The following is a 144,179-nucleotide window of genomic DNA, read 5'->3' as shown; positions in this document are numbered from 1 at the left end:
TAAAATTCTGAGTTTAAGAATTAGACTTTGCTGGGGCGCCTGGGTGGCTCAGTCGGTTGAGCGTCCGACTTGGGCCCAGGTTGTGATCTCGCGGTCTGTGAGCTCAAGCCCCGCATAGGGCTCTGTGCCTACAGCTCAGAGCCTGGAGCCTGTTATGGATCCTGTGTCTCCCTCTCTCTCTGCCCCTCCCCCATTCATGCTCTGTCTCTCTCTGTCTCAAAAAAATAAATAAACTTTAAAAAATTTAAAAAAAATTAGACTTTGTTACCAATTTTTGGCTATCTCTGTTTGCTAAACCAAGTGACACGTCCACTGTGTCTGAGTCAAGATGACGTTTTGATTGCTCTTAAATCTTCTCTTGGCACACTAGAAGAGCCATTGCTCAGAGACCAGCATCAATGCTGACAGCCACTTTACTATTCTCTTTTCATGGATATTGTCCCTGTTTAATATCCATCGCATTAAGAAGATATAACTGCAATGTTTTAATTACTTTACAATTCTAGATTTTAAAATAATAAATTACCAATGATATATTCCTTGTTGCTTCCTAACAAAAGAAAAGCATTCAGTCCAGGGATGCCTGGGTCGTTCAGTTGGTTAAACTTCCTACTCTTGATTTTAGCTCAGGTCATGATCTCATGGTTCGTGAGATTGAGCTCTGTGTTGAGCTCTGCGCTGATAGCGTGGAGCTTGTTGGGGATTCTTTCTCTCCCTGTCCCTCTGCCCCTACCCCCTCCAGCAATTAAATTTTAAAAAAAGAAAAGAAATGCAGTCAGTCCAAATATGTGAGTTCAGAGAAGAAATGTTTATGCTCCATAGTTTTTCAGAGATTAATCAAAAAGTATGGCATTTCAAAAAGTGCAAAAGTGGTTTTATAGTGTTTCCCATGCTAAGGAAACCATACAAAGATGCATCTAATTTTAAGTACTGAAGCAAAACAGATAAAGTGTAGATCAACAATTATGATACGATATCGAATGCTTTAGTTTCAGGTAGTATAAACTGAAGATATATGCATCCATGAATATATACATACATACATATGTTCACATGTGTGTTTATGTGTTTATGCTTCTTAACCTTGGCTTCATGGAATTTTATGTAAAGAGTGTATATATATATAAATGCATATATATATATATATATATACACACATATATATACATACATATATATATATACATACATATATATATGCATTTATTCATTTTAGTTGACTGCAAATAACGTTCCCAATATTCTCCAAGTAATTCATGAGCATACCTAAAAGCAAAAAAATCATATTTTTGAAGTTTCTGGCCCACCCAGAAAATTTTTACTCTATTGGTCATTTCTGTAATATGAAGCTGTTCTTAAGGACATTGAGTTTTTTATGTTCTCATTAATTTTAGAAGAGAATAGAATGATAAGGAAGAAAGTTATCTTTTTGGATAGTTATCAGCATTAATTTAAATTTACTGTGTTCCTAACAATAATAAGAATATAACAACACAGATTCTAGCCACCACATATTGAATGCTCACTATGTCCAGGAATTGCAGCTTGTGCTAGAAGCTTAGCAGTTGAGTTTATTTAACTATCCTTATTTCACAAATATGTAAACTCAGAGAAGTTGGGTACTCTTCACAAGTTTACATCTGGTATACTGGTAGAGTACTTCATCTTTCATTTTCATAGGTAATGAATTCTGTAGAATGAATTCTGGCATTAAATCAAGGCCAATTTGCTGTGAGAAATTTTATATTTGGTTCAAAAATATCTTGGTGCTTCTAAATAAGGACAGCTAAGACATACATGATGGGTGTTGTTTATGAAGATCTTAAATCTTACATAGTTTAATTTTACAGTAGACAGAAAACAATCAGTATGAAGTCTTTAATTCAAATTCCATTTAATAGTGTTCAGTTCTCAGAGCCATGCTGGGTTCCACTGGCAAGGTGAAGAGCCTCATCTCTCTGTTTCCCTGGACAAAACACTACTCTAACCCTATCAGAATATGTAGGAACTGGGAAGTACCTCTCTCTTCTAATAGATGGTGAGCTTGTACCACAGCAGGAAGTTTGTCATATTCATTTCTGTATTACCTCTGAGCACTACAGTGTCAGAGGCATCATCAAAGTTTAATAATTAGTAGTTTAACTGATGTATTAATTGACATCAAATGCTGTAAGTTTTATATTTCTCATACATGTTAAATTCATTTGCTTAGGTGGAAATGTTATCCCATAAAAATATTTTGAAAGAATATTCCTACATAAGCATTTTAAAATACCAGTAGAAGGGTGCCTGGGTGGCTAAGTCAGTTAAGCGTCTAACTTTAGCTCAGGTCAGGATCTCATGGTTCAGTTTGTGAGTTCAAGCTCTGCATCAGGCTCTCTGCTGTCAGCGCAAAGCCCACTTCGGAGCCTCTGTCCCCTTCTCTGTGCCCCTCTCTTTATACCTTTCTCTCAAAAATAAATAAACATGTAAAAAATTTTAAGAAACCAAAAATAAAAATGCCAGTGGAAAAAAAGAGAACAAATCCAATGAAGAAAATCTGGATATTTACAAGCGCATTTATTTTTGCTTAATAAGAAGTTGACATCAAAAGTCTGCCATTTTGAGTGTCCTAAGCTAAATATTAGCATATTTTGCCTATGTGTTAAACATTTTTTAAAATTTAACACTTACAATTGCTGTTTTGTATGTTTATTCCTCAGTTATTAAGGCAAAAATATTAATTAAAGATCATAATAATAACAGAGTATTTACTGAATAACCCCCACATTTTAAATGATTCTAAGTGTAATATTCTAGGTGCTATATATATATATATATATATATATATATATATATTCTTCAACAAGTCAGTGAGGTAGGTATTTCTCTAACTTTAGAGAATGGAAAAATGACATATAGCTCAGTGCCTCACCCAAAATCATACTGTTAATAAATATCAGAATGAAGAATTGAACCCAAGCAGAACGAATTTATATTTCTTGCTCTTCAACAAGCTATATTGCCTTTACATAAATAGTAAGTCCCATTTTATTCCAATATTTTTTCTAAAATTTTACTTTTATTATTCTTGATGGGTATATATTTTCATATGTTTTCTTACTCAAAGTCTTCTGTTAATATTTAATTAAATTTCCCTGTGTTAGCTCTTATCAGTGATACATAAGAGTTAATTGCTTTAACTCATGGTATTAAACAGCTAATACATAATAATTTGTTTTCCTTTTCCAAGAGGATTCTAGCCAAGCATTTATTATCTAAGACTTAAAACCTTTTGATGGACCTACTATATAGGAGAGAGTTCATCAGTCTTTACAATTTGGAATGAAATAGATTTTTATTCTCATTTCACTGATTGTAAACAAATATCAGACTTTGAAAATTTCTTAATACAAAACTAATTCTAGGATATTTTTGTTTGTTTCTATCCCTCCTATTTCTTTCCTTCTTCACATCCATGCTGTCACCTAATCAGGGATAATGTATATTGGGTCAGCTCAACTTGAGAAGTTATTCTGACTCAATCCTGAGAGGTCTCTCAAGTATTTGGAGCAATGAACCAGTGTTGTAACAATCCTTATTGCACTTTATTGGTTCTATACTCTTCACATTTTCCCTAGCAAAATTGCTTTTTACAATTGGTACTTCACAGGATATAAAAATTTTATATGCTGGTATTTGTAGAATGTTACCCAGAAAAATGTTTACTGATTATAGCATACTGTATTTGTTTGTTTTCAACAGATTTAAAAAACTGAACTGTCCTTCAACTTCAGTATTTGTATCACTGAACTTCAGGAACGTTGCAATGAGTAAAGTGAAGAACTGATAAAAAAACAAAGGAGAGAAGTCATTAATAAAATGAAAAGCAGTAACATCTTCTTTGATGATAAGTATCACAGCTCACTTCCCTCAACCTTTTCTCATATTTTTTGGAATGATTTTTCTATTCCAAACCCTTCACTGGTTTCCATTTTTGTATGTATTACTGTCACATTAAAGTCCAAACATCTCATTATATATAGCCTACAGAAGTTCAAATTTTCAAAAACAGATGCAGAGACAATGATTCCAATGCAAGTACTTATTTTTTAGGTTTATTTATTTTGAAAGAGAGAGAATGCAGGAGGGGCAGAGGGAGAGGTAAAAAGAGAGAATCCCAAGCAGACTTGTCACTGGGAGTACAGAGCCCATTGTAGGGTTTGAACTCCCAAACCTTGAGATCATGACCTGAGCTGAAACCAAGAGTTGGTCGCTTAAGTGACTGAGCCACCCAGGTACCCCTGCAAGTAATTTCTTAAGGAAGTACGACACAAAGAAACTGATGAGGGAGTGGAGGAAGCAGAAAAGGGAAAGGGATGAAGTCAAGTGAGGATGCCATTTCAATCAAAAACCTCTGTACAGCTAATCACACAAGGATCTCTGGAGCAGAAAAATATATACTAATGTTTGTCCTACCTGAAGTTGAGGGTGCTATGCTTGGGGTGGGGAGGTACTTACAATCAGTATGAATGACACAAGGAATCAGATTGTCCAATTAGATGCATAGCAATCAAAGATCTTACCTGGTTGCAACATTTACTAATAATTTTAAGGATACATCAAGAGCCTTTGACCAAGTAGGGAGAACTCTGGGCTATCATAGATATCTACAAGGCATGCACCCTCTGGCACAGAAAAAGGGATGAAGTCTTTAAGGGAGGTTCCTGGTGTTATCTCACATAGAGAAGAAAACATTTAAATTACAAAACATCTAAGAGGCTGATAATTTATGTGACACTCATCAGGAAGGCATGCCTTATAGACTATAGTTCATTTACTATAAATAACCCTTATCTAAAGACATTCAACAGGGGTTGTCCTTCAAGCCTGGATGGCTCAGTTGGTTAAGCATCTGACTCTTGATTTCAGCTTAGGTCATGATCTCACGGATTGTGAGTTTCAAGCCTCATGGTAGGCTCTGTGCTGATGCTTGGGATTCTCTCTCTCTCTCTCTCTCTCTCTCTCTCTCTCTCTCTCTCTCTCTCTCCATCTCTGCCCCTCCCCTGATTGTGCTCTCTCTCTCTCTTAAAATACATAAAATAAATATTAAAAAAATAAATAAATACATTCAATGGATAAGTCATTTTCCTCCTTGTAAACATCTTTAGTTTATTTACCTGGAAGGCTAATTGCCTAGAATAGTAGAACAGGTCACTTGCTTTTGTTCCTACCCCAGGGGTGAATGGATCACCACTCCCACCAGCAAATGGATCATAGGCCAATTGCTTCAACTGCTCAGAATACAGGAGATCTAAAGATCTCCAAGAGATCTAGCAGAAACCAGTCCACAGCATGTCCAAAACCAATCTACAGTCCAGACTCTTTTCTCAAATACCCTTCTCTGTGCATTATGTTCCAATCCTAGCAAACCAGCTGAACTTCCCCAAATGAAATGTCTTTACACATATTTTCCTTTTTCCTCTTGAGTGTTTTTTGTCATTGTTTATTTGTTTGTTTTTGCAAATAGTATTGCATGGGGGAACTCCTACAGATTTCAGTGCCAGTATGATTTCCACTGTGGACTCCTCTTAAGACTCACAGAAGTGAGGTGGTAGTCAGCCCTCTCTGTATCATTGTCTTACATTATTTTTATATCACCTACCATGCTCTGATACAAATGTTTACTTACATGAAATTTAATTCTGAGTATATTAAGGTTTGGGGGTCACTGACTCCTTTCAGATTCTGAAAATTTTCATATGATACCATATGCCACAGATTTTTTTTTTTTTTTTGCATTCAATTATATGGGGTCAAAGATCCCTGAATCCCAATTGTGGATACCAAATTGAGAAACCCTATAAAATATATGTTTACTGAGAATACATTCTCTTTTTCACCATTTCACATTTTGTTTTCACCTTAACACGATGAAATATATGTTGGATGTGGGAAGATTAATTTTTAAGACTTTTCATATCTCTTACATTGATCTCTCTCAGGCGTATAAACTACCCTCATTAGCAAACTTCCTACTTCCTCTTTGCTTTCTTCATCAACTCTCAAAAAATAGTTTATATTACTATATGCTGGGTACTGATCTCAGCATTTGACATATATTGGCCATACCAATTCTCACTGCAAACTGAAGAAGTATTTTCCATTATATCTCAATTTAAAAGTTGGGGCGCCTGGGTGGCTCAGTCGGTTAAGCAGCCGACTTCAGCTCAGGTCATGATCTCGCAGTTTGTGAGTTCTAGCCCCGCATCGGACTCTGTGCTGACAGCTCGGAGCCTGGAGCCTGCTTCAGATTCTGTGTCTCCCTCTCTCTGACCCTCCCCTGTTCATGTTCTGTCTCTCCCTGTCTCAAAAATAAATAAACGTTAAAAAAATTAAAAATAAATAAAAATAAAAAATAAAAAATAAAAAATAAAAAATAAAAAATAAAAAATAAATAAATAAATAAATAAATAAATAAATAAATAAATAAAAGTAAGAAACTTGGCACCTGGCTGGCTCAGTCGTTAAGCATCTGACTTCAGCTCAAGCCATGACCTCACAGTTTGTGAGTTTGAGTCCCACATTGGGTGAGCACAAACCCTGCATCAGGTGAACAGGATTCTTGCTTCAGGTAAAACATGAGTCCTGCTTTGGGTGAGCCTCACTTCTCTCTCTCTCTCTCTCTCTCTCTCTCTCTCTCTCTCTCTCTCCCCTTGTGGGATTCTCTCTTCTCTCTCTCTCTCTCTCTCTCTCTCTCTGTCCCTTGCTCACTTGTTCCCTCTGTCTCTCAAAAATAGATAGATAGATAGATAAATAAATGTAAAAAACTTGATGACCAGAGTGGGCAGGTGAATTGCTCAAGGTCACAAAATAACCGAATAGCAATATATAGGGATGCCACATAGGCATCTAGACTTCACTTTTTCTCAGCCTTTTATTTTTATTTTTTCATTCAAGTCATAATTGACATATAACACATTAGTTTCAGGTATAGAACATAATAATTTGATATTTGTATATATTGCGAAATGGTCACCAGAACAAGTCTAGTTAACATCCATCACCTTACGTAGTTACAATTTTTTTTCCTGTGATAAGAAATTCTAAGATCCACTCTTAGCAACCTTCAGATATGCAATACAGCATTATTAGCTATAGTCACCTTGATGTATATTACATCTCCATGACTTATTTTATAACCTAATGTTTGTACCCTTGATGCTCTTCATCCACATCTACACTGCTAATTGCAATAACAAATTGACTCTGAGGGGTTGCTATACCTCTTTCAAAAATGGCACCTGACGTTTTTGCAAATTCATTTCTCAAACAGCAATTTCTTGATTTGAGTGAAAAAAAAGAAAAGAAAAGAAAGAATTTCCTAGTTCTCCAAACACTTTGATTACTTTTTCGATGTCCTTTGAATGTTTCTAATCTTGGCCTGTATCTTGGATATTGTACTTTCTCCTGAGTTTCAATCTTAGTCTTCATTTATCACTTTACATGTTTTACTTACACGATCACATTTTCATATATATATATATATATATATATATATATATATATATATTTAATTTTTTTTTAATTTTTTTTCCCAACGTTTATTTATTTTTGGGACAGAGAGAGACAGAGCATGAATGGGGGAGGGGCAGAGAGAGAGGGAGACACAGAATCAGAAACAGGCTCCAGGCTCTGAGCCATCAGTCCAGAGCCTGACGCGGGGCTCGAACTCACGGACCTCGAGATCGTGACCTGGCTGAAGTCCGACGCCTAACCGACTGCGCCTCCCAGGCGCCCCCACGATCACATTTTCTAACATCACTTCATTCACTCTCTTTAAAATGATAACTTCCAAATATACATTTCACAACAGATTTCATATAGACATTTAAACTAGCATTATATATATATACTGCATTATATACGTGCCTGTGTCTGAAATAGATATGTTTAAAATTAAAACAAATATCTTTTCTCCTCATCTTATTTTGGTGAGTTTTGTCATTTACCTTATTTACAATAAAAACCAACCTTTCTCATCTTCTTTTCATTAATATCCTTTATCCAGTTGTTGTTAGAAGTTTGATAAATCTAGTGCCTTAAAAATCCTTAGACATGTTACATCCTCTTTAAGCATGTTGATTCTTTCTTGATCTAGATTCTCCTTAATTTAGCATGGGAAATACTACTTTCAGATACTTTTGTCCCCAGTCCAACATATTTCCTGGTAGTGCATAGATCCTTTTAAAACACAAAATCAATCATGCTATCTCATGGCTAAAAAATTTTAAATTACTCCTTACTTATTACACAGTAAGAACATGAAAGCCATACTATCATGCATCAGTTTTCCCAGAATATTAAAAGAAATATGTGCCAAAATAGTCCTTTATAGGTTAAATGAGTGACAAATGCCAAGAATATAGATTTTTTTTTTGTACTGGAAGATTTCCCAACTCTAAAAGCTAATGTATATTGGAAATTTCTCAATGGAAAGCCAAGCTTTCTATTTTCCTTACATATCAGGACATCCCTCTCACTCTCTCAAGAAGTATTTATTTGCACTCATTGAAACTAGTTGCAATAGTCAGAGTCAGGGTCAGGTTCACCAGAGAAATAGAATATACATATACATATTTACACACACATGGAATATCTATTATTTATCCACTGAGAGAGATTGGGATTTATGATGAGGAATTTATTCGTGTGATTATGTATACTGAGAGGTCCCACACTCTGTAGTCTGTAAGCTATAGACCAAAGAAAGTGGATGGTGTGGTCCAAGTTTAAAGGCCCAAGAGCCAGGAGGAACAATGGTATGTGTTTTAGTCAAAATCTGAAGGTCTGAGAACCGAAGGACCAAAGGTGTAAAATCCATTCTGAGGTCTGGAGACCTTTATTCAGCTCAAGCAGTAAGGTTGAGAGGCTGAATTTCTCCCTTCCTCTGCCTTTTTGTTCTATCAGGACTTGAGTGGATTGGATGATGCAAACTCTATTATGGAGGGCGATCTTTACCCAAGCTTTGAATTCAAATGCCAATTGCATCTGGAAACACCTGCATCTGGAAACACAGACACACACGGAAATAGTCTTAACCAAGTATCTGGGCATCCCATGACTTAGTCAAGTTGTCTTATAATAAATCAATCTCTCTCTCTCCCTTACTTTCTCCCTCCCTCCCTCTGTCCCCTCCTCCTTCCTACCTGTTGGTCCTATTTCTCTGGAGAACCCTGATATATCAGCTGAGGTCAAAAAAGATATAACTCTGCTTCCTTATTTCAGCTCTCATATTGTAAGCAAGTATCTTTTGGTGGTCTACATAGTGCCACTTTTCTGCATTTTTGTGATCTTCGCTTGTGAGTTCACTGTTTAAAAGACCCCCAGGGGCAGAGCTGAAATCTATCTAGTGTTTCTAAGCGCAAGAAGCTGTGATGTGCCTTACAGAGAATATGTGTGTTAGACAGGCTTTATTCAGCATGCTGTTGGACATGGTTCAATGTTAATTAGTTGACATATTAAATAAGATGTCTTTGAATAGAAATTCACACAAAACAAGGTTATATATTGATCTGTTGATGGCAGCATGAATAGAAGTTCAGAGAAACTTAACCAAGTTTTCTCAAAGGAAATTTGTTAATTCAGTGTTTACATCAACTTTATAGAACATAACTACCAAGAATAATGAAAATTGCCTAAATGTTAATGTATGTATACTTTCACAAATACATATTTCAGAAATCTCAAGTTCACGTCAATATCTCTAATTCTAATTCAGTTTTTTTCTAAATCTTCCTCTATCAAATATCTGTAACTCTCTTCCTCCAAACTGATAGCCCTGGCTCCCAACAATATTAGCAATTTATTTATTTGCTCAATCCTATAATATATCTAAAATAATTTCAATATAATATATATAAAATAATTTGAACATAACTTCATCTGTAAAACTAAATGTTCGTAGGGGAACTACTAAAAGAGTTGAGCATTTATTTGCAGTCTTCAAGTATTTCATCTTACTCAAAACTAAAGGAACATAGTCTATCACCATATTTATAAATTACTTTAATTAGTTCTTTTTTCTTTTTCTTCCCTATTCTTATTTTCATCACTGGAAACTCACTGTTCATTTTTAGAAAGTAGAATCATTTGTTTCAAGTTTTCTTCATAATTATGTTTTTGTTTTCCCCTTTCCATATCTTGTAATGTAATATATTTTTTGAATGTCTAGAACATTGACCTGTTTCCAAAAGTTAACACTGTATAAAATGCTATTCTCAGAGAAATGTCATTTCCTTTACATCTCTTTCACTCCATTACTCAGCACCTGCTGTTCACCAACTTCATTGTTTTTCAGTTTATCCTTACTGTTTTTTTGGTTGATCTGGACATGGAAAACTACAAAACATTGACTAAAGAAATTGAACAAGATACAAATAAATGAAAAGATACCCATGTTCACTGATCAGGAGAATTAATTTTGTTGAAATGCCCATTTTACCCAAAATGACCTACAGATTCAATGCAATTGCTATCACAATTCTGATGTTATTTTCACAGAAAGAGCAAAAAAAAAAAAAAAAAAAAAAGTCCTAAAATCAAGCTGGAAGCACTACACTTCCTGATTTCAAAATATATTATAAAGCTATAGTAATTAAAATAGTATGATAGTGGCATAATAGCAGACACATAGATCAATGGAACAGAATAGAGAGACCCCCCCAAAAAAAAAAAAACTTACATATATACAGGCAAGAATTTTCAACAAAGGCACCAAAAATACACAATGGGAAAAGGAAAGTCCCTTCAATAAACTGTGTTGGTGAAACTGGTTATCTACATGTAAAAGGATAAAGTTGGATCTTTTTGACATTAAAAAGCACAGGACATAAAAGCAAAGTAGATAGGTGAAATTATGTAAAACTAAAACATTTCTGCATAGCAATGGAAACAATAAAAAAAATGAAAAGGCAACCCATGAAATGGAAACAAAATTCTGTAAACCATAAAACAGATAAGGCGTGAATATTAAAAATATATAAGAAACTAATATAAGAACATAATGTCAATAATAATAATAATAATAATAATAATAAATAGCCCAATTAAAAATGGACAAAGGATCTGAAAAGACATTTTCCAAAGAAGACGTACAGATATCCAGCAGGTATATAAAAAGATGCTCAACATTCCTAATCATCAGAGAAATGCTAATCAAAACTACAATGAGATATAACCTCATACTGTTAGCATGGCTTTTATCAAAGAGTCAAAGATAATAAGTGCTGACATGGATGTGGAGAAAAAGGATCCCTTGTGCACTTTAGCAGGAATGTATATTGGTACATCATCATGTAAAATAGTATGGAAGTTCCTCAAAAAACCTGAAAATGAAATCACCATATGACTCAGAAACCCCACTTCTGAGTACATAGCCAAAGAATATAAAATCACTGCCTTGAAGAGATATCTACACTGACAAGTTTGTTGTAGCATCATTCTCCATAGCTGAGATATGAAAACAACTGAAGAGTGTATAAAGAAAATGTGGTTGAGATATATACAATGAAATGCTACTCACCCTTAAAAAGAGAGAAAATCTTTTTATTTGCAACAACATAGATGAACCCAGAGAACATTATACTAAGTGAAATAATCCAGACACAGAAAGACAAATATTACATGATCTCCCTCATATGCAGACTCTTAAAAAAGGGGAATTCATAGTGACATAGAATAGAATGGTGGTCATGAGATGGGGTTGGGAAAAAAGGGGAGATGCTCATCAAAGGATAAAAACATTCAGTTCTAAGATTTAGAAGTTCTGAAGCCCTAATGTACAGCCATGGTAATTAAAGTTAATTAAAATGCGTTTGAAATTTGCTAGGAGAATAGATCTCAAGTGTTCTCACTACAAAAGAAAAAATCAGGCAAATATGTCAGGTGATAGATGTGTTAATTCATTTGTCTGTGGTCACCTTTCTGAAATGTATGCCTACATCAAAACATCATATTTCACACTTTAAATATACACAATGTTTACCTCTCAGTTATACCTCCATAAAGCTGGCAAAAATATTAACACCCCCCGCCACAAAAAGCTGTGTCATGCAATAAGATGCTGATGGAATGATTTAATTGGCAAAAGTCGAAAAACTTTAAGGGGCAATAGAGTAAACGTTTTAGGCTTTACAGGCCATATGTAGTCACTGTCACATATTCTTGTTCTTTTCCACAACCTTCTAAAAATATAAATTTATATTTAGCTCATAGTCTGTACAAAACCAGTGTGTGGGCCAGATTTGGCCCTCAGCTAGTAGCTTGCCAACCCTTGGACTAGATAATTTCTGAATATTCTAGACTCTTAGAAATGGATAAACTCCAAATAAGGCATGTTAGCTGAAGGCAAATTAAAAAGAGATAAAAGCACATCCAAAGAGTTCACATTCAGGTCTCTTTGCTTTGAAACAGAATTCCTCCCAAGAGAGAGAATAAAGTCTAAAGCAGATTTTTGTTTTTGTTTTTGTTTTTTGGAACAACATCCTAACTTGCTTTACTAGGTAATACTCCAAGGAATTTCTAGAATTGCAGAGCAATGGAAGATGAAAATCTTTCTGATCAAGTAGTATTTGTGTTGAGCTGCGAGATACATCAATGGTTTGCATTTTATTTGTAGAATAAAACTTACTCATAATACCACCTTATTGTCTCCTACACTGAGGCAATAAAGTGCTAGTCTATCTCCTTTGAATTTGTACTTGAGGAACGGAAGTGGCAGCAAAGTTACCAGTACGCAAAAATTCCTGGACCTTTGTTGATAGCCTGTTTTTCATTGCATTCAATGTTGAGTTATTAAAATCCAGTGGCCTATGAGTTATTCAAACCTAGTGGACTAGTAGCATGCCCAGCCGTCATCTACTATACTCAGTGCCTATGCTCAATGCCTGTAATTCCATGTGGCACACACTGAAGTAAAACGGTGGAAGCCAGTCTTCCATCAAGAAGTGAATGAGTCTAAAAGAAGAGATATAGGTCCAGAGAAAAATATGAGAACCAGAAAATATACGTGATGTGGCACACAATGCATATGGGTACCCATTACTTTGTCACAAAGCACATACATGCCCAAACATACAGATTAAATATATATTCAGGGCTAATCAGAGGAGGTGTTCTGGAAGTGTACATGTAAAGGTACCCATAAAAGCATGCATTCCATAATTTCCACATAGTAATAAATGATAAATATCCCTGCAAGGACACAGAAGAGTATTCTATGTGACCTTGCCAGAATGGCTACTCAGACATTTTGATGTTTTAGGAAATTGAATACTCTTGAGTAACTTGATAAAACACTGCCTTTCTAATATATTTCTGTGCCTTACACTTCGGCATCAGCACTCAACTTTTTTGTTGTTGTTCTTTAGTTTTCCTGTCTCTATAATGGAGATAATGTTAATTTTCCTCCCTTAGTTGCTGAAAATGTTGATTTATACTTGCAAAGCACTTTGAAGATGAAAAGCACTTGTGCTTATTATTAGCAGTAACATTGGCCAAAAGAAAGAGAAGAATCATTTGTCTGAAGAGGGCATTTACTTTAGAGCAGTGTGGGAGAAGTAGCAAGGGCAACAGTAGAGGAAGAATGGATTGAAGAAATAAATATAGGAAGAAAGCTTTTCAAAGATTGCTATTTTTCATGATTCAAATCTCCTAAAATTATTTGAGATTCTTTTTTTTTTTTTTACAGTGCTCGTAAGAGGCTTCCTAAAGTCAATATATAAGAGGGCAATTTCATTTTCTCCATTAAACCTAGAGAATCATTACCTTCAGCTGTAAGGAGGTTTCCTAGTTTAGGAAGTATCAGGTTCAATTGAGACTGAAAGAAGCATTTAATTTTTCCAATGTGATTGTAGAAGAGCCTTCACTGAATTTAATTTAAAGCATATACATTATCTTTCATTGCGCTAAATTATTTAAACACTCAATGATTATAAACACAAATTACTAATTTCTCACTAAGACTGACAAAGTAAACAGAATTGAAACACCCATGATATGTACGGATTACATTTGCCAAAAATATCACCTATTAATCATACTCAGAGAAAATAACAATGGCAAAGTCAAGAGCCTGACATTTTATATCTTATATAATTCGTGTTATAAGTACTTGGCTACAGCAAAGGGAGCTGTCATTGTAGTTTCATAAATGTAGCATCTGATTGAATTCTTTATATAGTTCTACTGGTTTATTGTTCTGCTATTCTTTTTATTAGTAAGGAGGCAAGTTTATTTCTCTTAAAGTCATTGATCAATAAAAATAAATCTATTGTAGTAAAAATTTGATAGAATAGAATTCTATATTGAGCTCAGATGTAAAATTAAGCAGTAACAGAAAATTGCTTTCAGATAATAGTTATGCTCTATCTGTAAGAGAAAGCAAAACAGGAATTCAGCAATTGATCAGAGAACTTTATCCACAAAGACAGAAAAATAGAATATATTAAGCACTTAAGAACATTGAGGTATTTTTGTCAGGAAATTGTTTTCACTTTCATTATTGAATCTTCTAGTCTAAGAATCTAAATTCAGTAAATGTTGAGTATATGCAAATAAATTGATCCTATGGACTAAAAAAATGGTGACAATTTTTAGGTTGATAAAAGTACTACTATTTCAGTGATAGTGATTTGCCATTTTACTTTAAAAAGAAAAAGAAAAAGAACATAAATTTCTTACCATGGCAGGTGGGTTAATGGCAATTTTTTACATATGGTTAACAAACAGGCTATAGGATGTGGAAACACCACATGTACATGACTTTGAGTTTATTGTGTTTATGTCTGGAATAAATTGGCTCTATACAGGAACAAAGGGATACTTCTCTTAATGTTCCATTTCGTTTTTGTTCTTGTTTTTTTTCTTTTTAACTCTTCAACGAACTATTACAAGTGTTCTGAATAAATGGAATAACGACATCCTTGCTTAAAACATATGTAGCCAGTTGTATTCTTAATAATTAAAAAAGCCATTCAAAATTTTTTTTTTTATTTCCATGTTCTCTGACCTAAAAAATATCTGGGATCAGTAAGTATTCACTTTCTACTGATCCTATTATTGATGGATATTCTACTGAGGAAAGTGAAGTAAGGGGTTATAGTAAATTGTAATAATTTAGAAGCATTTGGCAACCATTCAACTTGTAATAGATAAGATATTCCCATGAACATAAATTATGCATCTTCATTGACCATGTTGACAAGATAACTGCCAATTTTTATTTAGTGTTGACTCTAAAATTTAGAGCATGATAAAGAACTGAATATAGATAAATAAGGAAAGATATGACATATCAGATATATAAATATATATGATATATAATCAGCACTATATAAGATGTATAATCAGCAATGTATAATACATAATATATATAAATATATAATATACATAATTAGCAACAACCATCACAACACAATTACTAAACAATAATAAGAACAGCTTTCCTGTTCTATTTCTATTCTAATAGCAAAATGCACAAAGGTAATTAAAAGATACAGACTTCCAGTTATAAAATAAATAAGTCCTGGGGATGTAATGTGCAGCATGGTGTTTATAATTAACAATATTATAGTGTATATTTTAATATTGCTAAAAGAGTAGATGTTAAAAGTTCCCATCACAAGAAAAAACTGTGTAACTAAGTGACTTATTGTGGTGATCATTTTGCAACATATACATATAGCAAATTATTATGTTATACACCTGAAACTAATATAATGCTATAGTCAATTATATATCAATAAAAATTAATAGCCTTTCTTTCTAAAATTAGAAACATAGGTAACAAATTCACTGTTGTTAATATTATTTGCTTTATAGAGTCTGTCCACTTAGGTTTAGATATTTCTGTCTTGCCCTGTGTAACAATTAACTGGTTGGGAATCTATACGGGTATAATATAAATAAAAAGGTGTATTTTATGTATTATGGATTGAGATTCATACTATAACCAAATTGCATGGTTTTCCTTATCTTTCTAAAACATAGCTTTTCCCTTTCTCTTCCTTCTACATACCTCCTTTCCCCCTTCTCGCACAGTTTGCTTCTATTGTAACTGCCACAATAGTGGATGTTGGGAGATTTTGCCATCATAAACAGAAACCTAATCTCCAAGTGAGAAAAAAAATAGTTAATAGGCAAGAATTAACTGCTATTTAGAAGAATTACAATCACCATCATCACAAAAATTTGAAGGCTTCAAGTTATTTATTAGAAAAGAGTTAAAATTCCATGTGAACAAAGAGATCTCAATCTGAGAAATCAATTGAATGAGTTTATTTCTTTCACGTTTTGAAAGAAAACTATTAGCAAAATATCTAAAATAAGACCTCTAAGATTAAATAAATTGAAGTATAATATTTATGTTAAATATATGAATTATAAAATAAAATTGTATTTCAGAAAATAATACTGTATATATGATCATCTTTTTAAAAGAGTAATATTGGTTTATCTTAAGAACTCATAATTGTTTTTACCCACAAGCTAAAGAATTGTATACAGATTTTAATTAAGCTACCTTGGTATTTTTGTTCTGTACTTATTTATTAAAATAGTTCATCTCACATATTACAAAGGTTTACATAATTAAAATTTCATCATTTAACTAAAGGAGGAGAATGTATGCTATATTACCATAATGTAATACATTTTCAAAACGCCCTACTTACAAGTCAAAAAAGAAGTGTATGAGAACTCAAAAGAAAAAAAAAAGGAAGAAAGAAAAGGTGTAAGTAATAGATGTATAAGTAGTTCCCCATTATATCTAATTTGACTTAATGAGAAGTAGTTCTTAACTTTCAATCAACCTGAATATAGCATAATATTCAAAATAACTTTTAGAGGAATCTTTTAAAGCTGGAATCATAGCTCTTTTGCATTTTATCCCCTTGATAATAGATTTTCTTATTTAGCTCTAAATTTTTGAGAAGTAATTATTAAAATACATGGCATGGAGTCCATTTTTTATTATAAAACTTTTATATTAACTAAGAGTTGTCTAGGTTGTCAAGGGAATTTACCAATTTATGTCAATCATTTGGGCTCATAATTAAACACAGTTCTTTTTTGAGATTTTTACATAAAACCTGCACCGTTTTCTATAATGGGAAAAGGGGAAACTAGGTCTTAGATACCTTAGATATCTTACATCACTAACAAGAATCCTTACAAAATACTGTTAGAAGTATTTGTTTTATTATGAACTGTCTTCAAACATGCTGGCCAAGTAAGCCTTGTGATGCTAAATAGGAGAATATATTAATTATAGATACAAACCTCATTCATAGAAAATAAGCCCATTTAAGTTGGAATATTTTGTACTCTCATAATAATTGCAAGTTCAGAAACAGGGTTGTGACAGCAAAGCAGAGGGAATCTAAGGTTACAAAGAGGAGTGGAGACAATGTGATGAGAAGGGCAAGTCACTTCTGCGATGTTCTCCACACAAATCCATAAATCCAGTGATTCATTAGAAAACAGCAGACAAACCCAAACAGAAAGACATGGAACAAAATACCTGACAACTAGTCTGTGAAAGTGTCCAGCTTATGAAAAATAATTAAGTATGGAGAACTCGTAAAGGAGAACACTGAGAAAAAATGCAACATGGTATCACATAGTAAATGCTGGAACAGAAAAAAAAAAACAACAAGGAAATTAATGGAAAAAGAAAACTGGTAAAATCTGAGTGAAAACTGTTGTTTAGTTCCCATATTGTATCAGTGTTAACTTTCAAGTTGTGATTAAGTGTTATATAAGATGTCAACCTTAGAGGAAACTGAGTAAAGGGCAGGTAGGAAGTCACTGAACAATTTTTACAACTCTTCTGAAAATATAAAATTATTAAATAATAATTATAATATGAAACAAGAAAAATCAGCAAAAAAATGAATAAAAATAAGAAATGAGCGAATTTATAAGGAAACTGAAAATGAATCAGAGGGTACCAAACTACATGGACATCAGTCAAAACTGCAACATTGCCTACACACTTATTTCTTAATGATATTAAGCATTATATATGAAGATTATAGATATTTATATCTGTATTGATCCTAAAGACATGGTATATATATTAAAACAATTTGGAGTTGTCATGAATTTTCTACATGTTTCTGAATTCAGACATTTCCAGGACGAAAAATAGTCTTTACTCTATAGCTTCTTAAGAAAGCTTGGAGGTATACAATGATATATTCTGCTAAAGTAGTCTTGCTTTAAAGTAACATAGTCAGGGGTAATGGGAGGAAGTAAATACACTCTTCAAACTGCATCCCTCGGGTTAGACTAACAGGGAGGATTACATGGGAGCAGAGATACAAGTCAAAGGTTTTTTTGTTGTTGTTACCAAATACTCATGACTCCAAAAGAATAGGAGACACCAGAGCAAATCACTAAATAAGAACAACAGTAAGTCAAAAAAGATATCCTTCTGATTTCCACAACCAATAAGGCTGTAAACATCATCTGAGTTCAGAGAATGGATCCTGTAACCAAACACTGAGTAATATGAAAACAATCAGTGATGTGCAAACAGTGAATATTGAGGTAAAGTGTAAAATTTTCAAATCCTGTTTTACTGAAGATTTACTCACATCCTCAAAGATGGACAGGGGGAAAAACTTATTTAGTAAAAACATTTAGAAAAGATTGTTTTAAATTTTTTTTAATGTTTACTTATTTGTGAGAGAGACAGAGAGAGAGAGAGATAGCACAGTCAGAAGAGGACAGAGTGGTAGACACAGAATCCGAAGCAGGTTTCAGGCTTCAAGCTGTCAGCAAAGACCCAATGCAGGGCTCAAAGTCACGAGCTGCGAGATCAGGACCTAACCCGATGTCAGACACTTAACCGACTGAGCCACCCAGATGCCCCTTGTATGTTTTAAAGAAAGGTTAAACGGTTTCTTATTGAATACTCCTAGACTTTCAGATGACAATTGTTTTGTAAAGCTTGCTGCTGAAGGGGCTGGGCATCTGAAGGGGAAAAAAAATTAAAGAAAATAATGTATTTATGAAATTATTTTGTGAACCAAATTTAGTTTTTTTTTCCTTTTTTCTAGGAAAAAATAAAGATTTATATATTTAAATAAAGATACACTGAACATTCACACAGCAATTGTATTTACTGTTACTTTAAATATATTTAGTGGGACTATTGCTTACATATTTGAGTCTTTGATTGCTGGATCTCTTAGCACTTTCATATTTCCGGGCCTCTGATTTCAATGCCTGCTAATGCCCCTGGTTGCTAATCTAGAGAGGTCTTATGAGTTCTCTGGTTACTCTTAGGTAATGTAAGAACTCTACATCAATAATTAATATGTCCAAGTCAAAGAAATAAACCGAAGCATGTGTATAAACACACACATGCACATACACATACACACACACACACACACACACACACACACACACACACATGCACGCACGTACGTACATGCACACACACATGCATACCCTGAACTGAGAGTAAGTCCCCTTCCCCAGTCTGGACTACTGTAGGTAAGCCATCAGCAGGCAAGTGATGGAGATAACAGTAGGTTTTGGCCTCTTCCAGTCTGAATCGGAGAAGAGAGGACAAAAAAATTGCCGAGAGTATAGGAAAAAACTCTTTTTTTTTTTCCGCTTAATAAAAATAAAACTTAGTAGCTCATATAAATGGAAATCCAGATGTAGGGCAGAATTCAAGGTTTGGTGATCTGTCAGCTTATTGTTATCTCAAAGAACTCAGTAGTTTTGTTTCTGTGCTGTGTCATCTGAGATGCCAGAGCAATTAGTCTCAGGGTTGTAGGACAGTGACCAATAGCAATCAAATCTACAAGGTGCTTAATAAATATACAGTGAAAGAGAATACTTTTACCCAGAAGCCATTCTAAAATTCATCTTGATTGGCCCACATCTTTTCCCAAAACAACAGCTGTGTCTAGGAGAATGGATTACATTGATTGGTTTAAGCCTACGAAACTTGAACAATGAAGCAGGAGAGGGCTTGAAAGCAGTTTTGCCTGAAGGGAATGGGAGCTGTTATACAGTATTTGCTGTGCTGTTAACTTTCTGGTTTATATCAGGAATTTCTTTAATTCCCTGGATTTAGGTACTTTTTTTTAAAGGTTTAAAGAGAGGATTAAATTAGACTTCCTCCAGGGAAGTTGGTGGAGTTGGAGCACCTCAAGCTCACCTCCTTCCATGGATACAACTAATTAACAGCCACCTCAGTGTAAATGATGCAGCAAATAAAAAGACTGGCAGAAAGAATTTTTCACAGCTAAATGTAAAGAAGAGGCCACATGGAAGAGGGCAGGAAGAGCAGAGATAATGGAGCTAAATGGACTGTCTACAGGAGAAAAGGGATGCCATGGGTACAGAGAGGGGGGACATAGACTCTCATACCAGAGATCCTGATAGGGGAGACAAATCCCCATAACATCTGGCTCTGAAAAAGAGGGGCTGAATTTCACAAGTTCTTAAAATCAGCAGGGCTTAAAACCTGGAACTTTAAAAATCGATAGGCTCTGGGGAGACTCAGGAGGTCTAGAAGAAACTGAGTCCCTGCCCTTAAAGAGACACCACAACAAATGGCCCCACAAAGATACAGCATAGGAGTAGCAGTTTTAAAAATGCTTGGGACATATGGAAGGCAGATTTGTTTATTAATCTCAGAACTTGTGCTGGAGGGGCAGGGATTGTTGAGAGGTTTCTCCAGGAACAAAGCTGACAGGTACCATTTCCCTCCCCCACCCCCCAGCATAAACACAGAGACACATGTAGGAATCAGCATGGCTCCAACACTTGCTACCTAACTTGCTAATAGTGTGCCCCACCCACGTGCTTTCCTGTGCACATGCCCCCTCTGGCCGGCCCTCAGCTCTAGTTCTCCTCCCACAGCAGAGTAGCACAAATCTTGCTAACACCATATGTCCTGCCCCCTCATGACCCTGTGGCTCTGCCTCCTCCAACCCAGCCTGCCTGGGTCCCCAGTGGCTGCAGGTCCCCTCCTGCTGGCATAACCTTGCTGGTACTGAGGGGCCTGTCCCCACATTCTCTTGCAGTTCCATGCTACTTCATCTTTGGCAAGTGCAGGTCTGACTCAACTCAAACCCAAGCAGCCCCAGACTGGCTCACTACCAACACAGGTAACAAATGCTGTCCACAAAAAGCAAAGATAGTCATTGCAGATGATGAGACTAAAGGCAAAAGCAGCTCAGCCAGGTGCACACACCACACATAGGAGACACCTCTGAAGTACCAGGTGCTGGTGAACAAGGGACATTGTACTACAGGGCACTACAGGACCTCTTTTTTATAAGGCCACTACTTTTAAAAGCTGGAGACAATTAAACCATCCCTACAAGAAATGTTAAAGATGACTTTTGAGTGGAAAGAAAAGACTATAAGTAGAAGAAAGAAAAGTAGGGACAGAAAGGCAGTAAAAATAAGTATATCTATAAAAATCAGTCAAGGGATTCACAAAATAAAAGGACACAAAATGCAATACCATATACCTAAAATATTGGAAGAGAGGAGTAAAGAATGGGTTCAAATTTAAATGATTATCAGCTTAATGTAGACTACTTATATGCATAAGATATTTATTCAAACCCAGTGGTAACCACAAATCAAAAACCAGTGATAGATATGCAAAAACTAAAGAGAAAGGAATCAAAGTATATCACTGAAAAAAGCCAACAAATCATGAGAGATGAGAGCAAGAGAAGAAAGAAACAAAAACAACCAAAAAATAAGTGACAAAATGGCAGTAAGTATATACTATAATGATTACTTTAAATATAAATGGACTAAAAGCTCCAATCAAGACAAAGGGTGATGTAATAGGTAAAAAAAAAAAAAAAAAAAAAAAAAAAAAAAAAACAAACCAAAAAACAAAAAAATAATCCAACAAAATATATAATAATTATAAATATTTATAAACCAAATATGGGAGCACTCAAGTACATAAAACAGCCAATAACAAACATAAAGGAAGTAATTGATAGTAGTACAATAAGAGTAGGGGACATCAACACCCTATTTACATCAATGGATAGATCATTCAAACATAAAATCTACAAAGAAATAGTGGCTTTGAATGACACATATTACCAGATGGATCTATATATTCAGAACATTCCATCCTAAAACAGTGCACATGGAACATTCTCCAGAATAGATCACATATTAGGCCACAAAACAAATCTCAACAAATTTGAAATGACTTAAGTCATACCATGCATCTTTTCTGATCACAATGCTATGAAACTAGAAATCAACCACAAGAAAAAGTCTGGAAAGAACACATATATATGGAGGTTAAATAACATGCTATTAAGCAATAAATGGGTCAACCAAGATATCAAAGAGGAAATAAAAAAAAATAGAGATAAATGAAAATGGAAACACAATGGTCCAAAACTGTGGGATGCAGAAAGAATTCTTCTAAGAGGAAGTTTATAGCAATACAGTCCTACCTCAAGAACAAGAAAAATATCAAATCAACAACCTAATCTTACACCTAATGGAGCTAGAAGAAGAACAAAAAACAAAACCCAAAACCAATAGAAGGGAGGAAATAATAAAGATTGGAGCAGAAATAAACAAAATAAAAAAAAAAACAATAAGACAGATTAATGAAACCAGGAGTGGGTTCTTTGAAAGATCAACAAAATTGACAACTCTTGAGCCAGACTCATAAAAAAGAGAGACAGAGAAAAGACTCAAATAATCAAAATCAAAATTGAAAGAGGAAAAATAAAAACTAACACCACAGAACACAGAAATACAAAGGACTGTAAAAATATTATGAAAAATTATATGCCAGAAATTTGGACAATGTAGAAGAAATGGATAAATTACTAGAAATATATAACTCCCCAAGACTGAATCTGGAAGAAATAGAAAATTTGAACAGACCAAATACTGGTAATTAAATTGAATCAGTAATTAAAAAAAAAAAAAAAAATCAGCAACCGAAAATCCAGGACCAGGTGGCTTCAGTGGTGAATTCTACCAAACATTTCAAGAATAGTTAATACTTATTCTTCTCAAACTATTCCAAAAAATAGATGAGGGAGAAAAAACTTCAAATTCATTTTATGAGGTGAGCATTACACAGATACCAAAACTAGATAAAGACATTACAAAAAAAGAAAATACAGGTCAGTATCTCTGATGAACATAGATGCAAAAATCCCCAGCAAAACAAACCAACAATGCATTAAAAAAATATTCACCACCATCAAGTGAGATTTATTCCTGGGATACAAGTGTGGCTCAATATTCACAAATCAATCACGTGGTACATGACGAGAGAAAGAAAAAAACATATGATCATTTCAATAGATTCAGAAAAAGCACTTGACATAGTACAACATCCATTCATGACAAAAACCTTCCACAAAGCAGATTTAGAGGGAACATATTTCAACATAATAAAGGCCATATATGAAAAACCTGCAGCTAACATCATTCCTTGTAAGGGACAAGACAAAGATATCTACCTTCACTACTTTTTTCAATATAGTACTGGAATTCCTAGCCACAGCAATCAGACACAAAAAAAAATGACAGATATCCAAACTGGTAAGAAAGAGGTAAGGTTTCACTATTTGCAGGTGACAGGGACCAATATATAGAAAACTCTAAAGAGACCACCAGAAAACTACTAGAACTGGTAGATAAATTCAGTAATTTTGCAGGATACATAGTCAACATACAGAAATCCATTGCATTTCTATACATGAATAACAAAGTTGGAGAAAGAGATTAAGAAAATAATCCTATTTACAATTGCACCAAAAATAATAAAATACCTAGGAATGAATTAACCAAAGATGTGAAAGACCTGTGCTCTGAAAACTATAAAACATTGACGAAAAAACTGAAGGCAACTCAAAGAAATGGAAAGATATTTTATGCTCATGGATTCAAAGAAGAAAAAAATTGTGAAAATGTCCATACTACATAAAGCAATCTACAGATTTAATACAATCTCTATCAAAACACCAATAGCGGGGTGCCTGGGTGGCGCAGTCGGTTAAGCGTCCGACTTCAGCCAGGTCACGATCTCGCAGTCCGTGAGCTCGAGCCCCGCGTCGGGCTCTGGGCTGATGGTTCAGAGCCTGGAGCCTGTTTCCGATTCTGTGTCTCCCTCTCTCTCTGCCCCTCCCCCGTTCATGCTCTGTCTCTCTCTGTCCCAAAAATAAATAAAAAAACGTTGGGGGGAAAAAAAAAAAAACACCAATAGCATTTTCACAGAACCAAAACAAATAATCCTAAAAACTGTATGGAACCACAAAAGACCTTAAGTAGCCAAGGCAATCTTGAAAAAGAAGAACAGAACTGAAGGTATCGCAATCCCAGATTTCAAGATATACTACAAAGCTACAGTAATCAAAACAGTACGATACAGGCACAAAAAGACAGACACAGATTGATGGAACAGAATAGAAAACCCAGAGATAAACTCACAATTATATATACGGTCAATTAATCTTTGACGAAGGAGGCAAGAATATGCAATGGGAAAAAGTCTCTTCAACAAATGGTGTTGAAAAAACTATACAGCTACATGCAAAAGAATGAAACTGGACCATTTTCTTATACCATGCCCAAAAATTAACTCGAAATGGGTTAAGGACCTAAATATGACATAAGAAAGAAAGAAAGAAAGAAAGAAAGAAAGAAAGAAAGAAAGAAAGAAAGAAAGAAGCCTGAAGCTATAAAAATCCTACAGGAGGGCAAAGCAATAATTTCTCTAACATGGGCCATAGCAACATTTTTCTAGATAATGTCCCCTGAGGCAAGGGAAACAAAAGCAAAAATAAACTATTGGGACTACATCAAAATAAAAAGCTTCTGTACAGCAAAAGAAACAATCAACAAAACTAAAAGACAACCTACTGAATGGGAGAAGAGATTTTCAAATGATATATCCAATCAAGTGTTAGTGTCCAAAGTATATAAAAAACTTACACAACACTCAACACCAAATAATCCAATTAAAAAGTGGGCAGAAGACACGAATAGACATTTCTCCAAAGAAGAACTGCAGATGACCAAAAGACACATGAAAAGATGCTCAACATCCACTCATCATTAGGGAAATGCAAATCAAAACCATATCATCTCATACCTCTCAGAATGGCTAAAAACAAAACCACAAGAAACAATATGTGTTGGTGAGGATGTGGAGAATTCTCATGCACTGCAGGCGGGAGTACAAACTGGTGCAGTCTGGTGCAGCCACTGTGAAAAACACTATGTAGCTTTCTCTAAAAGTTAAAAATAAAACTGCTCCATGATTTGGTAATTTCACTCTCAGGTATTTACCCAAAGAATACAAAAACACTAATTTGAAGGGATACATGCACCCCTATGTTCACTGAAGCATTATTTACAATAGCCAAATTATGGGACCAGCCCAAGTGTCTGTATATATATATATATATATATATATATATATATATATATATATACACACACACACATAAATATATATGAAATAATTTAGAGAAAGACAAATATCATATGATATTCCTCATATGTGGAATTTAAGAAACAAAACAAATTAACAAAGAAAAAAAGAAAGAAACCAAGAAACAGACTCTTAACTACAGAGAACAAATTGATGGTTACCAGAGAGGAGGTGGGTGAGGAAATGGGTAAAATAGGTGATGGGGATTAAGAGTATACTTATCAAGATGAGCACTGAGTAATGTATAGAATTGCTGTATCACTATATGGTAAACCTGAAACTAATATAACACTATATTTTAATTATACTGGAATTAAGATTAAAAAAAGAGATAGTATTAAGTAACTTTAAAAATCTTTCAAAAGAATGATGCTGAAAACTCAGCTTCAGAGTGATTTCAGAATTTTATCCAACAACTTAACATTTTTTACCATTATTTTGTCATAGATACTGTTGTAATATCTGGGTAATTAATGTTCATAAAGGCAAACGCTTTATTGTTTTATGGAACTGACTTCTCAGTGGAGGAGAAAGAAAATAAATAAGAGGGATTAGGTTTGTAGTAAACTGCTAGTGATATAGGCACTAAGTCAAAAAAGAGAGCAGGGTAAGAGATTAAGAAATGTCGGAGAGAGATTTTGTAATTGTGGCCAATTATCTCATTCAAGAGTTCACATGCGAACAAATATTTTGAAGATCATGGTGTGTTCAAGGGATTTCTTAATTGAGAATGAGTGGTCAATAAAGCAGGAGGGAAACTGAGGTTTTGGTATCATAAAAGACAAGGGATGACTGTGCACTGGGACAGAGGGAGAGAAACAGAGATGTACTTGAAATCAGAGGTAATAGGGGTACGGAGCTTTCAAGGCCTTACAGGTCATTTTAAAGCTTCTGGTAAATCTAGGTCTTAGAGAAAGCCCGTCAGAATTAATGAATGAGAACGATCCCTCTTGTTTCAATGTTCAGCCACTACAGGTTCAATCCTATGTTAGGTCTCAGGAAAAGAGGCAGGAATTAACAGTAAAGGATGACATTTCATTGAAATCTATGCATCTGTTTAGAGTGTTGAAATTTTCTGTTGTTCGTGATGCTGATAAAACTATATAATGAATTTTATATGTTACATTTATTAAGCACTCAATTAAGGACAGTGGCTTTTAAGCTGCTTTTGGTTAAAAGAGTGTACTAGCATTAACAGAATTCAAACATATACCAAAAAAAATACATATTCCAAGCATTTCTGTCAAGATTGCCACTTTGTGAGGTACAAATATTTTTGTCTCGAAAATGCAATGCATAAGTGCCAAATGCACTAGGTGTTTGAAATTTATGCTGCAGAGTATCATGATTATCTGATGCTGAAATATCCAGGGAGAATTCAGTTCGTTCTATACTCAAATCAGTGTGAATCTCTTACAAATTTTATACAAAATGAGGCCATTTATGCTACAGTACATTCATATGTGGCTTCAGTATATGATGCGATTCTTTAGTGTAGCTTGAAATGAATTTTAACTAAAGGTATCAAGCCTTATTTGAGTTACTTTTATTCATCAATTGTCCATTTAAATAGAATGAGATAATTCTTCTCTTAGAAAATTTTATTACTTCAAAGAACAGAATATTGTTAATAATCATAAATTTAACTTTAAATGAAAATATGTTTTTTAGAGTTATTTTTCAGCAAGCACAGATCTCAGGAGATTTTTTGCTCTGCTCACAATTTCCCCAGTATATCCATTAATTAATTAACAACAAAATATCCATAGTGTATATTCAGTATACACAGTCTTAGTTTTATTTTATTCAAATCAGATTACTAGTGTGAGGGAATAGGACTATAAATCAGAAATTATGGTCACCTTTTTCAGATTTAAATTTTCATAGAAAAACTGTGAGCTGGTAAAGAATAATACTGCTAAGAATTTAGTTCCTGGCTTTCTTCAATTCTACTTTTTAAAGTCATGGTGTTTTCAAATAAATATAAATTATTATTCTAATTCCCTGTTCTTTTAGCTCCTTGAAACTGTTTTCTCCTATGATCTTGTTTTCCACCATAACTCCCATGGTCACTACCAAGATCTTGCTATTACCAATAATTCCATACATATGCTATAATGTCAATGTGTTCCATTATATGACCAGTTATATTTTATCATTTAATTTTTTAATTTTTATTTTTAAATTTATTTATTTTTTTATTTTGAGAGAGAGAGAGCAAGAAGGGAAGGGGAAGAGCCGAGCAGGCTCCTTGCTGTCAGCGCAGAGCCCAACGGGGGGCTCAGTCTCAGGAACTATGAGATCATGATGTGAGCCAAAAGCAAGAGTTGAAAGCTTAACAACTGAACCATGCAGGCACCCCCCTGCCTTTTTTTAAAGTTTATTTATCATTTTAGCTATAATCTTCAGCTACCCTGAACCCAGCAATCTTTCCATTCCAACTAGACCACGATCCTGCTATGTTTTCATCCTCTAAACCTCTTCAAGCCCAGATCCCGCTCTTGCACACTTTATATTTCATGGCCAATCACTGTAATCACTCTGCCTGAAAACTTTAACTTCCCTTCCCATCTCTCTGTTGTAAAATCACAGCACTAGTCAGTTGTAACTTGCTACCCTCTTTGCACTGCACTCATTCAGCTGAATGAGGAACAGGGCTTTGCTGCTGTCAGGCAGTCATGTTCTATACCCTTTATTCCTCACATCTCCAGATGACTATTTTACATGCTTTCCTATCTCCTGAAACCTCCAATACTTCCTCACCTGATCTGCATTCTCTGATGATGGTATTATTGACCAATTAATTGAGAACATTGAGGTAATTTGAAGAAAAATTCTAGAAATTACCAACATTGTATTCACTCACCTGAAATCTTCATTCATAAGATCTCTCTTTCCATCTTTTCCTTAAGCCGATTTTCCATTTATACACAAGATGCTATCTCCTCCCACCTATCTAATGATTATCTGTGAATTCTGTGAATAATTCTTCCCTCTCTTTTCTACATCATGCCTTCCATACTCTACCATTCCCCTCAGCATAAAAATAGCCTATTATTTTCCCCATTTCTTTTACAGTTCTTCCTCCATCAGCTACTTTTTGTTACCATTCTTCCTCCATCAGCTACTTTTTTTTTTTTTTTACCATTCTTCCTCCATCAGCTAGGACCCCACTTCTTCACTCTCCTTTCTAACAAAGCATCTCAAAGGAGTTGTCTTTTTTCACTGTCTGTAATCTTTTTAAAAACAGTCCACTTGATGTGTTTGTTAAAGTCACCTTATGTCTACCATATTGGTAAACATATTTTCAATTTCTAGTGCTCAACTCAATCAATGTTCAGCTTTTATCAGCAGGATTTTACAAGTTAACCCCTTTTTCCTCCTCAGTGCACTTTCTTCCCTCTGCTTTTATGACACCACTCAGTTTCCCTCCTGCTTATTGACCATTCATTCTTAATCTTTCCTGATGGTTATTTCTTTTTTCCCTAATCTCTTCAGTTTGAAGTGTCCCGGGGCTCAGACTTCTTTTCAGTAGCTGTAATATTTTCCAATCTTGTCTACACACCTACCTTTTATTACCTGCTAACACTTCTAGTTCAGAACATTCTACTGAACTCCATATTCATAGGTATATTATGGTGCCTGCTTGACATTTCCACTTGGATGTATGCATAATAGAGATTTTAGTTGTTTCAAACAGTTTAAAATTGCATTTTTGCCCCCCCCCCCAACCTACTCTCCTCACAGTGTGTCCTTTCTCAACCAATGACGACTGTGCCACTACAACTTGCTAGAGTAAAAAGAAAAAGGAAAATCACAGAACCATTCTTGACATTCTTTATTTCCCTATATTAAATCTTTTAGAGAACCTGTGGTCTCTATCTTCAAAATACACCCAGAATCATTAGTTCTTTCCAACTCCCCTATTCCAACACGTCCCTGGTTAGTGCAACGTGCATCTCTAGCCTGATTTACTGCAATCGTCTCCTAACAGATCTTCCTTCCTACTTCTATCTTAACGTCCGGGAATCTCTTCTTAATACAGCAGTCAGAAGGTTCATTTAAAATTTAGGGACGCCTGGGTGGCGCAGTCGGTTAAGCGTCCGACTTCAGCCAGGTCACGATCTCGTGGTCCGTGAGTTCGAGCCCCGCGTCAGGCTCTGGGCTGATGGCTCAGAGCCTGGAGCCTGTTTCCGATTCTGTGTCTCCCTCTCTCTCTGCTCCTTCCCCGTTCATGCTCTGTCTCTCTCTGTCCCCAAAATAAATAAACGTTGAAAAAATAAATAAATAAATAAATAAAATGTAATTCGCATCATCTCACTACTCTGCTCAAAACTATTCAGTGATTCCCATTTCACAAAAGCAAAACCTACAGGAATCTATAAGGCCCCACGTGATCTCCCTCAGTTACAATTTTAAATCCAAGGTCGTTCCTATCCTTCTCTCTCTAATTCATTCATATAAGCCTTCTTTCCAGGACCTGAATATAGCAGGCATCTTCTGTCACAAAGCTTTCCCACAGATTGAGTGTTCTACCTCAAATCCTTTTCCCCTGGATATCTGCATGGCACACATTTGGGTTTTTACACACAAACTGCCATGTCACTAACCCTCCTTTGACTAGCGTATTTAAAATTGCAAACCAAGGGTGCCTGGGTGACTCAGCCAGTTAAACATCCAGACTCTTGATTTTGGCTCAGGTCATGATCTCACAGTTAGGGGATTCAAGCCCCACCTCAAGCTCTGGGCTGACAGTGTGGAGCCTGCTTGGGATTTTTTGTCTCTCTTCCTTCTCTCTCTGCCCCTCCCTGCCTCTCTCTCTTTTTCTTTTTCTCAAAATAAAGAAACTTAAAAATAAATTTTAAATTGCAACCTGTACCATCCCTGGCCCTCTCAACACCCTCAGTCTTCTCTATGCTTTTCTCCTATACCTCTAACTTACATTCTAACTTACTTATTTGCTTTTAAATTATGCTTTTAGTGTCATTTCTATTTTTTCTAATAGAGTTTAGCAGGGAAGCAGGAATATTTGTTTTTCTAATGTATCTTAATTATATACAGGTTTCTTGACATGTGATAGGCACTTACTTCTTTTTACTAAATGAAATAGCAATAGCTAATATTTAATGAGCATTTAATATCTGTCAGACACTGTATTAAGTGCCTTACATGTACTACATGCCTATGTACATGTACCACTAACGTGTACATGGGTACTACTATATTTTCTGTTTTGTCAGAGGAGAAAACTAAAGTACAGAGAATTCTGTAACTTGCCTAAGGCTACATAGATAATAAATTGGGAAGCTGGTATTCACATCCAGGCAGTCCAGCTCTGGCATCCAAGATTGTAACCACATATATACTCTCATACTAGAAAGTAGGAAAGCTGAGATTGGAAGACAAGCAGTCTGATTCCAGAGCCCACATTATTAATGACCAACATATATTTCATTCACTCCTAGGCCCTTAGCAATAAATGAGGGCCCAGTGGCCACCTGAATATGCTCTTTTTAAGTTCTATTAAGTTGTCAACAGGCACTAGAAAGAAAGAGTAGAATGCTATAAATGTATTTAATGTTCTCAATGACTTTGAGATATCAGGACCTCAATTAACATCCTATGCTTTATGAAGCCATTAAATCTATGTCTGCACTGAATGCTACTCTAAGTGACATGTAAGCATTAACAAGTATGTGTATGAACATAAGCATGTCACTTAACTGCTCTAGGCTGTATGAGTTATTTCATCAACATGTGACAAACCTGAATTCTAAGAATTTAAAATTTCCAATCTTAAAATGTTATGGTCACAGGTGACAACAATGAATTTACACAATACCTCTACCTTTCCTTTAATTTAATTTATACCTTTATTTTTTCCAAAGTAACAAGAATAATGTAAGGCAAAATTTACTTTTACATTGTCATCATAATCTTCATTATCATCATCATCATCATCATCATCACCATGGACACCTGTTTCTCATGAATCCACATACTAAATGTGAAACTTACACCAGCATTCATATGCTAATAAATATATTCACAAATGATAATGATGAGAGGGAATGAATTTGTAGCAAGAATTTCAATAAATTCTATTTGCAATTTTTCCTCTTTTGGGACTATGAGTATAATTTCTCCTTTAGAGCTTATCTCATTAGGAAAAATCACAATACATTGCTGAAATTTGTTAAATATATCCATAACAGTTGCAAACTGTATGTTTATGGACTTTGAAAATGCACAGATATGTTGTTTTTAAGTGAACACCTTCAAGTCCTAATTTCTTTATAAGTTTTATGAGAAAGTTCTGTAAAAGTGTCAGATAATGAAGGAAGTAAAATCTACCATAGAAAAAAGAGATTCATGAAAACATCTGCTAAGAATTTTGCATGGATATTTAAGGAGCTTACACTGAACATTTTCAGGGCATGCTTTTGTTTATCAAGGCTATCTATGCAGGTTCACTCATAAATAATTGAAATTTAATTTTCCTTTCCAGCATAGTCCCAATTTAGATTTAAGTGTCCCAAACAATGTAACTCAGGGTTTTCTTCCTGACGAGAGTACACTTCAAAAGCAGCTGCTGTCATTTGGAAGAAAACTTGAGCATAACTACAGATTTTATCTTTCATTTTATGTTTCCTAGCGGAGGCAGAAATTCAAACAAAAGCTGCCTTCACACAAATATAAATTATAAAATGATCATGAGATTTTGATCAGCATTTTTGAAACATATGACCGATATTTACTATAGAGCTTATCATAGAATTTGACATTCATGGTGCGTAATAGTCTTTAATATTCTCAGTCATTGTTTATTTACCGAAGTATATGAGAAATATGTTGGTTGCTACATTTTAAAATGGACACTAACAAATTTTTTTTATGTAATTTGTGTTCCCATTTTTGAAAGGTTATTTTCATTTAAAAAGTTCATATGGATATAAATGCATACACACCTATAAATTATATTTTTATAGGTCAAAATTGGTCAAATATTATACATATATTTGTATATACATGATGTTTGGGGTTTGGGAATGGTTTTAGAGGAATCACATTTTTACAAAATGATTTTATCGAACTTTACCCAAGATTAAATAGTATTGAAACTGGACAATACAAAATCACAGAATTTAGACTTATATTTCACTCTGTCCTATATTAAAATCAGATCTGTATATTCACTTTCCAAATAAGAATGTAATATATGTATAAAGACTATTGAATAGTGTGAGGATATGAATGATTCACAGTATGGTAGTTATATTGAGCTAATAGAAAACATTGAATTGTCAGGTCAAACTCTCAGAAATCAGACATCTTTGGCAGAATATTAAGCTTTACTTGTAAATACAAGGATATATATACCTAGATCTAGATCTAGTCAAAAGTCAGAGGCAAAGCAGGAGATATTGGGATATGTGAGGTGGTTCTCTAGGTACTTTTTTTTTTTTCCACATTAGACACATACTTTCCCTAATTTTTACATTCTCTATGTCAAGTAGACTGGTCATTTTATATGACAGGGATCATTTAGATTTTGAAACATCTCCACATTATACCTCAGATGTTCAACTAGCTTATGTGACATTTTCAAGGTCCACTCACAGAGGAAGGATCACATATACCCTATATTTGAGTGTGTCTGAATTGGGAATAAGTGTCTTTGGTGTTCACCCAGTTGAACTATCCTAACATCAATTCCTACAATTTTTAAATTGTCTTCCATTTCTCTCACTGAGTCTCAGACACTTCCTAAACCAAACTAGTGCCTGGAATCATAATAACATAAACTGCTCTATTTCACCCCCTTTTCCCACATAGTGGATGTTGGCTCCAAAGTACTCTTCTCACCAAGTTGTAGTCTGTCGAACTGTTCCTAACAAAGAACTAGCAAGAAACACACTGTTATCAACCACCTAAATATTGCCTTTTCCTGGAAGTTTCTGTTGATATTACCCCTTCCCCTAGCCTCTTCCCAAATCAGATTCCCTAAAAACTCACTGCAGCAAACCAGACCAGCCTTCTGTTTCCATGACATTTTATACACTGCTCTCCTGTTTCAATCTCTTCCCTTAGGGGCCAGATTTATGGCCATGATCATTTTTCTGGCCCTTACAGTTTCTCTATTATTTCCCCACGTTGAACCAATCCTGCTAGGAATTCCCAACTTAATGTAGTCTTAATAAACGACCTATGTTTCTAAAATTAGAAATACTTTTGATATATATACCAGTCGCTATTAACCAAAGATAATAGAATTACTGAGGAGGTATACTTTAGTTAGAATAGTAAAAAAGATATCCAGTCCACTCTTTACATTGCTTTCTTAGAAGTACGGAAGACAACTTCATCTCAAGGAATACTGAAAAATTTATACACACAAAAATTATATGCACATATAAATGCATATATACGTCTATGCAAGACACTGTTTTAGGTGCTGTGAGTGATAGAAAGAATGAAAGGACATGATTGCCATTTTGATACCCTGAAAATAACAACTGTAACACTCTGAATTCCATATTTGCATTCATTCATTGAAAGAGAAACAAAAATAGAAAGTATTGATATTTTTAGTTGACGTTTGATATATAGTAAGTAATATTGGAAAATAATTTGTGAAATAAGATCTGTTTCAAATACCCCTTTTTAATAGCCACAAGGAGTGTTACTATGACACGTACTTCTACTATAATCTTCCAAAGATCAAGTTTAAGATCATCATAAAATCACTAAAACCAGACAAAATTTATAATGTTTTAAAAACCAATACATTTGTGCTCCCCTTCTTAAAAAAATAAGACCTCTTGTATTTTTCAGGAAAGCATTTGTCCTTTTGAGTTTGTCTGAAAAGATTCAGACACACTTGATGATTCAGACCCTCGAAGCAGGGAAGCTCCTGTATCCAGGGAAACCAGTCTGGGTTGCCAGGTCCTAACGTTAAGACAGGAGGAGCCCTGCTGTCTGGGATGTAAGGAAGCAATCTGCTATCCATCTCTTTTAGTGGAGGCTTCTTTGTGCCTGTGATGCCTCCTGACCCATCTGGAAACACAACTGTGCCCCTTGTCATGTTTGTTATAGACCACCTCACTGCCTACCTACAATCCACCCATGGAGATGATGGTCATAATCAAAAGCCAACTTTTTCAGATCTGTGCTGATGTCTGGGGCACCACATGCAAAGCAAGGAAACAACAGCAGGAACAGCAGTTGTGTCTTTTGAATCATAGTGAGAAACTTCTACACTCTTCACTTAGCAGCTGCTTTCTTGGAGTCACTGAGCCAAAAGCACTGGCCTGGGTTCAATACAGTGTGAGAACTTAAGCTCTAGAATCAGAACGATGGTGGTTTGAAGTCTGACTGTGTCATTTGCCACCTGTCAGATCTTAGTGAATTACTTAGCCATGTTGAAGCTCCGTGATCTTCTCCCATAAGTGAGGGTAAACATAGAGGCTAATTTATAGTAATGCTGGGTGGATTACATAAGACAGTGTATCTAAGGGGCTTATTATAATGCAGGAATGAATAATAAGTACTTTGTAAGGACATCTGCTAATATTTTTGTGGTGTGCTCACCCCTTCACTTTTCTTTCACTTCTGAGTACACAGAAAACTATAAGTAGCCAACTATAGTGGAGATTATGATTTAGGACCAAGGCTAAAAATGTATTTTCATGATGCCATGCAAATCTCAGGCATGGGATCTGCAATCTCTGATGTGTATACAGGAAAACAGAGCAAGATAACTGGGTTTTCAGAACAAATTCCAAGCCTGTTCACATGCACCTAGAATGAGGCTGTGGGCTTGACTCTCTCACTGAGGTTTGGCCTGATGGAGATACTTGACTCTCTCACTCAGGTTTGGTACAGATGGAGATAAATGATTGATCCCAAATACTTAGCTCCTGTCTGGCCTTGCTTGCCTAGATTATGACTGGGGAAACAGTCTGTGCCTATTCTCTTTTGAGAGAAGAATGAACAGAGAGGTATGACTCTGTCTTGTAAAGGAAAGATCCTGATTTTTATTAATCCATGAAGCGAAAAGAGCAAAAAGAATGAAGGAGAGGAAAGAAGTGTTGTGTTTTAATGCTAATTGATGTCTAAAAATGCGGATCCTCTAATAAATCAGTGGAATCAGACTCTAGACCTTTCATTCCTTTATAGAGGTGAAGATAAGAGAGGAAGGAGATAACAGCTTCCTTCCTAATATTCTCTGCATAGGGAAAGATTTCTTTTTTTGTTTTTTTTTGGGGGAAAGATTTCTTTACTTAGATAGACCAAGACACCTTCATAAGCAAAGAGGCATAGTGTCTTCTTTCCATTAATCACATGTTACATAGATTGATGAAGAAATAGATTTCATAATCATTATCATCTCATGATTATAATTATTACCTTTAAAATATTTACCCAATTAACAGAGATCTTTGCTCACTTTGATCTTTCATTTCAGGACAATTCTGAAAAAGAACAGAATTTCATCTAGGACAGTAAAAAATGACAAAAATTAGAGTCACTGGTAGCCAGAGTTCCTTACTCCATATTATTTTTTTTTTATTTTTTTTCCCTTTTTTCAACGTTTTTATTTATTTTTGGGACAGAGAAAGGCAGAGCATGAACGGGCGAGGGGCAGAGAGAGAGGGAGACACAGAATCGGAAACAGGCTCCAGGCTCCGAGCAATCAGCCCAGAGCCTGACGCGGGGCTAGAACTCACCGACCGCGAGATCGCGACCTGGCTGAAGTCGGACGCTTAACCGACTGCACCACCCAGGCGCCCCTGTTCCTCCATATTCTATGAAACATTCCATGATTGATATCAACGTGGACCTTGCAGGCACAATATGGTCCCAGCAACCACCTGTCACTCTCTTTGTGCACTCAGACAGAGGGAGTCTAGCTGGCTTTGCTCTCATGAAGCACCCATATTCCTGTTTATTATTGCCACTATAAAGTAAACACACATCTGAAATATAAACAATGTTTTATTATCTAATAAAGGAGAACCTGCCAGAAATGAAAGATGGCATGAATTGTAAAATGCACCCTTATTTTATATCATGTTAAAAAGCTTCCAATCAAAAATATGTCAATTAAAATACTACCCAATACCTCCTAATCATATCAACTGTGAGATTTAAAGTTAAGGTTTTAAGATGTGTGAAAAAAATCTATCTTGGAATTAATGAGATGCAGTTCATCATATAGTACATAATATGCATGGTTATATCTGGCTTGTGCATGTCATTATTACTATATGAATATAACTTAATATTAGTCCCCATCTATTTAAGTAATACAAACACTAACTGAGGACCCACAATTCACTAGCACTGTGCCACATTTTGCAGAATGAATAGCAACATGTCAATGTAAATTATCATTGTAGGGGTCATTCTCCTATTTGAGGAAACATTCCAATAAAATAACAGCCTAAGGAAAATCGAAAATGTGTGGTTGGTGACATTACAATAGTTCATGCAGTGCAAAAGCTGTTGGAAACAATCAAGAAAATAAAATAGATAAAGCAGGTGAAGAGAAAAGCACCATTTTTTTTTCAACAATGATGTTTACTGAATTTCAGTATTTGGTTGTAGAATGCACTGACCTTAAATGCAGCAATTATTCTACTACTATGTTCGTTACAGGCATTTTGTATGCCCTGTTTTGTTCTTCCATTTTGGTGAGAGGAGGTGAAATACTTCTTTTATGACTAGGCAGTAGAATATCTGTTAATCCCTGAACTTTGTCCTTGCTTAGTATAATTTTTTTTAAGTTTTACTTAAGGTAACTTACCTCAACCAAATTTTATTTGGTTTGCATTTAAAAAAATTATTGTTTGAAACATCTTACCAAAGTTATGGACTGACACATGTTTGTAAATTGAACAGGAGTAAGTAAAGTTTGTTCCAATTTTTAAATATATAATATGTTTAACAAGATGGGTCTAGTTAAATAATAGTCATATGAAATTAAGAATCAGGAAGTCAACTAATGCATGTGGTGAAGGGTGCAGTTAATGAATTTTACAAAGTTCTTGGTCTTGAACTTATAGGAATGGGATTTCAGCATTTTTATGTCTAGGGCCAGGGACATGTTAGGCCCTATTTAATTTGCTTTTATAAGCCAGGCTTTTTTTTTTTTAATTAATTAATTAATTAATTTATTTATTTATTTATTTTTGTTCTATGAGAACAGCACTGGTTTAGATTACACAGGTGGTAACTTTTGGTCTAAAAATTTGAAAAATCCATAGACTCTCTGATGGTTTTCTATAAGAAAAATAACAGAGCTAGCTAAAGAAAACTCCTGATTTTTATTCCATATTATATGAGTTTGGAGTTTGAATTATTTATTGTTAGCAAGATTTCTCTCTCCATTTTGACCATGTGGCACATATAAAAATTTCCCCAATAAGATGACTTACCAAACTAAAACTCTATCTAGTACCTTGTTTGTTCTAAAAACATCTTTTGTGTATGCATTTATATACATTTGTATCATAAAAAATTAGTATAAACCTATTTAAATAATCAATTTGAACACAGACACATGTGTGTATATCAAATGATTTTCATACTTTGCATTTGGCAATGGAAACTAAAGGTTGTCTTTGGAGTTCTCCAAAATAGGTGAGTCACCAAGTGTCCTATGGTCCATGAATTCTGGACTCCATTTATAGTGCCCACAACTCTTAAAGTAAACTAAAATGAAAAAATAAAAGAAACTAAGGAATTAAAAGCTTGGTTAGGAGGAGATTGTCCAGTTTTATCATTAATTGTAGTTAATATTAATAGCATTTTATTTATAAGGCTTAACACTCAAGATAACTGTATATATTAGGTGCCTATTTCCCTTATTTTATAGAAGAGGGAACTAAGTCATGTAGGTAGACAGTATTAGAGGCTATATGTCAAACCTATATATTTTAGCTTTAAAGATTATTCTCTTCCCTACTAGAATATCTTGGTTTTATATGCTTAGAAAGCATATGAAATAATAAGTCACCACTGTATTTTTGCCCATGACAACTCTATACAGAGTCCTCAGATAGCTTACACATATAACAATATCCACTTAACCGTACTTAGATAGCACTCAATTAAATTATAGGCACCATTAAAAATATTTTTTTGGCTCATTGGGCTGCCTGGGTGGCTCACTTGGTTAAGCCTTAGACTTCAGCTCAGGTCATGATCTCATAGTTCTTGAGATCGATCCTTGCCTCAGGCTCTGTGCTCACAGCTGGGAGCCTGGAGCCTGCTTTGGAGTCTGTGTCTCCCTCTCTCTGCTCCTCTCCCACTCACACTCTGTCTCTCTCTCAAAAATAAATAAGCATTAAAAAAATGTTTTAAATAAAAAAACATTTTTGGCTCACCATTTCAAATTATACTCAAAATAAAGCTTTCCCATTTGCTTGTCTTCCCTAAATATGACATTTTAATTTTCCTACATCAGAATAATAATCTTTCTATAATCATTGCACTTAGAGATGGCCATCTGATTTCTAGCTGATTTATCTTGCTTGTATGTAATTACTGTGTGCCAGGATAATTTCCAGGATATTTTTTAAGGCAAGGGTAATTAAGTCACAAAACTTACAAGTCAAATTGTTTTTTAAACACTGTGTTACAACAGTAAAAGATCTTTTAAAAAGTGCTGACAAAACTGCTCTTATTTGTAACTCCTTTAGCCCAGGAAGAGTGAATTTTTAATTTTCCATTTTGTTTTCTAAATTCTATTCTTTACAAAAATGTTCTTTCATTTTTGTGTCATTGCAAAACTACCTTAAATATAGCAGTCATGTCACTATATTCAGGGATTTTCATCATTTGTCACCACCCTGGGATCTCTAGACATCTTACTCTTGTACTCAGCTTTTCTGGCTTCATAATTTGTGGTGTGTTCTAATTGCAACATTACTGGGTCAGCGGTACAACCGACTTATTCCAAAATACCAAAATGACTATCTAACATTAGCCATTTATATAAACTTTATATATTCAGTTCTATCTGCCAATAATACTTTGTTTCCTTGCACGTCAGGACTGTCAGTAGAGAATGAGTCCTCTGAGAGAAGAGATCATATCTTATTTGCATTTATTTTTCAACTGTTCTATGCTTCAACTTCTAATCATTTTTATACTTACTCAAACAAAGTTTTTAAAAAAATCCTCAACACTTCACGTATATGTATATACACACAGACATAAAGAGAAAAAGGAAATATATCACTAGAATTCAAGCACATAAACACACACACACACACACACACACACACACACACACACAAAATCTATCATATACTAAAACTTCAGAGGAATAGTCTCCTAAATAAAATACTAAGGGATCTGGATAAAGAAATACCTTCCATGAATGGAAACTTTCTGCTTCAATAGAGATAATCTGACTGGGAAAGAAGTAAGAGGTGTTCTTGGCTGATTCCCACAGATAACTTCAAACTCAGATAAGATAAAGCTATACTAATCTGAGAAGCATTTGTGTTTGTGAATTAGCAGCACTGAGATTTTGTGAAAAATGTAAAGAGAAAACAGTTGAATATTTGGTTATCGCAGGTCAGTTCATGTAGAAAGGCAGATAAAAAAAGAAAATGTAATGGAAAATAAATAAGACAAGAGATTAGCACTACCTCTACCTAATATTAGATGTATTATACCACTACAAGATGCTAGAGGTACTAGCATAAGAAAAGAGCAAATGATGAAACAGACTTGAAAACACAATAATAGTTCATATCACTTTCAAGAATTACATTAAATAAAGAACTATAGATCAATTAAGAGGAGATATTGAGTGAATAAGTTTTTGATAAACATATCCAATATAATCTAAACACCTCAAATAACACAGATCAGTCATCTTAAAAATGAATAAAAATTCAAAAAATCATCAGTAAAATCTTTTGAATGATTAATTTAAAGTCTGAAGAATGAGAGAGTGACATCAGCAAGATGGTGGAAAAAGAAGTCACAAACCCTCTTCCCTACCATGGAGATACCAATTCAATAATAGAGAGACCTATTTCTTTTGTGAGAAATCTAGAATAGAGTTAAAAGGTTCTTTCATCTGGGATGAATTTGAAACCAGTTATACTGAATCTGGCAGGAAAATCTGTGGCACACTCTCACCATAGTCCCTCCCTCTGGCACAGTGCCATGTGATGAAGAGAAAAACAACTCTGTCTTCTTCCTGGGGAGCAAAAGAGAAGTTTGGGCTGTATATCCAATGTTCTGACATTTTTAGGGGGCTATCTGAAGCACTAGCTCTGTCTCATGGCTCACAGTGATGTGGTTTTGGAGTGAGACAAGGGGTCTGGCGCTGATGGCCAAGAAAGAATTCTTAATACGTCTTGGTGCAAAGATGTCTTTGGTGATTCTATTAAAGCATGGGGACAGGGCCCATAAGCAGAAAGAGCTGCACTGGGGGTGTGATGGGTGACTGATTATATACTGTGCAGTTGGGGGAGATAAAGGCAAAAGGAAAGTTTCCAAAAGGACTTTCATATGCTAAAGAGGACTCATAAGATACCAGAAGCCTTGCTCTTATGAGACTAAGGTTGTTTTCTCTCTAGTAAGGCATTAAGACAAGACAGTTGGCAGTTTACTGAAGGATTGTTGTACTCTGCCTGTCTCAAATATTTGCCGATGGGCCACAGGTTATAAAAAAAATTTTGATTTTATATATATTTTTGTCTTGCCTTTGTTTCCCACATCACCATGGAGGGGAAGGTGATGTTAGGGCTCCAGGAAATTGAGTCTATGGGTTTCTGGAGGTTAGGCTATTGATAAGATTACTTTTTTCCTGTAATTTACTAAGACATTTGTAAACTGATAGAGACTCACATCCTACATGACTATGATCTCCATTGGTTAGCCATTGGTTATTCCCTTTTCCTTTGTTCTTGGGCAGCCAGGAGCATCTAGAAATGTCACATATCCCACCTGGTGTGTGTGTGTGTGTGTGTGTGTGTGTGTGTGTGTGTGTTGGGGGGGGAGAGGGGTGTTGTTAGCTTGCCTTATGCTCCCTCATCAAAAGTACCAGGAGATCAGGAATTCCCTAGATACATGGAGACCAGTGAGAACAAAAAGGAGGTGGGCACCATAATGCTGCACACAGACACTGATACAGCCCACAAGCCCTCCCATGAGGGAGAAAGACATGAGCAGAGCATGTATTCAATGCTCCCACTTTCTGAGGGGATTCCTGAGGAATTGGTTTCCATGCAGCCCGACTTGGGGTGCAGATGAGGCCCAGCATACTCTGGATACCTGGGGGCCACTGAGAATAAAAGAAAAAAAAACTGAGCAGCATACTCATAAAATGAGAAACATATTAAATGATATTTTATATAATTTAATCTCAGTAAGACTTTTTTTCATATTAGAATTAGAAAGAAACACAAAAGAACATAGCTATTTTGAATCGGAGACTTTAGATACCTTTACTATATGTGCTGCCGAAGCAAGGACAAACTTTAGATCCTTTAAAGACTCATTATTCTTCCAAATATTTTTCAAATGTTGGCAAATAAGCATATCTTACATTCAAACAGGAAAATAAGCAAAATAAAATATAAGAAAAATCATTTATACGTTATAAAATAAATTATATGCTTTAGCTATAGATCTTTCCCATTGTATTTGGAAATACCCATTTCATGTTATCTGCATATCTCCAACATAATAGTGGAAGTGCTAAAACATATTTGTAAATTCCTTGATATAACATTCATTAAGAAATGAAGTCTGTACCCCTTCTTTTTGAATTTAGTGACTTCCTTGTACCTAGTAGAAAGCAGCAGAAGTTACAATCTGTGACTTCTGAACATGTCCCTTAGGATGCTTACTCTGGAGGCAGCAGCCATTGTGTAAGAAGTCTGGCCACCTTGAGATTGTCAGGCTGGGAAGGCCATATTTTGGCACTCACATCGACAGCCCCAAATGAGCTCTCAGCAGACAGTCACTATTAATCCCCAGACAAATGAGTGAGCCATTTTTGTATGCCTGCAGTCCCAATCAACATCTGAGTGCAACTGTGTAAAATACTTCAAGTTACCATTGCCCAGTTGAGTCATTATGGAAGCCTGGGGCAAAATAAAATCATAATTTGAGACACTAAATTTTGGTGTGATTTGTTATACAACAATAGTTGAGACACAATATTTTCACATAGGTAGTAATTAATCTAGTTGATACATATACAACAGTATTGAAAGGACTACAACATCAAAAGGTCATGGTGAATAATCAATTCAACAAACATAGGTAATAAAAATATCTTAATCTGCTTTATCCACATTAACTCTACTTGTTTTAATAAGCAGTTCTAGCAATCGTCATTTGTATTAATAAACAATCACTATTCCACAATGTGCTTTCTTGTCCCAAACACAGTATGTGTTTTAAAATAAGACCTTCTTTTGGAGGCACCTAGGTGGCTCAGTCGGTTGAGCATCTGACTGTTGATCTGGGCACATGAGGTCATGATCTCATGGTTTGTGAGTTCGATGGAGCCTGCTTGGGATTCTGTCTTTCCTCCATCTGCCCCTCCCCTGCTAACACTCTCTCTGTCTCTCTCAAAATCAATAATAAACTCAAAAAAAAATAATAAAGAAAATAAGATAAAGAAAATAAAATTAGACCTTCTTTTAAACTCTAGCTTACCACTTACTACTAATATTACTCTGGGATAGTTATTTAACCATTTTCAGGGAACTGGTTCCTTATATAGAAATTGATGAGGAAGCATGGGGCAAACTGAGGGCAGGCTGGCACACCCCCACACCCAGATGGAATATGTGTGATATTCCTCGGACACTCCTGGCTACCCAAAAACAAAGAAAAGGGGTTTAAGTGCTTGCCACGGTGATGTGGGCAAATGAGGCAAATGAAAAATTATATTCTCTTACTGCCTACAGCCCATTGACGAGTCCTTGAAACAGGCAATGTGACCTCCCTCTAGGACCTTAGCTGCCTGGATGATGACACTTTGCTAGGGCAAAAGAGAATCTCAGCTTAACATTATCCCAACGTTATCCTGTAAGTCTACTTCCTTTATCTCAACTGCCCCAAGATATATGCTGGCAATCAGACTCCAAGCTTATGGCTCTGCGATATACATCTGAAGGGTCTTATGACTGGAGTTTTATTAAACGCTAATAAATGACATTTCCCTAGCAACAGCTAGCCCCTCAAGGTCCTGGAAACCTTGCTTTCAAAATTTCTTAGAGACTTACTCTATCCCCGACCCTCTCCCAACCTGAAGGTATATAATAAGTTACCCGTCACAACCTCAGTGCAGCTCTTTCTGCCCACGGGCCCTGTCCCCGTGCTTTAATAAAATCGCCTTTTTTGCACCCAAGACATCTTCAAGAATTCTTTCTTGGCCGTCAGCTCCAACCCCCCCCCACCATCACCCCAAAACTTCACAGAAATCATTGAAAGTTGTTGTAAGGATTAAGTAAAATTTTGCATATGAAGCAGTTAGTGTGACTACAATATAGAATATATTCACTGTGAATTATAAGGATGAAAATACTTCCTTACTGATTCAATGTAGTATATTTTAATGATGTTTTCAAGAGATGCAGCAAACGGCAACCTTTTGGATTAAGTAAATTAGTCACATCAGTGGTTCTGTAAAGAACTGATTTCTTTAAATTGTATTAATCTATACTATTTCTAATTATATTTCAAAACCATATGACTTTGTTAAATTATATCTAGTTGTTCTTTTCTTTTCTTTGTTTAACACGAAGAGCATATTGTATGAACACTGCCATCAGTGATTCTCTAATGGGGTAAAGTGCTGCCTTTAATGAAATAAAAGCAAAAACATCTAACTCATAACTGCGTGATAATCCTTTCAAGTTTTAAGGTATTTGCCATTTATTAGTTTAAAACTGGAACAGCTTAATAGATGAAGTTTTTTTTAACAGATTTTATTTTTACTGTTTTTATTGAATTTTTATTGTTTTATTTATTGTTTTATGAATGAGATTTTTTTTTGTAATTTATTTTTCTGTCAACACAGATGATTTTCTCACAGACAAGCATGGACTCCTCATCACTATCACACACAAATTTAGGATTTAGTCAGCAAACGTACTGTAATAAAGCTCTATTAGCTGTATTTAAATTAGATTATTTTTTCAAATAAGTGCAATTCTTAGATTTTTATTTTCAATTATCTGAAGTTGTTCTTCTAGTCCTATAATTAATATGAGTAAAATTCATTTGTTGTGATACCTGTTTATGTTCACCCACTTCAGAGTAAAATAATTCTGTTAACAAAAATCTGTTTTTATCATTTTTGTTACCTATCCACAGATCTTCCATTAACGACTCTATTCCACAATTTTTTTCTATGTATTTATTATTTATTTATTCATTTATTTATTTAAAGATTTTATTTATTTTTTTAAGTAATCTCTATACCCAATGCAGGGCTTGAACTCACAACCCCAAGATCAAGAGTCCCATGCTCCACCTACTGAACCAGCCAGACACCTCAGTTTTTTCTTTTTAAAATGAATGTAATAATATTTATTTTGTGATGTTAGGGTATTAAAATAATTAAGCTCTTTAAAATACTTAAAACAATAGCTGGTAAAGGGTGTGAACACTTCAAAAGTGAAGCTTTGATTAGTATTATGAATATGTATATACACGTGTTAAAAATTATATTGCTATGTTAAACACATTAAGGGCTATTTGGAATAAAAGCCCATTTTAATATTATTATATATATAAGTATATACAGTCAACTATGCTCATGTATGTATTAGATTACATAGGTGATACTACATTCTGCATGCTATTTGTTCTATGTATAAAAATATATTACATGTGTATAGTATCTATAATAAATATCCATACTATTATCTATTTATCTATCTATCCCATTCATGAAGCCCTATTATCATTTTATGATAAAGTATTGACCAAAATGGCCTGAACATTTCCCTCAGCTTGATCAAACTTTAGATAAGCTTCTTTCTGCCAGTAAGCCTCTGACCTTTCTCCAATCCTTCACCTTTACAGAATCTACCCCTAAACACAAAGGCCTCTGACCTCCCTTTGCTTTAAGCATCATTTACTTCAGAAAACTTGTAACTGCAAATTTTTTCTCTTTCCTTTGAGATGTAAATCTTTTTAAAAGCTTCTTGCCAGTTTTACCAGGCAGAAATGTTTTTCTCAGGGACCTGGGAGGCACAGCTTTGAAATGTAATCATCAAGGAAGACAGCACCTTTTTCTTGCAGTATCTGTAGGAGAGTAGGAGCTGGATTTCAGGCACCTTTCTCCAAATTGTGAAACTATATTCTGTCACCAAGTTATGAGAAAGGTTGCTTTACTTTTGGGTAAAGCCAATTAGCAAACACAGAAGGCCTTTGAACCACAAGCCTTAGCTCTTAAAAACTGATTTTTTTTGCTTTGACAATATTTTGTTAATGAAAAGAAAGAGAAAAGGAAAAATTACAATCCTATAACATACATAGTAAAAGATCTTTGGGATTAAAGCCCCATTACAATCTTATCAGTTCTTTGTTTGAAAATTATAACTGAATAAGTAATTACTTCGGATCTGCATTGCACAGAATTATGGCCAATTTTATCTAGAACTTATAAGAAAAATCACAATTATTTAGCGAACAGGACATCCATGCAGAGTATGTTGCTAACCATGAAATTAATGACCATTCCTGAGCACACTACCTAAGAAAAACCTACCTTCTACCCAAAGGCTTGTACTGATCTGCAAGTATCCTGTTTCCTTATATATGCATCTTGTTGTTTGTTTACTGTCTCCCTCATAGTCAGGCAGATTCCCTGGAGGCAGGGCCCCTGTCTTTTTTGTTTATCATGATATCCTCAAGACCAGGCTCAATAGACAAATTAAGTAAATATGAATTAATGCATAAATGACCGAGGGAAGAGAATCTGGAAAGTCAGTAATCAAGTATCTAGACAGCTTCTGTTTCTCATTTACTTTCTTTCTTACATCCTATTGGATTCTCAGCTTTCTTTCTCTTTAAGTTGATTTCACTTCCTCTGTTGCACATAGCCTGAAATAGTCTCTGCAAAATTCCTGAGTTTATATAAACTTTCAATCCACTTTCAAAGATGATTGACTATATCTCAGACCCAATTTCAAACTCCAAGAGGAGAGAATCTGATGAACTTATTTTGGGTCAGTATTCATCCACAGAGCTGGCCAAATAAATAAAACCAAGTGTTAGCAACCTAATTATTGGGGAAATCTATCCCTATTGGATTAGAGAATGTCTCAGAAATATATTTTACATTTGTTGATGATGAGGGAGTGTTGGGCAAGCAGAGGGCAAAGTACAGGCTAACAGCATCTCCCCACCCCCAGGATGGGATAAGTGTGATACTCCTCTGACACTCCTGGCTATCCAAGAACAAAGGAAAGGGGTTTAAGTGCTTGCCATGGTGATGTGGAAAACTAAGGCAAATGAAAAATTAAATTTCCTTAATGTCTACAGCCCATTGACAAGTCCTTGAAATAGGCCTCCTAAGGAGTCCAGCTGCCTCAATGTTGACACTTTGCTAGGGGCAAAAGGGAATCTTGACTTAACATTATCCTGACCCTTCAGGATCCTGTAAGTCTACTTTAACTTGTAAAATTTTTTGAAAACTTGCTTTATCTTAACTCCCCCAAGGTATATGCTGGCAATCATACTCCAAATTTATGGCCCCCTGATATACATCTTAAGGGTCTCATGACTGAGGTTTTACTAAACAGTAATAAATGATATTTTCCTAACAGCAGCTAGCCCCTCAAGATCCTAGAGAGCTTGCTTCCAAAATACCTTGGGGACTTAATCTATCCCTAACCTCCTCCTAACCTGAAGGTATATAATGTGTTACGTGTCACAAACCCAGGGCAGCTCTCTCTGCCCATGGGTCCTGTCCCTGAGCATTAATAAAATTGCCTTTTTGCACCAAAGACATCTTCAAGAATTCCTGAAAAATTTCTTGGCCATCAGCTCTGAACCCCCACCATCACTCCCAAAAACCCATCAGCTGATAAACGATTAACACCGCTATACTAGAATTTAAACGTGGCTGTCCAGAGTGTTGATAATGAAATTAAAAGGAAAGTTTTAGCATGGCCCCATTTTTTCCCCCATACCCATTCAGCCAGAATGAGATTTATGTTCCCTCCCCTTGTATCTGGTCTTTGTAACTGCTTGACCAATAGAATAAAGCATTTGTGACTTTAGGCCAGATTATGAGTTCAGACCTTAAGGAACTGACATCGTCCATGTTCTGTCCCTTAGGATTCTTGCTCCTGAACCCCAGCAATGAGGAAGAACAAGTGACCCCATAGACAAGCCCATGTGAAAAGAAACAACCATCCAACAACTTGCTACCCATGTGAGTGAACCATCTTAGAAGTGAATTCTTTAGCCCCAGTTGAGCTGTTTTAACTGACACAGATGAGTCCTATCCAAATTGCAGATTCATGAGAAAAATAAGTATTTTTTAAGCCAATGAAGATTAGTTGATTTGTTTCACCGCAGTAAATAACCATAACAATTCTAAACATTGCCCTGTTCTATGCTCAATTATTAATAGTGTATATATAATAGAATCTACCTGGATTTAATTCTCATTTAACCTCTGATTTTACTTTATTCAGTTAAACAGTTAATCACCTTAACTCTATCTTGCTATAATTATTAATTTGAATTTAGGTGTTGGGTGAAGGAAAAACTAGATGTTGGGTTTTTTTGTTTTTTTGTTTTTTTTGCAACGATCTCAAAAAATGCAATCAATAATTTTCTGTGTTATGTTTTGGGACATGCTCATTGGTAACAAAAAGTGCTTAACTGTGTCTTTTACATAATGATAATTCCTGATAATGACTGGTACAGCAGGGTTTTTTAAATTATATTTCAAGCAGAGTTCTAAAAGCAGAATAATCATTCAGATTGACGGATTGATTTTTATAGGTATCTTAATGCAGTTGCTTCTTACAATCTATAAAGTGAAGGTCAGCAATACTTCAAACACATGGAGCAAAAACAGAAAGGAACTCCAGCCTTATTTAATAAAAGTAACTAAGAAAAGTTGGGGAATGGTGTCAAGCTTTGGTGGGTGGAAGTGGGAGGTATTTGGTTTATGAAATCTCTGTCATTACAGGTGAACAGTAAGAGGGAGACAATATCATTTCTATCAGCAAAGCACAACAGCTGAAAATCTTGTCCCTTACATGTCAAAGTGATTAATTAAGATGTTTTAAATTCACTATTTCCTACCACATTGCATGACTCTAAATATACAATTAATATTTACAGAAAACATTATATAATTGTACTTATTATAGTATTCCATTTCAAACTTTTATGAGAGGAGAGAGAAACATTGGTTTGCTGTTTTATAACAGACTTCCACATTCACTTGCCTACATGAGCTGGGCCTATTTTTAAATGGACATTTGCAAAATGACAGTTCTCTTCACTTTTCAAATATTGATGTTTCTATGTCTCATAAATTGAATGGACCACAAGATTGCAGATACAGTCTTATTTACTTATTGTGATTGTTCTGTTTGTTGAGGTTGGTAAGAATAAACACAACACTTAAAGACCAGCAGGAGTCATAATCAGAAATCAGCCCAGATAAGTTTACAATTTTCCCTATTCCAATTGGAAACTAATATAATGAGGAAAATAACATTTTTCATTAGGACAGATACAAATACAATCTTCCCTATAAATAGAGCATTGTGCCCTTCACTAAAAACCAGAAATAACCAAATCAGAATTGTAGAAGCTGGGTATATTCTAAGGAGAAACTATGGAGAGAAAACTGTACGAGTAAATAAACACTACTGTAATGGATTCTAATAGACTTTTTAACAACTCTCTGCTCTTAGAGGAAAAAAAAAAGACCAAAATGGAATTTAATTTTTTATCACAATACATAAAAAAGCAAAAAATAAAGGGTAGGATTTTATACATAAATGAGACCCTTTTATAGATTTTAATGCCTTTGAAAGATCATGAATTGATGTATTTCCTAGCATTCATAAGTCTATTTAAATACAGGTTGGTTTAGGTCTACAAAGACAATGTGAACTCAATATTCACGCAGGTGAAATAAATGGTAAAGTATTTACATTAAAAGTAAAACTTCAAAATATTTTCTGAATAAATTGGTTCTGTGTAATGTTTTTAATCTTATTGTGTTGGCATAATATTAAATTACATTTGGGGACAGGTAATGCATGAAACATAGGGAGGTTTGTAATAAGGTAATAAATTTAAATCTGTTTCTGTTTCAGGGGTTAATAATGGACCCCCAGCTTACGTTGACAAAATGATAAAAAAATTTTCTCTACCTTCCATAGTAATGCTATGGCTTTGTACGTAATTAAATTTACTGAATATGTCAATCTTATTTTGTGATATTCAATTAGATATATGTATTTATTTTCCATTCATTTGTATTTATTTTTGTTTTTTATAATTTTCCTCCCCAAGAAATTTGAGGTTTTATTTATAAACATTATAATAAAATTATTGAATTGTTTCTTCATTTTTAAAGAAATCACAAAGATTTGGACATAATTAGGATTTTTTTTAAAAAAAAATAATGTTTATTTATTTTTGAGAGAGAGAGAACCAGGAAGGGGCAGAGAGAGAGAGAGAGACAGAGACAGAGACAGAGACAGAGGATCTGAAGCAGGCTCTGTGCTGTCAGCCCAGAGCCCAATGTGGGCCTCAAATTCAGGAATGGTGAGATCATGACCTGAGCCTAAGTAGGACACTTAAACAACTGAGCTACCCAGGTGCCCCATGGACATATTTAGGCTTGAACTGAGATTATTAGGAAAATATCGACAAAGTGAATTATAAATATTTTATAATTGGCCAATAGAGCAAAAGGTAGCTTGGATAAGGCATGCTGTGATTTTAATGTTCTATTTGACATAGTCATATTTTTAAAATTTTTTTTAATGTTTATTTATTTTTGAGAGACAGACAAGAGTATGAGCAGGGGAGGGACAGAGAGAGAGGGAGACACAGAATCCAAAGCAGGCTCCAGGCTCTGAGCTGTCAGCACAGAGCCCGATGGGGGGCTTGAACTCACCAACTGTGAGACTATGCTCTGAGCTGAAGCCGGATGCTTAACCAACTGAACCACCCAGGTGTCATTGACATAGTCATTTTCATGACCTGATACTATATATGGACTAATATTATCTGAATGAAAGTGGACTTAAGTATCTTTTTGAATAAGGAAAATAACATAATGTTATTTTATAAAACAAAAGCAGTCAAGGAGGAAGTCTTAAGCAAGATGCACAGAATTCTGTTTTTATCTAGATCCTATAAAGCATATATTATTAAATATTTGGATGAAGATATAGTAGACAAGTTCTCATATCTTCCAGATAGCACCAACCTAAATGGGTTCTTAGGTAAATAATTAAGCTAAAAATCATCTTTCCATGAGGAAGTGATAGGTTAGAAAAATAGAAATTTGGCTCTCATCAGGATAAATCTAAAGTCTTGTAATCTTAATCTTCAATAACAAAGCTCCAGTAGTTCATCAAAATATACTGCATATATATTTCTCTAAGGTGTTAATATATGTACCTCAAAAACAAAACAAAACCAAACAAAACTAAAAAATAGGTATGATCAAATTGGTTTGGGCAACGATTCAAGCCATATATAGAGATTTGTAAGATACAACAATAGAATATTAACAATTTTTTATTGTGGTACAGAAATTTAATATAAAATTTACCATTTTTAAGAGTACAGTTCAGTAGTGTTAAGTATATTTACATTGTTGTGACACAGATCTCCAGAACTTTTTCATCCTGCAAACTGAAACTCTGCACCCACGAAATGACAACTCTCATTTTCTCTTCTCTTGGTAACCACTATTCTGCCTTTTGTTTCTATGGTATTGACTACTTAGATACTCCATTGGTAATTAATAACATTTTATAAGTTCTGTTTTCTAGAAACCTGTTAACACAGTACCTCTCGTATATATTTTATAACAGAACTGATGTCCCATAAACATATCTAAATATCACTTGTGGAACATAACCCTGTGGAACAGTATTTTGAGAAACACTCAACTACTATTTTTTATAGCAAAAGTAGTAAAATTTCTACTGCATTCTGCCATTTTTTTAAGGAGAATACTTGAAGAGTAAAATTTATAAGCTAGATAAATATAAGAGGAGACAAACAGAATTATGAAATAATTGAATTGGTGTGCTGTGGGAAGAATATTTGATATTTGATTTGAGAAGAGAAGATGTGGGATCCAGAGTATAAGTTTATTTTATTATTTATCTTATCTTATCTTATCTTATCTTATCTTATCTTATCTTAAAAGTTTATTTATTTTGAGAAACAGAGCATGTGAGAGTGGGAGACAGGCAGAGAAAGAGGGAGAGAGAATCCCAAGCAGGCTCTGCACTGTCAGCACAGAGCCTGACATGGAGCTCAATCCCACAAACTGAGATCATGACCTGAGCTGAAATCAAGAGGCAGACACTTAACCACTGAAGCCACCCAGGCACCCCCAGATTATAAATTCATATTGATTATTTAAAGCGATATAATTTTTAGTAAAAAACTGAGTGGATATATAAATTTAATGTTTATACCAAACATTAGGTATTAGTGGATATATCAAACTAATGTTAAGTCAGCCAGGAAGATTTCATATTAAAAAAAGAAGTAACAGGTTATAAAATAATTTGGGTATCTTTTACCAGAAGTTTGAAGTGCAAGATTATACAACTTAATGTATGAAATATTGTAAAAAAACATTCCTGATGAGATACAAAGGTAGACCAAATGCCTGTTGAGTTTGTCTACTGTTATTACACATGAGTCTAGATTCTAAATTAAAACAACAACAACAATTATTCCTTTTAAACTGAAACGGGATATGTATTGGATGATTTTTCCTTAAAAATATTTAGCTAATTTTCTCCATTACACTTTTCAACAACTTCTGCAAATATGATACACATTAATGTGATCTAATTAAGTAATGTGATTTTTGAATCAAAAATTCTGAAAATTCATGTAGTCCTTTCAAACTTCATATTAAACTTAACTGAGAATGATAAACACCTACCACTGTGAAAAATCTCAAGATCTGCTCCCAGTGGGTTTAGGCAATGCTCATGTTCCTCTTCGCAGGCTATATTTATCTCTCCCTAAACATTATTATAGTCAGTATAATCTGTTGATGACCAAATGTTTCCTGGGGAGCTTCAGTTTTCTGAATAAATTCGTTTTGTTAAGTGTTAATTGTAGGAATGTCTTTGTAGACCCAAGAGAATACAGTAAAGAATACTGAATGCTTCCTTTAGTAAAATCTGACTTTCTGCTTATTTGGTATTTATGGGTTCCTAAATGATACACAACTAGTAAATGTGTCCTAGAAACCCGCCTTCTTATTTGTTTTCCTCTAGGAAGTAGGAATCATATCCTTTATAACAATGTAAAACTTTAAATATACAAAAACTAAAAAAAATTTAAAAAGTGCTTAGCACAATCATCTCTGATATTTTTATAAATACATACTGTCTTCACCACATATATCTTAATTAAAGTGCCGTGTTCAATTCAAACATTATGTTAAGTCTCTCAAATATGGGGGCTGGTATTCTGTTCAGTCACAGAAGAAATCAAATGTCTTCAATAGTTGAAATACTAAAAGTGAAGACACTTGATGTATTTTTTTTACTTGTATTTGAAAGCTCTGCTTTTACATATATTTTGCTTTTTATGTACATATTATGATAAACATCTTTGAGAAAAATGTTATGTGTTTGATCTTTTTCCTTTCAGTTTATGTGTCCTTGAATAAAGTATGATAAAGGAAGCTGTCATGGTAACACTGTAGCACATGGATAGATTGTGACAGAGGACTAGTGGGAAACAGAAGAGCACCCTTGCACTTGGCAGTGCTCTCTGAACATTTCCCATGCAAGTAACAAAATCATAAAGCCTTTTATTTGGCAGTTGTGCAGAGCGAGAGACTGATTTGACTCTTCTACAAAAATGCTCTGTGTTGCTTGGAATCATTGCCTATATCTCAATTATATCCTGTGGGGGAGAAATGAATTTGGCTATTATTTTAACTGACATAAAAGGGTAGAACTGAAGAGTTCCATCTTTTCACTAGCTCCTATGGATAGTGAAATGGGAAAATGAGTGGCTAGAATTTACAACCTCTTCCTTTAACAGGCTGTGACTGTTGCAAGGACAGAGTGGTAATATAATGGGTTTGTCAGGAGTCTGCAGCTGAGAATACCAATATCTAATCCCCTCCGTTGAGAGAAAAGACATTTTAGGAAACTAGGAAGCTTTATTTGCATTTAAAAAGCTATGTTGTGTAAACTCAAAGTAAGTTTGTTGCAAAGACCATGTAAGAAAGTGTTTAGAGTGATTAATGATTCCATTTCATCTATAAATGCCATGTAGAGAAATATAAAACCAGCAATTGTATCAAAGTGCAAGGTCAGAGTACATAAAAGAGTGGAAACATTCAAGATAAATACTCTTAATGTTGATTACTTAAGATGCTGAACGTTTTTGTTCAAGCATGGGTCACGTTCCATAAAATAATAAAATACATTTGCAACAACCTCAGCATATAGTGTACTTTACATGGCTTTAGAGACGACATCACAGTGATTTTACTTTATAAAGTGTTTTTATATAACTGTGGTGAAGTTGTCAACTGGTTCTTGAAAATCCTATTCCTGCTTTAGTACTCATTCTGTTGTTAGTATAGTTCACCCACCAGGCTCTGTTAGAATTTAACCTCTATACTATAAATTTTTTCTGAGTCACATTTTGATAAAACATGGTAAACATTTGAGGTTTAATAAATTAATGAAAATCTTTCTGTCATTTGTTCCTGATACCCTTCCTTTGAATAATGTGCTACACTCATAAAAAAGGAATGAATTATGGGGTTGTTAATTAATTGTCTCTTATAATTGATGTATTTATTTTGATAAATGTTGGAATAATTACTTATAATTACTTCAAATACTCTATCAACTTTTAAAAAGAGCAAATTAGAAAATTGGCTTCTTATATGCAGAATTTTAAGTAAGTAACAGCTATAAAAATACACCTGTAAACGTACCATCTGGCACAGTGGTGGGAAAGCAAAGTCAAAAGCAGAATCTAACATGAGTTTTTCACTGATTCTGAGCTTGTTGCTCAAAAGGTTGTGATCCGAACCATTCAGTGGGGTCAGAATGCAGTTGGGATGGCTGGTTTTAGGTTCTGTTCTTTCTGTATCATTTAGAAACAGCTTTATTAAGATATCATTTTCAATTCTTCACATACTCCAATATGCTTAACAATAAATGGACCACTATGGAGATGCAAAGTTTATGGCAAGCATTTGTTTCTCTACAATGTGTTTCTAGAACTTTTTACCAGAATTGGAAAACTTAGACTAAGGCAGGGGACCTTAAGGGGCTTCTCTGTTCCAGCTGTCCTAAATTCACTTTTGTTTGTCTTGTAGCCTTGGAACAACTCCAGTGCTAGGAATTAGAGACAAATCATCCTTTCTTACATATCTTGTTTTTTGTCCTTTGACTAAACTCAAATCTCTCTTGTGTCTTGCATCCTTTGAGCTACACAAATAGCTTGAGCACAAACTTAATTGGGAAAGTAAATAGTCATTTGCTGTGTGACTAAACACGGAACATGTGAAAAGGAAAATTTCCAAGCCTATCATGAGCATTGAGCATATAGAAAATAATCTTCTAGAGTTATTTATCTGTCCACTCTATATAGTTCTCCCCATTTAAAAAATGAATTCAGCATTCATGGAAAATGCCAAGTTGAGAAGTCTTCTATTTTTATATATAATAACTGTAGCATTATCTACTCCATTCTGAAACAATGCCTCAGGCCTGAGCTTGAGGAACCACCTATGGGGATCAGGATATTTTCATCCCTGCTGCCTTAGTTCAGATACCAGAGGGTGCCAAACATGTCAATTTTTGTCCAGAAGATACATTGAGTCTTTTGTGTAGACCTCTGAGAATACTGGTGGGATATGAAATGGATACCTAGATCTTCAGCTAGATAGACACTGGAGATACACAAAAGAAAGTCTAGCTTCCATTTCTAACTTTAAACTCCAGGGTTTGCTTTTTTATATCTCCATGAGTTTTGGAAAGATTTTTTTCAGTCTTTCTGTAATCAATATTCACAAAGCTTCAACAGGGTTAAAAGACATCTATAGAATATATTAAATATGAGGCATGCAGTGGGCTAAAATTCTTATAGAAAAAGTACCCTATACATACATATAGATAGATAGATATCCTATATATACACTATATATCTCTATATATCTCTCTCTATAGGAAAATACATATCTGTAGTCATATATATACATATATATGTGTATATAAATATATGACATTTATTTAAGATCATTGTATACTAGAAGTGGGTAAGTTTGCTGAATCATTTTCTTAATTCAGTTCTGGAAAATGGCAAGTATCTGAGGCATGTAGCTCTTTAAGCAGGAGTAGAGTTTATGATGATACTTTAAAAATAGATATGATGATCTGTGTTATTGATAGATTGAGTGACTGAACAGAGACATTTTACATTCTAACCGGAAGATGAATCTCTCATTAAACATTTACATCACATGAATGCACAACAAGATAGATAGTGAGGGAAACATGTTTTTAATACACATATTTCAAACATTTCACATAACTGAAACAAGAGGCCAGAGAGAGAAAAATGATCTGAAATTCAGAGTAAGATGAGAATGCTCATATAGTACCTATTACTGAGATCAGCTCTTCTTAATGAGTGAACACAGCATCGTGTGTAAGGAAGTTGAATCACTATGTTGTACACCTGAAACTAATGTAACATTGTCAACTATACTCAAATCAAAAGAAAAAAAATTAGAAGAATGGATATTTATAAATATACAGATAGTAGAAAATAAAAATAAGTGAAAGACATTTCTCATCAAAATTTTTTTGACTAAAAGGATTTAAAAACTAAAAAAAAATAAATAAAATCAAAAAAGTATTAAAATGGAATTATTTTAAATAGTTATACCTAATGAAGATTTGGTTCATTTAGCTAGGATTTTAATTTTTTTCCTAATGTTTCTTTATTTTTGAGAGAGACAGAGCATGAGCAAGGGAAGGGCTGAGAGAGAGGGAGACACAGACTCTGAAGCAGGCTCCAGGTTCCCAGCTGTCAGCACAGAGCCCAATGCAGGGCTCAAACTCAGGAACCATGAGATCATGATCTTAGCCGAAGTTGGATGCATAGCAGACTCAGCCACCCAGGTGCCCCTAACTAGGATTTTAAATTAGACAAAGGAGCCACTCCCAGAGTAAAAGAAAGCAAAACAAAACTAGACTCAGAAAATGAGAGTGGACCTTAATATAAGGAATTTGTACTTTAACAAAGATAAGTACCTGCATTTTAAGATGTTATTTTTAAGACTACTGCTATATATTTTTTAGTTAGAATCTCAGGGCGTAAGAAATAGAAACTCATTCAGGTTTATTGTGTTAACAAAACTTTATTTTAAGAATATATACGGCAGTGTGAAGAACAAGGGTATTAGTAGCACCACCACACTTAACAGTAATTGGAAAACTGTTCAAGGTACTTCAGTAGGTCCAGTCACCTTGGAGTCCCTGTGAAGACCCTACGACAGCAGCATTAGCAGTCTGCTTCTGACCCCCTCCTCCCAAGTAAGAGTGCCTGGTTTCCCACATTACATTGTCACCCAGAAGTAAGAGCTTCGGCTCCTGAATCAACTATGTTTGAATTAAACTGTCAATTTGTAGCCCAATGAACTTGGAAATGTTACTTAACCTTTCTAATTCTCATAGGTAAAAAAGAAGATAATGATACCTACCAAATAGAAGTGAACTTGAATAAGTTAAATATCTATTAACCACTAGTATTTAGCCATTTCATCATAATCATGGTTCACTTTTCTATCTTTGAGTTCCCCTACTTTTCCTTAATTCTACTTTCTCATGACTTGTTTTCTCCAGTTTTATCTCTCCCTACTCTCACAGACTCACCAGGTATACCTCTATTTTAAGGAAATTATCTTTAAACACATGAACGTATACCTTGGAATACGCAGAACCATTACAATAGATATGACTATGTAGGAATAGTTTTAAGGGCTTGAATATTCTAGATCCTAATACATCTCAGGTTCCATTCCCTCTATTTGCTCTATCAGGCATTCACCCTGCATAATGTAGTACAGGTATGGTGGGAACTTAGTCTAAATTATTTTGCTATAAGTCTTAGAAATCATATGGGAGAAAAAACAGCATCAAAACTGAATTAAATGTATCACATATGAAAATATCTGAGAAATCTGGCTTATTTCAAACTATGTGCAAATACTTACAAACAGACAAAACAAGCAGAACTGGTATGAAGTGTCCTAACAATCTAGAAGTTTTATGTAATAAGATTTGGGGGTCAGACTATCAGAAGCCAGAAATTAGCAGTAAATATTCAAGTCCAGAAGGCAAGGACCTCACTCTGAGTAGAAACTATGGTAACAGTAACAGAACATTGAGGACATACAATATGTATGAATATAGATGATTTTATATATATATATATATATATATATATATGTGTGTGTGTGTGTGTGTATACACAAATATATATATATATATACACACGTATATTTGTGTGTACACTGAAATTATGTACTGAAAATATGTGTATATACGTATATGTGTGCTTATATAAAACTTTAAACACTCCTTTGGGCAACAAGGCATATTGATCAGGTCACTTAGAAAATAGAAAAGATTATGTAGTCAAGGATTTCTCCATAGCAACATATTTACATAACTTCTTTCATTCTTTGAAAGCTGTAAAAAAATTGCCTCACTCATAAGAAAGTCTCAGGAGAAAAAAGAAAATACATATTAATACCATATAGAATGCCCAAATGTGTTTTATTTTCCACCTGTTAAACATGAGGAATTATTCTCAGTCATTCTTAAGCAACCTTGAGCAACCAACTCAGTATTGTTAAGATATGCTGATTGTTTAAATCTACAGCAGTGTTTTTCAAAACTACCAATTTAGTTTTGAGATATATACATATATATACAACACACACGTATATGTGTACATATATGTGTACATATATGTAATATATGCATTACATATATACTATATGTATATACCTTACATATATATTTAAAATATATGTATATATGTATTCGATATATGTTTGACATATATTTGAATTGGTAGTATGTATGTGCATACACACCCACAATTTTGGCTAAAACTATTTAAGACATTACCTAGTTTCTTTCTATTTCAGTATGTATCATCCAATAAAACATGTGAAGATATTTTATATCATTCTACAATATATTTATTGCAAATAATCTATCCTATCTTAATCCATATTGTAAATGCTTGTTTCTGTTTCTCATATTTTAAAAATGAAATTAGATTCCAATTGCCTGATCGATTATTTTAGCCAAAAAAGAAAAAAGACAAATAAATGACTATAAAATTGTATAAACCGTAAAGTTGTAACTCACAGTTACCTGAAGCAAGTGTATGACATAACCCAAGAAAGAAAAGGGCCATGTTACTAATGATATTTTAGAAGGTGACCAGATGTTTCATTACCATATTTAATTTCCTTCCCCTTCAACTTTAAAATAAGTGATTACCTGAAGCATTGATATAGTAGTTACAAATTGTATATCAGTTAAAAAGAGATAATGGGTTGGGGTGGCCGGCTACAGCTCCTAAAGATTTTACTCATTATGACTCTTGACAGGGGTATGGAAAATGAGAAGAGAATATGTTAAAATACATTTTTCATACATATCTTTCATGATTATATAAATATTAATGATTCTATGGTCTTCTCATATTACACATTCTCTAAGACTTCACCTTTCCTAACCTAACTTTTAATTGAGTAACTGTGCTCATACAGGAAATAATGTCTTTCAACACATTTTAAATATATCAGTTTTCTTTTTCAGAACTGTTTCCAAATTTTGTATTGTATATTTTATAGTTTCATAGGATGCTGAATACACCTTTTAAGAATAATATTTTTGGTTTTTCATTCAACAATCATTTGGTAATATTAACACCTATTATAGGTCTTGGTTTGCCACTTGGCAGTCCCACTGGAATGTTTTCAGGGAGTATTTTGCAATCAATTATCATCCAATAATTTTGAGTATTATGAAAGGTCAAAAACTCTTGTAAGGTAAGGTAGGATTCCAAACACAATGAGTTTACAATGTTAACTAATGATAATTTTCTTCCAAAACATTTTCAAACTTATATTTCAACAAGCTCTTTTTCTCTTCTTTTCTTTCCTTGTTTTTACTATTCATTGACATCACATTAACTCCATATAATTATATCTTCTATATGTGTACAACTCAGAATCTAAATTTTTGTTTCTATATACACTAAATTTTGTATGTTGAAGTCACTCTTAGACTTCTACATAATTACAATGAGCCCCCTCGTATAAATACAAACTGGAGTTTTTCTCATTATATATTCTCTATATAGTAAATCACTTACACTGACATATACCTAACACTCATGTAGTTTCAGTCTTTACTGCTTGTGAGTAGGAAAACAGTGGAGCATTTTTCTATCCATAACTGTTTAGCATTCTTTGAAAATTAGAATTTTGAAGTTTGCTTTCATCTGCAACACTGTAAGAACAATACCAGGTACTTTATTCTTTGGGATCTAAACACTCTGATTACATGGTCTTCAAAATGCTAAATTATTATTAGACATGTCTTATCAAATACTAAGGGGCCACATATTACATGTTAATAAAATACATAAATTGAGATTCTGGTTTTCTAGATTGAAGTGACAGGTAGTATTTTTTTTAGAAGAACTGACTGGGTCCTGTACCTTGTGAGATTCACTTCCTTAAAACTCCCATCATAATTGCACTCTCATCACCATGTAGCCTTAGAGAATCCTGTCCTAAAAACGACGAAATTTAAATTTGTGCCCCTTCCTTTTCCGTGATTATACATAAGGTAAATCTGCAACATTTTAACAAAAAGTATGGGCAGTGAAGGGTGGCCTGGGTGGCTTAGCTGGTTAAGTGTCTGACTCTTGATTTTGGCTCAGGTCATGATCCTAGGGTCATGGGATCGAGCTCCACATCAGGCTCTGTGCAATCTCTCTCTCTCTGCCCCTGCCCCTCTCACCCCACACTCACGCTCTCTCTTAAATGAATAAATGAATGAATGAATGAATGAATGAATGAATGAATAAATAAATAAATAAATAAATAAATAAAATGGGATCTTCAAGTATGGCTTCTGTGGAGTTAAATGATTCCTTTTCTAAAAGTGACCAAATAAAAAGTTTTGAAAAAATTAGATTTAAATAGGGGACTCAAAGTCAAAAGTCTAGGTAAGCTATACATGGAAAATGATGTTTGTACCAAGTAACTAAACAAGTACTATGGTAACAAGTAACTGAGATCAAAATTCAATGGTCAATAACATCAGAGTCCAACTTACTGGGACAAGAAGACTACAGTTAAAATGTACTCTACTATATTCAATTTCTCATAGACACAGTCTCCCTGAATCTTGGCCTCACTATTCTCAACAAAAGACCATCAAATTAGCCATGGAAGAGGAAGGAAAAGGAGATTCATAGATTGGAGATGTTTTCTGCATGTATCTGGCCTGGAAGTGGCTCAACACTATCACTCAATTTCCATTGGTTGGAAGTTATCTCATGACCCCACATAGACACCAAGTACCAGGGATATATATCCTCCTTTGAGCCCTGGGAGAAAAATGAAATAGTTTACTGAACACAGCATTGTCTCTTCTACACAGCTGTTACCTGGTTTCACCATATTTTTCTCTACTACCCATCAAAGCTATAGTTATCAAATTCTTTATTTTCTGATTCTCCCTTCTGTCTAAAAATGTTCTCTTACAAGGGACATGCTTTGCCATATGAATGGGTTGTGCTGAGGCTTTGAGGGAAACTAAGGGAAATGGAAACACACAAAAAAATTAGATTTGAATACTGATGTCATAGGTGGGAGACGTTCCTGATTAAGACAAAATAAAATATACATTTTACATATACATCATTGAACATATACAGTTCTAATTAAAAGACATTTCAAAGTGAAAGGATTACAAAAGAGACTATGGAGAAATTTATTCTCAGACAAGGATTTTTTGAGTTGTAAAACACAAATTATCTTGTGCCAGAATGTTCCCTACGATAAAGATTTTTACTTTAAAACACTATTCTCTTTTTAAAAACTCCTTTTGAATCACGTATTTCCAAATTAAATGTGATTTCAGAATGATAAGTATGGAAACTGCAAAAGCTCTCATTATTTGGCCTGGTTTAAAGATGGAACTTGAGATTTGTATTAATAAATACAAATTAATCCCAGATTATTTCCAAGTAGGTATTTTGAGTGTGCTAACAATGTCTAAACAGCAATTTAGAGTTCATTTAAAAGCCGTAAGCAGTGTTTTATGTTGGCTTATTCACAAGTTTAAAGGTGTGAATGTCTTTTCCTGAAGGATCCTCTAACATAGCACCTGCCGCAAATGTTCACTTTATCACTCTTGCCAGTGGCTGTACACGCAAGAAACTAATTTTTAAAATTTATTTCTAAATCCACATTAGAGACATTATCTCACTAAGCTTCCCCCAAATCCCTATTATATTTATATTACTGATGAGGTAAGTAACACAGAGAGCACTAAAGGACTTTTCCAAGGTTATATGTATAAAAATGGTGCAGGGACCATCCCCCATACCTTCAGATGCCTGGTATAGCAATCCTATCTCTTAGCTTTGCTTTAGTTATTTTGCCCAAAGGAAAAGGTGTCCTTTTATAACAGACACCTAAACTTTTCCCAGGAGGGGAAACACTTTAATAGCATCATTTTTTAAAATACTGGAGCTTTCAAATCCAACCTTCTCCGTATCCTCCAGGAGAATACATTATCAAATGTCTAATCTCTCTCTCCTGCCATCAATCACTCTTCTGACCCTCGGCCTTTGATCCCATTTTAAACAAACAATGTTCCATTCTAAACAAAATAACTACTAAAACTTCCCTTTGATCCAGTTAGCCTTTATATATAGCATTACTTCTTCCTACCGTTCCAAAAAGGAAATGAACATGTAGTTGAAGTATACACTATATATGTTTATCACTCTTATTCTTTGACGTCTTGTATTGAAATTGTCTTCTAGGTTGAGTCTGAAATCTCTTTTGGAAGCTACTATTAACCTCTTAATAACCAGCATCAAAAGTTTCTATCCGTTTTTTAATTTTTTCTTTCCATTCTCTTTCCTTTCTTGTTCCTCCTCTCCCTCCTCTTCATTATCTCATTCTCTTCCTTCTCTCCATTTATTTCTTTCTTGAATGACCTTCCTAAATTTGGAAACATAATACTTGGACACAATGGAAATAAAATATTCAACCATTTATATTAATATTTGTCAGATGGGTATTACCATAATTTTAGGTAATATGGTTAACCTCTATCAATTTTTGTGATGTATGATTTAGTCCTGATTGGAAAACAGATATCACTCTAGATATTTCAAGGAGGGAATTAAGTATACAGAATTGGAGGGGCACTTGTGGTTTGGGGTCCAACATATGAGGTGCTTAGTAGTTGTCATCCGTGCACACAACAAGAAAAAAAAAAGAGATGAACAAACTGAAAATATGCGACTCTTCTTTGATCTGTAAGAGAATTGAGATCAGAGAAAACTTCTGTCCCCAGAGTTGAAGACACAGACAGACAGAAAGAAAGAAGATAACAATTTATGGAGGTTTTCTTTTCATGGGAACTAGGACCAGGGAAAGAACACCTAAACTACAATTGGTGAATTGCTAGAGGCTCAGTGTGGACACGTTTGAGGATCAAAGTCTCCTAAAAAAAAGTCCCAGTTTTAAAGAGGCATTTGTACTGGCAGCCAGCCCAGGCCCCTGTGGCTCCTCAAATGGAAGACACCAGCCTATAAACCCCCAGGGCTGACCCCACTGCCATGTACATGCTTGAGGTTAACTCTTGTAGCTGTGTACTTGAATATTACTGGCATGGCTCCTATCACTAGCTTCTACTACCATGGGCATGACCATGTGAGATACTGCAACCACTGAAGTGTGAACCTGCAGTCTAAGCCCCTACAGCTGTGTATGGGCTCAGATTCAGTCCTATGTCCATTTACTGGCCTGCACCACTGGGCTAACCTATAGCTAGCCTTTAGCTGTGCATCTTGCACAGTCCAGCCCAGCTCCCAACACCAGCCTCTACTGCTGAACACAAACCCAAGGGGAGACCCTGCAGCCACAAGAGTACACACTGACTGCTAGGGCCCCCAATCTGATTGTGGCCTGGATCTGGCCTTGGCCCTTGTGACTGCTTGCACCACTAAGCTCCCCTCCAGCTCGTCTCCCAGCTGTGCATCCAGCACAGTCAGACCCCCATCACTTATATACACACTACAATGTTCCTACGGGAAGACTATGCTGCCACAGGAGCGCACAGACATCCACGGTTTCCACAGCTGCCTGTGGGCTCAGAGACAGCCCTATCTCCTCTCACTGGCCTGCATCATTAGGCTTCCTCCCAATTAGCCCCTCCAACTATGCATCTGTACATCACTGGCCTGACCCCTTTCACTGGCCCCACTGCCATGTGTGTGTTCATGGGGAGACCCTGCAGCCACAAAAGTGCACAAACACAGCAAAGGACCACGCAGCTGCCAGCACAGCCATAACTGATCCTAGCTCCACTGCCGGCCCTGGCCTTCACCACTTTGTGTGTGTCTGCAAACAGTCTCTAACACTACAAAGGCACTTGCAGCTGGCCCCTCACAGCTGAATATATGCACACCACCAGCTCCTGCCACCACCACTGCCTGTCCTTATCCCTAGCGCCTCATCCTAAAGATGGCACTGAACACCCCAACAGCCCTTGAAGCCACTGTGGGTCTCCCAAAGAAGTCAAAAAGGATTGAGCAGTTGTCAATGTGGTGAATATATACAGTGGGATATAATACCATTAAAATGGGGAATAAATTGCCATTTGTGACAACACGGATACATCTCGAAGGCATTATGCTAAGTGAAATAAGTTAAACAGGGAAACACAAATACTGCCTGATCTCAATTATATGTGGATCTACAAACATCAAACTCACAGAAACGAAGAGTAAAATGATAGCTCCTAGGGGCTGATGGGTGAAGGAAATGAGGAAATGTTGGTCAAAGGGTATAAACATTCAATCATAAGATAAATAAGTTCCATGGTTCTAAAGTGCAGCATAGTGAGTACTGCTGGCAATGCTGTATTGTATACATGAAAGGATGAGAATAGAGCTTTAATTTTCTCACCATAACAACAACAAAATTGTAATTATGTTAGGTGAAGGATGTGTTGATGAACTATATTGCGCTAAGCATTTTGCATTATATATGTGTATAAAATCATCACATTATATACCTTAACATTACACAATGTTATATGTCAATTATATTTCAATAAAACTGGAAAAAAAATTTAATTCTACTGTGCGGAAACTGATGCAATCCTAATATAGTCTTTAGCTTATTTAACCATAGGATACCAATGTTGATTTCTTAGTTTTGATAAATGTACATGGTTATGTAAAATGTTAACATTAGTGGTAGCTAGGTAGAGAGTATACAAGAACTCAATTATATTTCCAGCTCTTCTCTAAATCTAAATTATTTATAAAAAATAAATATCAACCCAAAATTAAAAAGAAAAAAAAAAGAAAGCAAAACAAAACAAGAGTTCTATAGGGACACCCAAAGATAACAAGAGAGACAGAAACCACAAGAGCAAATTTTACCCTCTTATACCACAGTTGCAGCAAACAATAAACACAGCATAACTCTGAGCGAGATAAATGTAAAACCGCACACTAAAACCTTTTTATCTAAGTGTTTAGCCCAGTAGATTCCGTCCCACTTTCAACAACAACAACAGAATTACAAGGCATACTAAAAGGCAAAACACACAATTTGAAGAGACAGTGTGAACATTAGAGTTGTATATAAACCCGTTTTTAAGTTTAAAGGATAAAGGAGAGGAAAGTAGGCTAGATAATTTACAAAAAAGAAAAGAGGCAATACAAGGATTTGGCTGCTACTGAAACCCATGAAATCTACAGCAGCTGCTGCACTATATAAATGCTTTTGCAACTACTATTTGAAATGGTACTGGGAGTTTTAGCCAGTGCAAGGAAACAAGGCAATTGGAGAGATAATAATCAGAATGGAAACGTTATAAAGCTTGGTGGCAATGAATAAATTGAGCTTTGGGGAAATGCAAAAAGTACATGAGGAAATTACTGCAAATAATAACAGAATTTAGTTACATAATAGGAAATACAATTACCAAGCAGATAAGGCAAGAAAAGTGTGAACCTCAGTCCATAGTTTTATTGTTAAAAGTTGTATTTGTATTTAAAAATATATATCCTTCATATATTTAAATGTATATACAGATAAAGCAAATTAATAATTTTATTAATGCTCTTCAGAACCAAGAAATGAGTGTAACAGAAGAAAAAAACTAAAGTACAAAACCATAATTTAACTAAATCCTTTACATTTAAAACTTTAAATATCATTAGAGACTCATTTTCTTTTAAAAAATAAATGTTTACTTTTGCCCATGTAAAGACCAAATACCAGTAATAGTTCGGCAGAAACAAGCGAGACTAATGCCTAGACCTAGTGTCTACATATATTCTCCACTTAAAGGACACAAGGCTTCTAAATGAAATGACAAACCCTGGGTCTTGTCGAGATGTATGAAATGAAACTGTAATGTCTTATGCCACAAAAGCAAATAAGCTTTCAAAGACAGATTGAAGTGTTCACTTGGCCAAAGAAGAGGTAATTGGGGCATTAAAAAAATGACTAACGTTGATTCAAACTGATTGAATATGTAAAAATCCAGTTTTACCAGGGTCAGCAGTTAGGTCACCAACATCATTTAAAATGCCAAGCAAAGGGAAATAATTAAAAGTTAATCTTGTATTTTCTGAAATAACTATTACTGGATAACAACATAGCCCTCTCCAATGAGAGAAATTCCTTTCTACAGAAGTCCACCTAATAATTGTGGAAAGAATTAGTAAATCATAATTTTGGAATCCTTAATGAAAAACTAATTCAACCAAGTCTTCTTAATGTGCAACTATTTTATAAAATGCTTATAAAAACTTTATAATTCCAATAATCAAACAACATCACTAAAAGTGAAATAATCTATTATTATCTGGGATATGACAAAATATCAGTACCTGCCACAACTTCTAAAGTGTTCCTACCAACAACATTTGAACCAAAATCTAATTCAACAATTAGAAGTAACTTTTAATTCTTACTCAGGTGAATAGGGTGCATAGAATTGCAAGTTAACACCTCAAGGGGTCAGATAAACAATTGAAATTCTCACACAAACAAATCAAAATATGAAATTTGTAACCATTTTGTATTTTGTTACCATTGGGAAGTTTACATAAAGTAGATATCAAATGATGCTAAGGAGTTATTTTTAATTTTGTTATGGTGATATCACTGGTGCTATGTAATGGCCATTTTTTAAGAGATGTCAACTAATATAGAAGGGCAATGACATGCAGAAGATTTGCTCTAAAATATTTCAGCAGCAAAAAAGCTAACAAACACCAAAAAAAAAAAAAGTAGCTAAAGCTAAAGCACCAAATTACTGATATGAGTTGATCAGTTTGGGTGATGAGTCTTTAGAAGTTCATAACCTTCTCTCTAGTCTTGCATGTTTGTAATATTTCATAGATAAGAAATTAAAAGCAGTGAATAAATAGATGAATGGCTAAAAAAGAAAAAAAAGAGGCTGGTAGAGAAAATAGAACAAAGAGTCACTATTCAAATTAAGCTTTGGAGAAAACAAATACAGAATAAGATCAATGCCAGGAATCCTAAAGCTTACATTCAACTAATAAAAAATAGCAATAACAAAGTCTGGAGCAAGATAAAAGGAAATTTTATTAATGCAATACAACCAGCTGCCCACTGGACTTCCTATGCTGAGAAGAAGTAACAATGATAATTTCCAACAGGTTAGAAAAGTATATAGCTGCTGTCTGGATAGTTCTCTTGCCAGGATCCAGGTGCTGCAGAATAGATCCTGAAGTATCTCCAGATAACCCCAGGAGACCAGAGGAAGACAAAATTATAAATGGAAAGCATCAACTCCAGTGTAAGTCTCAGGATAAATTCCTAAGTATAGGTCACAGAAATTGGAACTATGAGAGAAGAAATAGCATATCTGGGACAAGATTCATGACAATGACACTAGTTGAACGATAACATCTAATAGGAACTTGGAATCTAAAGGCTTTGAGATCCAGAAAAGTGGAGATACAGACCAACTGCCATGCATCCATTCACCCTCCATAGTCAGCAGAGGAAGACTACTTCTCCTAGTCTTAGGTGGACCATGTTTCTCCAAAGATGAAATCAAGTGAAGATTTATTTTTCATAGCATTTAAACAAGCTAACAATAGAAGTAAAGCAATATCGAGGATTAAAAATCCTTTCCAGCTACCCTTGACACAATTAAAGAAGGATTCAAGGTCCATCAGATCAAGATGGACCTTTATTAAGGGAGATACTTCCAATACTCCAGGCAAGGTGTTGAGCAGGAGATGGTGACCAGGTGTGGATCCTGTAGGCCCCAGAGGACTTGAGTTGACATCTTCTAGTGAGGTGGGTATTACAACTCTACAATGGGATTCCCAAACATGCAGGTGTAACAACAACTTCACTTACTAGAGATACTAAATGTCAGTTCAAACTGCTTCAGAAATATATATGGTGATGTTGTTATTTTTTCTGTTTAAAGCAGTATATTTTACTGTTTTGTTTTCAAGTTTATTGAGGTATAATTGACAAAACTGTAAGATATTTAAAGTGTAGAATGTGATGGTTTGACATATATAGTGTCAAAGGATTCCCCCCACCAAGTTAATGCACATATATAAGCTGACGTTCTTAAAGGTCCAAGTAACTGTAGGTGTCATAATTTCCAGGTACATACTTTGGATTCAAAGTGTGATCTACGGTCCTAGCATTGGTATCACCTGGGGATTTTTTAGAAATAATGATCCCTTTATAGAACTATTGAATCAGCAACTGCATTTTAAGAATATTCAGAGACAGTCTGTAGATACATCAAAATTTGAAAAGAACTGTTGTAGAAATCTGTGGAATTAGGAGCTAGATTACTCATTGTAAAAACAATTTACCAATCCTATTAAAATAAGTTAATTAAACCAAATACACTCTTAGTTTTCAAACACAGAATTTATACCCAGGTATATACATGTAGCACATTACAAATAAGTTGTATTACCATATTTTTACTTTAAATTCTTCAGGTTCCAACTAACGACTGACCAAAGAGAAAATCTCACTGTCGAATAGCATTTGATTTGGAGTCTAGGACCCAAAATTAATTTGTAAATTGGGATCCTAAATACTTTACTACGTATACCATAACTAGCATATAAATATACTATTAAATATACTACTGCAATAAAATCTTACATTTCAGAATAAGAAAACACAAATTTTCAAATGCAAAAAGAGAAGGAGAGAAGAGAGAGAGACAAAGAGAGAGAGAATGAGAGAACAGGAAATTAGGCATTTTGAAAAACCAAATGAATTTTGTACAAAAACTAAATAGAAAATTTGATAGTCTCAACTGAGAAATTAAACACTTAAAATTATAGTGTCTCTAATATCCATAAAATAAGAAAAAAGACATTATGTGGTAGGAATAAACAGATTTGTGAAATTTTAATATACTTTTCTAAATTTGGGAGAAAAATTCAACTAATGAACTGAGTAATACTATGAACATAGATAACAATAGAAATTTGAATCTGAGGACAGAAACTGAATATTCTTCCAAAATGCAGGTGATATGAGCCAAAACGGAAAGTGTTAATGAAAACGTAAAATGCTTGATGATTCAAAATTTCTCTTATCCTTCTTTACAGGCATTTCACAGGGAGAAAAGTGAGATACCTGAGATGCTATAAAAATAAAATAAAATTGTAACTGAAAATGTTCCAAGCAGAAGAAAATAAATCAATTAAAATAAAAATCGAAAACAGCAACAAGTATAGAAATGTTTACAGAAAGAGGAAAATAGTTATCCACAAAGGAAAAAAGAGTCCAGTTGGCATCAAAATTTTCAGAAGCAACTCTGGACACAAAAAAACAGTATCAATTTCGAGTTATTTTTTGCAAGCTATAGAGGCTAACACTGGCTTTCTTAAACAAATAGGGGATTGATTGGAGTGCTGCTACAAGTGGATCATATAACTAATATCGGTATAGATGAGTAGGTTCAGAAATTAAAAAAATAAATAAAGACATTTCACAGCTTACACTGCAGAGATAATTTGGTCAGGAAACTACTGTTACGACTACTGGGTGCTGCCCTTGCTGAGGGTAGACATGAACAGGGAGTTCCAGCTTCTCTGTCATCTCGCCTTCAATCTCTCTCTCAATCTCTGTCTCTGTCTCTGTCTCCCCAGCTTCAGTGCTTTAGGAAAAACAATGTACTTGACTGATGCTTCTTCTGATGCTTTTACCTTAACTATTAGTGGCTGATGAGAAGAAAAATTCCTCTCATTATGATCCTACAGGTATGATGCAACAAAGCATCACACTAACATTATGAAACTTGGAAAGCTACCCCAAATACCAAGAATTGCCTTTTATCACTTGATGTTGTGATACGAGTAGAACCTCAGGAATCCCTATCGTCCATTCTTCTGTGTCCACAAGCTCAGTGCATGACAGAAATCTTAACTCCTCTCTCACCACCAGAATTAGTCATCTCAGAGAGTCAGGTAACTGCATATCTTGTGTAGGACTCAGTCATGAGGATCTTCAAATACACAGGAGGTAGGCTGACCTTCCAACAATAGTGGAAGCATGTTGATTCATAATGAGAGCACTTCATTCATAATGAAAGTATATTGTGATTCATAATGAAAGTACTTCTCTTTGGGGTTCTCATAGCATGATATTAGATTCCATAATCACAGGGGAAAATGGTAAAAATTACCTAGTAAATATTAGTGTATATTAGTGTCAACCCCACTTCTAATATTTGGTCTCAAATCTATGAAATTTGAAAATGGGAAGAACAGTAATCTAGTTTATTAGGTCAAAAAGTGTACAATATCCTAAGGAACAGCACCTTCACTCTTCTGAACTGTAGTCTTCTAGCATTTCAATAAAATAGAAGGCTATATTTTCTGGCTGATACAGCGTTATGATAAGACAGGTATATCACATGGCATCAACTCTTTATTTCTTTCACTGAAAAAAGAGTTTTTCTTCAGGAGCTCAGTTGTACGGTTTAATAAGTTTTAACAGATCCAGTAAACATACCGATACAATTAATAATAGAAATATGATGGGTAGGATAATGTGTCCTATGTCTGATCCTGCTGCCCCCACTGTTATAGGAAAAGTCCAAGGCAATTACTTTGTTTTCCACCTATTCTTCTTCTCCCCAATATTTAGTACCTGGAATGACAGTAGCCCAGTCCTCAACTAATTTCTGCTTTAGGAAAAAGCTATAGGAGTCAACTCTTTATGTGAATGTGCTAGAAAACGTGAAGTGTAGGTTATTAAGATAGAAGGCCATCTCACTTCTGTCTGATATGACAGACTCAGCAGAGGCTATGTTTCTGTCACTGACCCTAGGTTCCTTCTTTTAGTCATTCATGGACCCAGCCTGGTCCAGTGATGGCTGTGCGAATGCTGAAAATTTAAAACTGTGGGCAATATTGAATAAGGTTGAGGATACTGAAGTATAGGTTACCGCTAGTAAAACAGGAGATAACAAAAATAAAACAATGCATATGAGAAAACAAGATTAAGGGGTCAGATAATTTTTTTTTTTTTACTTTTTAACAATGTTTATTTATTTTTGAGAGTGAGAGAGCAACAGAGAGTGAGTGAGTGGGGAGGAGCAGAGAGAGGGGGAGACACAGAATCTAAAGCAGGCTGCAGGCTCTGAGCTGTCAACACAGAGCACCATGTGGGGCTCGAACCCATCAACCACCAGATCATGACCCCAGCTGAAGTTGGACACTTAACTGACTAAGCCACCCAGGCACCCCTCGATAATTTTCTTTAAGCAATAGTTCTTATGTTGGCCTGACAGATGGCATCTTCCTTGATGGGTAATTATGTTTTATACCATTCACTGTGGCGTCCCTAAACAGAGCCTGACCTCTATCCTTTTCAACAACATTGTAAATACACAAGATTTTATAACTAGATATATTCTAATTTACAACAATTAAAATTAGTTGCATTTATTGTTCTGAATTTAGAACTCATACAGTAGATGATATCAAAAGTGAGTTAAAATATATGGAACTGACTAGTTGTCAGTGGCAGAAGGCAAAGATCTCTAGTTATTTGTTAATCTGTGGCAAAATATTTCACAAAACTGTAACCTGTGTTATTCTCAGTGGCGGCTCATGTTGCCAAGAACCTGAGCATTACTAGAACCATCCCATAAATCTCAAAATGTAACTGTGTGTTGGATGCTGCTTTTGACTTTTACCAAATTATTGCAAGAACTGAGGCTCATTATAACAGGTGGTTGTGAAGACGCAGCCTTAGCAGGAAGTAAGACTGAAAAAATTTTCCCAAGAGACTCAGTAGAAGCCTGCCAAATCAAACAGCCAACTATCAGATATCAGATGCTACCTTTCCACCCCAGCCTGTAATTTTGATGCCCTCAAGTTTGCTACCATAAATCTAAGAGAGAGGAAAGGGCTCAGCAAAAAGGCATTGATAATAGACAAAGTCAGATTCAGTGCTTTGTGTAGACAAGGTTTTCCATGTGTTCCCTTGCCCGTATAACTGACTGAAAGAAAACAGATCCAAAGCCAAATCAGTTTCTAGTGATTTATATTGCCAAAGATACCACACGCCTGGCCTGAAAAGCACAGTGGCTGTTTGATTCCTAAGGCAAACTCTGGGCTTCAAACCTGTACCAGATGGAAGCTGGCCGTGAAAGCCATACAGTGACAGTAGACATTGAGCAGGGAGACTATTCCCAGTGAGCAGAGCCAGAGTCTACAGAACACAATGAGACAGGAGTCAGCCCAGAGAGTAAAACTAGTGTTTCTACAAGTAATTTACAACCCTACCAACATAGGCATTTTTCAAAATTCTTGCTCAACAATATTTTATAACTCCTGTGGATCAGGGACTGCCTGGAATCTCTGATTTCTTTTCTTCTTCTTCTTCTTCTTCTTCTTCTTCTTCTTCTTCTTCTTCTTCTTCTTGTAGTGTAGTTGACACACAATGCTACATTAATTTTGGGTGTACAACATAGTGATTTGACAAGTTTAAACATGATGCTATGCTCACCACAAGTGTAGCTACCATCTGTCACCATACAATGCTATTGCAATACATTGACTGTATCCCTTATGTTGTGCTTTTTATCCCCAAGACTAATTCATTCCTTAACTGGAAGCCTGTATCTCCTGCTTGCCTTTACTTATCCTGACCATCTCCCCATCCCCCACCCCTCTGGCAACCATTTGTTCTCGGTGCTGACAGGTCTGATTATGCTTTTGTCTTGCTGTTTATTCATTTGTTTTGTTTTTTAGATTCCACATATAAGTAAATTCATATGGTATTTATCCAATAATTCCACTACTGGGTATTTACCTAAAGAAAACAAAACACTAATTTAAAAGCCTATATATATATATATATATACATATATATATATATAGGCTTTTATGCTGCTCATACAGCACCAATGGGTACTGGCTGTGAATTGTTAAGATATTTTTTTGTTAGATTATAGGTCACCAGACCACAAAATGCTACATCCAAAATGATAAAGTCTACACCACACTTAGAAATTGTAGGCCTGGATATGGATGTGATAACTATTAGACTTGAGTTGCTTCATTTCAGGGAAGTTGGAGTTTGTGTTACTGCTAGAGGCAAGTCTGAGCATTGCTATGCCACATGTAATGTCCTCTTTTTCAGAGTACAGATGCAAAAGCATCTCTGAGTTTTAGGTATGTTACTGAGGTCAGGTTTTTGGGAGTCAGATTTTTGGGCCCAACCACGACAGAACCAAGGCCAGACCTGAACGTCAAAGCACAGTCGAGGCTTTATTGGGGCAATAGCACTAGCTGAAGGGAGACACAACACCAACAGAAAGTAGGCCTCCCCAAACAAAGAGGAGGTCCTGCTTATATAGAGGAAGTCCCACTCAGTTTCCACCCTAGCACAATGCTAATAAGGGACAGAAAAGTGACTTGTTCTGATTGGTCGATATTGGCAGGTGAACTCAGGGAGCTCATTGTTTTTTAAAGCTAAGGTCTTTGAGGTTTGTGGAGCCTCTGTTTCTTCCATGAACAAGATATGGCTGTGGCTGTTGTTTGTAAGTCTTGCTTATATATTGGCCACAACCTGGTTTTGTTTGGTAAGAGAAGAGGTTCAGCAAAAACAGCCAAGAGGAAGTGCCCCAGGTATACAATGTTTTTCCTTAGGGGCCTGTTCCCATGGTCCCTGGCTGTTTAGGGAAGGCATATGGTGACCAAGGTAGGCAAGACATGCTTTCTCCACTTGAAGCTAAAGATGTCAGTGTGATAAGCACTTGATAATGAGGATGTAAACAAAAATGATAGTTTTAACATTACTGTGAGAATTTACGTGACAGAGATACAATTATACTTTTATCTCATTCTTCATCAATGATATAATAATACTACATGTATTTACTCTTAATTCAAAACATCCTTGAAATGTTTTTTTAATGACTCTCCTTTCAAATTTTGCAGGTATAAAACTGTATGTCAGCAAAAAGTGACTGACAAGAAGAAAAGAGTTAAACCTAAGAGACCTAATGCATAAGAGAATGTTGGAGAGATTTTATTTTCCTTTGTCACAGATGGGAGAAATTTGAAGAGGACTAATGGTTTAGAGAACATTCCTATACACTATAAAATCTGGAGACCTGCCCATTAGAATCTGTATCTGTGCCCATAAAAGATCTACATCTTGAAATCAAAGCATCTGTCTTATATTTGTGTTCTATTTACGTAGATTAATCCAGCTAATTAGCTAGATCTAACTAGAAAACTCTTATATATGCCTTTCTTTGTTCTTAATAGATGGAAAGGTAGAGGACTTTCTATGACAATATTATGTTGGGAACATAAAGTATGCATCTTTGAAACTGGACGTTCCTTGCAAGGATAAATGTCTTTTTAAAATCTTATCTTTGCAAAAATGCAAAAGGAAAAGTCATTTTTAACATCTTTTTAAAGGTGTTTTGAATTTAGAGTAAATGCAATGAAGTATTTCCATAGCCCTGATCAAGGAGAGGGATGAAAGTACAGGCATATGTCTGTCACTTAGCAAATTCTCATAACAGTGTCAAACCTAAATCTGGTGTAAAAAGGACTTGTATTTATGGTAGGAACTCTGCAAACCATTAACTGTTTTGTGTATATGTATAAGCAGCTCAAAGTAATTTGTGGTAAAAGCACTAATGTTAATAAATTTCCATATCTTAAAAGACTTACTGCCGGTAAATTTGTGGAGCCACTTAAAAAATTTCAACCTAAAGACAGTTTTATCTTCTCCTTACTTGTTTTCTCTTTTTCTCTCTATTTCTGAGCTTAGAATATTTACTGTTTTGCTTCTTCTCAACTCAGCCTCTATTTCTGCAGACGGCCTAATGAATACATAAGCACCACATAACTATGAAAAGTTAAAATGGAGGAGCCAAAACCAGGCTAGTGAGCAAGGCAATTGTACTAAATCTACCTTTTCTGTAATATTCTGGCAGCTCAAAAATTTCCCGACTGGAATATTTCTTTGAATATATGCTAATTTTCATAGAATGAGATGCACTTTAGAGGATGTAAAAACAAAGTTAGTTCGTATTGTAGGTAGATACTCCAAGTGTGCACATATCTGCCTGTTAAGTATCTGCACAGAGACCTGTTATTAAGACCAAATTTGCAAGGAAACTTTGTTATATGCTTGGGCATAATAAGAATTCAGACACTTTTTTACCTATTATGGAAAAATATATACAAACGTAAAAAAATATAAAATGGTACTGTACCAAAATAAAAAACAAGTCTCTGAAATGATCCTGTGACTCCTAGATCTCTTTCTAAAGGAAAACTCTTTTCTGATTGGAGTATTCACTTCTTTAAGTGATCAGTCCATAATATACATTATATGAATTTATATCTACTTTTCATATAAATGTTTTTTTACTCTCTAATGTCTTTCCATTTTGGAAATTAAAAGTTTAACTCACTCATGCTCATTTTACTATTGCTCACTTTTTTTTAATGTTTATTTTTTATTCATTTTTGAGAGGAGAGAGAGAGAGAGAGAGAGAGAGCAAGGGAAAGGTAGAGAGAGAGAGGGACAGAGAGAATCTCAAGCAGGTGCTGCACTGTCAGCACAGAGCCCGATGTGGGGCTTGAACCCACGAACTGTGAGATCATGACCTGAGAGAAAATCAAGGGTTGGACACTTAACCAACTGAACCACCCAAGCGCCCCTATGGCTCACTTTCTTTATTCATATTAACTTTATTTAGGTAGAAACTAATTCAAGTCAGTTAGTTAGTTTAAATTAGCATACTTTTATATTGCCTGGTTTCAAATCCTGACTAAAACTCTCTCAAAAAATATATACATATATTAGCATATATTCATTTTGAGAAAGTTACATGACTTTTATGTTTCTTAGCTTTATAATCTATAATGTCAAGACAACTGGCCATATTGGAGGCAGTTATGTGATTATGTGAGAGAATGCATATAAATTAGTTAGAATAATACCTGGCACTTTTAACTATGTAATAAAATTATCTAACATTGTAATCATTTTGCCATTAAACCTATAGAAGTATACAAATATTTCCATGATAGGTACATTCCCACCTTTTGTTACATATATGTTAGACAGTATGATAAGCCATTGCTAACATCTTTTGCCTTTTCCACCTAATCTCTGTGTCAGACAAGATGGTTTCCAGTTACATTCAAGTATAAAATAACTTTTTCAATTATCAAAGTATAGTAATTTAATATTTATTTCTATAGACATAATTATATCCTCCATGCTTTCCAGATAAATTGACCCTCAAAACTGAAAATCTTTGAAAATATTATGTTTACAGCATTATGGCTATGCTAACAATGTTGAATACACAAACCAAATTGGGAGTTAGAATTACATTATCTTCATCATGGCTTCATTGCCTTCATTCCTGCCGAGTTGAAGACAAAACATCTAAAACCATAATTTTAAATACATTATTTTTAAATTTTCCCTTATTCAAAATCAGGTCCCAATTTGCTTCATAAATGGGCCATACTCCTTTTAAATATTCTCATTTGATATTACTAGTATTCTTTCTTTTGTTTTTGCATATACAATGAACAAATGTCTTTATCCTAAACACATTGGCATTCTTCTATATTAAACTATAATCTCCAGAGACTTTTACCCTCCTGCTTTTCTCTGCTACAGCTGCTTTCTAGGACTGTGTTACAGCTTAATCCTGGGAGTTTATTCATTGCACTTCAGTCATAGGTCAGTATTTGATTTATATATGCATCGTATGCCTTAATTTTCTTGATTGTCTTCACATTTTGCCTTATTTGCCTTCACAATTGATTCCTATTTTGGTTGTGTTGAATTAAAATTTCCAAATCAGGGACACCCGGCTGGATCAGTTGGTAGAGCATGTGACTCTTGATCTAGGGGTTGTGAGTTCAAGCCCCACATTAAGTGTGGAGTTTAGTTAAAAATAAAATCTTAAAAAATAATAAAATAAATAAATAAAAATTCTAAATCATTCTGTATTAGAAAGTTGAGGCATTTCTCCATTTAGTTATAGAAAAACGTGTAGACAATCTGATTTGCATTTTGTGGTGGTTAAATATATTCTTCTACAAATCTTTAAAGCTTATAATTTTATTCTTATAGTTTTGAAATCTCCATGAGAATATGCTTTTCTATGGGCATTTTAAATATAAGCAGCTTGACATTCTATGAGCTATTTTCGTTCGGACACTTATGCCTAATTGCAATGCTAGAGTGTTATCTACTGTCATCAATTCGAAATTGCCTTTCCCACTGTTTAGTCAACTCTTTTTTTCTTTCAAAACTATTATTAACATTAACTTCTCTGACATTAATTTTTGACATTTTGCTGAGGTGCAATTGACACCCAAATTCACCCAAATTCACACAGGTTGTACAAGTTGTACAACATGTATGTTTCTGCGTCTGTCCATGGAATATCACCACAAAGTAATGAATATATCTATGACCCACAAAATTCTCCTTTCTGTCATTATAAACTAGTTTCCCTTTTCTATATTATTATATAATTACAGTTACATTGTATATGTTCTTTTATTGTCTGGCTACTTTCCTCAACATAATTGACTTTCATTCATGTAGTCCTGCAATCAGTAGTCATTTGACTTTTTTGCTAATATCATCCCACTGAATAAGATTCCACAAATTGTTCATATATATAGCTGTCAATTTCCATCTGGGTTGTTTCCAGTTTTAACAATTACAGATACAGCTTTTCTGAATATTCATGCATATGTTTTCATACAGACATGATTTATTTAGTCTTGAGAAAATAACTAAAGTAGATATGTTAACTTTTTAAGAAACAGACTATTTTCCAAAGTCATTATAACCCTTTTCTATTTTTTCCCTTCATTCTTTCCTTCCTTCCTCCTTCTTTTACTCTTCCTCTTCCTTCTCCTCCTCTTTCTTCTTCTTCCTTCTCCTCTCCCTTTTCTCTCCCTACCCTATCTCTCTGTCTCTCTGTCTTTGTCTCTACTTCTCTCTCTCTCTTTCTCTTTTCCTTTTTGGTGGTTATTGCCTCAGCTTAACTTTCCAGTCCTACAACTTACATCCTATTGCCATCTTAATGACAAAAGTTTTAATCATAAATAGTTTTGTTATTCTCAGATAGTGGTGTTGTTTCATGGTATTTGGTTCTTATGTGAAATGTGTGCATGTGTGTGTTGGAAGGACTAAATGACTTCTCAAATTCCAGTATATACATTTATTATTTATGAATGCTATTCTACTCCTTCATTCCCTCATTTACCCAGTGTTCACTTTCTATAAGTTTATTTTTGTCATTCTTTGATTTCTTTCCTCCCTTCCTCCCTTTCTCCCTTTCTTCCTTCTTCCTTTCCTTTCTTTCCCTAAAGAAATGGAGCTGTAGTGTGTTTTTGTACGATAATAACATCTTTACCCAAAATTGATTTCTTTTGATTATCCTTATATGATTTATTAATTTTATTTTATACTCATACTCAATAAAGAAGAATTGAGTTAATAAAAACAAGTAGACTTTATGTAGTAAGTATGTAGCACTTTTTTCTTTATTTCTGAGCAATAATAATGATATTATTTCTCAATTAATTAGGATTTAAAATATACAGATTGAAGTAAAAGCAATGTTAAATGGTTGAGTCTAAGAGGTAGAAGAAAGGTATTTGCTATCTGGAGTAATAAAGTTCAATTTTATATAAACTACAAGGATAACACAAAAAGGGGTACTTAAGTAACAAAGCGAAACAGTATCTACTTCCAAATTCTATCAAGGATCTTATCATTATTTATAAGTGTTTTGATGGACTCAATACTATCAATAATATTAAAATGCTAGGAAACATAAACTGATAGTAGTTACCTTTCACTGGTAGTCTCATAAAAAAAGCAGAAAATATGTTTTTGGTAAAAGGTATCCTGAAAATATCTCCTATACTGCTATGCTGCTGGAGCTAATATGCATTGTTTGATGTTAACACAATGATCTTACTCCTAGCTGTTCAGGAGGTTTATTTGTGGGTCTTTCCAACAAAGAAACACTATGCAACTACCAATCAAAACTAGCTCAAAGAAGAACATAAATGTCTTTATATCTTAAAAAGTTTCATGGCTGGATTTTGTTGCCTAGTTACAGGTAAAAATAACTGTCAAGAAGAACTGTCTTAAGTACAAATACTGCTGTGTCACGAATAACCTGCATTTTAGTGACACAAAAAATCAAAATGCAAATTTCATTATGCTCCAAGATTCCGTGCATGAAGAATTTTGATAAGGCATATTGGTGATGTCTTCTCTGCTCCATGATATCTGGAGCTTCAGCTGATAAGACTTGAATGACAGGAGGTACTTCAAGAAGCTAGGCGATGGAGAAAGGGGAAGTCTCTTATACAGTTGATGGGAGTACAAACTGATGCAACCATGCTAGAGAGCAGTATGGAGGTTCTCAAAAAGTTAAAAATAGAACTACCCTACAGGCAGCGATTGCACCACTAGGTATTTACCCAAAGGATACAAAAATACAGATTTGAAGGGGTACGTGCACCCCAATGTATATAGCAGCATTATCAACACTAGCAAAACTTGGAAAGAGCCCAAATGTCCATCAACTGATGAATGGATAAGGAAGAGGAGGCATATATATACACAATAGAATACTACTCAGCTATCAAAAAGAATGGAACCTTGTCATTTGTAACATGAATAGAGCTAGAGTGTATTATGCTAAGTGAAATAAGTCAGAGACAAATAGTATATGATTTCACTCATATGTGGAAATTAAGAGACAAAAACAGATGAACATAGAGGAAGGAAAAAAAAAAGAGAGAAGGAAGCAAACCATAAGAGACTCTTAACTACAGCGAATAAATTGAGGGTTGATAGAGGCAGGTGGATGGGGGAAGGGTTAAATGGGTGCTGGGTATTAAGGAGGGTACTTGTAATGAGCACTGGATGTTACATATAAGCAATGAATCACTAAATTTTACACTTGATATCAATTTTACCATACATGTTAACTCACCAGAATTTAAATAAAAACTTGAAAATAAAAAAATAAATTAAAAAGAAGCTAGGGGATGCATTAGACTGGAGGCATCTTTACTCTCCTTTGCATGGTACCAGAGTTGTGATGACTCCAAGGCTAGAATCAAATAGCTCTTTCAAAAGGCATTCTATATGCAGGTTTTATATTTGGTTTGTACTTCTCTAAGCATAGTACTAGAGTCCAGATAGAACATCCCAAGAGGCAGCAACCAAATACCAAGGGTTGTGATGGAACAATGCACGGACTTTTCTGACTTAGGTTCAGAATTTACATGTTAAGTTCTATTCTCTTGGTTAGGAGTAAGTTACAAAAGCCAACCAACACTTAAGAGGATTAAGAGAATTAGACTTCATTTCTTAATAGGAGAATGACAAGACCACGCAGTAAAATTAGAGCCTATAGGATGGCTAATGTTATTGTGTACATCTTTGCAAAATAACATTTTCCACAATATTTCAGAAACATTTGACTGTTTAAGAAGAAATACATAATTCATAATACAGTTAAATATGTATTTATTATTACTTCTCATAATAGCTGATTATAGGAAATTTAATAAGGAACTATACCCATGAATAAAATGCAATAAATAAAATTTGCCTGTGTAAATTGTGGTAAGTAAGCAAAATCTTTGATTATTCTACATTCACGGATGGACCTTGAGGGCATTATGTTAAGTGAAATAAGTCAGACAGAGAAAGACTAATGCCATGTGATCTCATATGTAGAATCAAAGAAGAAAAAACTCATAGAAACAGAACAATTGATGGTTATCAGAAGCAGAAGGTGAGGGAAATGGGTGAGGATGATCAAAAGGTATAAACTCTAGTTAAAAGACAAATAAATTCTTTGGATATAATATATAGCATGGTGACAATGCTGTATTGTATACTGAAAAACTGTGAAGAGAGTGGATCTGAAAGTTCTCATTACACACAAAAATATTATAACTATATGAGGTGATAGATAAACTAAATTCATTGTGGTGATCATTGTGTAATAGATACATATATCAAATCATTGTTATACACCTTCAAACAATGTGTTACATATCAATTATATCTCAATAAAACTGGAATTGTTTTATTATAGAAAGCAAAGCATATCATAAACATTTGGATAAGTTCAGATATGCTTATAATAAAAGATATAATAATCAATTGTTTTAATTAGTCTGTAGCACCAATATAATAAAAATGAATTAAACTTAAATTTCAGTAGTAAAAATAACTCTAATGGAAACCAAATATCATAGGAATAGGGAATTATTAAATATAAACACAAAAATGATTAACTAGAAAACTGTTATTTTGACAAAATAATTTAAAAGTTATTGGTTTGTGGGGCACCTGGGTGGCTCAGTCAGTTAAGCGTCCAACTTCGGCTCAGGTCGTGATCTCACGGTTCGTGAGTTCGAGCCCCGCATCAGGCTCTGTGCTGACAGCTCGGAGCCTGGAGCCTTCTTCGGATTCTGTGTCTCCCTCTCTCTCTGCCCCTCACCCAAAATGCTCTGTCATTCTCTCTCAATAATAAATAAACATTTAAAAAAGTCCTTTTAAAAGTTATTGGCTTGTAATGATAAAATACATAAAAATTTAATGAAGAAAATATCCACAAATAGGCAAAAAATTACAATGAGAAAGACATATAACCACATTTATAAGATTAATTTAATAACTTCAAGAGATAATTTACTTCAAAATAATTCACTTCAAAAAATGTGAAGGTTTCATTCTAATTATCTTAGTTATTTGAGAAAATATAAATAGAGAAATAATTCAAGAACAAACTGTAAGTATCCAAGAACACTAATAACTATAAACATTAAGAAAGCTTCCAAAAATACTTCCAGGGATAGGTAGTACCTATGCCATTTTAACTTTTCCAAAGTAATAAGGAGAAGGAAACTTGCCAATGGCACTTACTGAGTTAGCGTTACCTGAAACAGTAACAAAATGGAGATAGCACACAGTGGTATTACACACGTTAATTTCATTTATACATATTGATGCAAAAGTTCTAAGCATGATATTACCTCATAGAGGCTATCGCATGCTAAAGGAGTTATGGCCATTCTATTAAGAAGTGGGTTCATTCATGGATAATAGATTTGTTAACACTAAGACTGTTGTTCATACATTTCACTATGCTAAATAAAAAAAGAGAACATATATTTTGATGTGTTGAAAAGTCTGTTTCACAAACACTTCTCTCTCTGTGTCTTTTGCTTTCTTTCTCCATCTTTTATCCCTTACACTCGTTTTTAACATTATTCATAATATAAAGAGGCAGTAAGATACCTGTCATCAATATTTTAACATTGCTCTTAGAAAAGTAAAACAATAAAATATGATATTAAAATAGGAAATAATAGAAATTTGGTGACACAATGATAATTATTTGCAAATGAATAGGACTTTCTACCAAAAATATCAGAGGCAATCAACTGCAAAGCCATTAGAGATGATAAGACACTTTATTAAGATACATGCTGAATATGATTAAATTTAAATATGCTTCTCTGCAATAACTATGTTTGAAAATGTATTTTATTTTTAGCTATATGACAGATTGTATGTTCAGAAAAAAACTACCTAACATGGTTAACTAAAATGATAACTATTTAATACTGTTGGAAAGCCTTTTATTCAAATGCATGGTTGAGACAGAAAGAAAATAAGATGATCCAAAGTATTGTTCTATTTGATTAAATGTGGGTACTTGTAACTGGGAGTGAATTATTATTATCTAATATAGACAAATAGGCATGGTCACTGTTTTGTGTGAGTGACATATTTACCAAAAAAAATCAAAATACAAAATATAGAAAAAAAATCATTTCTTCAAGCATAGTGTAGTCTAAATTACTCAAAATTTAGAAATAAATTGGGAATAATTATACGATGTTAATATCCTAAAATTACACACACACACACACACACACACACACACACACACACACACACTGAAATCTATCAATTAAAAAAAAAAAGACATGAGAGATTTCCCATGAAATTAGAGGTAATTACCTAGTGTAACATTAATGCCAATACCACACAAATTAATGTATTATTTTAATGAAATAGCAAGCAAAATAACAAAGTAATTTTTTACTTCTAATTTGTTAAAAAATACCATGAAAATTTTCGAATGGGGGATAAAATACATTAAAGCCCACAATATGTTTGAAAACTGTTCCACTGGACATCCAATACACAAAAAAATCTCTGAATGAATATAAATGTCAGTTGCTAAACAACTGAAGAAAGAGGTACATACAGTTTTCTATTAGTGTGAGCCCTGGATAAAGAGTTTCCTCAGAAATATAAATTCCCTGTCATGTGCTTTTAAACACAATAGCAGAATTTTGAAAGACAATAGTTGACATTAATAATTCATCAAAAACACCATGTAAAATATATTTTGCTTTGTTTTCTTATTCACAATATTTAGAATTCGCATTTTTAATAAAAATGAATGGTATACTTAAAACCACTTCACCATCTGTTGCCAGAAGGATTAGACTACAGTTAGCTGTTTTCTTTGAAGGAAGAGTCTGGGGATAGCAGGACAGAATGCCCTAGGGCAGAGCATCTTAAATTTTATCAAGGTAGTATCTCTAAATCTGGAGAAAAGTTTGCTTCACTCTTGGCCTATAGCCTAAAGGCACTTTCAACAAGCATGAAGTGTATCTCAGAATTCCCCATTTTACCTAACATTTTAGGGGAAATCCTACCTTTTTGTCATATAATATGTATATATAGTGGTATAAATCTTTTAAAATATTTTCCATGAAATAAAATAAATGCTACCTAACTTGCACATGCAACCTTCCAAATTTTAAGTATTAGCTGATAGGAAAGAAAGAAAAAGAAAAAATTATTTTATAGGCAAGTAAGAGAATACCATGAACTGGTCAACTGGTATTTACAATAAATATTTTGCTTTCAATTAGAATTGGTCCAAACCTTAGAAATATGTGTTCATCCACAAAATAAGAAATGTGTTCATCCACAAAATAATAATGTGGTCTCCAGTTACAAAGTGAAATGATGATGCTATGGTTTATATGTTATCTACTATACAATAGGTTTATAAAATTTTATAGTTCAATCAATTATGCAGATCAAATGCAACAAAACAAAATCTATAGTTTTATTTATTTATATTAAAAAATTTTAATACTTATTTATTTTGAGAGAGAGAGAGAGCACAAGCAGGGAGAGGGGTAGAGAGAGGGAGACAGACAATCCCAAGCAGGCTCCATGCTGTCAGCGCGGAGCCCAATGTGGGGCTCGAAATCACAAACCTAGAGACCATGACCTGAGCTGAAATCAGGAGTCGGTTGATTAACCAAGTGAGCCACCCAGGCACCCCCACAAAATCTGTAGTGTTAAAGGATTAAAACGTGTACTTCTCCCTTCCTATAACTATCACCTTTCTCACATATTATTATATTTCCTCTCATTTCTACTGTATTTCAATGTTTGGATCTTGTAGCCCATCTGTATTCTTTTACTGGGAAGAGAGACAAGTGAAATAGAATGTATGCATACCATAAAATATTATTTATCGGAAGCAACAAATTAGTTGTCCATATATGGTCATAAATGATCTTGAACACATACTGCTAAGTTAAAAAAAAAAAATTAACAGACTTACTGTAGATCCATGACAGAGTTTTATCCATGTCATGAAAGGTGAGTGCTTTCAAAACCACCTTTATTTCACCAGATAATTGTCAAACTAAAAATACAGATATTCTTTTCCTGTGAGGATATACAAATTTTAAAATTTCTCCTAACTAAAGCACTTCTTTTGTTGCATCTCAGCTCACTTCCATTATCATCCCACCTCTTTTATTCTTGAGTTGTATTCTTCACAGTGCACTTGAAATTCATTATCACCAATTCTTTTATTTTGTACCTGTATTAGTTATAATAATGTTAAACCACAGCAACAAACAGACTGAAAACTTCTAACATATATAAAAGGGCAACTTTTGTAACTCACAGTTCATAGCAGTACTTTCGTATAACAAGGGCTTTGTTCTACATGGTAATTTAGGGATCTAGTCTCCTTCCAACCTTTGCATCTATCCAACGTGTTATAAAATTGTACCGCACCCCAGAATTGCCTAGAGGACATACTAAAACAGAGATTGCTTTGACTGCTCAGACCCTTTTTAGCCCTGTATTTCTTATTTACAAAGTCAGAAGTAAGCCTGGGAACTTGATTCACCTATGTTTCCAGATACTTCTGATGCTGCTGCACACTTTTGAGAATCCCTGTCCTGAGGTGTTGTCTCTGTTTACATACAGCTGGGGGAGATCGGAGATAGAGAAAGCACAATCATTCCTTATATCCAGGCTCTGAAGTAATAATATTTGCCGATGTTATTCACATAACACAGGCAAAAAAGTTTCCATTGTGAGATGCAAGGAAGTCTCAGAAATGGCGTGTCTGTCTTGCAAGGCACTTCTAGGCAGTAACTGTACAATATAGAAAATGGAGCAAACCGTAGGTCAGTCTCTCACTCTGGTCACCAAACCTATATACTTCTTCACACAGAAGACAACATCTCCATCTCTTATGCAAGCTCAACTCAAGTCTCATTTTGTTACACTGTTCCTCTCATCCCACTGTCTATGGGTGATGCTTAATCATCTCCATCCAGTTCAGAAGTGGTTCATTGTGATTCAGCCATGTATTTTTATATGAGAAAGGAAAAATTATGTGACTAAATCAGTCAACTTCATGTTCAGTGCCCACTTACCAGTGCTCAAATTTCACGACTAGTGCTAAAGGGACACTGAGTGATGCTGAAACATATTGAATGGCAAGAAGTTATAAAGACATTAAATAGAGCATAATGTCCCTATAGACAAAAACTGATAGGCAGCAAAAGGAGTGCTACTTAACCTACCCAACTGTAAAAGGCGGAAAGGCAAGAATTGAAGACAAGATTCAGTCCTTTAGTCAGTACTCACATCTGAGCCAATTTTGAATCCAGAACTCATTGGCATAAGATGTTAGCTCCCTGAAAGGAAAAACCCTATCAACATAGCAATTATACACTATAATGATTTTCCTAGTCTCACCAAAAGTAGCTATAGTCATTTACTCAGTAGATTCTACACTAGGCACAAAATAGGTATTTTGAGGACTATTGGGGATGAGTTCTGGTTGACACTGCTACTCAGAGACACGAATTGTGTTATAGATACCTTGTTAGCATGGGGACTTAGGGAGAACAGATAGTAAATGGGGCTGGGGCCCTGGCTAGGCTAGCTCTTGGTGGGCTCAATGAGCCCATAGCCCCACCTATTGTCCATTTCTCTACTCACCAACTACTACTACAGTGGCCAATTGGAGTAACTTCTATGTTGATTCCTTGGTGAAGTGAGAGCTATCACATTGGGAAAGCCAAATGAAACTCTGAAACTACCCACTCCTTAAAAAACATAACATCTGAAGCAGAGAATTATACACCTTTTGAGAAATAGCTCCTGGCATGTCACTGAACCCTAATAGAGACAGAACACCTAACCATGGAGCAACAAGTAACAATGCATCTGGAACTTCCCATTATGAGCTGTGTTTTGCTGAACCCACCACATTATAATTTTACAGAGTCCCATAGGTGGTCATAATTTGGGAATGTTTACCCTAGATTGAGCTTAAGGAGTCTAAGAGGACACTGAGAAGCTTGCATGAGTGGGTAGCCTAGACTTTCATGTCAGCACTAAGTTACACAAACTTTTCACAGCTCACATTTTTGTTTATATGCGTGTTCCTGTATGTTCAATTGAAGGAAAAAGAACAATCCTCAGGCTTCATTTATAATTGACTTGGCTCACTATGTTGGTACAAGCTGAAAATGGGTGCTATCAGCATTACAGTCATGTTCAGAGTGGCTACAAATGAAAGTGGAAAGAAAATATTTCCCAAAGGGTAGAGCTGCTGACAATGAAACTGGCCATCTACTTTGTGTGGTAGCAGAACCAGCACATGGATGGATGGCACATGGACGTGGACCCCAAGTGTGAAGATATTTGAGTCACACGCTGATGCCCATCATAAAGCATCCACCATGAAAATAGTATGGGATAACCAAGCAGATAAAACGACTTGGACATCTGATGTTAGCCAAACTTCATGTGCCATTTTGGGAGTGCCATGATAGGGACACAAATGGAATAATGGTTATGTTGTGAAGGTTAATTATAGCAAGCTTGGAATTAGCTTGAACTGTCTTGCTGAAGTTTGTGCACGGCAATGACCCTTAGTCTAGGCATGAAACATTCTGATTAATAGTGTTGCTTTATAACCATGGGTCTAAAGAGTTTCCAGCCCATTTGTTCCAGCTCGTCAGCACTGTTTATTGATAACAATGAGATTGATGATTCACACCTGGTCTCTGTGAGACCCTGGAGGACTCTGCTGTTAAAGCTGGTTATGTAGCAGAAATATGTTACATGGCCAGCAAAAAATAAAAAATAAAAATCTCCAGCCAAGATCCCTTTTTGAGCTCCCTAATTCCAAGGTGTTCCATGCACGCACTGGTGGTTCCTGATCCAAGAAAAAAAGTGCATCCATCCATGGCCCTTAGAAATGGATTACAATAGGAGCCTGCACCTGATGTCTCTGGACCCCTGGCTGTGAGACAGACTTTGGCTGTAATGCATTTGCTTACTTTAATGCTGTCATTGATATATTATGTCTGTTTGTGGTGATAAACTGTAGATTTGTAAGTATTTCATCTTGGATTTCGTGAATCTATTTCAGCAATCAAACCCTGCTTAACATCGACTGCTAGTGCAGTGAGTGGCAGAAATTGAGGCTATGAATTGACTCAGAGACATGGACTTGTGCTTATCAAGGCTAATCTAGCTACCACCTCTTTGCAATGCCCAACCTGCCAGACAGACCTATTCTGAGCCCGCAATACTACACTATTCCTCAAGTATAAGCAACTTGGTGCCAAATCTCACTTTTCTTGAAGAGCCAGAATTTATACTGAAACATATTCCAGGTATAGGGTTGGCTTTCCCACCTACAGAGCCTTAGCCAACACTACTGCACGAGGGCTTACAGATTTCTATCCCACATGTATGGAATCTATACAGGTTTTATATTGCTTCACTACAAATTATCACAAACTTGGTGGATTAAAACAAAATACATTTATTATTTCTCAGTTTCTGTGGATCAGAAATCCAGTACAGGTTAGCTGGATTCTCTGCTCAGAATCTTAAAAATTAAGAAGTTGGTTGTATTCTTTCGTGGAGCACTTCAGGGTCTTTGTCAAGCTTATGTGGTCATTGGTACAATTCAGTTCCTTGTAGTTGTGGGATGGAGATCTCCGGCTGTCAGCAGAGGACAACTCTCAGCTCTGACTGGCTGCTTACCATTTCTTGCCACATGCCTCTTAATGACATGACATTTTCTTTTGTAAGGCCAATAGAAGAGAATCTTCTATAGCTTCAAATATCTCTGACTTATTCTGTATCTAATCTCTGGATCCTCTTTTTAAAAGGCTCACCTGATTAGGTAGGGCCACCCACACTAAAGGGGAGGATATACTTGCCAGTTGGAGTAACTCTTACATTGATTCCTTGGCCTGTGGAGAAAGAGCTCTCATAGTGGGTAAAGCCAAATTAAACTCTGAAACCATCCTCATTCCCAGTAAGAACAAAAAATCTCCAACAGAGATTAACATGTCTTTTCAGAAACAGTTCATGGTATGTCACTGAGCTTTGGTAGAGGTAGAACACTCGACCACGGAACAACAAGTGACCAAGTATCTGAAATTCCTCATTATAAGCTATAGTCTTCCAGACCTATCAAATTATAAGTTCAGCAGTGCTTATAGGCAGCCATAAAAAGAGAATGATATATAGTGGGTTATACAGTGTATACATATCAAGGGATGGGAATCTTGGGGACCACTCTAGAACTATCCTTACCGCAGGATTCCAGGCAATAATGCATGCAACTAGAAGACTCACTTCATTGCAAAAGTGTGAGTGTGGAGGCATAACCAGGGAATCCACTTGCTGTATCACCAGTGTACTACTTAGAAATAGCTGGTCTCACAGAGGGCTGGAACACCCTTCAAAAAGCAAAGACAAAACACTAGCTTAGAGGCAATCCTTTAAAAGGATAAATTGCCATGCTTCAGGATGCAGAATATGCTTTAACTCAGAAGTCTCTGCATCGCAGGGGCGCCTGGGTGGCTCAGTCGGTTAGGCATCCAGCTTCAGCCCAGGTCATGATCTCATGGTTAGTGAATTCAAGCCCCACATAGGGCTGTCTGCTGTCAGCACAGATTCCACTTTGGAAGCTCTCTCACTCTCTCTTTCTCTCTCTCTCTCTCTCTCTCTCTCTCTCTCTCTCTCTCTCTCTCAAAAACAAAAGTCTCTGTGTCCCAAATAGGTCTGGAAACCAAGTGATAGAAGTAGGAGTGGCCCCATTTGACATTATTCTCAGCGATGTACAAGAGTATTTTGTGCTTCCCATTCCTGAAACTCTGAGCTCTGCAGGGTTGAAGGTGTTTTCCCTAATATGGCCCATTCTTGCCACAGGACACAGTACACAGTACACATTCCATTGAACTACAACTGCCACCTGAGCATTTTGAACTCCTTATGTCCAGAGACCATCAGACTAGTAGAAATGGCAACATTACAGTTAAGTGTAATTGACTACAATCAGCAGGAGGAGGTAGGATTGCTTTTGCCTGAAGAGGTCAGGGTAATCTATATGTGGAACTCAGGCAATCCACTGGGTACCTCCAGTATTCCTTGCCTCATGATTGTTGAGTGGACCCTTACAGTAATTCAACTTGGAAAAGGCGTGATTTTCAAGGACGCATATTGCACAGGAATACATTTGGGTCACATCAGTGGGTAATATACCAACACATGCAAGGAAATAGAGGAAGGTGAAGGAAATTTGAGATGGATAATCAAAGGAGAGGATGACTACTAGTTATGGCCCTAACATCAACAGCAACAAAATAGTTTGTTCCCCTGACCTGCTTTTTCTAAGCTTCCTCTCAGGAGGAGAGGCCCAAGGAACCCGTGGAGGAACTGCTCCTGGAAACTGTAGTGTACGTCACTACAACCACTCCTACTCAACAAGTGGTAGACTGTTAAGATGATGAAAATAAGACTCTCATAGCTCCTACGGAAAGCATATTAATGGATGGCTGATATACTCCTATTCTGTATCCATCCCCACATTTGCGCTGAGGCCACATTTCCATGGGTTCCTCCTAACCAAACACTGAACAAGGAAGTACTATGATGAGCAAAGTGGTGGTACCATGCAGGACCATTCCTACAAGATGCAGAATTCTTTAAATAGGCAATTTTAGCCCTAGGATGCTCCCAATGACCTGGCTGAAACTTTCTTAGGAGACACGGTTGTAGTCTGAGAAGCTTTCTACCTAATCCTTTTTACTTCATTCTCTCCACTGGATCCAGACAGCTGGAAATTGGAAGACGGTCCTGGCTGACTCTAGATTACTTTTCTGTTTTGTTCATCCAGTGCATCTCTTGCACGTGTAATCTCATGTTGGCATCTGACCTGCCACTTTGCTTTTTTTTTCCTATGGAGGTATAATTGACATATAACATTAAATTAGCTTCAGATGTACAAAATAATGATGTGTAATTTGTATATATTGCAAAATGGTGACCACAGTAAGTGTAATTAACATCTGTCACCATACATAGTTACAAAAATATTTCTTCTTGTGATGAGGACTTTTAAGATTTACTCTCTTAGCAACTTTTAAATATGCAATATCGTATTATCTATGGTTACACTACTGTACATTTCATCCCCATGACTTATTTATTTTATTACTAGAGGTTTTACCTTTAACCCCCTTCACCCATTGTATGTGATCCCCATCCCCTGCCTCCAGCAAATAGCAATTTGTTCTCTGAATCTGTATGTCTATCTATCTATCTATCTATCTATCTATCTATCTATCTATCATGCCTTCTTTATTCATTCATCCATTGATGGACAGTTAGATTTTTTTTTTATATCCTGGCTATTGTAAATAATGCCACAGTAAGTATGGTAGTATACATCTTTTCAAATTAGTGTTTTTGTTTTCTTCAAATAAATACCAAAAAGTGGAAATTTCTGGATCATATGGCAGTTCTTTTTCGAATTTTTTGAGGAAGCTTCATATAGTTTTCCATACTGTTTGTACCAATTTACATTCCTGGGCATCTACTTCTTGAAAAAGAGAACTGATACCTCAGGTTTCCCCCAACAGAGTTTAAAGTTTACTTGACTTTGAGAACAAATAATAGACAGAAGTGATACTGCCTGTACAGCAAGAGTAGAGCAAAAGCCTCATGGATTCCAGATGTAGCTGCTGATGTTCTCAGATTGTACAGCTTTTGGGACACATGTGATCACTGACACAATGGCAGGTGAATTATGATTAACTTAAAACAGAAACACCATCAACTATGAGATCTCTTCAGTTGAAAAAGTTTTCTAGTCAAGTAGGACCCAAAACTGTATATGAAAGTTCCTATTCTCTGGTGCTGCTACATGTCATCAATTACCATTTATTAATTGGTTATAGATTAGGCAAAAAAAAATGTTCACAGTAAGGTACAGTGTGAAGTCAATGTATAGCAATCTGAGTAGTTCCCTCGATGCTGGTATAAATATCCCAAGTTAGGATTAAAGGAAGATTAGAATAAAAAGCAAGTCCTCAGGCATCCCTGAGCCTGGAGAAAAGACCTGTTAATCCCTTCATCCCAAATTTAACACTTAATTGCTTTTTTTTTAAATTTTTAAATGTTTATTTATTTTGATACAGGGAGAGACAGAGCATGAACGGGGGAGGGTCAGAGAGAGAGGGAGACACAGAATCTGAAACAGCTCCAGGCTCTGAGCTGTCAGCACAGAGCCCGATGCGGGGCTCGAACTCACAGACCATGAGATCATGACCTGAGGTGAGGTCGGATGCTTAACCGACTGAGCCACCCAGGCGCCCCCTTATTGCTTTTAAAAGCACTATTTATTATCTGAGATTTTCCCACAACTTACAAGTTTCTGAATTCTCTAATTTGATTTATCTCTTGGTTCACCTTGTTTCTTAAACTCATATTTTGGCCAAAATGTTTGTAATCTTTAGCCATGATTGCTTTCCTTTTTGTTTTGTTTTGTTTTGTTTTCCTTCTTGTCATCTTAATCATTTGTTCCTAATTTGGGGGATAGTGTTTCATATCAACTCTTTTCCCATCAGAGTTATATATCTATTGGGGTCCCTTCCCGAGTCCAGTTGGAAACAAATGTTCTTCTTTCCCCCTGCAGAGATGTCAATATGTGACTTCCTGTCTTTATTGGGAAAAACATTATATATTTTGGATTCTATATCTTATACTGCTTTGATTTAGTATCTCATTTTTGATGAAGTACAGCCTAAAGAATTTCCTAAAATATTTGTAAGAGGTGAAGTTTGTGATTTCTTGTGATTCCAAGGTTGATAAACAGTTGAATGTTAACACTAGTTTAAAAGCCCTTTCCTGCAGAAATTTAAAGCATTACTTTGTTGTCTTCTAACAACCAGGGGTGCTGGTAAGTTTGATGCTGGTTCTTACCCCATAACTTATTCCACCAGCATCATTGCTGTTTTACTACAAATATTTAACTCATTTTCTTTCTTTTTATATGCTGATTTAAATAAGATAGTATTTCAATAACAGAACAAGACAATTACTTGTTTTAAATGAGCGTTTAAGTCAATCCATCATTTTCTCTTCATGACATTAAGCAGATTGCTTATTTACTTAGAAGTAACTTCTATATTATCAATAATTTTATAGAAATTATCAGTTGTTTACTGTACCATAGACACATTTAATATAAGACATGGCCAGTGATTAAAGGAAAATTTTAAAAAGGTAAACTTCAAAATTCACTCATATTACATTTAAATCATCTCCAAATACAAGTGTATATATACTTTAAAGTCCTAAGTAGAAATGAAACACATCTGGTCAAGGTTGATGTGAAAACCTTCCTTTGTATAAGGCTTATCTCCAAAACACAAAAGAGAATTGTTTAACCACAACTTTGGCATAAGTATGCTGCACAGAAGAGAAATGATCTGTTTGCTTTAAATATAGATATAGAAGAAATTATAATTATCAATCCAGTGTCATTCAGAAACTGATTCTTGATTAAATTTCACTGTTCTGAAATTTTTAAATTTTTTGTAAATATTCATTTTAATACTAATGATGAACATGTTACGGAAATCACACTTGGAATTTAGAACTTTGTTTTGCAGTTGTCTTATACAAACAATGCTCACTGCTTTTATATGGTAATGTTCAGCCTATATTAGATTTTTTACATTAGGGAGCTTCAGAAAGACTGACCTTGAACAATTTACATTAGAGAAGCTGCCATATAGATATAACACAGACCATATGGTATGTGATAGTTTTCTACTTTGTAGTCAAAGACTGTGAAAAAGGTTCTAGTACTTGAGAATGATTACATCCATATTTACATCACATCTGCTATGCATGTTTAGAAGTAATTCTACCAAATTTCCTTGAGTTTTAGGATTTTCTAAATTGGTACATATAATTTGACCTACTGTACTTTAAGCAATCATATCGTTAGAGTAAGTAGCTTAGCTAATTGAAAAAAGAACTGAACTGGAATAAAGAGATAAAGGTTTTTTTGTGTGTCAACAACATTATCCATTATTTGAAAACCTCTCAATATAACCTACTAGATACTCAAAATATATTTGTTGAATTAATTTATGAATTTAAAATTAAATTAGTTAAAATAAATAAGTTCTGGAGATGTACTATACAGCTGGTGACTATATTTAACAACAGTGTACTGTATATTTGAAATATGCCACTTGTAGCAAGTAATTAATATGATCCTATTAAACTACAGGCTTGATATTGATGGCTTCTGGTTGATTAGGCTTCATCAAAAGAGTGATTTCTTTAAGAATTCTTGTTTAGGGAAAGCAATTTGGCCAACATAGTTTGGGAAAAGCAGCTGTAGGATTTCATTATAAGATTTTAGTTTAAAAACTATTAGAAGAGAATAATTTTTTTAATTTCATATTTTCTTAATACCTTTTTAAGTTTATTTATTCATTTTGAGAGAGAGAGAGAGAAAGCGTGCAGAAGTGGGGGAGGAACAGAGAGACAGAGGGAGAGAGAGAGAATCCCAAGCAGGCTCTGCACTGTCAGCACAGAGCCTGTCCAGGGGCTTGAAGTCACAAACCATGAGATCATGACCTGAGCCAAAATCAAGAGTCGGAGGCTTAACCGACAGAGCCATGCAGGTGCTCCTTCCCCTATATTATCTTTGGAATTAAATTTTGTAGGGGCGCCTGGGTGGCTCAGTCGGTTAAGTTGTCCGACTTCGGCTCAGGTCATGATCTCACCGTTCATGGGTTTGAGCCCCGCGTTGGGCTCTGTGCTGACAGCTCAGAGCCTGGAGCCTGCTTTGGATTCTGTTTCTCCCCCTCTCTCTGTCCCTCCCCTGCTCATGCTCTGTCTCACTGTGTCTCAAAAATAAAGAAATGTAATTTAAAAAAATTAAAAAAAAAAAACTTGTGAATGGTATGGAGCAGGTATCCAATCTCTTCTCATGTGGACAGTTGTTTCAACACCAGCTAGATAGCCCATCCTTTGACAGTGATCTGTAATACTGCTTTTTGTGTGTCCCAGTGTCTATTTGTCTTTATTGTGTCCAGTACCACTCTGACTTTATTACTTTAGATCATATAAATCTTGGTAGCTATCAATGCAAGTTTGTCCAATTGTTTTCTTCTTCATAAGGCACGTGACTATACTTTTTTTTTTACCTCCATTAACATTTTGAATCAACATCACAAGTTATCTCGAAAAATGATTAGAAAAAACCCAGTATTATTCACCAACAAGAATGGAACCATGTAGAAGTGAAGCTTGTTAGCTTTGGAATCATGTAAGATATATGAAGTCATACCCCTTTTTTTACCAGGTTCAAAATGTGTGTCTCTGGACATGTTACTTAGCCTCTTTAGGCTTAATTCTTCTTCTGTAAAATGGGCACATTCATAGTTGTTAGAATTGAATGAGCTAATAAATGTGAAGTGATTAGCAGAATGCCTGAAAGATAGTGTTACTAAATTTTAACTATTATTAATAGTATTAATGATCTTAGATGCAATGGTAGTAGTCATGTTAGTACTAACAAAAGTGATGGTTTTAAAAAATCTAGTGGAGTATCCCTGAAAATAGTAGCTGAATGAATAAAATAATAAATTAATTAGATGCAGGCAACAATAAATCATACCACTGCTACATTTCAGCTATCATGAAGTACTTTTGCCAAGAAAAATGAACACATGGCATCCTTTTTGATAGTGTCTTCCTCCTGTGGTGTGGTAGGTGATGAGCTTCGTCCACAGAATCACAAGTAGGAGTATGCAAGTGGCACTGAGACTATCTGCTTGTGTGAGGGGGGTGGTTTGGCAAGGTCATCTTCTCCCTACTCAACAGTAAGCATATGCTTCCAGGTTTCTCTAATCCGTTATATTTCTTACTCTGTGCAGGCAGCTAAGACAACTAAAGAGTGGGAGCCTTCCCATGAGGAACAAGGACTATGGTGGAGAGCTGCCACTAAGGTAGCAAACTGACGTCAGATATTGTTTATCATTTTTGCACTACTTATTTGTTCTTTTACGAATGGCATGGAGGAAAAGTAGCCTAACTGAATCCTTATAACCACTTTCAAATCTGACCTGGCCACTTCAAATGTTTATGCCACTTTTTGGTAGTTGACCAAGAAGTACACAAAATAAATTACCAGCAGAAAAATTCTTTAAAAATGCATGAGGAATATAAATCAGAATTCTTACCAACATTTAGCTGGGCTGCTACACAATTGGAATTGACTAAATACTCTGTCCAGTTTCTTCACGAAGAACGGTAGCAAAATTATTACATACCTGGGTCTCTGAAATCTCTTTTTGAACCAATACAATTCTAATCATTATTTGTATTTAAAATGTCAAAAACCTTGGAAAGGATGATGCTTTTATTTATTATCTCTCACATAAAGCCCTATGTAAATAAAAGTGTGTGATTGATAGAAAGTGTGGAGTTGGAGAGGGTAATTTGAGAATATGGAAGTTTTAGAAAATGCAGACAATGTTAGGATTGAAAGAATGAAGCAATAGTAGCATCAAGCTAGAAATATGTCAAATAGTTTATTATTTTGCATAGAACTTTTTGTGTATCTTTTACCATACGAAACACATGACTTAACCAGTGATGAAATCTGCACATGCCAAGGGGAGGACCGGTCCTGAGAGAATTTAGTTGTTTTGTTTTTTTTTAAACATTTATTTATTTGACAGAGAGAGAGAGAGAGAGAGAGAGAGAGAGAGAGAGAGAGAGAGAAAGACAGAACATGACTGAGGGAGGGGCAGAGAGAGAGAGGGAGACACAGAATCTGAAGCAGCCTCCAGGCCCCGGCTGTCAGCACAGAGACTGATGCGGGGCTCGAAGTCACTGACCGTGAGCTTGACCTGAGCTGAAGTGGGACGCCTAACCAATGGAGCCACCCTGGCGCCCCAATGGACCTGAGAGAATTTATAAAACAGTAGTTCATAAATAGTTTCATCTCATGATTCCTTGTGAGACATAGGATTCTTTCACAATGAAGAATCAGTTCTTCTCTTTCATTGATTGGGAGAAAAATCTAAATGTTGGCATTCGTTTCTTTAACATCTGCTCATATAAGAATTATTTAGTGAAAGCAAAAGTGAGCTGAGGGTAAAGCCTTCAACTTCCAACTTTTTCTCTGTGTTCTGACTCCAATTGTTGAGCTCTCCCTTTGATTGTACATTGCACTCATTCCAATGATTGTAAAGTTTGGGTTGAAGGTATGCTTGGATGAACATAGGCTTTTTTCCTTTAGTATAGTCCCAGCCTTCAATACCACCCAGAAGCTTCTACATAGGCTAAATTCTGCGGCTCAGCAACTAAGTGGTACAAGCCACAGGGAGTGCATAATACCAATTTTCCACAGCCTGCACTGCCTACCCATTTGCTTAAAATTGCAATTCAAAGATGTTGACTTTACTCTATAAAGCTCTAAATAGTTTGGGCTCTGGCTCCCTCAGAAATCCCTTCTCTCCCTCTGCTATATAATGACAATTGAAGCCAGGCAGTATACTCCTGACGAGAGTTCCCAAATTTAAGGCATATGGAGCTTTATTTAAAATGGGAAGAGCACTTCACACGGTCATCGCTTTCTTAGGTATCCCTGTGTTACAAAAGCTTAACACAGTCTCATTATGTTGACCTCTTGGGCATTTCTTTCTTATGGCCTTTAATTACGATAGTTACATGTAACAATGTCATGAATTGTTTCTAATATTTCTGTAATATTTCTGGAAACTCCTACTTATTTAATATTTTCATTTTTGTTGTAATTTTGTATTTTTATTTTCTATGTTGTGATTGTTACAAGTGTGATAAAGGGTACAATTTAAATATATTATTTAAATTAATTATCTTTAAATTTTTCTAAAATCAGCATAATGGGAAGATTTAGCACAAGTAAAGAATATTTTAAGACCTTTTTGGGGGAAAGTAATTGGAGTGGTGTTTTAGAAAAATGTTATGACTGAAATATAAAGAGAATCATCGAAACATATCACTGAGGGCTGAAAACATTGTGAAATCTTTTGATATACACCGAGACTGCACATACATATATTTTTTGTCCTGTGAACAGTTTATTTTAATTAGAATATAATTGCTTGAAAGAAACTAATTTATTGGTGACACAGTTTACTTTTCTTTTTTTTTTTAATTTTTTTCAACGTTTTTTATTTATTTTTGGGACAGAGAGAGACAGAGCATGAACGGGGGAGGGGCAGAGAGAGAGGGAGACACAGAATCGGAAACAGGCACCAGGCTCTGAGCCATCAGCCCAGAGCCTGATGCGGGGCTCGAACTCACAGACCGCAAGATCGTGACCTGGCTGAAGTCGGACGCTTAACCGACTGCGCCACCCAGGCGCCCCTACTTTTTCTTATACATATAAACTCCATTTCAATATATCCTTTTAATAATCCATATTAAATTTAATTGAAAATAGATTTTCAGACTCAAATTTAGCAACTAAAATATTCTAAGAGCAAAAAAAACCAATAAAATAACTATATAACCATAAATTATTCTTAAATTGCATTGATTTTTTTTCTTTTATATTTATAATCCACTCTACATGCAATGAAGTTACCAAAATTCTTACTTTATATTTATTTTAAAATATGAAGTTTAAAACTGAAACAATATACTCATTTGGGATAGTAGATTTTAGCTTTAATTGAAAAGGGCTGATATTTAGATTCAAAAATCAAGTGTATGAAATGAATATTAAAATACATAATTTTTAGATGGTCCATAATATTTCATACCCCAAATGGTACAATAGGGAAAGTACTCCAGCTAGTTTTAAGGACATTTGAGGAAATACTGAAATTTCCTTATGTTTGAGAAATTCTAGGAATCTATGTAGCTATACTGAGGCTATGCATTTGCTGGTATATCATCTTAATATTTCCTTATACCTTACACCCTCCCGTGTTTGTTCTTGGAAATTCACTTAGTTCTGTCTTTTACCTATACATTTCTACCAACTATCTTGCCGCATAGCTCTACCATTTTTCTACAGAAACCAGTGATTCTTCCCCAATGCCCCACCCTCTTCAATCACTTCTCCCATTGGATTCCACTCTCAAGTTATTCTGATCACACGATTGTTGTCAGGCAATTTCCAAGTTCAACAATCTAGTAAGGCTCCAATATCTTTGTATTTTCTGTCACGTAAGGCTCATATCTTCTGTTTCTCAGGATTCCCAAATCTCCTTAATTAAGGTATAAGACTTCTAGAGTGTCTGGGGGAAATTCCATTTCTTGTCTTCTTCCAGCTTCTGATGGCTGTTGGCATTCCTTGGTTTGTGGTTATGTTACTCCATTTTCTGCTCCTATTTCATGGCCATCTCCTCTTCAGTCAATGTGCATCTGCCCACTCTTATGCCACTTATTATTGGATTTAGAGCTCACTTTAGTAATCCAGGATAAGCTCCTCCTCCCAAAACCTATAGGTTGATCACTTCTTTTACTCTATAAGCTAATGTTGACTCTCTTACCACATAAGGCAATATTCACAGTTTCTGGAAATTAGGATACGAATTAATCGTTTTTGGGTTCTCCACTCAGCTGATAACATCTGGTTATATGCAATACTATTTGCTCTTATCCCCACATAACTTAGTAGAGTGTATGATGTAGAGTAAGCACACACACACACACACACACACACACACACATTTTTGAAAAAAAAATAAATGGTAGATTTCATAAAAGCTCTTTAGCTTATGAAATTCTTAAGCTTATGTTACCATACTGTACGTACATGTGAAAGCATATTTTTCTAAATATATTTCTCCTAATAGTATAATTTAAAATGGACATTTCAGTCTTTATAATTATAGACAATATTAAAATTATTAGCATGAAAACTTTACTATTTAAACTGTGGATCGCCTGGCCAATATGATTTTAACACTGTGCTCTCATAATGCTAACTCTTATGCTTAATTTGATTGAAAAGATATGATCAACTCAAACCAAGCTTAGCCAAATAATTCACTTTTGAGTTTTAAAAATTACATATAAACAGAGAGCAAGACATTAGGATTTCATATAGCAAAATAGAAACTCTCCAAGCTTCTTTACTGTCCATGAGAAGGGGATTAACATACTTACATTTCCTAGTGGACAAAACAGTGAATCGTATAACCTTCTTTGAGGAATAAATGTATTGAGAACCTTCCACTTCAAGGCAATGAACTCTGCCTTAAGGATAAATTGATGATTATCAGGCAACCATTGATATGTAAGAATTTAGGATTTAAAGTAGTTACATTTAGATACTATTTCATAATTCATGAATTAGTAAAATGATTAAAATTTAACACAGAGGACAAAGTTTTCATGAAAGCACAGGTGTGAAAGACTCCTTTGTTATCTTGCTTAATCTATATGATTTAAATACTTACATTTAGACTCCTTGTACAGAAGTTCAGGTAAAAAACTCTTTTCATAAATAATAACCTCAATGTCAATGCTCAAAGAAGTTAACAGTATCTTCCAAATCATAGAACTGGTAAAGGACAGAGTTAGGACGAGAATCTAATTAGACTTGCTATCTGAGTCTCAGACTAGTACAAATTTCCAGGATAGAAAAACTGTTATACAGAAATATATTTAATTTTTTTTTCTTTCCTGTGATTTATACTAAGATCAAAACCTAGGAGAGACACACTCTGAATACATCTTCTAAAAGGTGTGTAGATCTCCACTATCATGTGATAGTTTCTATTTATTAATTTATTTTTATATACAACATTCTTTACATGTTAATGTTGTAGTTTAAGTTTTATAGGTTTCCAAAGCCAATGGAACTACTAAACTTTTTTTTTTTTTTTGGTTCCTGTGACAAATGGTGGTACTCAGGTAACTCAGAATTTAGTAAATCACAGTTAACAAAAATAGCAACTTCTAAACGTAAAAGGGATATTAAACATTTTAGAAATTATGATTTTAAGGCAATAATTTTGTGATTAGCTGGGAAAGTTTTAGGCACAATAAAAGCAAAATTTTCAAAATATGTCAAATAAAATAATCTACTCAATGAACAGGCACATTATCTCTGAAAGAAAAAAGTTCACTTAGAAATTTTGTTTAGTACATTCAAACTTTGAATATTCTATTTAAAAAATCTTAGACCTTTCACATCTTTAGGGAAACTCAATTTAATTTTATTCTTAACTAAAATTCTGATATAGGCATATAAAAGATATGAGTAAATGACTGATCTATTTTAAGTAATCATTTTATTACTTGTCAAATTCACCAATATGTTCTACAAAATAAAATCCTACAACTGCTAATTGTTAAAGTAAACTTGGAAATACTAGAGGAATCTAACACCTAGCACATGTGTAATAAAAATTTAAGTACAAAAAACTATGGTATTGTATTTCTCTAGCTAACTAAAGACTGAACAAATTAAATGTGTAATTTCATATTTGCAAGCAGTACTGGCTGCATTAACTTGAACATCAAATATGAAATGCAGGGTCCCTTGTTCAAAAATTATTAAGGATATCAAGTGACAGAAGATAGCATAAACCAAGCCTGGAACCCTTCTAGTAAGCCCAAAGCACTGATGATTTCACAGGTCACATGCTCATGACCATGAAGCTGGCTCTATTAATTGAGTGTTATGGTGTCATTTAGCAATTGTGCTACATATGGTATTCCAACATTGGTATCTGATCGTTAACCATCCTATGTCTCTCCTCTTCTGGAGATTACTATTTCACCACTTAACAATGGCCCATTCTCATTAAAATAGGATTTTTGTTGCAAAGATATTCCAGATCCTAGACGTTTTTAGTAACTCATGTTCTGATGTTACTGTGGCTCCAAGTCTGTAATTGTTGAACATATTTTATTCTGGGAAAATATGACTTTCCTATCTCCTATTGCGGGTTCCTTTTTACCTTAAATCCTCTATCTGACGTTTATTGAATTCCTACCATGATCTAGACTCAATGATTATGGTGAATAAAACAGACAAAAGTCCTTCTCTCAAGGATTGTATTTTGTGAGGAACACAAGCCGTAGGCAAATCTATGTAGTATGATTACACTAAGTAAGTGAGTGCCTTGCAAAACTTGAAGGAGATTAAGAATATACAGGGATCATCGGAATATTTGTTAAAGAATATTAAGTAATTTCTAATATAAGAGATATGAAAGTCCCTTTCATTGTTAATGCATTTCTATCAGTGAGTAAGGAGGAAAAAGTCGATGCAGAAGAGAGAGGGTATCCATTCAAGGACAAATTTCTTAAGTAGGTGAGAGAAAATACCATGCAAAAAATGAAATGTTTGACCTTAGTAGCTAGTACAGAGTCATCATTTTAACTGGAAATAAAGCGGAAAATAAGGGCACAAGATCGAATACATGAATAGATTTTGTAGGGTGAAGATGAAATAACTCATTCTGTTCACTTTGCTTCTGTGAATTAAGAATTTAGGTCACCAGCCAGAAAAATCTTAATTTGTGTGTGTGTGTGTGTGTGTGTGTTGGAGCTTTTAGTACTCTGGTAGACACCTCACAAGTTCACGAAATAAGATACATAAGATGACAAAGGAAATCAGTTATACTCAAAAATTTTTGAGTGGTTTGAAATGTTAATAGGGACAGATTTTATATAATAATGAATTCATTTTTAAATTAATGTATGAAGTTATGGAGCTGAGCATTAGATTTTAAGACTTACTTTGAAGTAGTGATAAAGATATACATAATTCAAGACATTTGCAACAACTGTAGTGTAACATTAAATAAATGCATTTTCTTTTTCTTTAGGTTTTTTTTTTAACATTTATTTATTTTTGAGAGAGAAAGAGCACAGGCAGGGGAGGGGCAGAGAGATTGTGAGACACAGAATCTGAAGCAGGTTCCAGGCTCTGACCTGTCAGCACAGAGCCTGACGAGGGGCTTGAACCCACAGACTGTGAAAACATGACCTGAGGTGAAGTTGGATACTTAACCCCCGAACCACCTAGGCGCCCCTAAATATATGCATTTTCTATTGATGACAAGGTCCAGAGATTTTGTTAAAACAACAGTGGTTTGTTGTGTATATTTAAAGCTAAAGGAAAAGTTTCAGTTAGTTATCAGTCAACATTTCCTATTCTATTTTCTCATTTAAGCTTATGAAAACCTAACTTTTCTTCACTGACTCCAGAAGGCTCTGTGAATGCCAGATTTAAAAACCTCTGCAGTATGAGGAAGCAGAGGGGTATAGAAATCTTTAGGAAGACAAAAAAAAAGTGGAAAAAATTCTATTTGAAAATTGAGAGATGAAATCCACTTGGCAATATATCAAGTGTGACCAGTTTGGGAATTATGGGAAATGTGTTAGATAAAGTTCAGTAACTTACTGAAGTATGTATTCTGCTCCAGACAGGTTTAGCTGTTTGTGTGAACACAGGATAGGTGAAGCACTGGGATTAAAAATAGTGCAATTTTACCATATAGTGTGGCAGAGGGTGTCATAAGAGAGATGAGAATTATTAGTGATGCACCATGGAACCTAATCCAGGTGACGAAGAAATTGAGAACATGTAGATTATGAGCAAAGAAAAACTGGTAGTATCAATTGGCTGGAACTCCCCATAGGATGAGGAATAATTGCAGTATAGTTTGTAGAATAAGTCACTTGAAAAGATGAAAGATGGAGAGAGACTAGGATGCGTAATTTGAGATTTCAGGGAAATATATATATATATATATATATATATATATATATATACACACACACACACACACACACACAATTATATATACATATACACATATATAGATATATATAATTATATACATATAAATATGTTATATTATACATATACATGTATATATTATATACATATATATATACACATATACTTATATATACATATACATATATATATTTAAATTCACTAACATTTTCTGGATTCAGAGACAGATATTTGATATTATTCATCCTTTTTAAATGTCAACTTTATTAATTTTATAAGTTAGTCTCTTAACACTTATTTAAATATTAAAACTTTCTCCAAATAGTTACAGTAATTACCCAGAGTTCATGAAATCTTATGGATTTAGATAATTACATTACCACAAATCTTTAATAATTGTTTCTAAAATATAAAATCACAACTCGTATGTGTATATATCAGATTTTTATGTGATCAATGGACAAAGTATACAAAATTGCATAAATTTAAAAAATAAGTGCAGATAGAGTCAAATGGATGGAAAGTCTTACTACATGTATTTAAATATATTTCTTCATTAATCTTCTTAATTCTTTTCTTTACTTAAAAAAGTTTTTATCTATTTATTTTGAAAGAGAGAGAGAGAGATAGCACATGCGTGCAAGTGGAAGAGGGGCAGACAGAGAAAGAGAGAGAGAGAGAGAGAGAGAGAGAGAGAGAGAGAAAGAGAGAATCCCAAGCAGGCTCCATGCTGTCAGCACCGAGCCTGATGCAGGGCTCCATCCAACGTGAGATCACCCTCAGCCAAAATCAGAGTCAGAGGCTTAACAGACTGAGCCACCCAGTGCCTCTCTTTTCTTTACTTTTATACTTGTTAAGGCTACCTTTTAGATTCAAAGGATAATTTACCAGATGAAAGCTTTGCATTTTGATAAGATTATTTAAACCAAACCTAAAAGTAAAAGGGAGAAAGGAAGAAAGGTAGGGAGGGAGGAAGAAAATGGAGGGAGGAAGGAAATGAGAGAAAGAGAGAGAGATAATGGACAGAAGGAAAAAGGGAGGGAGGAAGGAAGGAAGGCAAGGAAAGAAAGAAGGAAGGAGGGGGCGGGGGGGGGGGGAAGAAGGAAATAGTCTCAAACCGACCGAGGTATCAGGATCTGAGTTTTTGTCAGTTGATTCTTGGTCTGTTCATAATATTTATTTTTGCTATTGAAGATCATTTAAAGCAGAGTGTAATTTCCTTTTATAATAAAGTTTTATTTGTTTTATCACCAGTGTTTTAAGTTTTTTACTTTCATATAGATTTTATTTTATTTTATTTTTTTTAGTCTTGGTAGATTTCCTAGAAAGGATGTTTTCTCCAAATTTTGTGAGACCAGAAGTACCTAACGTATTTTTCTGTCATTGTGATATATTTACCTAGTTATATTGTTACATTGTTATAATTGGAAATTTATGTATATCTTAGCAATACATCTCTAAAATTAGTCCAGTCATCTAGAAATTTTATTTCAAGGGATAATGACGGCACTGGTAACTCTTCCCTTTGGGATTTATAACTAATACATCATCTTGGAGCACACTGGTTACAGCTGCTATTCACTGATATCTTTGATTCCCTAATAATTGTTTTCCTTCCTCTTTCTTATTAGTACATAAATTAATAAATATACATATATACTCATTTATATTCTCACATACATATATCTTCACACTCAATGTAACAACAAAATAATAAAATCTTCACAAATAGACATAAACATTTTATTGAAATTAAAAATAAATTAAACACATAATAATGTTGTCTCCATAATTCTGTTACTTCAGGTGCATTTTGACCACTTCATAGTGACTTATTTTTGTAGGCATTACCATTAAATCATGGCCTTTCATAGACTCAACATGTTAGAATTAAACATGGTATATTTCTCTTTCCCTTGAAAATAAAATTATCAAAAATTGAAGAGCATGATCTTCTTCAATATGGATCTTTTTTGTTTCAGCCTTAACTCCTGACAATTTTGAAAATCTCCACTTTCCAGAAACAAAAGGTATTTTAAAACTGCCCAAAGACATATAATTAATTAACTATTCTCCAATTTTTCCTTTTTCTTTTTTCTTAAAAAGTGAATTACTTTAAGACATTATCAGTTTAATTGTTGTTTGAGATATTAGTCTCTTACTAATTATACTCATTATAATTATATTTTCCTATTATATCTTTAGTATTTTATTTTTCTATAATATTCTTCTTTGAACAGAATATCTGAATTAATCAGGTTTTTGTTTGTTTGTTTGCTGACCACTTTGTTTGCATTATGACTTTGATGGATTGGATCAAAGATATTCTCCTAAACTTATTTTCATCAGTTTTATAATTTTATCTTTCATAACTCCACCATTAAACCTCTGGTTTTTCTCTGTAATTTTATAATGATTTTTGTGCTAGTCTCACTATCTTTTTTCCCTCACTGTTCCTGACATTGTTCTTAGTGAATTTTCCATTTATGTACATTAGGTTTCAATGGGTCAAATCTGGCCAATGGCCCATTGTAAACAGAATTTAATTGCAACACAGCCACACTCATTTGCTTATGTATTGCCTACAAAGCTTTCATGCTATTATGACAGAGTTAAGTATTTATGACAAAGTTGTACAGTCCACACAGCTTTAAATATCTATTATCTGGTCCTTTACAGAAACAAGTTTGTCAAACCATTTCTAGAGGAATCCCTGCAAATCAACAGGAGAAGACAAGAATTCTCATTTAAAAAAATAATAATAAAGATAATATAGGAAACATCTATAGAAGAAAGAACCAAGAAAGTTAATAAGAATACTCAGAGACGCTGAAAACCATTACTAAGCAGAGAGTGGCACTTAAAAGAGCAGTAAGATACCACATTTCACCTGTTTGATAGACATAAATCATAAAGCAATGTCAAGTGCTCCAGGAACACTGCGGTGTGAGATCTTTTATACCCCTGCTAGTGTGAGTGTAAGACAGCATAGCCACCTAGGGCAAATAGTTTTTAGCATACTAAATATATATAACTCCTATCACTTAGTGATGCCATTACTGAATATTATTAGGGGAAAAGAGTCTCATATACATAGATCACAATGAAACACAAGTGAAGATATTTTTCACAGCATTACTTCTGATATCAAGTTGTTAGACTGGATAGGAAAATATATGGAGGATGAACATCATGGAATTCTAGCCTTCAGTTATATATAATAAATCAGATCTAGACATAGACATGAAAATTTTATAACCGTGATGATGCTGACTGAAAACAAAATTATGAGAGAGAATAATATCTATAATCTAATACATTCATATAAATTAAAATGACTGTATGCAATCAAATACATTCTACCAGAGAACACCCATTAGACATATTTGGGCTGTTATAGGAGTTAGTGGATAGCAAGAAAAGAAAGGGAGATGGAAAGAAGAGAAGGGAAGAAGAAAGATGGAAAAAAAATAAGGTAATACCTATATTTTTGAGTCATGGAAGTTTTATTATTTTACTTACTTTTATTTATTTTAGTGTTTATTTTTAATTGAGGTCTAATTGACATACAACGTTATGTTAATTTCAGATGTGCAACATAGTGATTCGACATTTATATACATTGTGGAATGCTCACCATGGTATTTTAGTAGCCAACAATCGATTATGAAACAACTCCATACAACTGCACTTAATTTTTTTCCTAAACTCCATAGGTATCAAATTATGTTTCTTCAATAAAGAAGATACAATAAAATCACTATTCTTTTTGTCATGAAATTTGTGATGAATAAATACTTTTTTCAATATATTGGGTTTCACTTGAGCGCAATAGCATGAAATTCCCTGATCTCACACAGCATCTATGAATTGCCACTTCAGTGTGGGGGGGTGGAGGATAATCTGAGTATCTCCCATACTATAAAAATCTAACTCTTCACTCAGCAATGTATCTTAATAAAATTTAAAGTATTTTTCTAAAACATATAGATTTATATAAATTTAAATATTGTATAAGGAAAAAAGGTTTTGAATAGAATTGTATTTATTGTTGTTTGCTTTCTTATTATTTGAATTTGTTGTGAATGTAATAGATGCCTTCAGCACTAAACAGGCCGTGGCTGTGGAAGGAGCCAAACACTGAAACCATGACCTGTTTGGGCCTTATCCAGATTTGCATTTTCTGTACTTAGAAGCACGTCACATTTTCTGAAGACATCATAAAACAAGGGATGTGAACTAAATATATTTTATACTCTGAGAAGCTAAGATTTTCCACAACTCGGATTCAGATCAGGATTCTGAAAGGCACTTTGAATGAAATGAAGCTCAGTCAATGTGTTGCACATGATTAAGAGGATAAGCAGAGTCATTAACTAAACTGACTAATGGGCTACAGAGCTCTAAAACTCCCAAATGCCATCATGATGAAAGGAAGGCATTTACTTATTAATTTTCCTGCATAGATCTTATTTTGGTAGCAAGAGATTGGATTCATTGCTTTACAGCTTCCCTGACTTGGTGTCATTGGTCTAGAGTGATATTGCCCTCCTTATCATATAAAAAGCCCATCATTTGCATGTTCCAGGTATAATTTCAGACAACCCGTCATATCTGTTCTTTTTCAGCAGACACAATTTCATGAAGACTTCAGATCCGTCAACAACAGATAACATTCTCTAATTTTTACAACAGGATTCATTAAATTGTGTAAGGTCCCATTAGACTGAGCAACAAATAGATGTAATCACGCAAACACGGGAGTTTATTTATAAAATACAAAAGGGGTCCACAAAACAAGTTGTTCTGTTTTAAAATCTAAAATTTAGGGGTGCCTGGGTGGCTCAGTCAGTCAAGCATCTGACTTGAGCTTGGGTCATAATCTCAGAGTTAGTGAGTTCGAGACCTGTGTCAGGCTCTGTGCTGACAGCTCAGAGCCTGGAGCCTACTTCAGTTTCTGTGTCTCCCTCTCTCTCTCTGTCCCTCCCCTACTCATGCTCTGTCTCTCTCCAAAAATAAATAAATAAATAAATAAACATCAAAAAATTAAAAAAAAAATAAAATATAGATTTGGGGAATTATATATTTTGCAGCTCATATGTTTCTTTCACAGCATCTTTCTTTACACCGTAAATCCAACAGAGTAAATAAATTTGTTTGAATACTATTGTATTGTTGTAAGACACTGAAAGAGACTCCCCACCAAAAAAGTGTAGAAAAGCTTCATATATGCATATATATTAATGCTATCATATGTATAATTGATATCATTTACATATACACACACATATATATAATTGATAAGGAAATTAAATGTAGTTGTAGAGATGCACAGCATATTAGGTCATTGATGAGTTATAGATGTAGAAGAGCCCTATTTTTATAGAGGATGCTGCAGGCTAGAAGACTTTTGACACCCCTGAGAAGACAAGTACTACTGGATTCCGGGTGAGGTGGCTGGAATATAAAATAAATGGATGTGAGGTAAGCATTAACAAGTCTCTGGAGACTTTATAAATAGAAAGATGTTGACCTGGTTCATAAAGTGGATAAAACCTATTGGAAATAAGTATGTAAGGATGACAATAATGAGTTGTGGAGAGAATTTTTGTTAGTCAATGAAGGTAAGAGTTAGAAAGGGCATTGACACTCTTGCTAAGGAGGGAAAAAACTCTAAGTAGTGTACTGTTATAAAGGGAGAACAGAGTTAGGAGCCAGAGGACCTAAGATTTACCACAATCTCCACCCCTTTCTAGCTCTGTGACCTTTGCTAACTGGCTGAACTCCACGAGGTCTGTTTCTGCATGAGTGAAATAGTCAGAGTAAGAACTGCCCTTACAAGATTGTTGTTATAATTAAGTGATATAAGCAAGACAAAGAGATTTCGTAACGGGAAGTACTCAGTGATTATGAGTTAAATTTATTCATAATAAATTAGAGTTTCATAGAATAAGAAATCTATAGTTATTCACTGCACATGTACAGATATATACACACAATTATGTACATGTTTAGTAATTTGATGAAATCACTAAGTAATTAACATAGTAACTGACACATGGGAATTTGTCTACTCCATTGTTACTTATGTACCATAAGAGCCAATATTTCTTTGCTGATATTTAAAATACTATGACAGTTAACTAATATATAAAGATAACTAAAACAGCCTACAAAGACTAAAGGCTACAGAAACATATGAGAATTTCATCCAGGATAGAAGCAAGAAAAATGCCCAGTGTTATAATCAATGAAGAGACAGAAAAATTGTACTTTAAAAGTGATATTTATTAATACTTAGCAGAGACAGAGAAGGCATCATCTGTACTTCTGTAGGGATCACTGAATAGATAAAGATCATTTTATTCACAAAATTTTAGGTTTCTTAATAATATCATTCCAACAGGTGATAGGTGGCAACTAAATGCAAAAACTTCACGTACATTATTTCCTCTCTATGATTTTACTTTGTTATCTAATATTGCATATAAGCAGTATATATTTATTTATGGTGCTATCCTTGAAGCATAATGACTCATCTGTTCACAGAGACACTGGGGCATACTGACAACATTTTCTGTTATTTGACTATCAGACTATTCCCTGAAGTTCCATTGTTTTCTTTAATTGATTATTTATATGTAATATTAACATATGTAATAACTTCTAGTTACATTTGACAATGGCTTTTATTTTAACGACAAATCACTCATTCTAGTTCTCTTATATTTGGTTACAGGAGCTACCTAAATTCCATTAAGTTTGCGGAAAAAAAAAACAAAACAACAAAGACCATACATGTATCTTCGCATTTAGATTATACTTCAGTTTGATTTTTAAGGATTACTGAGTTTCAGATTCCTAAGAAATAATAAAAAATAAGAAGTCTGAACTGGTCAAAAGTCAAGTTCATTTCTAAAGAATGGGATTTCACAGAATTAATGCTGCAACTTCCTAATTTAACTTCCAGCAAATAATCAGATAAACGTGTGCCTGTCATTACAAACTGTTCATACTTTCTTGAAAAATTGAGGTTAATCTTATCTTAAAGACTGGAAATTTAGAAAATGAAGTTAAGAAACATGATCATGTCTTGATGGAAGAATTCAGACGAAAAGCTCTAACTATTCAATCTCTAAAACTTCAAGCTACACATGCTGTTTGTTTCCACTTGCAAAGAAGAGGACACATTAAAACGTGAAAAGAGTATAACATCACTGAATGAAACATATTCAGGAAAGTAATTACAGTTTATATGTTATCATTTTTATGTTTACCTTAAACCTTATTTATATATTATACTTTCTTTTTCTTTAAACCTTTATTTATTATATTTTGAGAGAGAGAGGGAGACAGAGCAGGGAAGAGGCAGAGAGAGAGGAAGAGAGAGACAATCCCAAGCAGGCTCCGCACTGTCAGTGCAGAGCCCTATGTCAGGCTCCAGCTCATGAACTATGGGATCATAAGCTGAGCAGATACCAAGAGTCGGATGCTTAACCCACCGAGCCACCTAGTTGTCCCTACACTCTTTCTTTTCAATTACCCTCTTTATGACACTTCATAACTTATATTTCTAGGTTGTTTTCAATATAAAAATTCTTCAGCATTGGTGTTTATGACTAAAATCCAGATACAAATTGTTCTCTCTTGCAGAGTTTTAACTTTCTTCTATTGGATTCAAGAATTATAACATAAAAAGACAAATTTCTAAATTATAATTTATCTGTAGAAGTTAGCTAAATGGCAACTTCTATCATAGCAATAGATATATATTTTTTAATTTGAATATATGCTTCTTAATTCATTATATCTATCTGAATGCTACGAAGTAATACATTGTGCTCCCTGAAACCATGCCCATATATCATGACACTGCTGAATAATTTGGCTTATTTATTATTTTTTAAACAGTCATTGAATACAGTGTGCTGACATGTTTTATTTCCCAAGCTACTTGGACATGGTGTGTGGTTTTACATTAATCCACAGTAACCAGAAGTTATTTTCCATAGGAAACAATAACAAATGCAATTGACAAATTGTGTTTGCTAGTGGAAACAACATTGCATTATTTTCTAATAATGAGACAGTGAGCATATCCTTACTGATCAAAGCTTACAAATTAAAAAAAAAAAAACCACAGTAGTGGAGTATATTTGTTATGATCGAGCTGGATAATTGTCAGGACACACACACAAAACTTAAATTCACTTGTAATAAGCCCCAGAATGACACAGCTCTGTGTAAGTCTGATGTATTCAGCAGAAAGGTCAGTCAGGCAGCAAAAGACAATTATTTTCCTATGGTTGGGCCCATATTGATTTTTATACCCAAGTTTGTTTAGTAGGTGGTCCATGAATATCTACAGAATTCATTTTCATCTGGTTCCTATCTGTAGCAGAACAGATATAGAAACAAACTGTCAACCTACAATGTCCATGAATATTTCTTTAAAAATGGAAAAATGGAAGTGGCTTTTTTCCCAAAAGGACCCATTAGAAATCAGAGCCAGAGATAGATCATGTAACTAAGACATGGAATTTTCAGACCACAAAAACCTCTAATATTGTCATGAGATAAGTTCCTTTTCCTTTTCTGTCTGATATACTTGCAAGCCATAAAAGATGTGCATAGTTATGACATTAAGCCTATAAAAGAATTACCAAAACACTCTATGCTGTCATGCCGCAATTAAGAAAATTAACACAAAATGATGTAGTATAAAAGGAAACAAGTTTCTTAAAGACCATCTTGGCCACCAGTCTCCTACCCTAATTTCACAGATGAAGTAAATGAGACAAGAACCACAATGCCAATTTGCAGAAAATATTAAGCAAAAGATAAAACAAGGTCAAGAATCAGTTTAGATCTGTGGACACCGCACAGTGTGTGGTCATTGATCTGTGTGCGCATATGTGTGCTGATATGTGCATGAGTGTTTATGGCTATGTGTGTGTATGTGTATGTGTGACAAATAGACAGAAACAAATATATGTCACAAGTAAATAAATGGTCTCCAGAATTTATTCAGGTAATGATACAGCAAGGTCTGGTACCTGTTCAGTATAGTTCGGTAGACACGGAAGAGTGTGTATGTTTATTCACCTGTGTGTACATGCAAATATGCATGGGTGTTTGTGTCTCTGTGTGTGCATGCCTGTGTATAAGAAAAATAAATAAATATATATCATGAAAGAATGTGGTTTAATGAGTATAAATATAACTTTTCAGTTGCCTACATGCACCTATGAAACAAGACATTCTGTTACTTCTTTAGTAGCTTTCATTCATCTTGGTTGTATCAGAAAGGAATCAAATAAAGTAAAACAAATACAAAATAAGGAAAATAAAAAGACATCAAGATATGTTTGTAAATTGAAATATTATTAAAGAATTTATGTCTCCATTTTGTGCCCTGAAATATGATCTTATTTAGAAATGTATAATCCTTAGAAAAAAATAGATGAATTCATGGCACCTTATAATATCATTCTTTGTAAGATTATGTGCATAGAAGTTAAGAGCACAGGCTCATGACCAATTTTCTGGGACTCTAATTTACAAAGTGTTGGACCATAGTTAAGTTATATAAAATTTCTGGACCTCAGTTTATTCACCAGTAGAACAGGTATATTACCAATATCTATCTTATATTATTGTATTAAGGAACAGTGCCTGGGAAAAGGTGTCTTAAAAGTATTAGCTATTATTTCTAAATTTTTGTATGTTTGAATGGAAATTTGGGATATTTTTAATTCTCCAAAAGTTTTACTTAAAACATGATACATCATTGCCCCAAAGAGACAATGAATCAACAATAAGGAAATGTCTTGCATCTGAAAGTATAAATAATATGCAATTGCCACAAAACCATAAGATACCTGGCAATGAACCTAGCCAAAGAGGTGAAAGACCTGTACTCTGAAAACTATAAAACACTAATGAAAGAAACTGAAGATGGAAAAAAGAAATGGAAAAGCATTCTACGCACAGGGATTGGAAGAACAAATATTACTTTTGTTTTTAGTTTATTTATTTATTTTGAGAGAGAGAGAGAATGGGGGGGGTGTGCAGAGAGAGCAAGAGTAAGAGAGAATTCCAAGCAGACTCCACACTGTCAGTGCAGAGTCGAAAGCGGGGCTCAAACTCACAAACCGTGAGATCACAACTGAGCCAAAATCAAGAGTCAGATACTTGGGGCACCTGGGTGGCTCAGAAGGTTAAGCGTCCGACTTTGGCTCAGGTCATGATCTCATGATTTGTGACTTTGAGCCCTGCATTGGGCTCTATGCTAACAGTTCAGAGCCTGAAGCCTGCTTCAGATTCTGTGTCTCCTTCTCTCTCTGCCCCTCCCCCACTTGCACTCTGTCTCTCTTTCGCTCTCTCAAAAATAAACATTAAAAAAAAAAAAGTAGGATGCTTAATCAACTGAGCCACCCAGGCACTCCAGAACAAATATTTTAAAAATTTTAATACTACCTAAAGCAATCTACACATTTAATGCAATCCCTATCAAAATACCACCAGCATTTTTCACAGAACTAGAACTAACAATCCTAAAATTTGTATGGAACCAAAAAAAACCCTGAATAGCCAAGGCAAACTTGAAAGAGAAGAACAAAGCTTGAAGCATCACAATTCCAGACTTCAAGTTATATTACAAGGCTGTAGTAATATACAGCTCTCTTCTCCCCCCCTGCATTCTCTCTCTCTCTCTCAAAGCAGTATGGTACTGGCATTAAAAACAGACACATAGATTAACGGAATACAATAAAAAATCTAGAAAGAAACCCCAAACTATACAGTCAACTAATCTTCAACAAAACAGGAAAGAATATCCAATGGAAAAAAGACAATCTCTTTAATAAATGGTGTTGGGAAAATTAAACAATATGCAAAAGAGTGAAACTAGACTACTTTCTTACACCAAACACAAAAACCAACTCAAAATGGATTAAAGACCTAAATATGAGACGTGAAACCAAAATCCTAGAAGAGAACACAGGCAGTAACCTCTCTGACATCGGTCATAGCAACTTCTTTCTAGATATGTCTCCTGAGACAAGGAAAACAGAAGCAAAAATAAACTACTGGGACTTTATCAAAATAAAAAGCTTTTGTACAACAAAAGAAACAATCAACGAAACTATAGGGCAACCTAGAGGATGGAAGAAGATACTTACAAATGACATATCTGATAAAGGTTTTGTATCCAAAATATATAAAGAACTTATGAAATTCAACATTTGAAATACAAATAATCCAACTAAAAACTGGGCACAGGACATGAATAGACATTTTTCCAAATAAGCCATCCAGATGGCCCAGGGAAACACATGTCAAAACTACAATGAGATACCATATTATACCTGAGAGAAAGGCTAAAATCAACAACACAATAAACAACAGGTGTTGGCAAGGATGTGGGGGAAAAGGATCCTGCACTGTTGGTGGGATTGGTGGAAATGCAAACTGCTGTAGCCACAGTGGAAAATAGTTTGGAGGGTCCTCAAAACGTTAAAAACAAAACTATTCTATGATCCAGCAATTGCACTACTATAATTTACCCAAAGAATACAAAAATACTAATTCAAAGGATATATGCACCCTGATGTTTATAGCAGCATTATCTATAATAGCCAAATTAGGGAAAGAGCCCAAGTGTGCATCTAATGATGAATGGATAAAGAAGAGGTGATATATACATACAATGAAATATTACTCAGCCATCAAAAAGAATGAAATCTTGCCATTTGACAACAACATGGATGGAGCTAGAGACTATTATGGTAAGTGAAATAAGGCAGTCAGAGAAAGACAAATACCACATGATTTCATTCATATATGGAATTTAAGAAACAAAACAAACAAGCAAATGGAAAAAAGAGAGAGAGGAGGCAAGCCAAGAAACAGAACTATAGAGAACAAACTGATGGTCACCAGAGGGGAGGTGGCTGGGAGGATAGGTTACACAGGTGATGGGGATTAAGGAGACACTCGTTGTGATGAGCACCGGGTGTTGTACGGAATTGTTGCATCACTACGTTGCACACCTGAAACTAATATTACACTGTGTGTTAACTAACTGGAATTTAAATAAAAGCTTGAAAAAAATAAAAGTATAAGTAATCAAGAGATATGTTTAAAGCAGATCCTAAAATTAAATTCAAATAATCAACTTTGTAATGAAGTTGTTAATAAGCAAAAATATAATTCTCTTTGTGGTTGTAACTTATTTTATGCAAATATTCTTTCTGGAAAAGGTAAGTGATAATTTCAATATGTGTATCCTTATGCTAATTAATATTCAGGGAGACTATCATGACTATTGTCACCTATTTAATGGTTCATTGAATTTAGTGTCCATACCAGTTTCCCCTTTTACATTTTCACAAAAATAGATATAATAAAATCGAGTAATAAGAATTAGAGAATGTGCATAAATGATGACAGGCCAGCTGTTCACTGTGCATGAGTTTAAATAATTTTATAACCTCAAATTTGTAATTCATGTATTTGGCTTCACATTTTTTATATTAAATATTTATGCATTGAGACATTTAAGGAAGGTTTTCACATGTATTGCCAGCTCTATAGAGAAATAATGTAACCATTTCACATAATCACTTTATATTAGAAATTAGATTTAACAAAATAATGTCTTTTTTATCAAAGAAATGTAGATATTAAGTTGTCTTTAACCTTTTTTTAAATTTTTTAAAAATTTTTTCATGTTTATTTTATTTTTGAGAGAGAGAGAGAGAGAGAGAGAGAGAGAGAGAGAGAGAGAGAGAGAGAGTGCACGAGCAGGGGAGGGGCAGAGACAGAGGGAGACACAGAATCTGAAGCAGGCTCCAGGCTCTGAGCTGTCAGCACAGAGCCTGATGCGGGGCTGGAACTCAGGAGCCGTGAGACCATGATCTGAGCCAAAGTCAGATGCTCAACCGACTTAGCCAACCAGGCCCCACGTTGTCTTTAACCTTAAACACAAATTTCCATAGTTTAAAAAAAAGCCTCTCAAACACTGTCTGTTTATTCATTAGAACAGGGGTTGACAAACTAGAGTCTGTCAGCCAAATATGACCCACAGCCTCCTTCTGTGTTAAAAAAAAAAAAAAGTTTTATCTGTACAGCCATACTCATTTGTTAACATTTTTTTTCTATTTCTATGACTGCTTCCACGCTATCACAGCAGAGGTACAGAGGGCGTCTAGTATAAAATATCTATGATCAAGGTCCCTATAGAAAAAGTTAAGAACATAGAACTCTTTTAATAAACTTCAAATTATTGCAGTCTAGTCCATCCAATTTACAGTAATTTCCCCCTGTATTTTTGTAATATCATTCTAACTAGTCGATCCAAATATACATTTTTCTCTCATCTATTATCCAAAAGGCAAAATGACCATGGCATCTGTCTCCTCACAAATATCCAATGGCTGGGGTGCCTAGTTGGCTCAGTAGGTGGGACAAAGCAGCTGTTGTTCTCAGGGTTGTGGGTTCAAGCCCCACACTGGGTATAGAGATTACTTAAAAGTAAATAAAATCTTTAAACCAAACCAACCAAACAAAAAAATATCTAATGGCTTTCCATGAATTGTGTGACAAAGTTAAAGTTCTTTGCCTTTTTCTACAGGATCCACGCGGTTTGGACCTTCCAACCTTCCCGTCTCATTTTGCACTGCGCTCCCCTTTCCTGCCTGGCCTGCTTTGCACACATTGGTCTTTCTGCCCTATTCCTCCATTTTCATATTTTCTCTAGTTAATGTCTTTTTACTCTTTAAATCACAGATCTTTCTTCTCTTCACTATCACTCAGGTTCCCTCCTGCAAACATATTCATAGCACAGTTTACCTCCTTTATCATAGCACTTACTAAAAACAATTATACATGTATTCATTTTGTGGTTGGAGTAAGCATTTACCCTAGTAAAATTAAATTACGTGAGGGCAGAAATCCTTGTCTGCGCGTCTCCGCCTTGCATCTGTCATACCTAGTGCAGTGGTGGGTATCAGTTACACAGTATTTGCTGATGAAAGAAACAGATACTAAATTTCAGTTTTACAAATTTATACCCAAAATAATCAAAGCAACCTGATGTTTCTTAAAGTGCTGAAAATAATCAAAACACATCATTCCTAGAACTTTCTCAGGGAAACCTAACTTTAAGTGTGTTTGAAATCATCTAAATATACAAATTACACGTTATTTCAGATGAGTAAAACTAACTGAAGCCAGAGGTAGTAGATGACATGAATGTTTTTTACAAGGACCTAAAAGGAGGAAAAGAAAACTCAGGGATTATGTCAAGTGCTATGGCTAGTTGAAACTCTGATTTATTCTTCAAGAAAAAAAAATTGTGTCAAACAATTCACTTAATACTGGAGTATCTCATTATATATTGTATATTCTGCAATGAAAAGGGAATTTTAAGTACTCCAAGTGCTCTTTCCCAAATTCCCTTGGACGTGTTGTTTTGATAGGTCTTTAAGCTAGAAGAGGATGTCAGAGATTTCCAGGATGTAATGACACATTGAAATGAGAAACCAGAATTTCTAGCATAAAGAATTGGCGGTAACAGTTAAGGAAGGAGGGAAATACAACATCATGGCATGAGCTTTAACGATGGCTTCTGGCAATGAGTGTGTGGTAGTATGGGGGAAGCCACCAAGGTGCCTCTACAGCTACTACCTACAGCACACTCTTACTTACCTTGATGGAGGGTGTGGCAACATTGTAGTAAACAAAATCCTGAAAAACTGTACCAGTACCTCATAAATTGGAAATAAGTGGATATTCTGAACATCTCAGGGGAAAGACAGAAATAAACCTTCAAAGTAAATGCCATTCCATGCCACCCCTGTATCTCAGGAGTAGTTGTTTTAGAAACAAATAACTACATAAAGACAAAAACGATGAGGACTCACCATTTTGGAATTTTCTCCGCTTGAAGGAACCTGAAAGAAAGAATTATGATAATTACTTAAGCTTAATTATCTTCAGGAATAAATGGAATTTTATACAGTGGAATTAAAAAAAAATCATCACAGAAATATACTAAAAGAAGGGGAGAAAAAGAAATGAGACAACTCAAGTTGCAGGTGGGAGCAGGGAATGGGTGGGTGCAGGTAAGCTGACTTCTTTTGCTTTATTCTGATAGATGTTCTTACATAGGAGAGAAAGAAATTTAATCTCAGCAGTGACCTTCCAATAAATGTAGGTTTTCTCTGCCAGGGGTCAGGGCTGAATGAAGAGCATATGTACAATTCAGAAGGGCCTGGAGTCTGGACAAACTAGATGTCAATCTCTGCATGTTATGTACCAGCAGTACACTCCTAGGCAAAGTATTTTACTTCTCTGACTCACAGTTTTGCTTTTCATCTGACTCCTAGCACAACATTACACAAACATGTTCTGAATATGTGACTGCAGATTTAGAAATAAATCAGATTTGAAATTACGGGAACAAACTGCCTTTCATTCTTGTGTTAACTTGCCCTGGCATTGAGGATAAAATTTGTTTCAGATGATAGTTTATGTGGAACCTATTAGAGATAAGTTAAAAAGAGAATTTTATCCTTCCTCAAATATGTTATGAGCATTAGTTCCATAGTTAACAAAACTATGTTCTTTGACCTAGAACTATAGATTCTTTAAATGTATGTTTTCCTTCTTAAACATTCTATGTCTTAGCATTTTCAAGGAAATTTAATAAATCAAGAGAGTCAAAGGTGAAGTGTCCAATTACATAAAGATTAAATATCAATTACTATAATGTATGGATTAATTATGAATTATTAAAATGATGAGTCTGCTATTAACTTGATCCATAATGATATAAAAAAATCATGGGTTTGAAATTTTATGGTTCTAAATTTCCCACGAATATTTTAGAAATGTAAAGTTCAACCCTAAGGCAATCAGCCTAGAGATACCATAAAGAAATGCTTCTCTAGCCATTCCTCATTTATCTGCTGATTCCATTTTGAGTCGTGTTACTTGCCGAGGTATGGGAAAGATGGTGTTTTCAGTGGGTTGGCATTCACAGAACCTTCTGGTAACTTAATGTTAAGTGCAAAGTGTTATTTTGAAGGACGAACAAAAAAGAATTGATTGGGAGAATTTAGGGGCAAAAGGAAAGGGCTATCACTATTAGCATGGAGTGTGGTCAGAGGCTTGTACTTTGATGGATAGAAAGTACTTTAAAGAAGGATAACTCTGTCTTTCTGTTCTTTCAAGATTTGCAGACTTTCTTGTCGACAGCTACAGAACAAGACACGATCTCACTAATGATTCTTGATCACACACTACTATCCAGTCACATAATACTGAAAATTAATATTAAATCTTATTCCAGGGTCCCATTTTTAGCTATTCTCAATAAAGTGATCGTAAATATTAACCTATTTTAGAAATAAAATAGGTAGACAAAGAAATGACCACTTAAACGCGTGTCTAAAAAATGGCATATGATTCTAGATTAAAATGCACAATTTGCCTGTGTAGGTAAAAATATTTATTCATCTTTCTACAAATATAATTACACATTAATTTTTAATAAATTGGGATTCACACTGTTATAAATACTTTTTACGGGAGACACAAATAGGATAGAAAAGCAGATTCCTATAAAACACAATTTCATGCCTAGTTTCCTTTCATCATGCTAAGAATTTTATGACTTTATGAACCCCTCATAAGAGAACTTTTACAAACATGGGGCTGGCTTGTGTGATAATGGCCTAGCCTACTAACATTGATGATTTGATTTGAATGACTTAAAAAATAAAATGTTTTATTGTTATAGTAGTTCTATCAATAAATATCAACTTCTGCTAAACAATAGTATTACATTTCCCTTACGTTTCTATGACTAGGATATTGAATACTTCTAGTAGATTGGTCATGTGATATTTTTAAAACCATTTGTGTGATTCAGAAGAGATGTGGGATTAACTATTTTTTAAAAGAGAAATGCTTAATGTATGTTCATTAAAAATTATTGCATTTCCAAGTGGATGTTTATGAGGGAATCGCTTCTTGCTCTCTAGGATCAGAGGGCTAAAATGCAGAGAATATCTTGAGATTTTGCCCGAAGTTTGTGAAATCATTATGTTTCATAAAGAGGAGATCCAGAGGCATTCAACAACAGAAATGCCACACCTGAGGTGTTTGTGAGGAGCACTTCATAGTGAATGTTCTTCAAATTGTAATGTCACCCCAATCTGATCCTGGAAGAGGACAGTTTTTATGATGATCAACTGAGGTATGTGGAGAAAGCAGTGATATCTCCTGAGATTATTTCTATAAAATATAGTGATTTTCAATTTTACTAACATATGATATAACATATAAACATTTTTAAGCTTATTTATTTTGAGAGTGAGAGGGAGTGAGCAGAAGAGGGACAGAGAGAATCCCTAGTATGCTCCACACTGTCAGCACAGAGCCCAACGTGGGGCTCGAACTCATGAACCGTGAGATCATGACCTCAGCCGAAACCAAGAGACGCCCAACCGACAGAGCCACCCAGCCACATGTAACATTTGATACAACATTTGATGTAAGTACTCTCAATCAGTATATTTGACAGACTGCCATGGGTCATGTGCCTTACTAGAGGTGGCTTGAGTTTAAGGAGAAAGTGTAGTATTTAGTGATGTTAATAATTACTCTTATTCAATTTCTACATATCAGGAAGGATGTTAGTGGATTCTACTATTTTGAACAAATTAAACTCATCTTTCACATATAAACAAGGATTTTTTTTTAAAGATTTCTAAAAAGGGGGAACCTGGGTGGCTCAGTCAGTTGAGCGTCCGACTTCAGCTCAGGTCATGATCTCATGCTCTGTGAGTTCGAGCCCCACATCGGGCTCTGTGCTGACAGCTCAGAGCCTGGAGCCTGCTTCAGATTCTGTGTCTCCCCCTCTCTCTGCCTCTCCCCTGCTCATGCTCTGTCTCTCTATGTCTCAAAAATAAATGAAAACATTAAAAAAATTTCTAAAAAAGAAAACACCACTTCAGAATAATAATAAAAATACAACAAAAGTGATCAAGAAGATGGCAGAACTAAGATTTTTCCAAGCAGAAATTTTATACTCGGTAACAGAAAAGATAGTGATAATTCATCTGAAAAGAAATGAAAAAAATAATAAGGCAAAAATGTCCATGAAATTATGTAAAATATATGTAACAGGTTTAAACTTAGCATGTCTCACTCCTTATTGCTTCTATTTCCCTTGCTGCTGTGACTTCTGCTTACCTTGCATGTAGGCATGTTATAGCTTAGATGTACAAAGACTGCTTTTTTATCCAAAACCTACCTCACCTGAGGAGATAAGGAAGTACATACAGAAAAGATTATGCTATGTCTAAGATTTTCAGGAATGACATGACCAGATTCCTGTATGAAAAGATCAGCTGACAAAGGACAAAGAAGTTACACAACCTTCTTTTGATGTCTACAGATGTCAGCCATCTTTTGACTCCAATCTCCTTTTTTCTCCTTTGCTAACATAAAAGAAGCTCAAATTTCATGCCCAGGGAGATGGTTCTTTAGGAAAGTAGTCCGCCATCTCCTTGGTTTGCTAGTTTTCTGAATAAAGTTGCCTTCCTTACCCCAGGATCTTTTCTCTTGACTTATTGGCCTGTTGTGTGGGGCACAGAATGAGCTTAGACTCATAACACATAGAGTTGGATCAATTGTCATCAGTGATGAGCCTTATCTATACTCTATTGTGCCTTGAGATAATGGATAATGATACTATAGGAATTGCTTGATAAACAGCAATTTTTAAAACATTCAAAATATGAAGGCCATTTAAACATTTTTTTCTGCAATGATTAAATTCATGTAAAAAAACTTAAAAAGCATTTCAATAAATATTATGGTAATGTTTAGAATGCTCTTAATAAGATTCATATTTAATAGCTACAGGAAGTAAATGCCACATTGCACTAACTACACTTTTTTTGGGAAGCTACTTTTGAGAATATTTACCTGAAAGTAAGAATATTCTCATTCTTCTTTGCTTGTTAAAAAACAAAAAGCTTCAGGGGTGGCTCGGTGGCTCAGTTGGTTGAGCATCCGACTTGATTTCAGCTCTCAGGTCATGATCCCAGGGGCATGAGATCAAGCCCTGCATCAGTCTCTGCACTGAGCATAGAGCCTGCTTAAGATATTCTCTCTCTTTCTCTCTCTCTTCCCTGCTCATGCTTTCTCTCTCTCTCTCTCTCTCTCTCTCTCTCTCTCTCTCTCTCTCTCACTCTCCCTGCCTCCCTCCCTCTAAAACATAGAAAAATTTCAATTAATACATGGAAAATAACATGGCAGAGAAAATAATGTTTATTTTTAAGTAAATACATTTTGGGGGAGGATAAATAGAAAATACCTTGAGTGATTAGAATAGTCAAGTGTTAAAAAAAATCACATAGCATGGTAGATGTTTCATAGTGTTGGCTATAAGTACAGACATTTCCAATTAGCCAGACCATGGTATTTAAAAATTTCCATGTCAGGGGTGCCCTGGGTGGCTCAGTTGGTTAAGTGTCAGACTTCTGTTCAGGTCATGATCTCAGGGATCGTGAGTTCGTGGGTTCAAACCCCACATCAGGCTCTGTGGTGACAGCTCAGAGCCTAAAGCTTGCTTCAGATTCCATGTCTCCCTCTCTCTCTGCCCTTCCTCTGCTCATGCTCTGTCTCTCTCTCTCTCAAAAAATGATTAAAACATTATTTTTTTAAATTTCCATGTGAATAAAAAAGTACATTAAAAAATTGGGTGGATGAGCCATTCAATGAAAGATACATTAAGAAAGATATATTTATAACAGTAAATCATTTCAAAAAGTCAATGTCTTATGGCAAAGCCAAGTGTATAAAGAGTGTGGGGGGAAAATTTTTTGGTTATAATGTTTAAAAAACACAGTGATGTTGTATAGCCAACATTCTAGATAAAATTTAGCTACTGTTCACTAACAAACAAACAATTCATAAAGAACCTGTATCTGTAAGTACATTAGTGTCTATAGGGCATCTTTTTGTAGTTGATATTATCTTAGGGAAGGAGAGAGGTGAGGCAGGAGGGAAATATCTTATAGACTACCTGACTGGGTAAGGGTTTAAATTTCTCCCATCTCTCTGTTCTTTTTCCATTTTTGATTATTAAAATTATTGGCAGTGTTAACATATCTCAACCGTTTATGTAGATTTAATTCTTATAATACTTTCAAATTTTTATTACTGTCATTAATTTCATTCAGAGTGCCAGTAAATCTGTACTTAGCAAAAAAAAAAAAGAAAAAATTAAGATTTTGCCTTCCTTGCTCTGTTTCAGCTGTAGTTATTATGTAAATAGAAAGTGAAATGAGAAGTGAATTAGCCAAGTTGTTAGCAATAGCAAAGTAGACAAGGAAACAAAAGCTGCTGTGATCGTTCGTAATTTGACATTTCAAAGGAACAACATAGTAAAACCGAACTTTTTATCTCTTCTAATTTTTTCTTGATACCATAGTAAACATGTTTTTGTGATGACTAGTTTTTTCCCATCCCCACAATTTGCAAAGTATCTTCATTTATCTTTCATGTAATTGTCCACAAGCTGACTGCTTCCTTATATTATATTATACTTGCCTATTAGATTATAAAGGATTTTTAATACTGACATAAATTCTTGTATCTACAATTTATTTCTTTTGTGGAGTAAAGTAAGTCTTCCAGTATTTCAAAGTGTTTATTTCCTCACTTGTTAAATTAGGATAAAGCTGCTTTATGGCTTTCATGAGTGTGACAAAGGAATTAAATGAAGCATGTAGGTGATAAAGCTTCATTAAAAAAGTAAAGCAATCCACAAATATCGCTGGCTGCCTACCTTGACAGATAGATAGATAGATAGATAGATAGATAAATAAATAAGTAAATAAATAAATGAATGAATAAATAAATAAATAAATAAATAAATAAATAAATAAATAAAGTGATGCGAAATGACTAACTTGTGTCTGATGAAATGGGCATCTGGAGTAGCCTTTACTCAAAATCCTCTGAAACATCTGTCATCTTGGGACACCTAAGCCTAAATGGTTGACCTCACAGACTGATTCTGTCTGATGTCAAAATGGAGGCATGGAATTTTCCTCTTTTCTAGTTTTTCATCTTTTTCTTTGATCTGTAGTTCCCATATATGTAATTGAAACTCATCTGTGGTTCATCTAGCCTCTGTCATTTCAATTTCATGAAAAGCCAGGCAGACCTCAACATCCCTTTCTTTCATTATAATTAACCCATATGAGTTAGGTGGGTTTAGCATTTCTCTCTATTTTTAAAAAGGGATAAGATTTATGTGATTTTAGTTTGCAAGTCTAGGATTTCATTTATCCACTTAATTTCCATTGATATCAATTCTTCTTTTCTGCACATATTGTACCCATACTATCTCTGCTTACTAATCAAGGTGCATTAAAATACAATCTTCTAATCCCTTGTTCCCTCAAGGCGTCTCTTCTGGTAAGTCTGACAATATAGGCATTCCCCCTTTTCGCAAAATATAGATTAATGTTTATGTCTATCCCTGGTTTATTAATACGTGTATGTGTGTGTGAGTGTGTGTGTGTGTGTGTGTGTGTGTGTGTTTTAATTACCAAAATTTCAACTGAAACCAGGTAGGACTTGGTGTCCATCAGAAAACAAAGAGTCCTATGATTACTGCCCTTGGGAATCTAGGATTTGTCATAACTTTGTCTGTGGCTGTTATATTCCTTTCTCATGAAAATATACACTTATTTTCAGGTGCAATCACACAGATACATAGCCAACTTGTTACATACTTCTTCAATTCCATTAAAATGAATTTGGCGTTTTTATAAATACACTTTCTCCATTTGATAAGACAATGAGTAACTAGAAAATATTTTCTGTCTTTCAAATTGTTTCATTTACTTCTGAAAAATAATTTACTACTTGGCAGTATCTAACATATTCAACATCTGGCACAGTATCGTAGATGTTACGGTTTTCTCTGCACTAAGAAAGTGATTAGTTGCATCATTTTGAAAGCAGCTTCACTTAGAATGGCTGGTATACTTTAGAGACAATCTTTCTAAGTAAGCATAATGGATCCAAGTATCCTCTCTTTATATTTGTATATTTCTCTGCTTGGTTTGTATGGGTAGCAAATATATAATGTGGTCAAAATCAGAATGGAAGTTGGTATATTTTTCTTGTGTCATGAATTAATTTTTACATTGCATGTTATTTTTTCTTGTTCAATTCATGAACAAAATTAATTGGTTCACTTGGAAATACCACTTGTAGTGTTATAAAATTTACTCTTACTTAATCAAACATTTTAAATTCCATAAAACAAGTAAACATATTTTCCCAGTTAATCTCTCTCTTCTTTGCCTTTGTCTCTCCCTGTGTCTCTGTCCCTCTATGTCTGTCTCTGTCTCTCTCTCTACCAAACTTGTTAATAATGGCTTTGGGGAAAACATAAGGTTTATAATTTGATTTCTAGTGAGAATAGTATTTAGCTTTTGTGCAAGCTTTGTTACAATTTAGGTACTGAATTCTCATTTTATTGGATATCCCACAAAATAATTTACCAATGCAGCTGCTATCACAGATACTTTTGTAGTAGTTTTAGTTTTGAGCATTTCTTCAAACATTTTGGAATAATTAGTCTGCATGACCATATCTCTTTTCTTCAGGGTTCTTGGACCAGGTTTTATTTTATTATAAACCAAATCTCTTCTGGGTAGCTTGGTGGTACTGTACAGGTGTTACAACCACGACTGGATGGGATAATGCTTGCCTTCTTAAACAAACACTGTATGTTGAATTTATAGAGAAAAATGGTGTTTTAATTAAGAAAAAGACAAAGGACTTCTTTGAGCAGGACTATAGAGTGAGTAGTAGGCATATACATTGTTGTTATATGTTTTATCTTTTTCACTCAGCTCCCTAGCTTTTATAAGATCACATTAACAGAAAAAAAGACTCAGTAACTGAAAATATACTCTGAGCTTTATCCCTTTGTACGCAGTAGGAGCTACTCTTATTTATAAAAAAATGCATTGTTCCAGTTCATGAATGCAAGAAAGCCTTGATTTACAAAAAAATGAATTACCAACAATTGTAATCCTCTCCTCTTCCCATGCCACCCACAATACTCTGGCCAAGCAGTCTCTCTCCCTACTAAAACTCTGAAAGTTCCCTCTATGGGAGCAATTAAGATACCAAAAATATAACAAAACAAAACAAAAACTTAAAGTTTTAGAACTCTGTGAATTTAGATGGAGGAAGTTAAGAATTTTGAAATCAGGTAAAACTTAGGTATTGAATCCTGACTAAGGGCTCACTCCGCTGGTTGGTCAAAATCAGCCCTACCTCATATTTCACAAATGTTTTTACACACAGACATACACATGCACATGTATGTGCACACACACACACACACATACACACACACACACATTTTGGAATGCTGGGAGACCGTCCTCTCTGGGCCTTTTGTGTTCCTACATGTTTGTCTTGTGACAAACAGCAGCCTTGCTTTTTGCTTCTTATAAAAGTGTTGGTTCCTTAAGCTCTAATTTCCTCAGCCATGGCACAAAACTTACTATGTGTTTGGGATCTATTAGTGACTATGAAACTGGAGACCTGGGGACAGGCAGAGCAATGGAATTCTTCTAATGCTCATGACTGGTATGCTCTAAGCAATAAGCTATCTTCTTTGATCCATTAAGTCTCATTACCTATTTTTTTTTACATTGCCTATGTATTTCATACATATCAAAATTGCCCATTTTGACATGTATGGGGTAGTAAGTGGTTATATCCTGCCATCCTCTGTAAGCTTGGGACACATTTCTAGCAATGGATAAAATAAGGACATTCTAGGTAGGAATACTGATCTACCAAATCTTCAGAAATTACATAAAATTATTTCCATCCTATTTATTTACTTCTTTATTTACATAATCATTTATATCCCCTCCACCTCCCACACTAGAGGTAATGGATGTTTTGAGAAATTATATACAGAAGGCAAACTTGGACCCTGAAGATTTTTATTTCTTTCTTTTGAAGTCACAAAGAAGAAATCAGAATAGCATGAGGACACAGTAGGCCTGGAACTCTGGGGAACAGGTCATGTGAAGAGATGATATATAAGGATGTAACAAGGGAAAGTATATGCTTTGCATATTTTAATTTTGGCCCAAGTCTAGACCTATCCTGAGGAAAATGAAAGTAGTTGATTTTTCCTTCTCTTTCTTCTCTGTTCTTTTGTCAACCACTATTCCTAGGACAAAAATGATCATGTGGTTATTACAATTACATGTCAAATATAAGTAAAATATACGCAAATGTAAGTAACTTGTGCCATCTCTGGTTCAACAAATCACAGCAAAATCACCATTTTCTCTCACCTGGATAAGTAAAACAACTTCTTAACCATTTTTCTGTGTCCAATCTTACTCCCTACCATGCATTCATTACATTTTCAAGTCTGAAGTTGTCTTTTGGCCAGCAAACAAGCGGGACATAGGATGAAGAAATGAGAAGTGGCTAATGTCCGGGAAAAGACAAGAGCCTCTCATAAGGGTCCTTGCCCCATTTTTATTAGGATTAGAAGGCTTACAAAGGTGATGGAAGTGCACAAAGAGACAGTGAATCTGTGAACATTAACTTGTGGATGTGAGGGAAAGGGTGTAGTGAAGATATTCAGGGTTAGGAGTTTGGGTTAATACAAAACAAAATCTGGGCGCTGGGAAGTCAGGAGGAAGGTTGTTTACAACGGACATAAGGCATCACCTCTGTTTATCTTAGCTAGTCTAGGGGATGAGACAGGTATGGGAAATAACCTCAGAGTTAACAAGGTACCTGTCCTTTGGTAAATCATCTCCACTCTGGGCTGCTCTGCCTTCAGCACAGCAGGTCTGTAGCCCAATTTACCTGTTTACCCAACTTGGTCCTTCCTGTGAAAGCAGCTTTCTGCTATAGTACTAACTTGGGGGATGCTTCCACCCTGAATATCTAATCTTGTTTATTTCATATAGCTATGTATTAGGCACCTTTGCACTCTTATTTTTGGGCCTTTGTCCCTCCCTCTCTATTCTGGGGCTCTACACCTTCCTATTTTTTATTCCTTTGCACTTCCCTATTCTTGGGGTGCCAATCTTGTTTACCCAAACTGGGGTGTGAGCATCCTATGGCTTTGTATTTCTTTATGCCTTGTTAACCCATTAGGGTAAGCCCAAGGGATTCCTAAGCTTATCCCCCACACAGTTTGAAGATGAGTAAATTCTGTGTATCTAAAATACAACATTGTGACCATAGTTAACAATACTGGATTATATTCCTGAAATTCCTAGGAAAGTTAATCTTAAATGTTCTCATCACAAAAAATAACTAGTAATTATGTGACATGATGTGACATAATGCTGTGGTAGTAATCATATGGCAATATACAATTGTATGAAATCAGTATGTTGTACACTTTAAACTTACCCAATGTGTCAATATATATCTCAATGAAACTGAGAAAATTATATCTGAAGTATATCTCAATAAAGCTGGGAAAAAAAACGGTGGATGAAATGAGGTGTAAAATTGTATGTTTTTAGCAGAGTCTGTTTAGGTCCTCAAAAGGAACATAATAAGGGTGTGCCAGCAATCTGAGTGATCTAATCTTGAAATAAAGTGGAAAATAGAAGGAAACATACAGAAATTCTTCAGTGCTTTATGCTAGTCTGTTGCTTGTATTATCTAAAATGAAAAGAAAATTATGCATTATTTTTTTAAATGCCTGTCAGTTAAGATGGTGGAGTAGTTAGAAGACCCTATGTCTTCTTCATCCCTCAAATACAGCTAGATAAATATCAAATCATTCTGAACACCCAAGAAATTGATCTGAGGACTGACAGAACAAACTAACAACTAGAGGGAGAGGAGAGGCCACATCAAAGTAGGAGGTATGGAGATGTGATTTGGGGGAGAAAAGGATTGTGGATTTTGTGGAGGGCATCAAGCCTTGATCATAGAAAGAGGTGGGAGAGAGAGAGACAGAGATAGAAAGAGAGAGAGAGATCATTATACAGGAAATCACACAGGAAATAAGGAATCATATAGGAAATAAGGAATCATACAGGAAATAAGGAGAGAGAGAAAGAAGAAAGAAAGAAAGAAAGAAAGAAAGAAAGAAAGAAAGAAAGAAAGAAAGAAAAGAGAGGGAGTAAGGGAGTGAGTGAGGGAGGGAGGAAGGAAGGAAGAAGGAGAGAGAAAGAAAAAAGAAAGAAAGAAAGAAAGAAAGAAAGAAAGAAAGAAAGAAAGAAAGAGCCAGCCCAGAAATGGACCCGCAACTATATGGTCAACTAATCTTCAACAGAGCAGGAAAGAATATCCACCCCCCCAAAAAAAAAGTCTCTTCCATAAATGATGCTGAGAAAACTGGACAGCAACATGTGGAAGAATAAAACTGGACCACTTTCTTACACCATATACAGAAATAAATTCAAAATGGATCAACGACCTAAATGTGAGACAGGAAACCATCAAAATCCTAGAGGTGAACAGAGGCAGCAACCTCTTTGACCTCAGCTACAGCAACTTCGTACTAGGCACATCTCCTGAGGCAAGGGAAACAAAGGCAAAAATGAACTATTGGAACTTCATCAAGATAAAATAGCTTCTGCAAAGCAAAATAACAATCAACAAAACTAAAAGGCAATCTATGGAATGGGAGAAGATATTTGCAAATGACCTATCTGATAAAGGATTAGTATCCAAAATCTATAAAGAACATATTGAACTCAACACTCAAAAAACAATCCAGTTAAGAAATGGGCCGAAGACATAAATAGACATTTTTCCAAAGAAGACATACAGATGGATAACAGACACATGAAAAGATGCTCAGCATCACTCATCATTAGAGAAACACAAGTCAAAATTACAATGAGATACCACATCACACCTCTCAGAATAGCTAAAGTTAACAACAAGGAAACAACAAATGTTGAGGATATGGAACACTCTTACACTGTTGGTGGGAATGCAAACTGGTGCAGCCCTCTGGAAAACAGTACAGAGACTTCTCAAATTAAAAATAGAACTAACCTAAAACCCACCAATTTACTACTAGGTGTTTACCCAAAGGATACAAAAATACCGATTCAAATGGGCACACCCACCCCAATGTTTATACCAGCACTATCAATAAAGACAATAGATAATTCTCTGGATGTCACAAGATATGGTCTCTTCATAGAAATACTTTTATATATATGCAAATTTTATGAATATATATACACTACACAAGCAGCAGAAATACTTTATCCATTTGACCCATTATCTGTATGACTAAAATACCATCAACACTGAGGAGGAAACAGGATATATAGAGAATCATTGGATCTATAACAATGCGATACTGGAGAGCTGTGACTAGACCCACTGCATTTTTCAGTAAGGTGCATCCACTGGCATCATGACATTTTTTTTCCCTTCAGATGATTCTCTTGAGAAGAAAAGTAAAGAAAGAGAAAGAAGTGAGCAACACAGGGAACGAGAGGTGGCAGTTCCATTGGGACAAATCTGAGAAAATTTTACTGCCTGCCTCCAAGTCCAAGGGCATGCTTTTTAAAAACCCTGCCCTAGGGAATGAGTGAGCAAAGTGCCCTGATGAGGATTTATCTGCAGGGTCTTGGAAAGGTCAAAACTATCTTGATGCTTTTGAGGACAGTCTTGAAAAGCTGGTTAGACTTGCAGTCAAATAATAATGAGACCAATCTTAGGTCTTCAAGTGCAAGACCAGGAAACAAGTGGCCATGTAAGTGAGTGAATAAAATAGTGGGCATTTGATTTAGGAAAAAAAAATTGTTGTTGCTGAAAAATTCTCTGTGCCCCAGTACAGATTATTACCTTATATTCTTGATGACATTTTTCAAACGTAATGTGTTCTGTATGTTTTTGATAAATTCAAGGGAGATGGGTACACTGCCCACTTGAGTTTGGATAAATTATACTACCAGAACTATTTACAAATCTTATAGTTGGCTTATAAACATAATATAGAGTCTTCATGGTTGCATAACAGATGACCTTGCAAAGACCCCAGATTCTCCCCACATCTTTGTGCAGTTTTTGCCAATCTGGAAAGTGATATATAGCATCTCTGTTGCAGTTTTATGTACATGACTTTTACTATGAATGAGCTTAGGCAACTTTTCATATGTTTAAGGAACATCTTTATTTTTCTGTGAACTGTATTTTCAAGATTTTTGCCCATTCTTCAATTGGTTCGGGGGCATTTTTTTCTTTATCTTTCCCACTTTGCACATAAAGGAGGGTGTATTACTTTGTTGAGGTTACCATAACAAAATACCATATACTGAGTAACTGAAACAACAGAAATTTGTTTTCTAACTGCTCTGGAGGCTAGAAGTCCAAGGTCAAGTTTTGGTAAATTTAGCTTCTCCTGGGGGTCTCTTTATTGGTTTGCAGACTACCACCTTCTCCCTGTCTTCACATGGACATTTTCCTGTGTGAGGGCATCCCTGGTATCTCTCTGTATGTCCTAATCTCCTCTTCTTATATGGAAACAGTCAGATTGGATTAGAATCCACACTAATGGCCTCATTTCAATTTATTTACCTCCTTAAAGCCCTATGTCCAAATCATCATCATTATCATCATCATAATCATCATCATCATCATCTTATTCTGAAGTACTGGGGGTTAAATCTTAACATATGAATTTAGGGTAGACATAATTTCCTATTACACAGATTAATCCTTTATCTTGATAAAGCCATTTTCCAGTAACTATTCATCTCTGATACCTGTGCTTCCTCAATAAATGTGTCCTTCATGTTTTTTATCAGGATTTTTTGTTTGCTAGCTTTTTAATATAGTTCAATTCTATCAAGAATCTTTACTATAGCTTTTGCATTTTGCGTGATAAATTTTTCTACTCCATTATTTTAAATGAATTCATCCATATTCGGTTTTGTTTTTACTTTAATTTCATTATTTACATTTAAGTATTTGGCTCTTTTGGTGTTTACCTTGGCATATGTTATGACATACAGATTCAGTATTTTTTTAGTGACTATAAGTTCTCACAATATAGTTACTTTAAGCTGATCTTCATCTCAGTGATCTAAATGCCAATTTAATAAAATTTAAATCTCAGTTATTTTTTTCTCTTTTTGGAATCAGTATTCTGTTTGTCTGTCTACTTATGCATGAGTACCATAAGGAGTGACTTTTTTTTTTAATGTTTGTTTATTTTTGAGAGAGAGAGAGACAGAGAGTGAGTGGGTAGGGAGAGAGAGAGAGGGAGACACAGGATCCGAAGCAGGCTCCAGGCTCTGAGCTGTCAGCACAGAGCCCGACGTGGGGCTTGAACTCACAAACTGCGAGATCATGACCTGATGCTGAAGTCGGACACTTAACCGACTGAGCCACCCAGGTGCCCCCCATAAAGAGTGATTTCTAAAAAATCTTTGTCTCACAACTAGAAACTGAGAAAGTGAGAAAATAGCATGAACCTTTCATGATGTCATCTTTGACAACATCCTCAATATATTGCATGCCTGTGTTCCTGGTATTTCATATACGAGCAATGAGCAAATGTTTGCATTCCCCTGAAAGTTATGTCTTTTTATATCCTTGTGTATTTGCATATGTTGTTTCCCTTTCTGCCATTCTTGTACTAGCAAACTCCTTTTTTATGGCTGAAGTGTTACCTCTGGAACATTTTCCATGTGAGTGGTATTTCCCCATGTAATTTTTGCCCCCAGCCCCCTCACATGTAGTTTGCTATGAAGTATAGAATTTGTTCACATGTAGTCTGTCGAATCATGTATCATTTGTTTTTATTTCCCCTGTGCCTAAACTCTTGTCTATCTTCAGGGGAAAATCAGCATATATTTGTTCAATAAATGAAATAAATGCTCTGTGAAATAACATCTTTTCTAGATTTGTCAGCGTTAAATGGGAACGTCAATGACTATCTTCAGGATCAGGAGTCCTACAGTAGCAAGCAGTTTGAATTTGCTATTTTTGAGACCTATTCAAAATCTAAGGATTCTATAAACTTCATCTTTGTTCCTATCCGGCTCGATATGCCTCACTTTTGCCAGGTCTGAGTGGGGTTACATCCAAGTGAGACCTTCCGGATGTGCCCAAAGGCTGAAGGTGGTCACTCACCCTGCTCTTCCTCTCCTGGCAAAAGGAACTCTTTCTAGCTAGGAAGTTTCTTCTTGGCACTGAACAACGCTGGCTTGGAGAATGGGTTGATCCAGGTAAAATGAGGTGGTCTTCCTTCTCTTCTGGTGCAATTATTCTCAGGTTTTTTTTCCATGGTGCTGTTAAAACTTCTGGGTAGACTCTAGAGGTCTCCTAGAGCCGTTTTTGTTTATGGATAGCTGTCCAATCATTGATCTTTGTGGAGAGATGGGGAAAATGGATTCTCTTACACTGCTATTTTTTCCATGATCTCAATTTCAGATTTTTCTAAAATATATTAATCTTAGATGCATACTTCAAAGCAAATAATAGAAATTTATTTTGCTCTCCCCTACTATACAAAATTTTCTACATATAGCTATATTAGTTAATAAAATATTTGTGAATTTGTGAAATTCTAATTTAAATATTTTATACAATGACAGCTATTTGTTAAACACAAAATATGACATCTCAGAAGATGTCATGTGCTTAAATATTTTAACTGACATCTTTAGAGGCATAGTTGTAAGTTTATATTTATCAGTTCATTTTTTTCCAGTATAAATATGTAATGTAATTTTTAGCTTTAAAGTATATTTCATAAGAATTATAATTTTAATCTTTACTTCAATGTTTGTAATTATTTTTGAGAGAAAGAGAGCACCAGCAGGGGAGGGGCAGGTGAGAGGGGGCCAGAGAATCGGAAGCTTGCTTGCACTAACATTAGCAAGCTTGATGCTGGGCTCGAACTCACAAACGATTTGATCATGACCTGAGCCCACATCAGATGCTCAAAAGACTGCGTCACCCAGGGGCTCTTTAATCTTTATTTTAACTCAGTAAATTAATTTATTTGTTTATAAGACATTTCTAACATGATGATTTTTATCTACTTTAATAATTTAATTAGAAAAATTTCAGATATAACTATAAAATGGACATATTAAAATATGCAGAAAGATGGAAAAGATAAGTTTTAATTTCATAATTTATCTGTTGATTTAGATTTATAAATGTACATGATGATCATATATACATTTGATATAAGTGAATTTTATATTTTTGATTTGATATTTGATAAAAGTGATAAAAGTGAATTTTATATTTTTCTATGCTACAATGCATTAAAATAAAGGATATATCTTCATAGGTATTAACTATGTGGATGACTATAGCATGACCAGGGAATTTTAAAGAAATTTTACTCTAGGGGAAGCAAAATCATACTAATTGATATTAAGAAATTTAGTAATGTTGAAGAAATAATGCATCTTCCTCTCAAAAACATTCATTGATAATTATAATACATTTTGGTTGAAAGTTTTTTACCCTGCCAAATTAAATTTTAAGAGTAGTTATTTACCAGTGAATTAGAATTTTAAAACATTTTATTTATGCGCTTTGTTTTAGATACAATTATGCAGGTTTAGAAATAAACAACAATGCCAAGAAACTGATGTGGGAGATTAAAGAGAATTAACAAGCAAGACCTATTTCCATTGCACGAAAAGAAAAACTAGGAAACTAATCGACTCTTTCACTGTTGAATAGAAAGCGTGTCACATTTTCTGAAGCTCTTTGCTACATTTGGTACAGTAATCTCCATCAAGGGGCAAATTGGCTTTCCTTTTACAGACCATTACCAACCACAATTCAGCCAATGGGACTTGAGAGAAAATAGTTCTAGAATAGTTTCTGAATTCTGACTTTGATTTGTGCCGACATTATAAAAGATCTGAGCAAAAAGTTACCAGATAAGTATTGTTTCCTTATCTCTGCTTCATCTTTATTTATGCTGGTAATTAAAAAAAAATTCTAAGTAAATGAAATCATTACTTTAGGAAAAAGATTTATTTGTAAAGAAATGAAGATGTACTTCATTTCTTGAAGCACTTTTTTTCCCTGAGCAAAAATAATCTCAAAATAGAATTTAAAAAAAAAAACACAAAAACATGATTATTGGGAAAATAATTTCTAGAATTAAAATTCATTTGAAGACAAACTGTCCTTAGACTATAAAAAATCAGTTTGATTTTGAAATAAAAGCTTTCAGTAAATTTTGCTTTCAGAAGGAAATAAGCAACATAAATGCAAAACTACCTTAGGATCATTCAGGATTTATAATAAATTATTAGTATGTTTTGATATTCACTTATTTATGTAAAGAAATAAAAGGGTATTTAAAATACCAATTTATTTGTCAATGATTCCTGAATTTATGTTTCTAGCCTTGATATTTCCATTGTGCATCAAACTCTTGTATCAAACTGTCTCCTTGGTAACACAGCATGGATTTCTACAGACAGGATTTAACATGACTATGGTGGTAGCCTTGATCTCCCTAATATACTCATACTCACATATCCAGAATAGGGCCCTCAATCTCTTATTTATTTATTTATTTATTTATTTATTTATTTATTTATTTATTTTTAACCTGGTGCTAAAGATGAAAACTTAGGACTCATTTCTTGTCCTTTTCCACAATGGCCAAATCAAATCCATTAATTAATCCTCTGAATATCTCAAAGTCATTAACTCCTTTGAATCTCTAAACCCACACCACTATAAACCCACACCAAGCCACTATTATTTATCTGAACCATTATACTTGTCTCAAGAGTTTCTAAATTCTTTTCTCCAACAATAAGTCTATTTTTATCCAGTTGGAGTGATTAAAAAATAAAAATTGGTCGAGGAGTCTCAAGATGAAAACTTCCCCTTTTTATTGTTTTTGGAAGCAAAAAATTCATACTCCTACTGGCTATTTCTCTTAACTTGCCTTTATCCCTCATTCACTAAGTTGCAGTCAGATTGTGCTTTTTTTTGGCCAATATATCAAAATTGTTCTCATATTTGCTCATGCACACATGCTTTGACTCAGCCCAAATCTTGGTGACTAGAGCTTCTCACAGTTCAAATGTCATTTTCTCAGCGAAGCCTTTAAGGACCACCCAATCTACATCAATCTTTCCTGCCAGTCACAGACATCAATCATACTTTAATTTCCTTCATTGTATGTTTCAGAGTCTGAAATTATGCATATTTTTAATTGACTTGTACATGTCTACTCCTTCTACAAGACAAGGCTCAAAAGATCAGTTTGACATATACCAAGTGTAGAAACATTAGCTGGTATACAAAAGGCACTCCTTATTTTTCAAATAAATCAATAAATATTTAGTGAGTACTTGCTAAGTGTTTAGATTATGCTGGGTTTGTGAAGCTACAGAAGCAGTGGACTTTGTTTAAAATTGACTTAAGGGGCACTTGGGTGGCTCAGTTGGTTGAGCGTCTGGCTTCAGCTCAGGTCATGATCTCACCGCTCGTGAGTTCAAGCCCCACGTTGGGCTCTGTGCAGACAGCTAGAGGCCTGGAGCCTGGAGCCAGCTTCAGATTCTGTGTCTCCCTCTTTCTCTGCCCTAACCCATTAGCATTCTGTCTCTGTCTCTCTCAAAAATACATAAACATTAAAATTTTTTTTTTAATTGACTTAAAATCAACTTGATAGGGGCACCTGGGTGGCTCAGTTGGTTAAGCGTCCGACTTCAGCTCAGGTCCTGATCTCACCGTCCAGTGAGTTCGAGACCCCCCTAGGGCTCTGTGCTGACAGCTAGAGGCCTGGAGCCTGGAGCCAGCTTCAGATTCTGTGTCTCCCTCTCTCTATCCTTTCCTTGCTCACACTCTCTCTCTCCCTCTCTGTCTCTCTCTCTATCTCTCCCCCCAAAATAAATATTAAAAACAAAATTAAAAAAAAAAGTTAAAATCAAGTTGATAAATAACACTAAAGTTAAATGAACAAAAAACTGGAAACAATTATATAATATGGGATATAAATTATTTGTCAATCCAGATGTGGTATGACTATAGGCATGAAGTATTTGAAACTGGACTCAACCAATGGCCAAAAGGGAGAGATCAGAATGTTTATATACATATATATGTATATATAAGATTTTTAAAGTTTATTTATTTATTTTTGAGACAGAGAGACCACACAAGTGGGGTAGGGGCAGAGAGAGAAAGAGAGAGGGAGAGAGAGAGAGAGAGAGAGAGAATCCTAAGCAGGATCCGCACTGTCAGCCCAAAGGCCGATGTGGGGCTTGAACCCACCAAGAGTCATGCCCTGAACTGAAGTCAGATGCTTAACTGACTGAGTCACCCGGGTGCCCCTAGAATGCTCTTAATAAGAAAGTTATGCAGTCAAACCCAAAACTTGTCAAATTGTGTATATCAAATATGTATACCTTTTAACATGTCAATCATACCTCAATAAAGTAGTTTATAAAACAAAAAGAAAGTTATGCAGTCAAGAATGTATACAAAATAAAGAGAATTTAAAGAGAAAAAATAGGGACTTGGCAACTAACTAAAGGTTTTTCACAGAGATGGATGAGTGAAAAATAAGCCCATTTTAGGGTGACAGATAAATGGTGGTTTCATAGATAATAACATAGAAATTGAGAAGGAATTATCCATGGGTAATCCTTAAACCTAATTTTAGCAGTTGTATCAACTAACTCTCTTATCAAGCTTCTGAAAGTAAAACCATTGAAGAGATTTGAGTTTCACATCACTTCTCCCTTGCCAAGTATTTCTGGAGTAATAATAATCAATTAAAGAAATATTGTATGGGAAAGACACATAATCTAAGTTTTCTTCTCTTTAGCCAGACATCTTCCTGCAGGTGAGTAGTCTACAAGGTCAGTTACTGAAGGTGACCTATCATTGTCTAGATGCAGAAGTTTCAAAGACAGATTTAAAGCTTTTGTAAAAGTCACTTGCCTGGTGTAGAAATAAAAAATGAAAGAGACAGCTTATAAAAAATATTGAAAACCCTTATTGTTTTTTTAAATTTTTATTTTGACAAAATACCTGGCACAGAGAGGTTACAAGAATAATACAAAAAATTCCAACTTCCACTTCACTCAGCTTCCCCAAATGTCAACCTTTAAACCACGTTTGCTTTATCATTCTCTTTCTGCATATTTTATAGTATTTTAATTGGAAAACAGTACTTCTCTTTGTGCATAAACTTCGGTGTGTATTTCCTAAACAAAAATATTTTCGTACATAAGCACAGGAAAGTTATATAAATAGTATTGTCTATAGCATTAATTCAGATTTCCATTTTCTCAGTAACATTACAGTAAAAGAAAATCGTGGATCACACTGCTTCTAACAATCTCCTTTACTAAAGAGAAATTTCTCAGTTTTGCTTTTACTTTTAAAGAGGCACTGATAATTTCAAAGAGTACACAGAAATTATTTTGTAGAATGTTGACCAATGTGGGTTTGTCTCATGTTTCCCCATAATTTAAATGATGTTATGCATTTAATAACAGGAATGTCACAGAAGGGATGCTGTGTTCTTCTCAATAAATTATATCAGAAGGCACATTATGTCAACTTCTTCCCATTGAAATTAATATAATAGATATGTTGAAACCATGTAAATTATCCATTACTCATCAGACTATTTCCCAATAGTTTTATCATCAAGTGTTAGCCCTTCTCTAAATCAATTATAATGGTTGTTACCAGATAGTCAGTTTATAATGTCACCATATCTTCTAAATTTATACGGCGAGTTTATGGTGCAAGAAAGGGCATTACATTCTCTTTAACTTGTTTGTATCAAATGTGTATTTATCGATTTTTAATTTATTCAGTGGGTTTTAATATGTTCTATGTAGTATGGGTTGTAGCTGAAAATAAACTTCTGTTGTTTAAGCCACTCAATCTATGGTATGGTATTTTGTTTTGGCAGCTTGAGCTAATTAATATAATTTCTGTAGGTATTCCAATAGAAATTTGGATCACTTTTTATTTTTTATTTTTAAAATTTGTTTTTATGTTTATTTATTTTTGAGAGAAACAGAGCACAAGCAGGGGAGGGGCAGAGAGAGAGGGAGACCCAGAATCTGAAGCAGGCTCTAGGCTTTGAGTTGTCACCACAGAGCCCAATGCAGGGCTCGAACCCACGAACTGTGAGATCATGACCTAAGTCCAAGTCGGATACTCAACCGACAGAGTCACCCAAGTGCCCCAGGATCATTTTTTAAAATATTGATACTAGGGTTTGCAGATTTCTAGATGACCTACCTAACAGACTACTTACTGGCTGACTCTAATGCCAAGTATGACATTGATTTATTTCATACTTCATACTTTTTTCAATGTCTTCTAAAATATGCTTTTTTAGCTTCTCTGGGATATTTGGCTGAATTTACAGATTTTCCCTCCTAGAAAAGAGCAAGGTCTATGTCACTCCTCACTTTGCACATGATTTATCCTCCTTTAAGAAGCAGATTACATGGAATCTTTCCCTACCAATCCAAACTATAACTAATCCTATTCTCATAGAAAAACTAATAGTCATATTGTTTCAATTATTTGCTCAAAGTGAGAAAGTTATTAAGTAAAGAAAAGTAGATTGAATCAAAGTATTACTTGACATTAAGCTCCATGTATATTTTGTATAAGCACTGCATTTCAAAGAATGTTGTTATTTGGGGAAAAAAATCTATCTTCTCTTCAACTTTATTTTTACCCAAGACAACTTTAATTAAATTTGTTTGGTTTGAATGGTTTGAATAATCATTTTTTCTTCATTTAAAAAAAATCAAGTGAAACTATTAAAAGGTATATAAATCTAATATACTATTTTCAAATATTTTTATTTTATAGTTTTCTCAGCTGTTACTCTATTATTTGTTTTGTATTTTCATGTTTTGTCTAATATAACTGTGACACTGAATTATCTTTAGGAATGCAAAGTCAAGCTGATCAAAAAGGATTTAAATAATATAACAGAAAGTGAATTCAGAATAATAGTCATAAAATTAATCGCTGGGCTTGAAAACAGTATACAGGACAGCAGATAATCTCTTGCTACAGAGATCAAGGGACTAAGGAACAGTCACGAGGAGCTGAAAACCGCTTTAAACGAAATGCATAACAAAATGGAAACCACCACAGCTCGGCTTGAAGAGGCAGAGGAGAGAATAGGTGAACTAGAGGATAAAGTTATGGAAAAAGAGGAAGCTGAGAAAAAGAGAGATAAAAAAATCCAGGAGTATGAGGGGAAAATTAGAGAACTAAGTGATACACTAAAAAGAAATAATATACGCATAATTGGTATCCCAGAGGAGGAAGAGAGAGGGAAAGGTGCTGAAGGGGTACTTGAAGAAATAATAGCTGAGAACTTCCCTGAACTGGGGAAGGAAAAAGGCATTGAAATCCAAGAGGCACAGAGAACTCCCTTCAGACGTAACTTGAATCGATCTTCTGCACGACATATCATAGTGAAACTGGCAAAATACAAGGATAAAGAGAAAATTGTGAAAGCAGCAAGGGGTAAACGTGCCCTCACATATAAAGGGAGACCTATAAGACTCGTGACTGATCTCTCTTTTGAAACTTGGCAAGCCAGAAAGAATTGGCACGAGATTTTCAGGGTGCTAGACAGAAAAAATATGCAGCCGAGAATCCTTTATCCAGCAAATCTGTCATTTAGAATAGAAGGAGAGATAAAGGTCTTCCCAAACAAACAAAAACTGAAGGAATTTGTCACCACTAAACCAGCTCTACAAGAGATCCTAAGGGGGACCCTGTGAGACAAAGTCCCAGAGACATCACTACAAGCATAAAACATACAGATATCACAATGACTCTAAACCCGTATCTTTCTATAATAACACTGAATGTAAATGGATTAAATGCGCCAACCAAAAGACATAGGGTATCAGAATGGATAAAAAAACAAGACCCATCTATTTGCTGTCTACAAGAGACTCATTTTAGACCTGAGGACACCTTTAGATTGAGAGTGAGGGGATGGAGAACTATTTATCATGCGACTGGAAGCCAAAAGAAAGCTGGAGTAGCCATACTTATATCAGACAAACTAGACTTTAAATTAAAGGCTGTAACAAGAGATGAAGAAGGACATTATATAATAGTTACAGGGTCTATCCATCAGGAAGAGCTAACAATTATAAATGTCTATGCGCCGAATACCGGAGCCCCCAAATATATAAAACAATTACTCATAAACATAAGAAACCTTATTGATAAGAATGTGGTAATTGCAGGGGACTTTAACACCCCACTTACAGAAATGGACAGATCATCTAGACACACGGTCAATAAAGAAACAAGGGCCCTGAATGAGACATTGGATCAGATGGACTTGACAGATATATTTAGAACTCTGCATCCCAAAGCAACAGAATATACTTTCTTCTCGAGTGCACATGGAACATTCTCCAAGATAGATCATATACTGGGTCACAAAACAGCCCTTCATAAGTTTACAAGAATTCAAATTATACCATGCATACTTTCAGACCACAATGCTATGAAGCTTGAAATCAACCACAGAAAAAAGTCTGGAAAACCTCCAAAGGCATGGAGGTTAAAGAACACCCTACTAACGAATGAGTGGGTCAACCAGGCAATTAGAGAAGAAATTAAAAAATATATAGAAACAAACGAAAATGAAAATACAACAATCCAAACGCTTTGGGACGCAGCGAAGGCAATCCTGAGAGGAAAATACATTGCAATCCAGGCCTATCTCAAGAAACAAGAAAAATCCCAAATACAAAATCTAACAGCACACCTAAAGGAAATAGAAGCAGAACAGCAAAGGCAGCCTAAACCCAGCAGAAGAAGAGAAATAATAAAGATCAGAGCAGAAATAAACAATATAGAATTTAAAAAAACTGTAGAGCAGATCAACGAAACCAAGAGTTGGTTTTTTGAAAAAATAAACAAAATTGACAAACCTCTAGCCAGGCTTCTCAAAAAGAAAAGAGAAATGACCCAAATAGATAAAATCATGAATGAAAATGGAATTATTACAACCAATCCCTCAGAGATACAAACAATTATCAGGGAATACTATGAAAAAATATATGCCAACAAATTGGACAACCTGGAAGAAATGGACAAATTCCTGAACACCCACACTCTTCCAAAACTCAATCAGGAGGAAATAGAAAGCTTGAACAGACCCATAACCAGCGAAGAAATTGAATCGGTTATCAAAAATCTCCCAACAAATAAGAGTCCAGGACCAGATGGCTTCCCAGGGGAGTTCTACCAGACGTTTAAAGCAGAGATAATACCTATCCTTCTCAAGCTATTCCAAGAAATAGAAAGGGAAGGAAAACTTCCAGACTCATTCTATGAAGCCAGTATTACTTTGATTCCTAAACCAGACAGAGACCCAGTCAAAAAAGAGAACTACAGGCCAATATCCCTGATGAATATGGATGCAAAAATTGTCAATAAGATACTAGCAAATCGAATTCAATGGCATATAAAAAGAATTATTCACCATGATCAAGTGGGATTCATTCCTGGGATGCAGGGCTGGTTCAACATTCGCAAATCAATCAACGTGATACATCACATTAACAAAAAAAAAGAGAGGAACCATATGATCCTGTCAATCGATGCAGAAAAGGCCTTTGACAAAATCCAGCACCCTTTCTTAATAAAAACCCTTGAGAAAGTCGGGATAGAAGGAACATACTTAAAGATCATAAAAGCCATTTATGAAAAGCCCACAGCTAACATCATCCTCAATGGGGAAAAACTGAGAGCTTTTTCCCTGAGATCAGGAACACGACAAGGATGCCCACTCTCACCGCTGCTGTTTAACATAGTGCTGGAAGTTCTAGCATCAGCAATCAGACAACAAAAGGAAATCAAAGGCATCAAAATTGGCAAAGATGAAGTCAAGCTTTCGCTTTTTGCAGATGACATGATATTATACATGGAAAATCCGATAGACTCCACCAAAAGTCTGCTAG

The 144,179-nt window shown here is 34.8% G+C and overlaps 1 long non-coding RNA gene across 1 annotated transcript; it reads left to right on the top strand.

Annotated features, from left to right (window-relative positions):
• The first annotated feature begins 47,766 nt into the window (after window positions 1-47,766).
• On the top strand, window positions 47,767-107,561 carry LOC109498326. Its single transcript, XR_002155092.3, has 4 exons — window positions 47,767-47,948; window positions 96,296-96,367; window positions 106,104-106,151; window positions 106,801-107,561. It is a non-coding gene; the product is annotated as an uncharacterized LOC109498326 (long non-coding RNA).
• Window positions 107,562-144,179: the final 36,618 nt, after the last annotated feature.

This window comes from Felis catus, chromosome A1 (genome assembly GCF_018350175.1).
Source record: "Felis catus isolate Fca126 chromosome A1, F.catus_Fca126_mat1.0, whole genome shotgun sequence".
Taxonomy (NCBI): domain Eukaryota; kingdom Metazoa; phylum Chordata; class Mammalia; order Carnivora; family Felidae; genus Felis; species Felis catus.
Note: the sequence above shows the minus strand (reverse complement) of the source record. Positions and strands in the feature narration are given on the sequence as shown.